At 37.8% G+C, this 144,179-nt stretch overlaps 1 non-coding gene across 1 annotated transcript; it reads right to left on the reverse strand.

The window, feature by feature from the left end:
* Positions 1-35,762: 35,762 nt before the first annotated feature.
* On the reverse strand, positions 35,763-35,835 carry TRNAT-AGU. Its single transcript has one exon. It is a non-coding gene; the product is annotated as a tRNA-Thr (tRNA).
* Between the last annotated feature and the right edge of the window lie 108,344 nt (positions 35,836-144,179).

The raw sequence follows: 144,179 nt of genomic DNA on the forward strand, positions 1-144,179 counted from the left end.
GATGTACCCAAGTACAAAAACACACGAAAAGACAAATTTTCATGCAATATGATATTACAAAACACTAATATCTCAAACAACAAGAGTATTTTACATTTAAATAATATATTCTGCATTTATTGTGAATCTGTCTGTATATAATACATATACACATAGATAGATAGATAGATAGATAGATAGATAGATAGATAGAGAGAAAGAGAGAAAGATTTTTTTTCAATAATAATTTTTATTATTTTCAACTTGTTCATACAAACATTTGAGCAAATAAGAAAAAACAAATAGTTCCCAAATAATGCTTCTAACAACAATTCTACAACATATATACACTATTTACATGAATGCTTCCATCTGTTAAGAAAAAGCAGTAAAACAAAAAGAACATATGAAAAAGCTTATCAGTAGGCCTAATATCTTATAATAATTAATTTCTGATTAAATTTTACTTTCATGGTATAAATGTCCAGGGGTTTAGCTGAGTTCTGTATATTAAGCCAGTATAATATTGAAAATATGTTCCCATATTTTCGGATTATTTATATTTTTGCTATGGTCATTAATTAGTAATTTGTGGGCTAATATATGTTTCGTCGCTAAAATCTTAAAGTTGTCTCATGAAGTTTGAGATGGATTCAACCAGTTTGTAGCTATGTAGAGTTTCATTAATAAAAAGATATTTATAAGTGTGGTCATTTGGGATTTAGACAAATAATTTGGAGGGATATGTAAAATCATAAATTCCCAAGAAAGCGTTGAATTTTGGTAACCCATCTTTTGAAGTTGACGTTTTAAAGAATTCCAAAGTTTGTATATACATTTGCAGCTCCAGAACATGTGAAGAAGGTCAGCAGTTTGATCTTTACAGTATGGGCATTTAGGAGAGTTTTTAGAGTTAAATTTATGCATGGTAAGTCGTGTATAGTAAGCATTATTAAGTATCATAAGTTGGTTAAATGTTAACTTTTGAAGAGATATTGATTTTGTTGTTAAATTCATTGCTTTTAATATTTTACTTTCTTCTATCAATGGTAGTTTTTCTTTCCAATAATTTGACAAAAGGACTTGATTTTGATATTTAAAATCTTTTTACTTGTAGATGTTATATGAATTTGGTATCTTGTAAAAGTGTTTGCCATAAATTTAAACATTTCGTTAAGTCCTCATCATTAATTTTAAAATCTTTAAATTAACTTATGGAAAGTTCCTTTATCTGTCTCAATATGACTAAGTATGATTTGGGAAAATAAATGTCCTGTCTTAATTCATGAGTTGAATAATTAAGATATGGGTATATATCAAGTAGAGTTAAATGAATCATAAGTGGAAAATTTTTTAGATCTATTAATTGATTATTCATTTGCAGCTTGGGGTTCCTATGAAAAGGTTGGAAGGTCATCATATGTTGGATAAGATTTAATGATTGAAAAAGATTTTGTAATAATGTTATATATATTTTAATATGCACCATTATTGCGTATGTTCTAATTGTGTCTTTTCTTAAGAAAGGTAATGATTTAGGATTAATATTCAGACTTACAGCATGTTTGTAATTCAGGATTAACCAATTTGGTAACCATTTATTACTAGAGATATCATATTTAGCAATTCTTAAAATTCTATTTGAATTTATTATTAAATAGTATGTTTCAAAATTGGGTAAGTCTATTCCCCCTCTATTTTTTGGAGTCATCAATTTGTCATATGATATTCTAGTTTTCCTTGGTTCCCATATAAATTTAGCCGATTCCTTGTGAATTTGTTTAAAGAACTTTTTAGGGATTAGAACTTGAGTAGATCTAAAAATATATAATATTCTGGGTAATGCGTTCATTTTAATAATTGAGATCTTTGCTAATGGTGGTAACTTCAAATTATTCCATCTCTTTAAGTCAGATAGTATGTGATCCCAAATCAGTTTAACATTATTGGTATAAAAGTCTTTATTATCTGTGGAAAATGTAATACCTAAATATTAAATTTTTTCTTCAGATTTTACTTGCCCTACCAATGGTAACAGTGAAAAGGGTTTCGGAGTTTTTAATGGATATATATATTTGTTTTTTTAAGGTTTATTTTGTAATTATATATTATTGCAAAGTCATCCACAGCTTTTAATATTTTCTTGGTATCTGAATCTGGTGTTGTACAATATACATTGAGATCATCAGCAAATGCAGCCATAGAGATCTTGGTACCATAAAGTACTGGGGCATTATGGTATATATTTTGTTTAATATGTAAAGATAAAGGTTCTAGATATAAATTAAATAGTAATGGGGATAAAGGACAACCTTGGCGGGTTCCATTTTTAATTTGTATTCTTTTGGAAAAGTTATTATTAATGTATAAAGTTGCATAAGGATTATTATATAATATTTGCAACGTTAGGATAAAATCTTGAGGTATGTTAAAATATGCTAAAAATATCAAACATAAATTCTATGTTTACTCTATCAAAGGCCTTTTGCGCATCAATTATAAGTGCGTACATATTTAAGTTCCTTTGATTGGCATAAGAAATTAATGTGTGAAGTGTTAATGTATTGTCACTGGTTTGCCTAGCAGTTAAAAATCCGGCTTGTTCATTAGATATTAACTTCATTATCTTTTTCAATCTATCAGCTAGAATAGAAGTCAGGATTTTCATATCTATATTTAAAAGTGAAATAGGCCTATAATTGTCTGGATTTTGAAGATCCAAATTTTCTTTGGGAATAAGAATTGTTTTTGATGTATTAAAGTGAGGGTCATTCATTTTATTATTAATTATATAATTAAATGTATATGAGAGTATTTTACCAAAAGTATTACAAAAAGTTTTATAAATCTCTGCAGTAAGACCATCAGGGCCTGGCGCTTTATGGGATTTCAACTTTTTAATTGTATTATTTCTTCAGTGGAAATTGGTTTAATTAAACATTCCTGAGAGTTATCATTTATTTTCAGGAAACTAATTTTTTGCAAAAAATCATTATTAATCCTATTTATAAGTGATTCATTTTGATCACCATACATTTGAGAATAAATCAATTCAAAGGTATTTATAATATCTTCAGATTTTGTAAATATTTTATTCTTGAAATGTATTTCTGGAATTTGAGAGGGTGTTTTAACTTGGTTAATAATTCTTGCTAATGCTCTTGATGGCGTTTGAATATGATTAGCATATTTTGCTAGCATTTTATTTTCATGAAACGTCAACCTATTATTTTGAATCAAAAAAGGTCTTTTTGACATTTTAATAATTCCGTTTCTGTTTGTCTGTTGTAGTTCTGGATTAAATCCTGATCTAGTGTTTTAATTTTGGCCTCTAACATTTGTACATCTCTAAGTTGGATTTTTTTGTAATACGAGGCTTTTTGAAGAAAAATCCCTCTTACTTGAGTTTTAGTTGCCGTCCATTCAATATCAGGTGTGTGATAATTCTTAGCTAATTTAACTAGTAGAAGATTGAGAATATCTTGAATTTCCTGGATTATGTCTTCTTTATGTAGCAAGTTTGGATTTAGGGACCAATTATAACCCCTGTGTGGTAGACTGTTTCTAAGTCTTTAATAAATCTTAATGTAATTTTAGAATGATCAGCTAGAGAACGAGCTTGGATAGATACTAAGGGATCTAGATTAATCAGTGTTTCGGAAATAAAAAAAAAGTCTATTCTAGACCACATTTTATGACAAGTTGAATAGAATGTAAAATTATTTGTTTTAAGGTGATTGTTTACGTATTTAAAAGGATCATATAGTTTAAAGTCATATTTGAATCCGCATAATGCTAGTACTGCTTGACTATAGGTTCTGAAAAGCATTCCAGTCTCCTCCTATGACTATATAGTGGTTGTTATATTGATTTAAAACAGGATAAAGTGGTGCTATGAAAGATTGTTGATTATTACATGGTGCATATATGTTAAGAAGTATGATGGGTTTATCATAAAGAGTAGAGGAGAGAATCACATAGCACCACCTTCCTTCTTTATCTATTTTAGAATCTAGAATTCTTTCTTGATATTGATTTTTTATAATTATCACAACCCCCGCTCTATTAGTTTTGCCTTCCGAGGCTATAATTTCTCCAATCCATTTTTTCTTCTTAATATCTGCCCATAGATCATTGGTCAAATGAGTTTCTTGAAGTAATATAAAACATGTCTTAGCTTGCAGAAATAAATGAAGAAATAATTTCCTCTTTTTCAAGTTCTGGAGCCCTTTAGTATTCCATGAATCTATTTACCACATTTCAAAAACTTTATTTTACGTAAGTGTTCTATAAATCGGAAAAAAATATGGTAAATTCAGATGAGTTTTAAACATATGTATAGTATGGAAGCATTCTTGAAATCCCATCCCATACCAGTGCCTACTCACTATACCCCTGGACCAGGACATATATAGGTCTTTTACGTAATAAAACACTATAAGGATTAATAACATTGACAAATATGTATTGTTTAGGTTAAGGTATATTAAATATGTAACATACAAAAAACCTATATAAACTACAACTAAGTTTACAAAGCCTAACCTATACATTCCCTATTAAACACTACTATTCATATACATCTCTTGTTCTATCTATTTACTTGAATAAATCACAGAAAAAACATAATAACAACATATATGAGTAATATCAGTCCTCTCCATTGAACCTTCAATGTTTACTTCAATAGTAATACTTTAGTATATCTCTATAAAAATATTCACAGATTAGTGAAACCGTTATGTTCACTAGTCTGACCTTACTTATATGTGAACCTACACTCAACCTAAAACAAAATACATTAGTGACACTATCAACAATTATAGATACAGTAATCAACCTGTATTCGGTCTAAAATGTCTTCTATTAATTGAAGAAAAGCTGATATAAATTTTTAGTACAGCATACCTATATAGGGATAAAAACATATATGCAGTGAGATTAAATAACCACGTTTCTACTAGTCTTAGTTCCTTCATTGCTTATGTATTTTCCAGATTTAAACTAAAGTAATTTGTATCAATAAGTAACATAAGGGTTTAGCTTTCAACTTTTGGAAGTCAAAGCTTTCTTAGTTATAAGGTTATATAACATATACCTAGTACCATATATACCCACTACCATATGTTATAAATATTCCAAATGGTCTTAATTATTACATAGGTAAGCCAGGAATCAACAACACTGCTTCATGCTACTCTAGATAAACTAGTATCTACATACAATTAGAATCCTAAATTAATAACTCTTATTCCAGGTTTTATGTTAATTAAACAGTATTATAATACTACTAATACCAAAATAGCTATAGGCTTGTGTTAAATTCTTTTTTTTTTCCTTTTTTTCCCTTTCCTTCCTTTTTCCTTTCCCTTCTTTTAAAAAAAAGGTTATATAGTTCCTTACATTATATACTGGAACCTAGATAAGGAGAAAATGTAACATCAATAGTTATCAGGTATCTCAGTGTACTTAACCATAAAGTTATCATATTATTTATAATTAACATCCATGTTTAGTAATGTATGTGTAAGTAATTCCTATTGAGGGTCTTACTAACCTGGATTATATATTTGGAAAGTTAAATCATTATAAGTAAAACATGATTATCAACTTAGTATATATATTATGTAATAATTACTTGAAACCTTCCCAATAATAATTCTCAAGCATTAAAACAAAATCTGTTTACCGTCTTGTATGCTTCATGTTTTCAATTATAAAACTCTATACTTACATAGGTTAGGTATTTTTCTGGGTTTGGATTTAATTACTGTAGATATATGTACTTATACCATTAAAATAAACTGAAATTACAGTTTATTTAATATTTTTCGGTCCTAGACAGTCTGCTTCTGATTTCCGCCCCTCCAAACCGGCCGATGACTTCGCGATGGGGGATCCCTTAATCAGACGGACTTCTGGAAGCACCACATTGAAAGACGCACCCTCAGAGGCAGCAGAAGCATTTCCTGTCACTTCATGGGAAAATTAACTTCATGAAGGCTGTAAATCGTCAGAAAACCTCGCGGACATCAAGCAGCTGAAAAACAAAGTTCTTATCTGATTAAACAATGGCCTAGTACACTAAAACCTCAAACAAAGGGAAATCAAGACCTCGAGCTATAGCAGGAGATGAATCCGGCCTCGGATGACATGCCAGTCGCATCGGAGGGCCAGACTAGCTTTCTGAAGCAGGCAAACTCTTAAAAACCGCCAAAAAGGCACTTTTAGCTTCTTTTTTTGATGTGACAGAATATCTAGAGCCATCAGCTGTGAATATTAATGCATTAGGGTACTTCATTTGAAATTTGATTTGTTTTTCAATAAGAAACTTGCAGTAGGGAGATAATGATTGTCTGGCTTGTCTAATTTGTAGAGGCAAGTCCTGAGCCAAAGAAATTCTGTTGTTTTTCCACATAATGAAGCCTCCATTCTTCTTTACAGTTAATAATATTTTGTTGACATCTTGAAAGTTAAGAATTTTAACATAGACAGGTCTTGGTATACTCAAAGCTTGAGATTCCCTCAGGGCTCTGTGGGCTCTCTCTAATGTTATTTGTTTTGCAGCATCAGAGTCATTGAATAATGTTGTAAGTATTTGTGTGATAGATGGAATTAGATCATTATACTGTATAGTTTCCGGCATTCCTCTGATGATTATATTATTTCTCCTTGATCTCGCCTCCAGATCAATAATTTTTGCTTGAATAGAGTGAATGTCCAGATCATGTGCATCAGCGTTTTTAGCTAGCAATGTTAATTTGTCTTCATTCTCAGTGATTCTTGCTTCAGTTTTATCAATTCTTTCAAGAATTTGACTACAGGAAATTCCAAAGGACTGGACTTGATTAGATAGCTCTTTCAAAGCTTCTTGAATAGGTAATAAACAAGTTTTGATATCTTCCATATTTGCCAGTTGGTCTGGTTTATTTTTATTCCCTGGTTTTAGATGTTCCTGTTGTTTTGTAATGTTCTGCCTTTTCGAATTTAAATCTTTTTCTGGTGATAGAAGTTCTGAAAAGTTTTTGTGGTTGTTGTATCCATGTTTTTGTCTTCTTTCGACATTATAGATCAGTACTGGAACTTGATACAACTTGACTGCAGATAGGCCAACTGTTCTGAGCTCATGGTTCCTTTGTTTGAGACTCTCTTCAGATTCAATTAATCTGTTATAATCCTTTTGAATTCTTTGATTATCTCGGTTTATTCACCTCTTGAAGGATACTTTAATAGAGTTACGGTTGTTCTTGTCAGAAATTATTGTTAAATAAATCGTGATATAGCTTCAGGGTTAGATTTTCCTCTGGTTATATGAAGAGCTGGAGACTAACAGTATTTACAGAATGGCAGCCATCTTTGAATACAAGAGATTTAATTATATAGCTTAAACAAAGTTGGAAATAGCTTGATTGAAAATGCTGACAAGTATTGCTCTTTGGGTCACCTGTTTCAAAGATTATGGCCAGTGTGCATTGCAGAGTTTGGCTTCAGCAACATATTTAACTCAATTGATAAAGATTAAATGACTATAAAGTGTGAACATGGCAGAAATATTTAAATAAAAGTTCAGAGTCAAAGAAAATGTTGATGAGCCATCATTCAATTTCTGCCAAAGACCAGTGGTATTTAACAGGACTCTGTAATATATTCTGCAAAGTTAATTTGATTTTTGGTAGAGAAGGACTCAGGAAGAACAATGTACCTTCTTATAGGTAATACCATGTTTTGTGGGTGTGTTTCATGATTAACAGACATAATATGGAAGATAAGGTCTAGCAAAACACGAATTAAGCTATATTGTATTTGCATCACTGTCGAGGAAGAACGTGGACAATATGTAGGGCTGAAATGAAATGCTTAGTTGGAGCAGAGCTGGATCATGATGAAATGGGGCCCTAGCCAGGGTAAAGGATCAGGCCCCCACTCCCACAGCAGGCCCACCCACCTGCAGCACCCCCTCCAGCCATTCCAGTGTCCCATTACTTGGCTATTTCTCCGCAGTTACCATAAACACTGTTCGAACCTGTCACAGTGCATGCTATTTTCTTCTTTACTTCTACAATGATTAGAGATATTTAAAACTTTCATCTCAGATCTTAGGACCCTTGTGACATCATGGATCCTAACACAGGACAAGAAACTTAAAGTCACCCTGTTCTTGTTCAGTCTGGTGAGTGTGGCATCTGTATGCCTAACTATAGAATCAACTACAATATGACTGAAACAATTCTTTATGTGGAAGCAGACTTAGTGTACTGTACACACCTGCTTTCCTGGTTACTCTTTAGTGGTCTGTGGGAAGTTGCAGTATGTTGACATGGAGAATGAGTAGGTGCCATCTTGTGTGCTGAAGGCTGGAATCTTTTAGAGTGTGTTTTAGGAGACATTGACAAATCTTTCTTTAAAGCCTCAGCATAATGTTAAGGGATTAGTGGTGTGCTGTGATTAATGTGGTGTTGTGGATATATGATGCTTATATCGGTTGGCTGATGTGAGGTTTGTCTCCATGTTTCTTAAATATATACATCCCTCATGGTTTGCGCTATTGATTGGTCGATGCAGTGAAGCAATAAATAAAAGACAGTTGTAAACTGCCTTAAAGCACTTAATGTAATCACATTGTGCACAGATGGTGTTAGAGTAGACTGTTAAACCTTGCTGCCAAAAAGTGGAGGAATACGTCTGGTTGAAGTACTATGGCTTTGTAGAGAGACTACTGTAGAAGAAGCATTTAGAGGGTGATACGCTAAACTTAGTTTAGATGGTGGGTAATCTAGAAATACTTAGTAAAAAGATAGAAGTAGGTTTAACTAGAATTATGAATGGTAGTGATTCACCTATTGGCTACTACCTGCCTGCCTGGCTACTACTAATGCGGCCTCACCACAACTACCTTTAGTTAGCACAATGTCTCTTTGCTCCTTCTCTTACCAGAAGCAAAGGAGTAGCATTAATGTCAAGGGGTTCCAGAGAAGTAGGTGACAGGCTGTTTGGTGATTAGCAATCTTGTCCCAGATTTTGCAGTGGTCTGCAGGCTTGTTGTAGCCTTCTCCTGGTCGATGCTTTGGATAGCAATAACATAGTATGTGTTGCACAAATGAAAGTGCTATACCTGCACATCATATAAGAGCCTAGTAATGTAATCCTATATAAACATGAAAATGTTAGAAGCTGTGAAGACATAAAATAAGTTAATACTGTGACCCATCTACCATTTTCTTTCCCAGGATAAAAATGAAACTACACAAATGTTATGGATAATCAAGCAGTACAAGAGCTTTTTTAAACTGATATTTTTCAGTACTCTCACATTTTAACTCATGGCCTGTTAAGTCCATTTAACAATCACTGAAATTACATCATTATCAAGTTTGTTAGACCAAGTAATGAGGTCTTGGATAAGTAGTAGATGGGTGGTCTGCTTGTGGCTGTGGTGAAATTATCAACATAATAAATTAATACAGCAGAGCGACACTTTACCACACAGCTCATGACAACACAAGGTAATCAGCCACTCTTAAATGTTAGCCACAGAACTTATATATATATATATATATATATATATATATATATATATATATATATATATATATATATATGTGTTTGTTATCACATCCTCATAGATACACAGTTATTACTTGGAAGTTAGGTCTGAATTCTGGATGATGGAACCAAGAAATAGCAGCACTGCGCAGTATGAAATGAGGTGCCTCTTTTGCATCTGTATGCCAAGTCTCATATTAACCAGGCCTTATTATATAATCATTGGGTATAGTCTTGGGTCATACTGTTTGAAGTATTCCCTTGCTTACTTTGACAGATTCTTCATACTCTGTGAAGTCGCTGAGGCAAAACAAATAGAATAAAAAAAGCTTTATAATCAGCATCTGTCAAAAATTCTACTTCAGGTATTCTTCATGAAAAGAATATTTGAGGGACTTCTAGTATTCTCTTATGGCAGCGTGTTAAGGTATTTGTAAAATAGAATACAGTGGTAGGATGCATGAGAGAATCAGCTTAACCTTTTCATAAATAACCTGTCACTTTTTACTTATTAGATGACTAATTGGATCAGCTGATATCTAGTATGCAAAAACTTGTAGACATCTGAAGAACCTTTCTGCATTTTGAGCACTGACAAATAACACTGTTAGTCTAAAGATCAGCCATCTGTTTTTTTTTTTGTTTTGTTTTTTTAATGAATTAGTTCATTTATGTAGTTGGGCATCCATACCTTTATACATTGTTTAGAACGTGAGTATATTTTGCCTGTGGCTAATGTTAATAAATATGATGGGTTACGTTGTTTGTGTAGTGCTAAATGAACTTTCCATTGCAGGTAATTTGAACTATCTTTAACTGAAAGGGTGTCGGGGAGAAACTGAGGGAGTAAATGCTGCATTTTTGAGGATCCTTTGTATATTTAGTATAGGGCTAAAAAACTAGGGAAACATTGGATTTTGGTTATTCCTGCCTTGTAAAGGAGACACTTTTGATTGTAGCTGCAGTCTTAGCAGGCATTCCCTTGGTCCTTAGCCTTTAGAGGTTTCTGTTGCATCTGTACTGACCTTTTCTGACCTGTTTGTGTTTTTTTGTTCATTGTGAATACAATGTTTAGAAATATCATTTAGGCATTTTAAATCTTTTTATTCTACCTAAAAGACATTCATGACTAGATGAATGAATGAATGAATGAATGAATGAATGAATGAATGAATGAGTGAATAAATGAATGGGTTTTAATACAATAATCCAAGTCCCAGGTGGTGACAAACCACTGTCTGGCAGACAGAGACTCTGGTGTCCTGTAGACTACATTGCTGGCTTCTCATGCTGAAACTCAACTATGTGTTGGGTAAGTTGTGGCAGCTGTGCACAATGAATGCAGCTGCTGGACCTTGCCTGAACATAACAGAATTCAAGCAAGCTAAGTTTAGCAACCTTGACAAGGATATCGGAGTGGGGTGGGAACATAGATGAGGGTTTCAGACAATGATTGTGAGTGAAATTTATGTTTAGGGATGGGATAGCTTTAGGGTTAAGAAGCAAGAGGGAGTTAAAAGTTAAGGAATGATTGTGGAATTTACATTTAGGGAGTGATAACAGAGTTTTGCATTTAAGGAGTCTTTTTGGCTAAGGAGTGATTAGAAACTTTATGTTAAGAGAGGTAATGGGAGTTTTAGGTTGAGAGGAATGATCAGGGACTTTGGGGTTAGGGAGAGGAATGCTATGGTTAGGGTAAGGAATTCATGGGAGATTTAGGGTTAGAGTAAGGGCTCTGGTGGGGCTTTGCAGTTCATTACAGTTGTGTGGCAAAACAGCTAAGTTACTAACTAGGATCAGGCTAGAGACAGGGGACTTACCAGTTAGAGCAAGTGGCAGTGAGCAACTATGTTGCAAGCTACTAGCATGCAGGTACTTGCATTAGAACAGAATGAATTAATGAGTAAATGAATATAAAAAAATAAAAAGTAATGAATGAATTATGTACAGAGAGGTGAGTTGGGCTTTATTTATTAATTTATCTCAGTCTTTGTTAATTTATCAATATTGTTACTTAGTAGAAGCAAGATATATCACTGGTCTGTTGAAGTGAATTCATCAGTATATGCAACTATACTTGTGGCAATGTGGGAAATCAAAACCAGACTCAGCCCAACAAAATGCAATGCATTTACAGCCCGTTACCTTAAACTGCCCTAACTATATACCAAAAGCCAGATATTACACTGGGTAAGGAGATTTGTTTATCATGTGCATTATTTTCTAAGAATAAAGTGGTTCTTTTTTTGAGTCTCTTCATTTTTAGACTAAGAACATTAAATAGTAGAAAAAAGCATGGCATGGGTAAAGGGTGCAATTCCTCTCTTCTTTAGATACCTTCATTTGAAATAAGGACCAGCATTGGTAAAAGTTTACTAGAAACATCCTTTTGAAATACCCTCCATACCTGTTTTTTTTTTCTTATTTCCACATTTGTCTCTGAGTTTTCCTATTCTGTCTCCTCTCTTATTCTACCAGGCTCCAATTACACTAATTGAAGATATAACATAAGCAAAGGTACTCATGAACGTTTATTAATTTATTTTGGTAGAGTTTTAAATGTAATTACACAGTCTTTTGCTTAAAATATATACATATTCATAAATCTTCAGAATCTTCTGAGGATGCAGCAACTGGCCAGCTTCCAAAAGCTTTCATTTCCTCCTACACTGTCACTCTGACTGCTTGTAGGATATATAAACAGCCAGATTGAATAAAAATCTTCAGGACTTTCTTACCCATAACCAAAAAATAGGGAACTCATGCTTAAATAAACCAAGATATAATAACAAAATATGTGTATTCCTCTAAAAACTATATACAAGAATGGCAATGGTGAGTGGGCGTGGTTACTGCAGCAGTGAAGAATTCAAACATCTACAGTTATGGGTAAGTACAACTTATACAATTGTACTATGTTCATCATTGTCACTGCTGCATGATAGACTACCATAGCTTATCCAATGTGAGAGGAAGAAAGATAAAGGTGCAAGACCCCTAGAGAATGGTCCTAGAAAAACCTGCTCTGGATCTGGAAAAGGAATCCATTTTGTAGTCCTTTGTAAAATATGGACAGAGGACCAAGTTGCTCCCCTTAGAATGCTTCTAGAGTCCACCCCTTTCCAGTATGTCATTGTAGAAGCTAAGACTCTAGTGGAAGGTACCTTAACACTGCCTATAAGCAGGCAGAGTTACAGTGTGGGAGGGGATAAAGGTTCTTGGAAGCTGAGCAGTTGCTGTACCCTAGGCAGGATGCAACCTATAAACTATTGTAACAGTGAAGAATTCAGACATCTACTGTTATGGATAAGTGTAATTCATGCAACTCTACTTTTCTTTGGAAGAGAAACAAATAGCCTATAAACCATAAGTTTAAAAACAATCAGTTTGATCAGCTGTTAGGGTCTGTAGTCTGACTCTCTGAAGTTTAATTGTACATCTCCCTTGAGAATACCAGGTTCCGTCACTTGCTTATGTGTTCCTTTTGACATGCAATCAGCTATATTGAATTGTTCCTGAAATGAGAATGTTGAGACATTATTACAGGACAGTTTGTATGTCACTGATAATGACGCCCTTCATTTCTTCCTCACACATTTGGGGCTTTCCTTCTTCTGGAAGTGCTGTGCAATTCAGACTGGCAGTGTTTCTTACAGTTACTAATAATATTAGTTACACTCGATGAGAAGCAGATGTTTCTATCATCAGCTGTTGCATGTTAGGGAAGTAAATTAGCCTCTGCTTATATGCCCCACCCTGACAACAAACAACAATTTCCTGTGTAACGTTCACCATACAGATAGGATCTTCTGTTCTTTCTTCAAGTTTTTACATCATGACAATTCACCTGACGCACAAGAGGTCTGCAATGAGGCTGTCAGATGGAACGGTGAAGTAATGAATATAGACTGCAAGCTTTAGTAATGGAAGCTTATGGGACTTGCATGGACTCAGAATACAGTTCTTTGTTATGCCTCATAACAGAATGGCTGTCAAGAGTCAGGATCATTATTAAACCCTTATATAATTTTATGCTTAAAAAAAAAAAGATTTTTGCAGCTATTTCATGAAGTCATCATGGAAACGGAATGTATATTTTCCATGTCCTGTCCTTCTTCCTTTTCTTTGTAGTCAGCCATAAGATGGTTATATGAAAAATGCATCATAAGGGTGAAAAATTCTGTATTGATATGACTCAATAATACTTTTGAAAAACAGAATTCTGCAGTTCTAATTACAATGTACATTGAGTATTAATTTTCAGTGGTGTCATTACCTTTCATACCTTGCATGCCATATCCTACATGTAAATATATGTCAATAAGTAAAATAGAAAATGTGTGAAATGCTTAGGGGTTGAAGTAAAATATTTTATGTATATTTATATAATCATTAGAAGAGAACGTAAGAAGTTATGAGGTTCTGAAATCTGAAACTTACAACACGCACGTCCACATGCTCATATGCTCACAGACACACACACGCATGCATGGGCACACACACACACACACACACACACACACACACACACACACACACACACACACACACACACACACACACACACACACACACACACACACACACACACACATATGCACTGACAGATGTATACACACACACACACACACACACACACACACACACACACACATATATATATATATATATATATATATATATATATATAGATAGATAGATATGTGAGTCCCTATCAGTAGATCAAGTTTTCAGAAACTCAAACTCTATATGGTTGAGACCATATGATCGAGGTTTTGAAAACACTAAGCTTTTGAATGGCGATCATGGTAAAGTGAGGACAGGAAATTTACCCTTTTCCTCACTGTAGTGCGATCTTGGAGTTGGTATATATAATTTGTAGGGGGTCTGGGGGGCACCTGCAAAAAACATAAAAATGTAGATTTTTGTGTTTTCTTTTTTTTTTTTTTTTTTTTTTGATGTTCGAGTTTTCAGAAACTCAGTCATAATGGTCTCTTTGATATTAAATGATAGTTTATAGAGACTAGGTTACAAAAAAGAAGATGCAAGTTTTCAAGTAAAATCCCCAAACATTTAGAATCCCAAATATCTAGTGACTAGTTAATTTTTTTAGAATCAGAGAAAATTTTAGGATTATTAGTGGGAATGAGTTGTTCTCTGGTTCAATCCTTGGCTGGGGTGCCTTCTGTGTGGAGTCTGCATGTCCTCCCTGTGGTTGCATGGGTTTTCTCCGGATGCTCCAGTTTCCTCCCACATCCCAAAGACATGCTGTAGGTGGATTAGACACTGTAAATTGGCCCTAGGTGTGAATGTGTGCATGTGTATGCCTTCTGTGGAAGGTTGGGCACCAGGCTGGCAACTCGGCACTGTAAAACTCCATTGCCAATCATGAGCGGACAGGTGATCCGCTGTGGCGACCCCTAACCGGGAAAAGCTGAAAGAAGAAGAAAAAGTGGGAATGAGTTGTATAATGTAACTGCTACCATCAGGACCCTAAGAACTCTGCTACTGAATGACTGAGGGGGGATTCATGAAAGTCTATATGATATTTTTTACCATATGTGCATCGCGTGACAAGTTTCCAATTCAATAAACTCTGTGAGGCAGCGCACTCATGTGCAAATACAGAAATTTTCATGGCATGCAAATTATGGCATAAGTAGCTGAATTTTATGCTAATGAAGCAAATCGACACAGTGGAGTGATTCAACAACCTCTAAAGCAACTGTGTAGACTCTGTGTTTGTGTTGGCCTTGTATTCAAAACTTTTCTGAATACAGCCACAGAAAGGAGTCTACACAGAAGCAAGAACAAGTAAAAGCTCTTAAAATTTGTACATGTAACCCCACACATTATGACATAATTACATATTGTGGATGCTAGAATATCGCAGTTACAAAATAAAAAATATATTTGTAAGGGTCATGACATAAATGCACCTTTGCTCCACCACCCCAAAAGAAAATGCAATTATACATAATGCAGGCTGCTAGAATGTTTAAACATCCTGAAATAGACTATTATATTTTACTGTAGGCATATCTAGTATGTAGCAGATATATGGGCAAAGTAAAAGCCTTCCTTGTGTTTACAGTATTGTGCTCCCTTGCAGTTTCTCCATTGCCATGGCTACTAACCATCTAGATTCCAGGCTGTCAGCATGGTGAAAATGCAGATTAGGTAAAAAGTCATTGGCATTGATGAATCCACAAAATGAGTAACCCTTTTAGAGCTGTTCACTCCATGTGGGCAATTCCATGGTGTTTTGTTTTCAATGGATGTCAACAGTAAGTGATGACATCAGGGATGTGTGTCAGGTTACACTTTCGAAGTTGAACAGGTCGGTCTGTGGAAGGTGAAGGTGCATGCAAGCTATGCACAAATCCCAGCAAATCCCAGGTTATATGTCATCTTTGGAATTTTGTTGTAAAATGTGTCTTCTCTGTTTCAAATAATTTTTGTACATTTCTTAATGTCCTCATTTGTGCAATGGTGCTTGTAGCACATTAGCACACAATGGAGGAATGAATGTCAGCTTTGGTTACACTTGTCATGTAAAATAGTCCTGTGGCACCATGTGTATGTTTGGGGCTAGAGTGCACAAGGTCCTGGGTTTGAATACAGGATGGACAAGCTTTCCTTTTTATACTGAATGTGCACTATCATGGGAATGGAGGAAACTAATTACAGTTTTGCCATGCTTACTTTATTTATGCATAGCTGCAAGGGGGTGCAGGGGGTGCGCAAGAGTGCACAGAGGTACACTTAGCGCAATGATGAGCAAGTAGCAGGAGTGTGTAATAGATGCTAATTATAGTATAAGCAGGTGAATTACAATTTGATGAACCAATCCAACATAGTGCAGCTATTCAACATGCTATAAAGCATTGATGTAACCTCCATTCTTCTTTTCCTAAATATTTCAATACCATTGGAGTAGAGACAAGGACATTTCAACTGACACAATGCTAGGGACTTGTGCAACTATTCTACATCTGCATTTGATAGAGGCTGAAGTCAATGGTGCTGGTACTGCTGACAATAGGTCTAGGCCATGAAGGAGAATAGTGTTCAGGCTCAGGGTAACTTATCAGATGCTACAAGTTCTAGAGATTGTAGAGTGCTACAGGGTGGACAGGGACACCTTACAAGTACTCTGTAAGCTCTGCTGCCCTCAACTCATAGCCAAAACCAATCAATGAGAACCCATACCAGTGGAAACTAAGGTATGTGTAGCCCTTAGTATATTAGCTACAGGTACTTTTCAAAGACCAACCAGGGACATGATGGGTGTGTTGCAGGCATCAGCATCCAGGATCCTATGCTCATACTTTGCCAGTGAGCACATATGTTTTTCCCCGTACTTTGAGGAGAAGGCTAGAAATATGCAACAGTTCTACCCTGTAGCGCACTACCCTGAAGTACTGGGTGCCATAGATTTCACTCATGTACACATCAAGACACCACCTGGTGAGTAGGGCAGCAATCTACATTAACTGCAAGGGATGTCATTCTATCAACTGCCAAGTCATGTCAATCCCCAGGGAATAATCTTGAATGTATATGCAGGCAATCCTGGCAGTTATCATGACTCCCATATCTGGCACACATCATAGCTGTATCATATGTTTTCTAGGGGGGGCATAACACAGGGGCATTTACTGGGGGAAGCTGGTTATGCACTGGAACCACAGATGATGATACCCATCAGAAGTGCACACACACCCACTGAAGAACACCATAATGAGGCACACGCCCACACCAGAAACATCACTGAGTGTGTGTTTTGGCTGTTGAAGTCATGGTTCCGATGCTTAGATGCATCTGTTGGAGGCATGCAGTATAATCCAGAGACACTTGCACAAGTCTTCACAGTATGTGCTATGTTACACAATCTGATCTTGCGGGAACAGCTGCAGCAGGATCAGCTAGGGGAAGGGACATGCATCCCCACACCAATACCTAGGTCGCCACAGTCAGAAGAGGGCTCAGAGGGGGAACCACCAGCTGCTGTGCCTGCAGGCAGACATAGGTGTGCTCAGTATGCCCTTGCTTTTGCTAAAAGATAATGCATAACATATTCACTGGCCACCTAGGTGCCTAATACCTTTCTCTTAGTCATATTGATGCCAGACAACTCACACAACCTGTACCTCCGCATGTACTGGCTGTGTACTGCTTGCATCAGACAGAGTCAGTTTTGAACTCAAAATGTGTCCACTACTGCATTTTCTGCATTTGCAGGGCCAGTCCTGAACCTAGAGTGTAGCTTTTGAATGATATTATGGCACATCCCTGTATTTAGTAGGTTGGAATAGTAATTAAGTAAACAGTGCCATGGATTTATGCAAAAAGTACTATAATGTGACAACAGAGAAACCTTTATTTTACTCATAAGTGTCCATTAGTAAGTACTAAGCCTCGGGTGTTAAAAATTCAGACAGCCCTATCCCTGAAGTATACTGATGCTCCCTACATGGCCTTATTTTTGCACAATACCTTTGTACTGGAAAATCTGTAAAGAGAGAAGTTAGACAGTACTGATACACATTGCAGTTTCTGACTTCACAACCCTTCTCAAGATCAAACAACAGGCAGGAAGCAGAACACTAAGAGTGACAACAGCATCATATCCTTGTTTGTGCCATAGCAGTAACAGCTTTGTTACCCACAAAAGAACAGGCTATGCTTGTTTGTGACATGAGTCCCCCTCCCAAGAGCAGTGTAGCCTTGCTTGTGCCTTAACATTAACTCAGCAACGATCACCCCCAGAAGAACAGTATATAGCTGTTTGTGCCATCCAACCTGGTCTTCACGTGTTGGTAAATGCATATCATGTAACTCTCAGTTAATATCTGCACACATTGTAAGGCCAAGGATAATGAATGGTTTAAACACTTGAATGTCTCACAGTATTGCTCAGATAGCAGACAAGCAAGACAAAGCTGTATATCTGCAAACAGATTCCTAACAGGTTGTGTGATCAGTAAGTGCACTATTTCTAAATATAATAAAGAGGGTTAAAAGTACAAGTCACAACTGAAGATCTCATTGCAGTGTACATTCTGATGCATTTGATTGTGTGAACAATGACTTCAGTTCTTTTCTGCAAAGCTGTTTGTGTGGCAAAAGGGGCTAAGGCATCCATCCTGTTTTCTGAATCTGCAGTGGTTTGAGAGTTCACATCCTGAACTATGTAGAAATATCTGATGTGTAGTATCATTTTGTAGTGTGTATGTCATACCTTGCATTTTGCTCAGTTAATCTATGTCTCCCTTTCCATTTGTTTTCCTACTTTTCGTTTTTTTTTTTATTCCACTGTTTTCGCGATGCACCACATAGTGCAAACAAATAACTGCAGGTTTGTCTGTGCTTATGTGGTTTGTGAGAAGTGCAGCATCACTGAAACCAGACCACCTAGAAAGCAGACAGGCAGACATAGAAACTGGATGCATTTAATAAATGCTTTTGGCCATTGCGAAAACCCGGCGTGGAGTAACTGTCACACATTAGCAATGTGGCTCATGTTTGCGCACTGCTTATCTACACACAAACAGCTGTATCCTGCATGCACATACACATAGTTAACCATAGCGCAAATCAGCTGCCCAATGCACACCTTTCAACTGTTTAGATATTTGTGGAATGTTCTGATTTTTGCATCACATTTTTGCCCTGCTCCTCATAAAAAGTTGGTTTTCCGGCAAATAATTGTAAAGTAGTTGACTGCTGAAGCCAGAAAACTGACAAACATTTGAATTTCAAACTCCTACCCTTCAGACAATTTGCATTAATGCAAAACATGTTATCAACTGTATAAGTTTGTAAGAGCAGTATGTAAAATGTGTCCTTATGTTTGGTCCTTTTTCAACCCAATATGTATGGCTTTGTCCAGATTCCATGTTATAAAAGGTTTAGTGGTATGGCCCAATGTGCTATGGAAATATATAAATGATGTTGTCTGATTTTGGTCCATGTGTTGGTCACACACCCACAACCATTACAACCCTGGGGTCTCAGTTTTTTTTTACACACATATATCAACCACATGACAAAGTATAATTTATAATGTTCTGTGATCCCTCACGGATTGTGCCAGTTGGTTGTGCTTACAACCTTGCTCTGCTAAACTCAAATATCCAAATATTCTCAGTAAGGGTACTTGTGTTGTTATACAGCTATGTTTCTAAGTGGCCTCATGCTATTAGGCTATTAACCTCATAGGATGCTATGACCCTATGTGCCTATGCATGGCCTCCCAAGATGTTGTTCTAAACATGGCCTACTGATGTCATCTACTATAAGTCCACCTGCACTCATGTACAAGTCAGACTTGTTCTGTGGTGTATGCATTAAGTACTGTGTTCTGTAGTGTGTGCACTTAGATGGGTAGGGGTTCTGTTTTCACTTCAGTTGGCTGTGTTTGTGTGTGTCTCTACTCAATAGAATAGATGCTCTCTCCTGCAGTTACTTCTTTGATGGCTGGCCATTTTTTTTATAGCTGCTAATCCCTACACAGTCATTCCATAATGGCCTCCCGAGCTGTTGTCTCCCACAAGGCCTGCTGATGTCATCTACTATAAGTACACCTACATTCCTGTGTAAGGCAGACTTCTTCCATAGCATGTGTATGAAGTACTATGTTCTGTAATCTGTGCACTTAGGCAGAAGTTCTAATCTCACTGCAGTCAAATGGGTGTGTGTGACTCTAGGCAGCAGAGTATAAGTGGCATCCAACAGTTACCTCTCCAATGGCATGGCTGGCAATTTTTTTGATAGCTGCTCATCCCTACACAGTTATTCCATACCAGCCTCCAAAGCTATTGTCCGCACAGGAAATACAACTTTAAAAAAGCAAAAAAGCAAACAATAAAATAATAAAATACCACCAAGACCACCAATCCAAGAAGTAAGCAAATTTAATGAAACAGTGCCTCGGCTTGCACAGCCTTCCAAGAGTAACACTACAAAACCCTCTTTACTTAAATGTAATATATTGCACAAGGCAATTAATCAATTAAGCATACAATTTAAATCACATACATCCAATTACATTCCTTGTTGAGTCCCCAAGGCTCCAAAGTACAATACTTTAAAATCAAGAGGGTTTCTTTTTTAATTAGATTTAATTTAATTGAGATATTAAGGATTACAGTCTTGATAAAGGGTTTCTTTGGAAAAGAAAAAATAATAGATCTTTTTCTTCTAGAAGCAGAAGTAATAATGGTAGCACTGATGTCAGCTGGGGTAAAAATGCTTCTGCTTCTTCCTCAGTTTCTTTTGCTGCTTCCGAGGAGGTAGATATGATTACTGGAGGCAAGGGGAATGTGGAACAGTTTCCAGCCCTGCCTAAAGCACAAAATCTGAAAGATATGCAGAACCGCTTTCCGAATTCCAGTTATGCCAGAACAGACTTTAACAACAGAAAACAGGGGCGCAATGAATGGGGCCAGCAAAAACAATAATAAGAAGGGACAGCATAACAAGAAAAAACGCTGGTATTAATGTATTTTGAGACAATTTACATGTGCTAAATCTGTCCAAACATGACATTTCTGATGTGGTTATGTCTATATCATGTCTTGGCCTTAAATTTATACCAACCACTTTACCAAGAATACATGTACTTAAAAGTGAAATCTTTTCTTTCAGTAGAAAATTGCACTTAATGTATTACTTTAAATGGGGGGGGGGTTGTGCCTATTGACTTATGAAAGTGGTGATGATGATTCCTTTCACTCATGTTTGTCATCTCAGGAAGATTTGTTTGAGAATGACTTTAATGCTTATTGCCAACTGAACACTGATGCTATCTCTGTTAAAAGCTCTTTTATTCCACCTTTTCTAAACAGCACTTTGCAAGGATATTTTGCTACACTTAATTTTGAGGTTGAACAAATGTACTGGTCTTGCATAGGGAATAAGTCTAATATATGCTTTAACTTCACTAAGCAGCAACGGCTAGCCCTGTTGGAATTTGGTAATGACAGAAGATGGGTGGTTAAACCATCTAATAAGGGCAACCAGATAGTAATCATGCATTTTGCACAATATTTAGAGATGTGTTATAAACATTTGAATAATGTGGAAATTTATAGAAAATGTGATGTTTCTGATTACTTTGAAGCAATTAAGGAGTATCAACTTTTGTTAGACAAAGGTCTTAGGTTGGGGTATTTTACCTCTAAAGATGTGGAAAAGAAGTTTGGAGTGGAAAACTGCTCAATGGCAGTTTTTTACTGTTTACCTAAGACACACAAAGGTCTAAGTAACCTTAGTGGTAGATCTATAGTGTCTGCACATAGGTACTTTTTGTAAAACATAAGTGTACTGCTACATGAACAGCTTAAGAAATATGTTATGAGTACAGCTTCTTATTATACTAACATTAAGCATGAAATAGGGATTCAGGCCTTGTTCCATTTTCTGGGGGATTCTCCCATGTCTCATTTTTTGATAGATTTAGTTATGTTTTGTTAAAAAAATAATTTTTTTATCTTTAATGGAGACATTTTTCAGCAATTACAGGGCACTGCTATGGGGGTGGCTTTCACCCCCATGTATACCAATTTAGTTATGGCTAAACTTGAAGATGATTTTGTTTATAGGCATGTTTTTTTTTAGATCAAAAGTTATTTTATATTTTATATTTATTGATAATCTTATATGTCAAAAAGCCAGACAGAAACCCTTGGGTTTGTTGATGACCTACAATCTAATACTATGGGCTTAAGCTTTGATAGTATACAGCTTGGCCCACAAGTGGATTTTTGGATATTAGCTTAGATAGATTAACAACTAGTCTCCATAGGAAATTTGAACATAGAAATGCATTTTTATATGGGAGTAGTTGTCACCCCAAACATTTGGTCAAGGTACTGCCTTATAATGAATTCTTACAAATTCATTTGTTATACAGGCTTGATATGAGGTTTGACAGAGAGATAGCAGAAGCAGAAGATATGTTCATTAAAAGAGGCTATGATGTCCAGTTGGTTAGGGAAGCTAAACAAAAAACAATAGGAATGAGGTATTCTTCTATCTCCCAGGAATACTCTCACTATGCCCGTGTTAGTGGAAATATAATGTTGGTACATGTGGAAACAAATCCACAAACACAGTTAGAAATAATGGGGACCAGAAGAAAGTTTTCTTAGTGACAACATATAATGTTATAACTGAGGAAATAGTTTAAAAGCATGTAGTTTGTGGCCCATGCTTTTAAGGGATAACATTTTTAACTCTATAGTATCTGACTTTGTGAGTATTGCATATAAAAGATCTAGGAATGTGGCTGATATTCTGGTACATAACCAATTTTGTTTACCAGATGTTAATGTTGGTCAGAATTAAAGCACAAATAAGAGCACTGTTCCGTGTGATGGTTGTTCCATCTGTCATTATGTAGTGAGTTATTTTCCCTATATTAATGGTATTAAATTTACAGCTAGGTATGAATACAGTTGTAATACAGAGGGGTTAGTTAATGTGTTGAGGTGTGGATGCAATAAGTTTTATATAGGGGAAACTTATAGGAGCTTTAGGGTCTGGTTACAGGAACATATTAGGGACATAAAAATGAAAAACTAGAGAGTCCCCTTGGGAGCCATTTCGTGACAGAACACAATTCTGACCCTGATTCCCATAGGGTGTCCTGGAAAAACTGCAAGTTGGTATAGGTGAATGTGTGTCCTTAAAAATAAACTTTTAACAAAAGAAACCCTCTTGATTTTATAGTATGGTACTTTACAGCCTTAGGGACTCAACAAAGAATGTAATTGGAAGTATGTGATTTAAATTGTTTTCTTAATTGATTAATTCTCTTGTGCAATATGCTGTATTTAAGTAAAAATTGTTTTGTAGTGTTTTTACTCTTGGACGGCTGTGCAAGCTGAGGTGCTGCTTCATTAAATGTACTTACTTCTTGGATCGGTGGTCTTGGTGGTATTTTATTGTCCCCACAGGGCCTGCTGATATCATCTACTATAAATCCATCTGCACTCATGTTTGTCAGACTTGTTTCATGGCATGTTCATTAAGTACTGTGTGCTGTACTTTGTGCGCCTAGATAGGTAAGGGTTCTTTTTGTGTGTGTGTGTGTGTGTGTGTGTGTGTGTGTGTGTGTGTGTGTGTGTGTGTGTGTGTGTGTGTGCATCAGCTGTCAATTGATATTGCAGACAGACTTTTACACCAGCAGTTGGGACACTGTTATTCCCATATGTTTAGCAGACAATGCTGATGTCATTGGCTATATCAGAGTATTGTATATGCATGCATCTCACCAGGACATGATCAGGCAGTGGTCTAGATGTCAGGCAGACATCACATCATGTGATTCAAGACAGATTATAGTGACATGTGTTTAATCTGTACACATACATCATGGCATGGTTTGCAGGCTCTATGTTAGCTTGACGAGAAAGCCCTGTGGGATGTCCTGCAGATGCATGTTTCTGGTGAGCTACATGCAACAGAAAGCATGATACTGTACTGATCTGATGAGATTATGCTACAGTGCTATCATGCATTCCAGAGATCTGAATGTGATGGTCTGACTTATGATGTGCAGCGCATGTTTGTACTGGATAATCATTAAAGAGAACAGTTAGAAATGAATGTGACACATTACAGTTGTTGACTTCTTGATGCTTACAAGAGAATACACCGTAAAGTAATAAAATGATGATATTATCCACTGTACAACTTGGCAAGACAAAGATAATTCACGGGTGCAATTAACATTTAAACAACACAAATGTTAATATGCTAAGCAATAATGTAGCCTGTGCATCATACACAAAGATTTAGTTTCCCTGAATCAAAAAGAGAGAAATCATGGATATGGCACAGTTGCCATCACTTGCACAGGGTGTTATGTGTGTGTGTGTGTGTGTGTGTGTGTGTGTGTGTGTGTGTGTGTGTGTGTGTGTGTGAGGGCAGGAGGCCTAGGCTAACAGCAAAGGTTGTTGAGTGTGTGTGAGTAAGAACTGGGAAGCAGGAAGGATGAACCACATAACTGTTGTATGTGTATTGCATGAGTCCTTCATGTGAAAGTGGTATGTGACAGTGTGCATGAACACAGCTAAGTTCAGTGGTAACTCTATGGCTTAGTATGTTGGACAGGTATGAGCAGAGCATGTTAGAGTTGTCAGTTCATTGCTGTCACCCCGACTATGAGAACTGACTAAGATGCACTGTCATGCCCAAGGTCAGATGCAGTGCTACTACCTAAATATCACTGTTGTCTGCTGGATGTGCTCCCTTCATGGTAATGCCCAGTACCACAGCTCCATAGCCTGCCACATCAGGGTATGGACACCACACTCCCTGATGGTGCAGGGGAAGTACTGTCACTACATGAATGTGATCGGCCACAACCATGTTGGCTAGCAGCAGATGGTGTGGCTGACCTATGCCCACATGGACAATGGCCCGTCCCAGCAGATGTGTAATCACAGACACTGCACTGTCCGTGATATAAACCCCCTCATTCCATCACAGACACTCCATGTTCCAATGTGTCATCCAACTGATCCATTGAATTAGCTACACGGTGGAGGCAGTGACAGATGTCAGACTGTGCCACATCTAGAACCCTGAACATTTGTCTGGAGTGCCTTTCAGAATATGCCTGTTCCTCCATGATAGCCCTAAACATCCATTGAGTGACACAGGAAAAGATATCTGCACCAGGTGGAGGAGGGACAACAGGCCTCTTCCAAGTACCCCTATCAACCCTCCTGCATGAAATTTTGCCAACACTTTGGCTATGAACAGATTCAACAGGAACTAAAGCCATAGTAGACACACTCTACTGATCAGTGTCCTTGTCCTCAACTTGTCCAATATCTCTGGCCTCAGTGGACTGGGTAGGCATAGGACTACTGTCTGTGTCCATGAAAAATAAAGGGGATCACTGGATGTCAATCTCTGTGCCAGATTCAATCTCTGCACCCCCAACTGTGCCTCAGTTTGGCCACCATCATCATCATCAGTGTTTGTTGAAACACTGGTATCAGGTGTCAGAGTACCCACATTACCACTGTAATGCTCACCTGTAATAAAAAGGGAGAAACATAGGAATAAATTAATGCCTGCACTACTATGCTGCAATATATGCTAAAAAAGTACACCGCTGTCACTATTACAGGCAGTGCAGCAATACATTCAACAAGCCTAAGAGGAGACATTATGAGATACCTTGAGATTCATCTACAGTACTGAATAAATGTATTCGACTTACCATCTGCAGGAGGCCTGCATCTCTGTATTCCTGACAGTCCTGAAATAAGTAAAGCAAGAGCTAACCACAGCAGCATTACATTTAACAGTAAAACAGGGGGTAATACATTTACACCTCTATAGCTGCAGTACCTCATATGTCAACAAGAATGTGGCTGACAACTTCAAATTAAGCTTATAACTATAACAATCATAAATCCACCCACCCAACAAATAACTAATACAGACATACGCATTATTGAAATTAGTGAAGTATGCCACAGTATTCTAATTATCATCTAATGAAACATACCTGGAAGATCCTCTTGGGATGCAGGAGTTGTGCCCCCATCCAGAACAAAATGTGTCATGGATTGCTGGTAGCTGTTCTGGGTGGCAATGTTCACCAGGAATTCCTCAGTGGCAGTGGAAGGAGGTTCTGCAGCATGGCTTCCACCTGTGACTTGATGATCACATGCCACTACAGCTGCATGCCTACGTGCAGCAGTTACCATGCCTGTTGCTCTGTGATGCACCTGCTAATATGTACTATTGTCTCACCCAATGGTGTTAATGTTGGCCACTAATTCAGCCCAGAGGGCTGTACGCTCAACCATATTGGCCTGCCCTCTGGGCAGCAGCATAGCAGCATGTCTCCTTAAGCCATCAGTTATCAGATTATTCTCTACATCTGTAAATGGGGGCCTATGATGAGCAGACATATTATGTCCTGCTAGACAAAAGAATGATAATACATCTGAGGATCACATAACTACAAATGAACTGTTTACAGGTAAAGCAGTAAAGGAAGGCTGTCAGTATTCCCCCTGGATAAACATGAAAAAGTCTGCATATTTCTAAATTTAACTAGACAGAGGATAAAAAACAGGGAGACTAACAAGCAAAACATATCCTTGCTTGTGCCATAGCAGTAAGTATAATATGCTCACTCACCCAAAATAACAGTGCAGTCTAGTGAGTGCCCTAGCATCAACTCATCATTATTCTCCCCCAAACAATGACAGGCTAAGGACCCATCATGCTAACAAAATATCTTTGAAATGCTAAAAGTGCTATCAAAGGACCTGTCCATGTAACACGTGTACATATTTATAACACAGCATTCTCTTTTCAGGTATTCTCACTGCTGTGTACCTGTGAAATGGCTTGACAACCAAGGCTATGCATTCATTACACTTCTAAGTAATGCATGCAAATTGAAGTATGAAAGCCATTACTTCACATTTATTCTTAGCTACATTCCAGCATATGCATTATGTAGGTAACAAAATGAGAACATACCTGCTGGAGTATAATACTCCTCTGAAGAGATATACTGAGAAGAAATGCAGTAGTCTTAGTGAGTTAGACAATGTGCTAACTCTCCTCAACATCAGTTTGGCTAGCTACACATTTGCCTTTTTATAATGGAGTACATTATTAATGGATTGCATCTGTCTTAGTCTGTACTCCAGATATGCTAATTGCTGCATAAGCAGGTGAATTGTATACTAATTAACCAATCATGTGAGGCTATTCAACAAGACATAAAGTATCCATGCAGACTCCATGCTTGTTTTTCCTAGGGATGTCACAAAATGTGATGCACAAACGCAACATTTACAAGGTAAGTCCTGAACATGTACTGTAAAGCATACTACTATTATGGCATGCACTTGCATTTCATCACATGGTATAGCAAGTAGGTAAAAATTGGGGTATGTGTACAGAAAGTCAAGTAATATATGATAGTGGAGAGTTATTTCACTTGTATGTGTCCATTAGAAAGTAGTAGTCTTCAGCCATGCAAGATTCCCACATTCATAACTCTCCAAGGTACTGGTGATCAATGCATGGCCTCAGTTTAGCATCATATGTTTTTAATGGAATATCTTTACATAGAGAAGTTGTGCCATAACATGACCTCAGCTTGGCCCAACCTCTTGTAAGAACAGTGTACCCTTGCATGTACCATAACAGGAATTCACCTTTGCTCTCACCACCAAAAGAGCAGTGTATGGTTGTTTGTGCCAACCAACCTGACCTTCATTTGCTGACAACTGTATATCATACTATTCCCAGTTAATATACACACACAATGTAAGAGAAATGGGGTAGACTGGCTTTCATACTGTATATCTCTGGATACTGGTCAGATAATTGCTTAATGGCCAAGCAACACAGATTGGTATAATTTCAAGCAATAGTTCTAACAGGTTGTGTGATCACTAAGTGCAGTACATTCAAATCTATTTTACGTAATACATGTACAAATAACAGCTGATGGCTTGATATTGGTTAAATATATTTCAGAAGATTGTTGTCTGATAGATAACTTAAAGTTGTTTGCTGCCAAGCTGTTTGTGTGACCAGCAAGGATAAAGCACCCATCTTGTTTTTTGAAGGTGCATTAAAGTGAGATTGGAAATCCAGACCTCTGCAGGTATAACTCCTATTTTGTAGCAAATTGTTTCTCACCCTTTTTTTTTTCTTTCACCTTCTGTCTTACTTTAGTGGGTGATGGGGGGAGGGTACATTGTTTGCACAACGCACTGCTTAGCAAAAACAGGTTTGGCTATGCTAATGAGTTTTGCATGTAGAGCAGCATTGTGCAAAATGCATAGCTGGATCACCCAGACAGCAAACAGGACCCAGACAGCCAAAAATAGAAACCGGATGCTTTTTAGTAATGTAATTGTGCATCTTGCAAACCTGCTAAGCACCGTTGCACTGTAGTTACCAGCAAAAACTTAACAATGAATATTAACTTAGGGGATGTTATATAACTTACTCTGTCACAGCAGGTGTTAAGTTTAGGTTGACGTTTAGATGGTCATGGGTTCGAGGACAAGGTGTACAGTCTTTGATTTACTGTTGTGACATTGCAGTATTTAGCAATAAACTGACATATAGAGAAAGGGTTTCACATCTTTCCTAAGGCAATAGCTGTCAGTGCAGGACTAACATCCATGTGACTGAGGGTTCGAATACAGTGTATGTCATTCAGTTTTAATATTGTAACAATTCATATGATTGTCATCTCACTTATAGCAGGTGACCTAGTGTAGCTTATATAATATTTATAAAATAATTAACAGCGGAGAACTGTAGGCAACTAAAAAATTTGTAAAACACCAAATACCCACAGGTGAACACTGTTGACACATAAAAAAGATGGCATGCAGTAAAACCAAAAGTCCAAAATTTAATTGATCGCTTTCATACTGGTAATCCAGAACTTTATCATTTTTATCTGCCTACAGTGTTCACCTGTGGGTATTTGGTATTTTTATATAATATTTATATGACTTAAGTCTGACATAGTAATATTGTGCCAGTTATGCAATTATTTATTAATTTATGCATTGTCTAGTTAACAGCAAAAGTATGGCTGTGGGTATAATGTATACTATGTTCAGTCAAGAATATGCTATGCGGCTTGGCATGCCCATTGGACCAACACAGTTACAGAATTGCCTGTATCTGAAATAACATGGAAATTGCATTAGTTACCAAACTTCTGCATCACTTACCATTGAGCAAATATGTTGCACCATTTGCACCATGTTTGCATAACAGTAAACAACATGCAGCTTTTCAAATATTGCCAAATCAGAAAGTGCACCCTCTGAATAAATGTGATGCATGCAATCAATGGGAAAAAATCATTCTAATTTGAACTTGCTCTGTGACAGACATGGACGGTATTTCTGCAGAGGGTTTGAGATTTAAGGCTCAAAGGTGGAGTAGCCAGGAGTCCAGAGTGTTTGTTGGACTCCTAGTGAATGACGGTGGACCCGGACTCCTGCAGAGGCACTACCATGGCTCACTATCAATTACAGAGGCATGTAAAAGTCTGGCTTGGGATCTGACCAGTGCTACTGGTATTCCCGGCTCTGGAGAATAGTGTAGGAACCACTATTGAGACCTCAGGATGAGGAGGAGAGATACCCTTGATCATTGGATCAAGGAATGTTGGACTGGTAGTATCCCACAGATGTGTAAGTATGACTTTCAGACATTACTTGCAATAGTTTAAAGCTGCATATAGTCAGGCTTGGTATTCATAATGGTATTATGTTCTGTTCTGTTTTTTTTTTTTTTTTTTACAGCTGAGGCAGATCATGATCTGAATGTTAGATTTAATGAAAGTTGAGTGGCATGGATACAAGCAGCGTGTGATATGCATGCATCACAACAGTACTGTTATTGCAGCATTAAAAGTTAAACACTGCTTTGTAATACCTCTCAAGAGAAGGGTTTTGCAGAATGTTCAGATTGTTGCCTCATAATTTTGGTTTACTTCTCATAAATTGTGTTTGTCTGGCAAATCCTAGCCAAACATTGAGAACTGCAGTCAGAGAATGCCATTTGTGTCTCACACTTCATACCTTTTGAATATCTGTGAGACTGCAAAGCTTGTAATTGTTCCACATTTCTAGATTTGTAGAACAATATGTAAAATGTGTTGCTTTTTGTGGTTTATGCACCCCAGTAGTTATTGCCTGGTCCACTTGTTTTGGCTCTAAGATCTTGTGAGGTATGGGCTAAGATGGTATGTAATGCAGTAATACCTGTCAGCTGTACAGATTTCCACAGATTGTCCAGTCCTTGTATAGTTACAGATATAACTGAGGTTTTCAGTCAAATAATTACTTAAGGGTTGAGGATTGACGTCACTAAATAATGTCCGACATGGGAGATTCAGAGTCCAGACCCATCAGAAAAGTCATGCAGGTGCAAAACCTGTTACTGTATCACCTTCATAAGTTTGTAAGAGCAAGTATGTAAGAGCCATCCCTATTTTACAGACTTTGACCCATATTACATATGACTTTGTCCACATTTATTGTTGTAAGAGTTTGAGGCCTATGAATACAGTACTATAAAATAAAGCATACATCTCACAACTGTAAAAGGGAAGTATGAATGCAGTACTCTATGGGAACACAGAACACTATGGTAGTAGAGAGTAATCAGCAGTTGTGGGTTCAAACACCACAATTACCATATGAACAAGTACTGCTATGTTTTCATCATTATTGCACTGTAACTGCAGACCTCTCTAGCAGTGGCACAAATGGCCTGCTGGAAAATGTACTTAGTAGAATTGGAGCCTGCATATGAGCAATATATGCACACATCAAGGATTGCTGGCTGAAATCTGTACTGTAGTGTGCCTCTGTTATCAACTGGGTATTCAGGTACATTATAAAAAAGTATGTTTACAGTTTGTACTGTTTATAGTAAAAGTAACATAATAGGGTGAAATAATTGTATCACTGCTTTGTATGTCACTTATGATGTTGCTAATGTCCCTCATGTTCTTTTTTTCCATTTTTTTCCACAATAAAGTGGGTTACACCTGTCCAACAGGAGCCACCTGTTCCCACTCCACCGGCTATGGAACCATGTCCCAGCATGTCACAGACTTGTACACACCCTGGTAGTTCCCCCTCTGCTGCCCCTGCACTACATGGGTCCTTGGGTAGTTCTGCCCTGTAGAATAGGCCATTGGTTCCCTCTGGGAGCAATGGCAGAGGTGGTGATTTTATCACCTGCAAAAAACTGCCAGGGTTGAGCATAGGATTATGCACCACACAGTTGGTGTATACCTATGCCCGGTGGAGACACTGCTGTCCATCATTGTTCTGAATAGTTCAATGAGCTTCAGATGTCAGACACTGCAGCCATCAATACAGTGAGGTAACAGTGATGACAGTCCACTGGGTAAGGATTCATTTCTCATCTTCTCCAAACGATGTCCAAGGCTGTTGATGTCCTCACCTCTCCCCAGCCATGGTGTTCTCCTCCCTCTTGTATCCTTCACCATCCCTGTATCTATTCTCGTATGTCCTGTCTCTCTGACATTCCTTCCTCACCTACCCACTTTACCTTACTCACACATACCTGTGTCCCTACCCCAACATTCCTCTCTCTCTGCCAAAAAGTAAAAAAGGGCATCTGTCCCAAAAAAATACCATCCCATACATAGCTCTCCATTTCCCACCAGTATCTTCATGACACCCTTGATTTAGTCCAGTTGCTATACAACATGATAGTGTTGTGGTCATCTCTCTCTCTCTCTCTGGAGGTGACAATCCAAATTCAGCTAAACTTCTTCATATATTATCAGGTTTTGCTGTTGTAGAAATGGATAGTTATGGTTCTGTCCTACACCCTTCCTGTACATTCCTGCCCTCCTTTCACTTTGTTTTTCCCCTTGCTTGCTCCCCATTTCACCACTTTGCTGTCTTGCCCATTTCTTTTCTTTAGAGCATCTGTGAGCAATGGTACACGATGGTGCTTGCTGGTGCGCATCACTCAACAATGTGTGCTATGGGAAAAGCAATTACAACTATTATATAAATCTGTATTTGAAACCACTACCATGTCCCACAAAAATGATGACACAGATTCATAAGTATCCCAATTTATAATATTTCTTTATACTTGAAAGTATGCAAAACTGTTATATACACTTGCATTTAAACCCAGTACTATCTGAACCAAAACAAGGCTGGATCAATGCATTAACAGATGATGCTACAGAGTTGGTTGAGTACCAGGTATATTTTTCACACTGAATAGAAAATTGCAGACTTCACTGCTGTTGCATACATCTACTACATAACTGAATCTTTGGCTGCAAATAGTAATTGACTTCAGCCATTGATAGTTCCTTTCATTGGCCACATAGAACTGGTCCCAAATAAAGCTCTAGCCAATACTATTCACTACTATTCTCACTTCTGTTATTCATTAACATTTTATTTGCCTTACTTAGTGAGTCTGAGCAATGTTAATGGTGCACACATGCTTTATAAAAATAAATGGGGACTGTGCACTAAGGCTTTATAGAACATTAATGTCTATCATGCAGTGATGCTTCATACACAGTAAATGTTGAAAATATAATATTGGTGATATAAGGAACAAGGAGTACAAAAGGTAAATATGAACATAACATGTGAGAGTTAACACTGATTGCATAAAATACACCTCCTAAAGAGCTGACTCTGTGTGTGGATGGGTTAAAGTATTGTTGCTGGAGACAGATGGTACTGGGTTTGAAATGGGGTGTAGGCATGCATTTTACAAGTGTGTATGTTAGGTTTATGTACATCTACTGATACTACTGACTTTTACTGTTGATTAGCCATAGTCTAAAACTAAATGCAATAAACTGCATCATTGTCCACCTTGACAAAGAGGTTGTTGTTGTTGTGTCTTTCGGCTTTTCCCGGTTAGGGGTCGCCACAGCGGAACTCCGGTCAGCTAATGATTGGCAGATGATTTTTACGTGCTGAGTTGCCAGCCCTAACGCACAACCTTCAATGAAGGTACGCCCATTCATGCATGTCTCCATGCAGAAGACGCTCTAGCTGAGAATCGAACCGGTCAGCATCTTACTGTGAGGCGACAATGCTACCGCAGCACCACCACCGCATAACCTCTGCAAATTACAATATAGGCAGCACCCCCTAAGCTTGAATCCAGTGGTGTGTGACTTGGGAACACAAGTAGACAGCTGTCTTAAACATTTTGATCACCATGTGTCCACTGTGGTAAGGAAAGCCTTTTATGTTGGACACCTCATAAGTAAGGGCATCACATCCAAAACCAAGGATGTTATAACTCCTCTGTACTCCACCCTCATCAGATCACTAACAGAGTACAATGCTCCATTTTGCATGTACCTCACCAGACACTTGCAGCAGCTAGAGAGACCAGAGTAAGTTCCTGACCAAGAGAATTCTGGAAGTCCAAAAACATGACCTACATGGAAAAGCTGAAAGCCCTGTAACTGTACTCTGTGTCCTACAAGCTGCAGAGAGGCAGCCTGTGCCTGGTCTACAAAGCCATCTCTGATCCTTCCCTAAGGGAAATGCTGCACATCCGCAAATCAAATGGAGCAAGGGTTACTCACTGAAGAGATCTCAACCTAGCCAATGAATTAAACAAAACATCCTGGAGAAACAGATACATACCCCAGAGACTGCCGCTACTCTGGAATAAACTCCCAATTTACATTAATCAGAGCTCCTCAATGACCCTATTTAAGCACAACTTGGACAACTGCATGGGAGACTGTAAATTCACCCATGGGGTGGCACCTATGTCTCTCATGGACAGGGGCAGCTAGAGCTGATCATATATTTGCTCTGCAAACAATCAAACCACCTAACAATGGTCAATTATGGAACATGGATATTACATGGCTAGGCTTGAAAAGGCTCTAGGGCCATTAGCCCAGTAACCTTCTATGAACCTATGAACTCAAGGCAAACATCAAGAGCCTCTAGCAAACTGCAGTTTTCAGATGACTGCAAACTAGATGTGATCATCGAATCACCTAAAGACACAAATACCCTTCAAGAGAGCCTGACAAAGACAAACAACTGACTAAAACTCAATGCACAAAAATGTATAATAGCACCTTTTGGAAAGGCAGACACCCCTGGAAATGACCACATTGATAATACCCCACTAGAAGTAGACCGAATGGTCAGAGATCTGAGAATGTATGTTGACAGTAACTTGGCCTTTGACCACTATGTCTCTAATGTGGTCAGAATATCATTCTACATTGCTCAACTTATAAGTAAGGACATGGCATCCAGGCCTAAGGATGTCATTGTTCCTGTGTACTTAGCTCTCATCAGACCAATCATTAAGTACAGCATGCCTCTCAGTATATACCTGACTTGGCATTTGAGAGACCACAGAGGTTCTTCACAAAAAGAATACATGAAGTAAACAACAAGTCATATGTAGACCATCTCAAAGCCCTGTCCCTGTACCTGGTTTACTACAGACAACAGTGTGAATCAGTTGTCCACCGAGTCACTGAGTATGAATCAAAATCAGTGTGTAATCTATACCTAGACTACAAAGCATCCTCTTATCCCACACTGATAGATCTATTGCACATCTGTAAAATAAGTAGCATCAGAAATACTCATTACAGCTACCTAAACATTGTTTGTGACACAAACAGGACATGTTGGAGGGACAGGTATGGGTCTCAAAGATTACCACTTCTCTGGCACAAACTTCCCATTCATATGAAGCAAAGCTCATCCCTAACACTATTCAAATGTTACTTGAACAAATGGATGGGGAATTGCAAATGTAGCCCTGCTTGGCATCTATGTCCCTAATGGACAGGGGCAGCCTGTGCAAACTTGATGGGCACAATCCATTATTATAAATGTATTAGGTATTGACAAATCAGAAATATTTTGGTAAGTTTGGGATAAGCTTGGCTAGGCTTATAATGGCTCTTGTGTTAGTAGTGTAGTAACCACCTATGAACCTATGAAGCCACCTGAATGTCTGTGGCAGGCAGTGAGCTAAGCCATACACTGCCACAAGTCTTGTATATAGTGGGCATCCTTATGTCAGATACAGTACTGTGGTTTACTGTTGTGGGCCTAGTAATAGCAGTGGCACTACTGTCAATTGCGTTAGATAACATCATGACAGGTATAATACTCCATTATGCTATGCATTCTCAGAAGGGGTGTGGGGAAAGCTATACTGTTGCCCCACGCAGTAGGGGTAGAGCCACCCAAGATGGAGTGATGTTAATAGTTACTGCTGTACTAGAGGAAAGACCAGTAGTGGCTACTGTCCTGTCTGCCACAATGCTGAATTCCTTCTGCAATGTGCATTTTATAGTGCCATTTTATTCTTCTGACTAACTGACAATGTACACTTCTCTGTTGCAGTTGTGGTCTCATAGGGCTTGGCTTGTCAATACCCCTTCTCCATAATTTTCATCACATATGTGTCTAGGGTTTGGGAAGGTTAGGTTCATAAGTTCATACTAGGCTATCTGCCCTAGGGCATTTACAAGCCTAGCCAGAGTGTGTTTGTCTTTCGCCACCCATTTTAAATTAATTTTGCTATGCCCTTTTTCGAGGTTAGTATACTGTGCCCCTGTCTAACAGTGACACAGAAGTGATACCCGGAGTAAATAGGTTCATCGGTTCATACTAGAAGAAGGGAAACACAAGCTCTGATGAGATTTGAACTCATGACCCCTGGTTTACTAGACCAGTGCTCTAACCCCTGAGCTACAGAGCCACTATGATGATAGGATACACAAAGGAAGCAATGATGCCACCATAGTAGCTCATTAGAACATTGATTTCTTAGGCAGGAAGAGGTGCACAATGGGAGCAACATATGTATTGCACAAAGGGGATACCCAGTGTATGGTACATTATGTGAAGCAGAATTCCTTTGCAACAAATGTGTGTTACCACATGTGCAAATGGATGGCTTGGGGGAACCAGGACTATAATGTCAGGGAGTATCCTGTGTGGACACTCTTGGTGACATGCCTTTGGGGGGGGCAGTACATAATGAACCATAATGATATTGCCATCCCAATCTGTTTAACACTGCTTACGTTCATGTGTGTGTGCAAATGTGTGTGTGTGTGTGTGTGTATATATATATATATATATATATATATATATATATATATATATATATATATATATATATATATATATATATATATATATATATATATTTCTCTCTATGTCTCTCTGTCTCTGTCACTCTGTCTCTCTCTCTTTTTCTTTCTCTGTTGCTCACACACACACACACACACACACACACACACACACACACACACACACACACACACACACACACACATGCCCCCCCCCCACACACACACACACATACGCTCACACAAACACATACAAGCACCCACTTAAACTCTCACTAGGACAAATTATTTAAATGGCAAGGACTGTACATGTAATCTTCAGAACTACAACAAGTAAGTATAATGGAGAAGTTCTCTTAAAGGGTCATCTGTTCATTGATCAACATGAAAGGGATCCTCAATTCAACTCATTAAAACCAAAGTAACATTAAGCAGAAGGAATAAGGAACTATGAAAGTTTCACAGTTACTCTTCCTTCTGCTTGCTGTTACTTTGTGTTTAATGAATTGCTTGCTGTAACCAAAGGATACTGAGTTTAATTCCTTCCCATGTATCTCAACCCGAAGACATTGAAAATAGAAAGAATGGCACTTGAAAACTCCAGCTTTACTCTGTCGCATATCGCCTACTCAGAGGTGATCTCTGCCTAACATACAAAGCTATGTTAAACCCAGAGCTGTTGGACATGCTCCACTTAAAGAAATCCTAATCCCTCTGAGATACACGCTCTAGGGACCTAAACTTTGTCATCACAATAAACAGAACATGCTGGAGGGATAAAATCCTGTCCCAGAGACTTCCCATACTCTGGAACAAACTACCTATCTATATCAAACAGAGCTCCTCATTAGCACTTCTCAAGAAAAATCTTGATGATTGAATGGGAAATAGGAAATTCACCCCGTGGATCACTTCTGTGGCTCTGCTCGACAGAGGCACAGGAAAATAATTTTCTTGGGTGGCGAAAGCCAGGGTACCGTTTTGGCTAGGCGTATATAGGGCCTAGGGGCAATAGCCTAGTACCTACCCATGAAACTATGAACCTATGAAAAGTAAAAACAACCAGCTAAAATTCTGGATATCTGAGTAACATAAAATTTGAATATGAAATAACACAAAACTTCAGGCTTCCAGTAGAAAAGCAGGATAATATTCAGAAAAAAAACATGTTTAGAAAACAGTGCAATAAAAATGATGGAAAAATACAAGCACGTTGTAAAATCTGTAGACGTTAATGAACTATTTTGCAAAATTCTACTACATAAGCTCATTTATTTTGTGTCAGAGAAATGGACTTTCAAGATGTGCATCCTGTTTCTTTAAATTATTTTTGTACACTATGTAGTGTGGTTTTCTGTATACTAGACAAATTCAAAAAATCAGATGTAATGAGGCAGATTCAGACAATTGTGTGAAGGGGTAAAAGCCTGAAAACAGAGACATAACTCCAAAAACAGGAACATCCTAATTCAAGCCTGAAAATAGCAATGTTCCCCCCAAACAGGGGATGGTTGAAATGTCTGTTCCTCCTATCTGCATTTTCCAGTTGTGCGACTCTGAACAATTCATTTATGCACAGTGCTCTCAGGTCACTCCTAAAAGAGACACTTGTATCTAGTGGGTTTGCCTGGTTAACAAATGTATAAAAAATAAAATATATACATTACATATGTACGAGCCACAAGCAGCCCTATGAAAATTGTTGTATCTTTTTTCAAATTAACATGGAAGAAGTTAATTGACAATACTTTATTTGCTTAATGAAATTTATTCAAACTGTTACTTTAAAAATGTTTTCCCTGGTCAAATTATGTATAGCAAGTGACTGGTGCAACAGTTTCTGGTAGGGTATGCTTTACCAGAGAGTTTCTCTTCAGATGTTGCTTCCTGAAGTAACTGTTATATTTCTGTGCAATATTATAAAAATGACTTTTTATCTGCACTACATAATCATTCTATAAAGTATATTTACATTTTAAATGAAGGTTTACATTCAGTGTTTGAAAAAAAAGATGGCATGCTAGACAGCAGTTGAAGCATTAACCTAGAATCAATTAGGTCATTTGACTTTAGTTAGTTATTACCCTGAATGTATTTATCTTTAAGAAGCAACTGGCACATTTTAATAGGACTGCACATGTCATAGACTGCACCTGTCAACATCCTGAAGTTATTTGCGTCACTGCAGCCATTGAAGACTTAACACCAGATCATCCTAATGTAACTTGTACAAGATTATCTGTACTCTGTGTAGCAGCAATAGTCATAAAGTTACCCCTACGTAATATCTCACAGACCAAATAAAATAATCTCTCTGTGCAGGTAACCTGAGAGACTTTGTTAACAAACTGACTGTGTTTCTAAGGTCAAGATACCCAGAACACTATAGGCAAAGTTCCTGCCCAATATAAATTCCATAACATTATGACACATTGATGTTTAATTTCAAATAATGTATTTTGCATAAAAATGAAATACTTATTCAGTATTAATGAAGACACAAATAAAATAATTTATAACAGATTCAACTGGCATATATTTTACCTCATACAAATCAAATTGCATTATGATTGTTGCTAAACCTTCCATGTGTCTGTCAGTCCTGTTTTATTAGCATTGTGATGACACAGGCAGGCAGGTCGAATTAAAGTCAAGATGACTGTAACCTTAGTCAGAGTGTGATATGACATTGTTTCATGGACCGCTACTTTAACAAGCCCGGCATATCATTTAATATACTTGTACTGTTTGTTATCATATCTTCTACCTGCTGTAATAGTACCTGTTAGAGAAACTCATCAAAGGCAATTGCTGGTATAACTAAGATGAAACAAAATTAATGTTCGCTATGCTCATTTCAGAAATTAAGGAACCAAGCCAGCAGTAGAAATAAAGCTGCCTTATTCCACATCTTTCTTTGATATATGTTTCTGTAATATAACAAGTAGGACTTAACAAGTGAAGGATTTACACAAATAGTAAAATTTTTGAAAGCATTGTAAGTATAGATTACACAGAAGTATATCATAGAATGTATGGAGAGTTTACTTACATGACAGAAAACACAGCATGTTTTTTCAAAGTATGTCCTACTTTACTTTTAGATTTGCCAAAAAAGGTGCAGAATTTATAAGATGCACTGAAATCAATGGATAATAAAGCAGATGAACATTAACAGTGTTAATCAATATAACTTTAACTGAAGATTTCACAGCAGCCGTACAATTACACTGCAACACTATGACAGCATTACTTACATATTGAAGCTAACCTCCCTGGCCTATTTCAGCGTATGCCTAATCAAGCTTGAAAATATGAAGTACTTATTAATAATTCAGTGTAAATTGTATGTGTGATTAGGCTAAATGTTGAAGGATACTAGGTTTCCTTATGACTGTTCAAAATATGATCTCTTGCAACTAAAGACCTCAACAGTTGTCTGTTATGAGTAAAGAAAATATTTTTTTCCATGAGGTTTACCTCTTGCCCCCCCAAAAAATGTATGCATATATATATATATATATATATATATATATATATATATATATGTATATATATATATATATATATGGATCCCTATCAGATAATAGAAATTTCATTTGACTGAATCCCATTTGACTGAGACCATAAGACTGAAATTTCAAAATATTGAAAAATCACTTCACTGAAACCCACAATACTGAAATCTTACAATGCTAAATTTCAACATACTGAATTGTAAAGTGGACGATATAAAACCAGAATAGGTGGGGACCTATGCCCGCCACACCCCCATTGTGGGGGGGCCTGCCCTCACACCCCCCCAACTATATATACTAACTCCAGGATCGCACTACAGTAGGGAAAAGGTATATTCTCACAACATTGGGGAACAGACAGGCTGCTGAGTACAGTACCCAGGAGTGTTGATAATTTATTTATTTATTTATTTTACTTTAGCACAGGCAAGCAAGCGATTTACAATGAAAAAAAGCAGGGAAAGAGACCAGAATAATAGTAGTCAATTAATATGAGTATCTGATGTAAGATCATTCATACAAGAAAAGTTCAGTAAGCTAAATTATAATTATTTCAACAGAGTGTGCATGCGCATGCATGCATGCATGTGTTGTACGTGTGTGTGTGTGTGTGTGTGTGTGTGTGTGTGTGCCTTAGGAGAGTCAGTCTGTTTGTGTACAGTGCAACATTTCTTTTACAAGTCTTAAAAGTACATTTCTGAAATCTAAATGAGGCTCTGTGACTTTTCCATGGTTTGAAGAAGGCTTACTATTACAGAACCCAAGACTTATGCTCTGTACGAAGAATATCTTGCAGGGAAAGTAAAGTAAGAATAACAAAAACAATCAACATGAACTGGCCACTGTACTTCTAAACACAACTCTAAAACCAGAGTGGATGCATAACTGCCTCAGTGCTCTTTGCATTATAAGTACAGTAGTGCAGTGTAGCCAGATACCAGCATTTGCCCTCATGTGTCTGTTTCCATCCCATTTCTTGATTTCTACATGAGTTAATAGATTTAAATGGCATCTGTTATGCTAGGCTCTGCAGCTGTCAGTAACTTATTCTTCAAAAATAGATGTTCTTACTTTAAAGATATGCAATTGCAAGAAGAAAAAATCTAACGTACTTCATAAAAATGCTAAAAATATTTCAAAGTTGAGTATTGAATTAATTTCAATCAAAACAGAGCCTACTGCATGCAAACTTTTGCATGAAGTTTACCAGGGAATAGTAAGGAATATTCCAAATGGGTATTACAGCAGAGAACACATTGGTCATTAACTATGTACTACACTACTGAATGCATCTAATTTGTAGATTAGAACAAATGAATTCCATAAATCATACTAAGGAATGCTTTAACTTGGGGCTCATCCCTTCTATTATCACATGACTTGAAGACAGTTTTGAATGAATTGCTATAAAATTAACATTTAACGGTAGCCATGGACTGTAAATGGTAAACTCATTATTTATTCTGTCCCCCTGCCACATTTTGGTAGAATAAGCATAAATAAAGCATTATCTAGAAATTCCTGTGAGCATTCTGAAACAAGACTTTAAAATTTTTCAAGTATCTTTACAGTAGATTTTGGTAAAGTCAAACAACAGAAATTCAACAGTGCAGACATAAAGAAAATATTTATTAGTATTAGGGTCTTCCCAAAGAGATTAAGACTTAGCCATCTGTTATATCCATAGATTCATAGATTGTTACTAGGCTAATGACCCAAGGGGGCTTTTCTAAGCCTAGCCAAGCTTTCCCGAAAGAATAATGATGACCTGTATCCAAATAGGACACTGAGGGCCAGGCATGTATAAGTTACCTTGTCCATAAGGGACATAGCTGCCAGGCCCAGTGTAAATGTTCTATTCCCCATTCATTTGTCTAGGTTGTGCTTAAAATGGGTAATAGACAAACTCAACGTCACATGAATGAAAAGCCTATTCCATAGAAGGGGCAGTCTCTGGGGCACATATCTGTCTCTCCAGCATATAAACATAAAAAAATTAAATCATCTTTTTCTGAAGGATCAGTATGATGGGAAAATTGAAAGGAAAAGGTGTGTGCTGCATAAATATGTAGGTATAGAAATGCATATCATGTACCGCACAGATACTCTCATGGAGGGGGACATATATGAGCCAAACAGCTAACTTTATACTAGCACAAGTTCTGAATAGATTTTGTTTAATTAACATAATTTCATACTTAAATGTCCAACACCAAAAAATGAATGAAAAACTTCACTCGGCACTGTGATCCATAGGACAATAAAGACCCATCAATTGTAATACATAAGCAACTTGAAAGTAGAACTTTATTAGATTAAGTGCTTTCACCCACCATACCCGTGGACTTCATCAGAAACTAAAATCATTAACCTGAACACTGTTTTTTTATATTAGTTCATCCAATAAGAAGTTACTCCATTGCATATATTAACCTTCTCATTAAACATTTAAAGAGTAGACATATAAAAGTATGCATGCACCCATGAGACAATAAAAAAATAACTAAAATACCAGATATTCTACATAAAAATAATGATAACATGTTAAAATCAATAAAATATACTGAAACTAATAAAAATGCACTGTAAGTGTACAAATTACTGAATACCCGAAATGCTGCTCATAAATGTTAAACTGAAATGACATTTGTGATTTGTGTGTGATTTGTTTAAAATGACCAGAGTTTGGAACATTTCCCAAGAAATAATACTGGACAACTTATGAATGGCTTTGTGGCATTGAGGGATTAAACCTTGCCTTTGGCTCAGGTGACTCAACAAGTCTGAATAGGAGCTTGAATGTTGGAAGGGCTGGGGAGAAGAGGATGGGAATGAGTGGGCGCTTCATTACAAATCCTGTAAAGAGGAAGTCATGGGTCCTGGACATTTATGAGCCAAGATAATGGATGGTCTCATGTTAGCTATAGACCAGGGAATGGAGACTTATGGTGGCATTCATAGTTTGGAGCTTTGCTCAACTGGTTAAGCAAAAGCGTAGTATAAATTTTGTTTGCTTATATGTGGGTTCAAATCCCAGTGTAGTCTAGTTGTTAAACCTTATTGTTGGTTATTCATGTCATATTACACATCACATATGGACAGTCTATATTTGTTTGGTAACTTATACACTAAAGATTTTTACACATCTAGCATGGTAGAGGTGCATTGATGCTGATAGCATTTAGGCCACAGTTGACTACTCTTATCTGCATTATCCACAAAAGATTCTAGAAGCATCATACAGTATACTTCTGTTGATAATGCTGTATGTGTGAATGCTGGGTAATATATATATATATATATATATATATATATATATATGTGTGTGTGTATATATATATATATATATATATATATATATATATATATATATATATATATATATATATATATATATATATATATATATATATATATATATATATATATATATATATATATATATATATATATATATATATATATATATATATATATATATATATATATATATATATACACACACACATATATATATATATATATATATATATATATATATATATATATATATATATATATATATTATCTCTACAGTTTAAACTACACAACAGTCTGTTCTAATCCATTACTTCTTTAATTGACTGCTGTCCTACATAATCTACATGTGTAGGTTTAAATAACACAATTGCACAGTAATTCCTTTAATGATTATTTATTTGTTTCAAATACAGACAAATGTTTTCTTGCAAACTATACCATGCTATATAGCTGAGGGATATAATTTTAAGCAACATGATGACCTGTATTATGTTTGTCATTGTTCAGACTGAATATTATTACACAGGCATGCCTGACTTGCAGGACATATGTAATGAAAGGTATTGCTTCTTTTTTTTCACTGTGTTAGTCATTTATGTTTTGGATGCCACTGGTTGACATTACACAATGCATTTTGGATATATTATGTACAACATGATGTTAAATATGTATAGCAGCCTATGCAATGCACATAGTAGTAATTATAATCTTCTTTTACTTGTTATGTGATATGCACACATACACAAATTCACATTTTTGCTAATGATGTATGAATATGTCCAGATAAAATGACAAATGTATGTACTCCTACATATGTAGGTATATCTACTGGTTAATATATATATATATATATATATATATATATATATATATATATATATATATATATATATACAGTAAGATGCTGTCTGGTTCGATTCTCAGCTAGAGCGTCTTCTGCGTGGAGACATGCGTAAATGGGCGTACCTTCATTGAAGGTTGTGCGTCAGGGCTGGTAACTCGGCACGTAAAAAAAAAAATCAACTACCAAACATTAGCGGACCAGAGTTCCGCTGTGGCGACCCCTAACCGGGAAAAGCCAAAAGACACAACATATATATATATATATATATATATATATATATATATATATATATTTTTTTTTTTTTTAAACATTATGGTCTAGATCTGATGACCATTACACCACTACATTGTCACAGCAAAAGCACCATAATGAGATGTAAATTGGAAAAACATTAAGCATGTCCTTTTTTGTAGTTTTGATGCTGTTACTTGCATATCATATTATCTCTTTATAATTATATTGTTTCAGATCTGTCATTACAGTTATACATAGCTGTTGCAGATGTCTGCCTTTAAGGTGGATTGTGATATATTGTACATGTCAATATACACTGTGAAAAAGTACATAGATGTGGTAATATAGGACAACTTGCCATGTGTACTGAACTGAGAAATGAATGAACATCACACAACACTGAACCCAAGAGCCTAGTTCATAGTTTCAGAGTGAACCAACAAAATGTACTGTGAATATGGACTGTGTTGTAGGAGAATGAACCACCAAATCCTACTTAAGAAAAACAAAAATAGTTTAATTGCAAAAACTTAGTGCTTTCCTCCCAGAACATGCAGAAATTCATTAGACTTACAAATACTTCACAACAATGGGATTAATATATCCTACAGCGAACTCTAAACCCTCCTGTACAGTTAGTTAAATGGTTAACAATATACTAACCATAAATATTTTAGGTGAAAATATAAACCCAAACATGCTTAATGCATAAAGCAAATAAAGTTGAATCCTACTACAGAAACATAGTCCATCAGGTATCTCACTACAAAGACTCATTTAAAATAACTGTCACTATAACACCATAATTTAAAATGTATGAGTATAGAAAACATAATTAAATGAATATTAAAACTGTGTTGCTAACCCACAAATTAGTTCTAACAACTAAGTGCTTTCATTTTTAAGAACCTGCTCATAGATATATGGTCATTTAACCCTTTAGGTCCCATGGCAATAATTCTCAATTGCCATTCTGCTTCTTTGATTTCCAATCTAACCTTTAAACCCGCACCCCCTCTCTGGTCATTGTCAATGATGTCAATAATAAAAAAAAGAGTGCCCTTCATTGTTCTGGATATGCCTCCAGAGCGCATTCTTTAGGTCTTGTTTTTTGCTGGTGTCTCATGCAATGGTCCACGCTACCCTGACTATGTACAGACACATGTTGCTCTGGTTGCTCCACAAAGGAGGTAGATGGAGTGACAGCACCATGCTGAAATGAAGAAGCATTACTGCGAGTTGAAGGCTGTGTGACTGGTGGGACCAAAGCAGATGGGCCAGCAGTTAAACTTTGCGCTGGTTGGACTACAGTCAGTAATTCTCAATGGTCAATTGTGGTTTTGTGGACAGTGCTGATATCGTGGTTCTGGTGATTTTATTCTGTTTGTTGTTCTTTGACTTTGAAATTCACTGTTTTTGTCACTATCACCTGATAGCTTGGAGTTGAATTTGTACCAGACTATCACTGGACTTTGTATCCTATTTTAGTTCATAGAAAACAGGCCACTGCCAAGAGAGACACAGCCTCTGACATAACCATTGTGAATCCTGCAGTGGTTAAAAAGGAGCATTACTAGCTAGGGCAGTCCACTCCAGTCAGAGCTTTAGGATGGACCCCATTCCAAATACCTTTGGCCAGGGTTCACCCTGACTAGGAGGGTGGAAAAGGAAGCAAGCAAGTAGGTGTGCTTGAGGATATCCTTGCAGATGTCTTAATACTGAATGATTTTGATAATACAGTACATTGTGTGCATGCAGTTACATGCAGTCAGGCTTGGAGACAGGCATGTGGGTCTGATAGCCTGGGGGAGATCCAGACAGACCCCATACCTGAAGCCAGGGCTGGTGATGTGACTATTTCAGGGAGGGAGCTACCCTGTAGTAGTAAGCTTGAAGATGAGCCACAGCTGTTGATTGGTACTGATGTTCCCTTGGACAGGGTGACTGCAAGGGCAGAGGTGAGTGGTAGTACCCAGGCTGACAGTGAGACACCTCTGTCAGAAGGTACCAGACTTCCTGTGCAAGGGGAGTTGGGAAGGGTCACAAAGGTAGAGTTGAGACAGGCTCTATTCTCGGACCCTACATCATGAGGCTTGAGGGAGGTAGCTAAGGAGGCAACTGATTCTCAAGGAAAAGGGGAGTCTGTACACTGGAACAAAAAGATTACTGTATAGACAGTGCACCCCTGAGGCAGGGCTAGAGATTGAGGTAATACAGCCTACCATCTGCCACTTCTAGCCATAGTCCATGACATTCCTTTTGCAAGTCATATGGGCATAAATCATGCCAAGAGATGTATTATGCAGAACGTTTATTGCCTGGGATTGCAAGATGTAACAGAGTACTGCAGAACCTGTGTGAGCAGTGCCAAAAAGTAGGCAAGGCAGGAGACAAGGTCAGAGCTCCTTTGATGTCTTTGCCTGTGATTGAGGAACTATTTCAGAGGGTAGCTATGGATATTATGGAGCCTCTGAATATCCCATGTTCCATAGGGAAGACATATGTCCTATTGGTAGTAGATTATCTTACTAGATACCCTGAGGCAGTAGCTCTGTCCTCCATCAAGGCAGAGAAGGTGACAAATGCTTTGTTAGATATTTTCAGCAGGGTAGGATTCCTGAGAGAAATACTGACTGAAAGAGGTGCCAATTTCATGTCAGACCTGCTGGCTTGTCTGTGAGAGCACTGTGGGGTGAAGCACCTAAAGACTATCACCTACCACCCCTAGACTAATGGTCTTGTGAAGAGTTTAAACTCTACACTGAAGATCATGCCAAGGGTATTTGCAGACCAGTTGCCATTTGCTTGCAGAGAGGTACCCCAAGAGTCCACAGATTTTTTCACCCTTTGAGTTGCTGTATGGCCATAGGGTGAAGGAGTCCTTGGATTTGATTCATAATGAGTAGAAGGGTGAGTGTGACTCCCACAAGGAGTCTATTGTGGCATATGTTCTAAACCTCAGGACGAGGCTTAGGGAACTCATGTTCTTAGACAAGAAAACCTGTCAGGAGCCCAGGAGCAGAAAAAAGGTCTTGTATGACAGGAATGCTCGAGCTCAGGAGCATGCTGTGGGACAGCAGGTTATAGTGCTCATTCCTGTCAGGCACAATAAGCTGCAGGCAGCTTGTGAAGGACCCTTCAGAGTGATAAGTAAGGTCAGGGATGTTAAGTACCTGGTAAAACTGCTAGACAGGAGGCAGGGGCACAAACTCTGCCATGTTAACATGATGAAGCCTTACCATTATAGGGAGACCCTTGTGCTGAGTATTTTGCAGTGAGCGGCAGGAGGAGTTTGAGGGGGACCTGATGACTGATCTCCTCAGTGATGCTCGGACTGACATTTCAGTAGAAGGGGTATCAATGCCCCAGCACTATCCCCTACCCAGGTTCGAGAAATACGAGAAGTGTTACAGGAGTGTGGGGAAATGTTCACTGGGAAACCTGGATGCACCTACCTGGTGCAGCACTATGTGGATACAGGACCCCAAAGACCTATCAAGCAGGCCCCTTACAGGGTGCTTAAATGAGACAGATAGACTCTGAGGGATGGAATTCAGGAAATGTTGGAACTAGGAGTAATCCAGGAGTTCAGCAGTTCCTGTGCCTCCCCATTGGTGCTGGTATCACAGAAGGATGGCAGCAGCAGGTTCTGTGTGGACTACAGGAAACTAAACCATCACCCAGAGTCAGAGGCTTACCCCATGCTTATGACAGGTGTAGCTGTAGAGCAGGTGAGTGGGGCTAGTGTTTGACCACTATTGATATGACCAAGGGCTATTGGCAGGTTGCCTTGACTGCCACCGCTAGAGCGAGGTCAGCGTTTGTGACTCCATTTGGATTATACAAGTTCATGACGATGCCCTTTGGGATGAAAAATGCCCAGAAACCTTCCAGAGGCTGGTAGATAGTATCCTAGCAGGAGATTATGCCCTTAATTACCTGGATGATATTGCCATCTACAGCCATTCCTGGCAAGAGCATCTTCAGCATCTCAGGGAGGTCCTGGGCAGACTGCAAAGGCCAGGGTTGACCATTAAGCCCAGTAAGTGTCAGGTGAGTATGGAAGAGGTCTTCTACCTGGGACATAGAGTGGGGGTGGTAAGATCAGGCCAGAACCTGCCAAAGTGGAAGCTATTCAAGCACAGCCTGCCCCTTAGACAAAAAGCAGGTGAGGGCATTCTTGAGGACAGCAGAGTACTATAGAAAGCTTATTCCTAATTATAGTGCAATAGCTGCTTCCTCACAGACCTGATGAGAAAATATGGGCCAGATAAGGTTGTGTGGACCCCAGCCTGTGAGCAGGCATTCCAAATGCTTAAAGGGGCTTTGGCAGGACCCCCTGTGTTAGCCAGACCAGATTACAGCAAGGAATTTGTTGTGCAGGTGGATGCTTCAACCATGGGGTGGGAGCTGTACTCAGCCAGGTTTCTGCAGAGGGAGAAGAGTACCCTGTTGTATATCTCAGCCATAGACTCCAACGCAGGGAGGAATGTTATGCAGCTGTAGAAAAAGAATGTCTAGCCATATTATGAGCACTGCAAAAACTTCTTCTCTATCTGTATGGAAGGAAATTCACTGTGGTTACAAACTGCAATCCCTTAACATGACTACATTGAGCCAGCCAGCAAAATGCCAAGTTATTAAGGTGGAGCCTAGGGTTGAGGCATATGACATGACAGTGCAGCACGGTATTAGGGTCAGCAATGACAATGCAGATGGGTTCTCAAGACAGGGTATAGGTTAATGGATTCCCAGAAAGGCTCATTTCTCTCAAGTGTTCCCAGAATGGCTCACTTCTCTCAAGCAATGTTCCTCTAGGGTCACCTGAAAAAATAGCTTGACTCTTCAAAGGGCGGAGAGAAGTGATGATGTGAGGTGGTATCAGCTATGCCAGGGGGAGTACGGCAGTGCATGTGTAACATATCCCAGCATAGCTACTGGAGTTTTGTAAAGAATTATATATCATTGGAATATCAAACTGATATATACAGATACTTGTGTTAAAAATGTATTTGTAAAGTTGCTTGTGTTAAAAATGAATCAACAGTCGGTCCTGCTGGACAGAAAAAAATATCCATGTATGTCAGACTGCATTGTTGTAAATGATGAAATGTATGTATTTTTAACAGAGGATACTGAAAGGGAAGGAGTTAAACTCGGGTCAGCTAACCTTAAGAAAAATAGCTTGAAATGAAATGGCCTAAAGGCCATAAAAATATCTCACAGGTCTGAATGTAACCAGAGATGCAATGTCTGTGAAAAGCATGGGCTGGGATCCTGCTCTATTGTCCTTAGCGGTGACCTAATTGCTACCATGGGGTGCCAGAGAATGGCTTGCTAGTTTCTGCAGGAAGGGTGGAAGTGCTGGAATTGTTTTACAGTTTCCATATGATGCAATAAACCTTAGCTAATGTTTTATGTGTATATTGTGACAAATCAGTGCCAGATCCTGGCTCAGTTTCTAGTTAGAGGGTAGTGTGGGAACCACAGAGTTAGGTGACGGGATGTGATGTCATTCTGTAGCCAATACTGAAATTGTAAGAGATGTGAGGTGTGCACTCTGTTTTTGGATGACAAGACACTCATCCACTTTCATCGTGCCTTGCTTTAGTAAGTAACTAGGAAACAGTCATTCTTCAGTCAGTTAAAAAATATAGTGAGATTAGCTAAATGTTATTTTTCTGTATCTGTCTGAGTCTTTTCATTTGTGTTGTTTTTTTATATTCCTGTGATTGAAACTCTGGTGTATATTGTAAATATATATTCAGTATTTTCATTTTTTTATTATTTATTATTAAATATATCTAAACCTTTCATTGTGGCTGGTCTTTTAAAAAATATTTCACCTTTGAAAGTACTTGGATTTATTTAGTGGCACTGCTGCTTAGTTAAGCACTACCATTTGTATAAGTAGTAATTTTACTAAGTATAATTGGATACTCTGGTAAGAGCCTGAAAGTAGCTAGCTTTGGGTGTTCTGGAGGCAGAAAATCTACTTTATAGTCTGGGTGGAGTGGCAGAGTGGGGAAATTGGGCCAGCCTTTCCCAGGTGGATGTGGGTGTGTGAAAATCAAATTTCAAAGAGAGTGTGTGTGAGAGCTACTTTGAATGGGGACACTGAGAGCACTGATTTCACAGAAAGGGTGGTGGAGGACTTGGCTTGGAACACCTGGCTATGGACGCAGCTCTATAGTGGTCAGTGAAGGAGTCTTATTTGGGACCTGGAGAGGAAGCCCAGCCCTAGGACTGGAGTGTGCCTTCTCTGTGTGCTCTTAAGTGAAATTATACTTGGCGCAGAGGGCTACATCTGAAAATACTGAGTGTGTCTATTTTTCTGACAGTGAACATTCCCCACAGGTGACAGTGGTGAGGATTGAGGATCCTTGATCACTGGTCCAGATGAGGACTGTCACAAGGTCATTCAGGAGTCTGAACTCCATCAACCTTGTCCCTTCAATCCATAAGTATTGTTTGTGTGTTCTAACTGTGTTATGCTGTCAACATGGTGATTGCCATTTCATTGACTGAACTGTATTTGCACTCTTGTGCATGCATACCATGTACCTGTCATGCTTATGCGTTATCATGTAACATTTTCTTTTGTTTCAATGCATGCATGCCACACATTACCAGATAACACTTTCCTCCCACATTCAACTGTCCATACACTGTGGCAGTTAACCTGCAGGTAGTGCTGCAAGAGGTAGACTGTAATCATGTGTTTTACTGGGGAGACTGACAAACAACATATGTTGTCCATACTCCATCACTAGCAGTGTGATATACCTTATAATTGTGTTTTGCCATATCAGGTATGTGCAAAAGACAGATATGCCATTCTGCATGTGTTTTAGATAGCAGTTGTCATGATGTCCCAGTAGCAGGATGTGGTGTTGTGTGGCATGGGTTGGCAATACTGATGTCATGTGGGATTATATACAGGTATATCCTGTCTATGTGCAGTCCTCCTTTTCTGACTGCATCAAACAGCAATGTAACATTAATCTATACTCAGTGTTACATATAACACATTATTTAATAGCACATCATGTCGTGTTTGGTGTATGTAGCATTTCCACATCCATTGCATATTGACATAGGTTTATACCTTCTGCAAATAGTTGCACACATTAGATGAATGCACATCTTTGTGGCACATTGTCCGACACACAAATGTACCTTTGACATGTAAGCATTCACTAAGTTACTGCTGACATAATGATGCTCACAGGAGTGCCCTCTGCTCCATACTGAGTATGGTGTTTGACATACATCTGTGTTTCTTTATTCGACATTTGTATGTCCGTATATGTGTATGTGATTGTACTTATTAGCTTGCTTACCTATGCAAGTTGATGTGACAAAATTGCACAATACTGTGCATGTGTGTTTTATACATGTCCAGTTCTGTGGACATTAGCCATTTGACCTACATTTTCCATTTGGTTAAATGTATTTCTGTTTGGCTTCTACAGCACCTGGTGTGCTGTACACATACATTTGCATTGTGTCAACTTACCTTGTTCTGCTTTATCCTGATGTGGGCCCAGGTTGTCCACCTCCCAGCCACCTTCATATTTTCTATTATTTTTTTGCAGATATGTTTGCCTTTGTTGCAACTACTGACCACTTGCCACATATTAATTTGACACAGTGAGCATGTGCCAATTGTATGGCTATTTTGCAATACTGGACAAGTGCGTACAATTTGCTGGCTAATGTTCTCAATACATCCTTGTTCTCATTATTCTTGTGTGTGCACAACCTGCTATATTTATTATGCTTTACTATTACATTTTTGAACATATTATTACATGTCATTGGTGTATGTATGTGCGTCAACCTTAAGTTTATGTACATTCCATTTATGCCACTGGCAGACTCACATACACATCTGCACCTGTGTGTTGCCTTTGGTATGGCATATGTGTATGACATATACACATTCATTACACATTCGCTTGTGCTGTGTACACCTTCTTGTGTATGTAGCAGCCTTTGTTGCTCTTCTGCAGTACTTCTGTTTGGCACTGTTTTTGGTTGTTTGCCTTTCACATGCATAGTCGTAGGCTTGGTTATATTCTAGCCTGGAGTTATCTAGAATTGTCAGGCATGCATGCTCATCTGCGATGTTGCTTGGCTTACACCTGCACTGCTGATAGACTAATTGGATATGAGTTTATTTATCCACTGTATACTGTAATCCAAAGGATTACTCTACAACACACTCTACCAATGACTGTCACACAGTTTGCAACATGTTGTAAATTGATAATGCATAGGTTGAAATGCTTTTCTGTATTTCACCATGGCTGGTATAAATCCCTACTCTGTTTGTCAACTTTCCATTGCCCATGTTGTGCAGTGTACCATCTGTCTAACTTACCTTTCCTTAATGTTTCTTCCAACCTTTGTTTGTCATGTGCTGTGATATTTGTTCTATGGGCATGCCTGCTGTGATTACTTCTCCTCTTTTTTTCCCTCTGTTTACCTTATCTTCTTTTCTTTAAAAAATGGGGTCCATTCTCAAAGAAAAAAAAAACTTACCCATGCCCCTGTGACTTTCACTCAGGTTTTCATATTCCAGCATCCCTCGTGTGTGGCCCTCTTCTTTACCCATATCCCACATCTCCTTTTCTATCCCCTACTTTCCTTGGGTGCGTGCATTACTTGTGTTCTCCACACAAGTCCTGAAGCCATTATTAGCAAATGTTAGCTGTGGTGATGTGGCCATCATTGGACTTCGGCTTTAATTTTTCATTAGAAAATGTATGGATTCCATTGGAATATATAAGTCCAAGATGGCATATTTTATTAATACATGTGTTAGGGAGTTATCCATAGTTGTCTCTGAGCTTACTGGTAAGAGTACTGTCAATATACTTATATATATATATATATATATATATATATATATATATATATATTGCACATGGAAAATGGATGTCATAAATGCTTTGCAGCTTATCCTGAGATAGTTAGCATTTCTTTTGGTATCATAATGAAGTCAGTTCCATTCTGTAGTTGTCCTTAACCTGACTGAACAGATTCTGTTTTAATTAAAGATAGAGATATATAGATATAAATAAACACACACACACACACACACACACACACACACACACACACACACACACACACACACACACACACACACACACAGACACACACACACACACACACACACACATATATATATATAAATATAGATATATATAGCTGCATATATATATATATATATATATATATATATATAAATATAGATATATATAGCTGTATATATATATATATATATATATATATATATATATATATATATATATGCAGCTATATATATCTATATTTATATATATATTTTTGACTGTGTTCATTTTCCGAGTCATTTCAGGTTTTTGTTTACTTGGTTTCAGTTCAGTTCTTTATTATATATATATATATATCTATATATATATATATATAAATGCTGCATATATATATATATATATATATATATATATATATATATATATATATATATATATATATATATGTCTGTATAACTATCAGGATGCTTGAATTCTTGTCACCGTTCCATACCTTTGTTACTGTACACTATGACTGGACAACTGTTTCTCCGTAGTTACATATTTCTGGTGGATTTGTTTATTATGCCATTAATACTATAATACTCCACTCTGTACTGACCTATTCTGAGTTTGTTGTAATGCATTTACATATTACAACATTATCTGCAAATGTTACACTGATATCAATGAAATGTGCTGGTTTCTAAGAGCTTTATGTGATCTGGCTCAATCATACTATCAGAAAAACAACTGTCTTTGTAATAAAAAGTGTTAAGGATTAATTAATAAGATACATTCAGATAAATAATTATAACATTACCAATGTTCATTTAATCCTGGAGGAAAAAAAAGTGCACACAAATGAACAATTCAGCCCCTTTCTTTATTGGTGAGAATATCTTGCCAACCCATTTTATTAGGGAGGGCAATGTTTAATTTTATCTGTTCCCATAAATCTAAATTTGCCCCAACATGCACCAATATATGTTTGTAAAGAGCATAAAATATGAATTCTTCATTAATATTTTTGTATTACAAAGTGAGTTTTTTTCTGAATGTATGATTGCATACATATTTTTCAGGTTTATATCTCTTTAAATTTGGATATGTTTATTATTTGTAGAATGTATATATTTAGATTCATACTGAAGAAGGCGTGGTTACTCCTAAACTGGTTTATGGTCTCCTAGTACACAAGCATATTTTCTTCAATGGGAACAGCATTTCCCATTAAAGCAAATTGTTTTGCTGCTTTGTGCCTGGTTGCTGTATATTTTTTGTATTGTCTGTTTGTATTTACATACAGTGAGACTTTCCATTCAAGACCAGTCTTGTATTTTTTGGTGGAAGTAGAGGGATAAAGCCCTGACTAGAGTCCAGCTGATCTGGGTTAAATTAGCAGCTCAGGTGACTAATAGAACAGCAGGGAAGGGCTGGGTCATCTAAGGTGGGGAGGGGTACTTGTTTATATGCTCCCTAAAGGGATACATACTCCAAAGAGGGGAGTTGCAATCTGATATAATCAACAAACATGGAGGTGTGGGGCAAGGTTGTTGTTAGGTCATATCACTCCTGGATGCGGATAGATGAACAGACAAGCTGAGCCCCCCAGGACACTCTCAGGATCCACAACCATCCCCATGGAAAATAGAGTAAGTCTGAGGGGATGGAGACTAGTTGGTAGAGCCAATATGGACATTGGCTACTGGAGGCTGGGTTGGTAAACATGAGGTCCTAGGGGACAGAAAAATAATAAATATATTATAATAATACTGTTCAGCTATAAAAAACTTACTTCAAATCATACCATTAAAATGTGAGCCTGTTCAGGTAACCCAGAAGTATATTATGGTTACCACCTTAAGAATACTTTTGATTAGCCTTGAGACCTTTGAGTAACTGCAGGGGAGAGTCTGTGTTTGCTAGAAATGCCATTTCTTCATATTGAATTACACAGAACCCTAACTTGGAGCTTCTGGAGATCCAAATTAAAGTTAACAAAAATAACTATGGCGTCATTGCTAGCTACAGATCTCCATCAATGCCTCTCATAGATCACAGAAATTACCTTAACTGCATTGAGACTTTAAATATCAAACCAAATACCTTCTTATTCAGGGACTTCAATTAACCAAGCATTTGTTGGCACAGTTATACCTCTGAATCTAGTTATGCTCAGCATTTCTCAGAGTTCATTAATACCAATGCTCTGAAACAAACTGACAAATGACTGGCTAGAGGATCTAATATACTTGAAATGGTCCTTACAAAGTTATCACTTTTCTGCACCACACCCTGTATCTCCTCATCCATGGTTAAATATGACAACAAATCTGTCATCTTCTCTGTCATGCCTAGTGGTACCATCCACCAATCAAATGACATAATCATTATGGTCTTTTCCAAGGTAAATATAATTCAGCATTTATAGAAGACTTATGTAAAATTTCAACAACCCCTCACAAATTGATCCAGATGAGCGGTCTGCACATTCTTCACTAGCACCTTAACAGTGCATTGAAAATACACTACCCAGCTGTCATAAATATAACATTATATTTAGTAATAAACCTGCCTGGTAGAATGTCTGTATTAATAGCGTCTACAACAAATGAAGGAAAATAATGAAAGTTGCAAGAAATCACCAGCCCCTACCTTAAAACTACACTGAAACCTGCCAGCACAGAGCTTAAACACATTATTACAAAATGTAAAGCAGAGTATAAACTTAAGGTTGCTGCAGATTCCAAAAGAAATAGCAAATCTTTCATCACGTATGTCAGAAAATTAAGGAAATTATGTCCAACAGTGCACTGAGCTCATCCATAATAATATCACCCATTCTGACCCCAAGAATATAGCTAATGTAATAGCAGACAAAATTAGTGCTAACATTACCCCTTCTACACAAGTTGTTTTCCACACTAGCCCTGATAATTTAGTTTCCCTTAAATCATCTTTAAACAAATCTGTGTCAGAAGCTACAAATAATAATACTTCAATGAGAATGGACACCATACAACACTGCATTCCCATCAATGCCAAGTATGCATTGTCTGAACCTCTGTTTAAACTGTTAAACTTCAGCATGTCTATAGGATTTGTTCCTGATACCAGGAGAACAACCACTGTAACTCCCTTACACAATTGTGTCCCTTCTAGAGACCAGGGTAATTAGAGCACCATCATTCTCACTAGCCTTATATGCAAAGCTATGGAATGTAACATAGCACAACTCATTTATACAGATATAGGCAACTTAACTGATTCATATCCAATTCACATTGGTTTTGTGAAGGGCAGGTTTATTCTCTTGAATTTAGTAAGTTTCTTTGAAAAGGTTACAGGGGCTGAGGGTAGACATTTAACAATATCCTCCATGCTGGTATTACTGAAAAAGTAGATGGATTAATTTAAGCCCATGCAATGTCTGTTGGACTGCAAATTGGCTATCCAACAGATGCCAAATTGTGAAGTTTGTGTTGTCTGTCCAACAGACCTCAAATTGTGAAGTCTGTGTTTCCCTATCTGAAAGTAAAACTGCATCTAGTACAATGCCACAGGGATCAGTTCTGGGTCCTCTCATGTTTTATATTGGTTTTGCAGATATCCAAGGCAATATCCTAGAAGTGTGGTTTCCAGGTTTGCTGATAACTGCAAATTGGACACTGTTATCTGCTCATCTACTGATACAAAACAGCTCCAGCAAGAGCTGGAATATGCCAATGCAAAGTGTATCAAAAATGGTCTAAAACTAAATTAAAAAAAAAGTATATCATAGTAGCATTCAGCAGAAAAGTCACTCCCACCTCATATGATATAAATGGCATCCCTCTTTAGACTGATATGGACATAACAGGCCAAGATACCTATGTGGATAACACTTTCTCATTTAATCTTCATGTTTTACCATAGTCAGGAAATCCTTCTATCAGGCTCAGTTAATTTCCAAAGGAATATTTTCAAGATCCAGAGAAGTCATCCTACCATTATACTCTTCCCTTATCAGACACATTGCTGAATACAGTGCCCCCTTTGTTATGTACAAATTCAAGCATAGCAATCCACTAGACAGGCACTAAGGATTTCTAACTAAGAAAACATAATATATTAAATACCTCAACTACCCTACTAGATTAGTACAACTCTCTTTATACTCAGTAGTCTACAGGTTGCAGAAAGGTGACCTGTGTCTTGCTGTTTGAGTCATGAGATACCGTCTTCTATATACACCACCAAAATATACAAATCAACTGAAACCATGAATGACAAAAGAAAACTATCAATAAATTCCCAAATCATCAGCACTTCTGAATTCATATGCAGACACCAAGCTCTATCAATCCATGTATTTATATTAGAACATCAAAGTTTCACAACTTCGAATGTTCTAATATTGACCCCTATTCAGTGAAAGCTGAAAATAGTGAAGCTGTGGAAAACCAAATTTCTTCCTAGGGAAGGAATTTGGTTGGCCGTTCCTGTGGCTTTGCTATTTTCAGCACTATGGTGGAAAGTTACGGGTTGGGATCAGGTAAGTGTGTGATTGTGTGGACGTGAGGGTTAGGGCATGGGGTAGGTGAGTTATGGTTAAGGCGCGGGTCAGGTAAGTGTGCGATTGTGTGGACGTGAGGGTTAGGGCAGGGTAGGTGAGTTAGGGTTAGGGCATGGGTGAGGTGAGTGTGCGATAGTGACGGACCTTAGGGTTAGGGTTTGGGTTAAGGTAAGTGGATAGCTAATGGTGTGTGTACAGTTTAGTGTAGGGTTAAATGTAGGATTTTAGGTGTATGTGTGTGTGGATTGCTGTTTGTTTGGTGTGTTTATGTTCTGTGTATGTGTGTTGGAACAAGGGAAAAAAATTCGTTGTTCTGCATGTTCGATATTGTCAGCGTTCGTTGAATAGGGGTCGATATTAGAACATTCGACGTTTTAAAAAGTCGATGCTCTAATATAGACCCTCGATTCATTTATTACAACCATGAAACAATAAACCAGTTACAGTTAAAATGGTTTTGATACTAAAGTATCTTCATCACTAGCAGCTAAACATAAAATAAAGCATTATTCCCAAAGCATTTACCCTTAAAAAAACTTAAATGGCACCAAATCTTTCATCTCTTTAAAGGCATAGATCATAAATAAAATCTTCTGCTGTAAATTGATGTATGCACCAATGTTCATTCAAACTGGGCTTAAATAATGCCCCTAAATTAACTGTCCACGTGCATTGCTTCCTTAATAATACGTTCTTCCAACCAACATGTTTATTAAAAACCTAAATACTCACAAAGTTATAACTGCCTTTTATATGTACAACTGAATGTTTATATAAAGCATTATTTATCTAAGCACAATGCATGTCACTCAAGTGTTCAGACAATATTTGAACTTCCCAAATGATTTATCCACATAAAAACCTAGCAAATACAAACTACTAAATATATAATACTTATATAGATCTACATGCAACACTCCCTGAAATAATAATAATTATCAAGCTGAATGTTCCATAACTTCAACAAGTTGAATTCAAATAACTTCAACTGACTTGACAAGTCCCTTGTTATTGTAACCTTACGTTGTCTCCATGAAGAATCAGGAGAATGGAACCATGAGTCTAGATTTGGGACTTCTGCATTAAAATCTCACTGTTTATTACCATTACCATTAAAATGGGCCTGCTGTTGAACCACTTCTGCATATGCTCCTCTACTAGTTGCAGTCTCCATGTAATTTAATTGTTCAGTTTCTGTAGAAAGTCATATAGAAGTTTGTCTGGAAATCAGGGCATATTTAGTGATTTGCTATAGCAATAATGTGAAATTATGAGGTAAAAGATGAGTCCAGCACATGTGTAAACATCTCCTTGGACTGCATGCTGCTGAGAAAGGTCAGTAAAAGACTGAATAAGCTAATATCAAAAGGTCAAAAGGGATAATGGGTGAATGGTTAAATGTGGAAGGTGTAAATTTTGTAAGTTTATATGTGATAAGTTGGGCGTCAGTCTGGCAACTCAACACCGTAAAAACTCCACTGCCAATCATGAGCGGACAGGTGATCCGCTGTGATGACCCCTAACCGGGAAAAGCCGAAAGAAGAAGTCTTATACATATGTGGAGTGTTTTGTGAGATCAATAGGATGTCCAAGCAATTTAATTGTGAAATGAGCAGAATCATTTATTTTTCATCTTGCCTTACATGCAATAATTTTTATGTAGGCAAAACTGCAAGACAAGTAAAACAGAGGTATAGGGAACATAATTATGATGTCAAACACAAAAACACAGCTAATGCCTTATTGAGACATTTAATAACTTGTAAAGGGTTTAAAAGATTTTTATTTTTTTTTTTTGAAAATGTCAATAAGAAACCAAGAGGTGGTCAATGGGGAAGTGAACTCAAGTATCAGGAACTTGTATGACAATCAAGCTTAAACGCTATAAAATATATGAGACTGTATGATGATCTGTCTATTTCTAGTGTATTAAAATGAAAAGCTGCAAATTTATAAAAGGTTTATAAAAGATTTCTAAATTAGTTCCGTATTTTTGTTGAATGTCAGTTTAATATATATGTATGGTTTCATTTCATATTGTCGAAATGCTGAAATATTGAATTTCAGCATTTCAACAGTACAAAGCGAAAACCATCAGAACACCAACACTTCCCAATCATGAAACCACAACATCGAACACACAGCATACAGCACACAACACACAAACCATAACACCCACACCACAAAACAATTAAATACAACACATTACACAGACACACACCTACACTACACAAATGCAGGAGGCAAGCCCTCCTGCACCCCCCACACCCCCTACTTATATATATATATTAACGCCGAGATCTCACAAATAGTAAAAAAAAAATAAATCACACACACCCAACACACACACTCATACCTCCACTTCTCTACCCTAACCCACTCCTACAAGTTGCAAAAACACTCACGCACACCCACTCACCTTAAATTGCAGACACCATCCCAGCCAAACACTTCCATAGGATAACGTAAATGCATAAATGTGAATTTGACCTAGTCCTATTTGTGATTATGCACTTTCATTATTTTGAGGTTTCGGCTTCATGGACACGAATTGCTGAAATTCAATATTTCAGCAATTCGTGATTATGAAGTGAAACCATATGTGCGTATATACATATATATATATATATATATATATATATATATATATATATTTATATATATACCTACCCACTCTCAATGATCCCAGGTGCTCGGTGCAAAAGTGCACGAATTAGAATGACCACAGACCAACCATCAAATATTCAGCACTACGATAAATAAATACATCCACCTATATATAGGTGTAATAAATATACTAAACACTCAAGTGAGCTTAATTAAACTACAAAATCTTTAATGGCAATAACAGCTATCCACTTCAGACTTGACACACAGACCTAGGTTTCGCCACCTGGCATCATCAGTGTGTGCTTGTGGAAAGGAAAAGCCCATTTTATACACATTGGTTGTCAAACAGCTTCTTAAATTAATAGCATGTTAATAATAATTTAGTACTTGTATAGCCACCCTACCTACCATAAACAAATCTATCATAACTTACTACACATTACAATCAGCTTGCCATATAGCTTAATTTAACAATCTACGATTACCAATGGTCATTTAATCCTAGTTTAAATAATGCCCCATATAAATAAATATGTATATATGGGTCTATGATTTATATGGGTCTATGTCAGAAGCTCTAGTTTTCAGAAACTTGAAATTCATATTATCAAAATGATATGATCGAGTTTCCAAAAACAAGATCTTCAAAAAACAAAAATCTACCTTTTTTTTCTGCATTTTTGCAGGAGGGCAAACCCCCCTGCACCTTCCATACCCCCTGCATATCATATATACCAATTCCGAGATTGCTACAGTGGTGAAAAGGATAAATTCCCTATCCTCACTGTACTGTGATGCCCATTCAAAAGTTTAGAGTTTTTGGAAACTCAATGTTATCATCTCGACAATATGAATTTAGAGTTTCTGAAAACTTGAGCTTCTGAAGGGGACCTATATATAAATGATTTATATATATATATATATATATATATATATATATATATATATAAATGGTTTTACTTTTGTCATTAATTATTTGGTAGGTTTTAACAGTGCATCGTTTTGGTTGTGTGTTTTTATGTAAATACATCAGATGGCTAAATTTTTAAATTTGCCTGTTTGAAAGGTTTTAAGTGTTATGACAAAGTCTCTTAATGTTCATTTGAGACAAAAGTGCTTAACTTTGTATGAAAATAAAACTATGGTGATATGCAGTATGATGTGTTTTACTTAGTTTTTAGTGGATATAAAAGATCCATGTCACCTCTCAAAAAGAGCTAGGGAAGTTCCTTGATACTCTCATCAAATTTCCTCTCCTGAAAAGAGGCTAGCGGGACTAATCTAGTCAATAAAGGATAAATAAAATTTGAAAGCTCACTTCAGAGGGGGCATGTTTTTGTTTTCTGTGCATGACATGTACATATTTGTTTATGCTGGCTGTAGTTCAGAAAATTAGTTAATAAAATGAGTTATTATGAAAAATGTAACTTAAAAAGTCATATATGGAATTCCTGAAGCTAGATGTAATTTATTTATTATTTCATATGCCATTTGTTGACATTGAAAGTGCTGTTAGGCAGAACTCATTTATTCTAGAGTCTAAGGAAAAAATCATCATAGTGAAGTTAGAATTATTTCAATATCAATATTCATAAATATAAACAATATACTGTGAATTATGTAAGCATGACACAAAACCATTTAGTGTATTATAACACCATAAAATATACAAACGTAAATATATAACTCTAAGGTATCAAGCAGCATTAGATTCATTTACTACATGTATCAGCACATAATAGTTTTATTAACAAAACCGCCACTGGTGGGTAGCAATGAGTTATGAGAGATACACTTTAATTTAGATTATCTTAAAGAGTTAAAAGCCATAATATGCAAAATTTGAAGTGTTTGTGATTGCATGTATAGTTAGGAATAACTTGATTTGCTGAAAGGCAGTAATGAGAGTGCTGGTATTATAAGGTACAAACATGAGAGGAGGTATATGACAATGCAGGCTTCTTCTGATGTGACATTTGTGGTGCATTTCAGTAATGAACCTCTGTAATGTCTTGTAGTACAACTGTAAAGTACATGATGTTGCAAGCAGACCACTCAAGCACTGCTAATGTTTCATGCATTCAGAGTACTGTTCCTTTACTCCCCAGGGCCTGCTGAGTCCACCATCAAACCTTGCCTATTCATTGCGCTTTATTGTTCCTGGTAAGTAGCACAGTCTTCATTCCTCTCAGTCTGCTTGTTAGAAGTATATGACAGGCTATTTCTATAGGAAATTAATTTTAAACTGCAGCCTACTTTTTCTAAAATCTTGGTCAATAATACCTTAATTTAAAGCACATTATTACAATTTTTCATCATTTTTCTTTGACATTACCTACCAAACTGATGATTCCTTTACAAATGCTTCCTTGAGCCATTTTACAGGGCATGGATTTTAAATGACATAATGCCGTTTCAGTAAATGTAAGTCAGCTGTACAGATTTTCTAACATAGCATGGACATGCATTCAGATGAATGTCTGACAGTTTCATGCTTTGTGAGTAGACAGAAATAATAACTTGCATTTTCCTTAACATTTATTTTATACCTGTGTAATGCCCTCAGGTGATAAATTGCATTGCATCTTAATGCTGTCATAAGATGAAATACTGCATTGGATAAAAAAACAAGTGCTGCATTGGTCAGAATATTGTAAGCTGCACTGTATTTTGATAGTCATAAGTCATAATATTGCACTGGACAAAAAAAAAATCAGTAAACAGCCCAAGCTTTGACATTGGTGCTATGACCAGTATGCTGCAAACCCACCAAATGCAATGGCAAGTTTTTTAGACTGATTATCCATACAGATAATATTGGCAGTGCTTAACACTATCCCATGTATTTATACCCTGCTTGTTATGGCTATAAAGGATTTATAATACTTAGCTCAGTTAATTGGCTAGCAAACTTTCTCTGGTCATGTGGACTGAGTTTCTTTGCATCCACCACACTACACATTATAGAATAAAATAGCTATATAGGGTGCAAAACCGAAGATAAATGCAACACATAAAAGAAATAGAATCCATGAAATCCAATTCCTGGAACCAGCATGGCGAAAGGTTTGCAAGAAACGTGCCTGAAGATGAGTTGCTCGGAGTTAAGGGTATGTATGGGCATATTCAAGGCTGGACATATGGATAGGTGAACTAGGAAATTGTTTAGGGCAGTAACTGTTGGTAGTTGGTGTGGGGGGCAGCATCATTCATTTTCTTTTTTATGCACTGCGTTGCAAATGATCCAGTGAAGTGAGCCTCAGGAAGGCTGACTCCTGTTGCTGTCTTGCAAATTAATGAAGTCACTCTGTGTTCACAACTCCCCATGTCTCCCACATTCCATTCATGCACACTCTGATTTAGGAAGCAGTGAAAGAAGTGCAATACACAGATTCACATGCATACCTGCTTACTTGGTTGCTTCTGTTTCCTTTTAATGCTGTGAAATGAATCATGGGCTGAGTTTCACTCCTTGTCTTTAGTATTGTTGAACACTGATGCCATGCAGTGATGCAGCTCTCACTCTCTGATGAAGTTAACAAAGTTTTTTTTTGATCAGGCGTGCTTGTTTATCCAGAAGCACAGTTCCAGTTCACAAATCCATGCTGACCTAGTGTTGCTCTCTCCTCTGTCTTGCAAATACATTCCCCAATATCACACTACATTTATAGTTAGTGCATTTGCTGTTGAATTCACAAACATTCAGATGTCTCTGAAGGATGTTTCTGTCAGCAGTGAAAGTCAAAACGTAGGCTGGGAAAAGCCTACTGGTTGGGAAGGATGGAAAGGCAACTGCTACTTTTAAGTTAATGGACTTAGCTGTAAAGTACAAGAGTCAGTGTTGTGAGCTCTGCATTGTATATCATCACGTCTTAAAAAGTAAAACACTAAGCAGAGAAGCAGAGCTGTTATTGTGCACAGTTAGTGTGAGCTGAAAAAGTAGGTTCGTATAAGTGAGCTTTGTATATCTTCTGAAAAAATAAGAGAAGTGTATGGATGCGGTGTCATCTCTGAACTTGATACAGGCAAGTACTCAGCAGCAGCATCCAGAACTATTTCCCCATCAATTCACTTGAGGTTGGTTGCAATGGCTAAAGGATGATAACATTATAAAAGAGTTTAAATTTGGGCTGGTAATTCAGGATTACCACTTTCTATATGACTGTAACTGTTTGCTTGTTTTTTTTTTTTTTTTATCCTTTGTTGACTGGATTATTCCCAATAGGCTTGCAGCCTATTTTTAGGGGACACCCACAGTGGTATTTATACTTCTAGGGGAAATTTGTCCTGGGCACTGCAGGAACTTCCCCTACTCTTTTCAGTAAGCACCATGGGATATTTTACATCCACCTGATCTATCACCAGGTCAAGCAGATGGGACCTACATTTAACTTCTCATCCAAAGGATGACGCACTCAGAAATGTAGCACCTCCCTAATTCTGTACTACAGTGTCAGCAATCCAGTTACCTGGAGTAGGAAAAAAACACAGTCTTCTGGTCTTCCAACACCAAAGGTAAGTGTGATACATGTTGTGATACATAGACTAGTAGTGAACTGCATACTGGCTAAAACACTCAGTTTCTTTGTAGGGAAAGTCCAGCTAATACATCTTACAGCCTAAGCAAAGCACTGGACAGTATCAGTGTGGATCTGCTCAGAACTAGCAGTCTAAATAATGAATTGCCTGACCTGAAGCCCTCCTGCAATTGGAGCATATTCATGTGTTGCATTGTTACTAAAATCTCCTTTAAAAGTGAAGAAATCCCCCCACTATACCAAGATTTTGCACCTACCATGCTTTTGCACCTGATGGATCCAGTGGCAGTGTCCATATTTGTTAAAGACCACATTACCTCAGCAGAGCTTCCTAGATACCCACAAACTGAATTTAGTACATTCAAATTACTATACATGAAACAATAATCAGATCGCAACATATTACAGGACCCCTTTGATGACCCCTGAAAACAATGTAATTTTCTTAAATATATCAGATAACCTTCTAATACATAAAACCACCATCATCCTAGGAGACTTTAACTACCCATCAATAAACTGGGAAACCTATACCTCAAATGTAAGCTATGCCTAGGAATTCCTCAATTTTATAAACAACTATTCCCTGGATTAAATAGTCAAAGAAACCACTAGAGGACAAAATATCTTGAACCTGGTCCTTACAAATATAGCATCTATATGCACTATCCCACTGGTATACCCTTTCCTATCCTTGAACACAAATTAGTAACCTTCTCTTGCAAAATCCCTAAAGCAATAAATGCAAATATTGCAGTATTCAAAGACTTCATTCAAAAGTACGATCTTCTTACACTTCTGTGATGAATGATCTAAGCTCACATGCAATTGGAATATCCAGAATGTTGTCACGACAAGTTATGCAACTAATTTTATGCTGACATAGAAACCTGTGTATTACCTGTCAGTCCCTACCAAAACCTAACAAAAATGCAGAGGTAAAAGCAAACCAGCCTGATGGAACACATGCATAAATAAGCAGTACAATAAAGGAAAAAGCTTATCAGAATATATATCAAAAGTAAAGATCGACAAATAAAGGTCAATATCGAAACGTTATCCAGAGTACTGTAATATATCACCAGAAAAACAAAGGCTTCCCATGAATTTAGACTGGTATTGGAAGCTAAGGAAAATTACATATCCTTCTTTCCCTTCGCCAGAAATTTATGCAATGACACCCAGCATTGATCTGAACTTATTTTCAATGGCACTACCTATTCTCATCCTGTGAGTACAGCAAATATATTTGCAAACAAATTCAATTCCATAAATTTTATTCCAGAGACATCTATACAAACCTCACCTATCCCTAAGGATCTCAAACCCTCTCTCATCACAAAGAAACATTTGTTGAAAATATTTTCCTAAACAAAAAAATATATATATTTTCTACAGAACGGATATCATACCAGGCTGCCTTCATTAGTATGGCATAGGCTAAGGTAAGTATTCATTATTGGAAGAAAGTGGGTCTAGGACTTGGGGCAACACAAATATTTTGAAGAGATATATTACCAGTCAGATGGCGCAAGGCTAAGGAATTATTTGAAGAATTATTTTATTTTATTTTTTTTGCTTTTCTTTACTTGGTAAGTCTGACTGGGATTAGATGCCCATTTTCAGAGTGGACCCAGGGAGTAATGCTCAGAAAACAATTCTGTATAAAAGTAAACGTTGCAAATAGTTGAAATGGTTCTTTTACATGTGTTACAAAAAGTAATGCAATTATATATAGTTATACAAGAATGTAAAGGAGGACTCATTTATGAAACACGTAATACATAACATAGTTACACAATATGTTCAAGGAAATAAAAAAATAATGTTAAACAATGGAACAAGCATAAACTAACTACATTCTGGAGTGTAGCATAATTGTCCTAAATTTTCTAGAAACATTTTAAATGTAAAGGTGTATGCAAAGTCTCAAATGAATATGCCTATAAGGGAAGGACTTTGAGGATAGATGAAAGTAAAAGGCATTAATCAGCTGCAGACTTGAATATTGTAGAGTAGACTAAATGCTTGCATAGACAGGAGGTATCACATGGTCTGTGAAAATGCTGTGTGCTGTGCAGAAGGGAAGGTTTAAAAGATATGACATGGGATTGGCCTATGGGCACCCAACAGTTGCAGAGTTTTGAGTTCTACAGGTGTATTTTCAGTTCAGTTGTAATGACTTGAATGTTGTTTGTGAGCCTGATTGTGCTTCGAAGGTTGTTCTGTAGTTTGGATATACTTAGTGAGACTATAAAGTTACCATTGAGTTGCTGGATTTTTTGGATTCAACTAGGTGAAGTTCTTTGGAATATAGGTTTCTATTTGGCAAGTACCACTGAATGAGTTTAGACAGTAATGGAGTTTTAGATGGCTGGCATTGCAGTTTGTCAGCCATGACTAATTATGCGAAGGTGATCTGATGATGGAGTTCAAACCAGAGGAGAACATCTAAGGATGTACATAGATCTTCTAAATTTGAGAGGTTACATAGGAATGGGAATTTGTTAAGTTTATTGTAGCACTGTTTTAGTTTGAGTTTTTTGGAAGAGTGAAGATTAGTGAATAATTGTTGAAGCATAAAGGAGAATCTGTAAACTAGACAAATATGATGGTGACATGGTGGTGATCCATTTTGTGGAAATGACTTGGGCTCACAAAACCCAGATATGCAAAGGGACAACCCCAACAGATCTCTCCAATCATGTCAGAAATACAGGAAAAACCCTAGTATTGAGTGGAATCTTTCCATCACCAAGAATGATGTCATGGTATAATGAAAAGAAGGTTGGCTTTAATAACCTGTTAAATACCTAGAGTCATTCTATGGGGATCCAGTATGTGTCAGCATGTGATCAGATGCTTGACATCCAGACTTGCCTTGCCAAGGATGGTTTTCACCTCTCATTTCAAGGCTTCAGCATACTGGTGAAAGCTTTTGCTACTCAAATTTAACTTTTTTAGGCAGGGTCAGGCTAACGGACTTCCATCTTAAAATAACTTCTCAGACCATATCAAGATGGCTGTATTTAACACTAGAACTCTAAATAACAAACTGACAGACCTTGATGTCCTCCTGCATTTGGACCATGTCTTGGTTTAAGAGCTTAGACAGCACTCCATTAGTACCTGCATTTTCTGCTTACCACTCATTTAAACATGATGGAAACTGTTGTTGTGTATCCATTGTTGTTAGAGAATACACTACCTCATAGCGGATCCCTAGAGACCCACAAGAAGAGCTTATAGAGATTCAAATAACATTGAATAGAATTGACTATCAGAATATAGCACACTACAGGAACACCTCTATGTCTCCATTAAATCATATAACATTCCTAAATATTCTCAATGGATTATCTGTAAGTAGGAATGCTATTAACCTTGGTAATTATAACTACTCAGTGGTAATCAGTAGACCTATACCACCAACATAGGTTATGCATACAAATTCTTACATTACATAAACAGAACTCCTCTGGACCAGATTGTTAAGGAACCCACTAGAAGGGAGACTATACTTAACCTGCTTCTAACAAACTTAGCATCTGTATGTACCATCCCCAAAGTATCCCCTCACTGGTTAAGTCAGACCACAAACAAGCAACCTTCTCAATCAAAATCTCCAAACTATCAGAACCAAATATCACAGAAAACAGGGATGTCAGATATAAAAATTCATAAAATTCTATGATGAAGTGTCCAAATTTGAGTATAATAGTATTACCTCAAAATTTTATACTGCAAAGAGTTATACACTCAAGTTCCACTCATACCTGGACACATGCATTAACTTTGTAGTCTCATCTACAGCCAAGCAAATGGGGACATTTAAAAGCAGTGGTCTTGTAGTGGTCTACAAACATTAATAACTTATATAATAAAAGGAAGAAACTCTTTAACCTATATATAGCAGAACAAAATACCCAGAAATTAAGGAGAGCATCAAACAGCTAGATGAGAAAGTAAAAAAGAACATCAGAAAATAATACAGGCATCTCATGAACTCATACTAGTTACAGAATCCAAAGACAACTACAGAGCCTTCTTTAGTTATGTCAGGAAAATACGAAATAATATATAAGAATTAGAATAATAAGAAATACCACCTGTTACTAGGTGGGATATTTACAGTATGGTTTATTAGTTGCCTGAACTCTAGGGAATCTTAGATCTTCCACACAGTGAAGTTTCTTCATTATTTGCAAATAACAAATACCATTCAGCATTGCTCAGAGCTTTTTTCATGATGGTACTATCTACCTGATTTTCTCCCTGTTGAAATGTTGGCAGCGAAATGTCGAGTGCTAAAAAGCTGAAAAAAAGACTGAAAACCCGAAGAACAGCAAATCTTGAAAATCACTCTTCTCCTTAAAACTTATTTTTCAGGGGGGAAGCACACCCCATGCACTGCCCATGTGGTCAGCAAGCTCCCCCGCCTTGTACTTATATATGCCATCTCTGAGATCACCATATCTTGAAAAAAGGGAATATTCTGAGAAATGGCATCTCATACTCGGTATATACAAGTCAAATCTTTCAGCCATTCAGTCTCCATGTTTTGAGATTCACTCTAGTGGGTCCCGACATTTCAAATGGTCAATGCTCTGATCCAGTGGATATTGTCAAAATAACAGCAAATCAATTTATCACCAACTTCACCCCAGGGCATCTGTTCCAAGCCCTCCCATCCCATATGGAATCAAGCCAATAAAAATCACAAAAGAACATGTACTGAAAGTACCCTTCAAAATAAGGAGCACATCTTTCATGGGGCCTGACATCCCCTACTTTTCTGGGAAGAAAAATGATCCCCTTTCCTCTCACACTCCACCATTTCCACAATAGAGGAAAGGAATCCTTCTCACTCAGTTCAAATTCAGTCTCCTTCTTATATCAGCAGCCTCTACTAAATACCGTATCAGTTTTTAAACACTAAAAACAAAAAAAATGTAGATTTATTACATATTTTTCATGAAGTGAACACTACTGTATAACACTACAAAAGGCAAACTGTCTCCCAGTTAACCAAAGCATTTGCAGACTTTTAAGTTCTACTAGTTTTTTTTTAATGTTGTTGTAAAAACTTGTGTGTGATTTGTGAGCCTGATTGTACTTGGAAGATTGTGCCACAGTTTAGATATACTTATTTAGACTATGAAGTCACCACCTGGTGTGGTGTGAGAGGGGATATATTTTGTGCCCAGAAAATTAGGGAATGTCAGGCCCCATGTTCTTTATAGCATTAAACAAGCATAGGCAGACACACTGTGTGATCTCCTTAACCTCAGCTTAACAAGTGGCTTTGTCCCACAGTTGTGGGTATACAGCTACAGTAGTACCACTCCACAAAGGTGGCTCGACCACTAATCCCAGGAATCACAGACCTATCAATCTAACTAGTCTTATATGGAAAACAATGGAATGTATCATAACTGACCTAATTAGCTGTGATATCAAAGATCTTATCTGGCTCAACCCAATTCACCTTTCTCAATGTTAGATCTTGTCTGCTGAATCTACTGAACTTATTTGAGAGGGTTACTCTGGCCATTAACTCTAGACAAGCTATTCACACAGTATACCTTGACATCGCCAAGCCATGTGATATCATACCACATGCATAGATGATAAACATGCTAAAAGAGCACCAAATTGACCCATATGAGGTTATGGGCAGGGCTTACACAGTGAGAGTAGTGGGTGCATCCTTCCAGAGCATGAAGGTGACGAGTGAAGTTCCCCAGGGATTTGTGAGGGGATCTCTGCTATTTCATTTCTACTTCTCAAATCCCCATATGTCAAATAAGGCTCTCTGGTTAACAAATTCTGCAGAAGATTGTATGATGGGAGTCATCATCAAGCTCCTCTCTGACTTAGTCACTCCTACAGGAAGTTACACTTGTCAATAGCTGGTTTGCAAAATATTGGATCAAACTCAACCCTTAAAATTCAGCATTGGAGCATTCAGTCGGCAGTCACTAGTTCCAGCTTATAGTATCTATTATTATCTAATACACAACTTCAAAATGAAAAAGTGCTGAAAGACCTGGGTACGTTGCCGAATAACTCCAGTGCATTTAACCATCATGGTGTAATGCTGGTTATTTATTTGTTTGATTGAATTTGGTTACCAGGGTACAGCATTGATCAGTTCTAATTTCAGTCATTGCCTGTGGTGAAAAATTGACCAGACATACAACACAGACAAGGAGTACAATAACACATAAGTGACAATACAACAGTACATTGGTAGTATAATGCTTTGGATACATAAATTATCCAATGTATGCATTAACAGTATGTACAGGTTTCAGAATTTTTGAGAAATTAGAGAAGAATAAATTAGACATGTGAAAAGAAGCAAAGGATCGTACTGGTTGAGTTAAAGTATAGAAGAGTTACAGTAGACTTAAGAGATGCGACCAAAGAGGTAACAGGTACAGTCTGCATATTTTACTAAATATTATTTTAGTAGAAAATGGAACTTGGAGTAAGAGGCTGAGTCTTTAATTTTAGGTGGGAGGGACTTTCACAGTTTGGACCCAAGAAGTGAAAATGTATGGTCAGAGGTATATAGCTTGGATTGTGGGATTTATGTTTCAGGGCCTAAGTGGTTCAAGTTTCTTAAGTTGTATGTGAGGGTGTGTCTTATTAGTTTTGATGTTAGAAGAGGGAGAGTATGTTCATGTAGGACTTTGAACAGCTGAGATCCTAGAAGTAGGTCTGTTCTTTGGTTCAGTAGGAGACAGTTTGCCTTTTTTAGTGTTATATATTGTTGTTCGTTTCTTGGGAAGTGTGCAATAAATCTACATATTTTGTTTTCTAGTGTTTGAAAAGTCATAGAGTTTTTAGCAGAGACTGGTTATATAAGAGGGAGGACTTATTCAAGTTGAGTAGGAAGGATTCCTTTCCTGTTTTGCAGACCTAGTGAAAGGAAAGAGGATATTTTCTGTACCCAGAAAAGTAGAGGATTATTTTTTTACATGTAATCATACTTGTGCAGACTTTTATAGAATATCTGAATTTTTGCCTTCTTGTTTTAGTCTTTTTGTCATAAAATTTGTGTTTTTCTGGCAAAACACTGAAGGTTGAAGTCACTAAATAATGATATACATTTGAGTTTCAACCTAAATAAACTTCAGGAAATGCATGCTAATACAAATCCTGTTCTTCTACCTACTTTCTAAGTTTGTAAGACCAAGACATAAAATCTGTCCCTGTTTTGGGGCCTTTCCCCCCATTATTTTAGGCTTTGTCCAGATTTCTTGGGCTAAGATATTGAGAGGTATGTGTGTATTACCAGGATCTAGGTGGAAGCTGAGTGAGGGGTATAACCAGTGACAGAGATACTATAAAGTAGAAACTTGAGCTAAGGGATAATTGTTTTGAGAGAAAATGATATTTAAAATAATATATATTCTGTGAGTTGAAGGTAGCCAATTTTCTCAAAGATTTTGCACAGTTTTGGGAGGATAGAAATGAGGCAATAGTGTAATGGAGGTCTGGGTTGGTTTTGGTTGTGTAGTAATTTTATTATGGCGGTTTTACATATATTAGGCATGGTATTGTTAGTAAGATAAAGATTAAAGATGTGCTTTAGTGGTGCAACAATGATGTAAAGACAGTGCTATATGAAACATGAGTGTAGGTTGTCGATATCTGGGAGACCTTCCACCTGTTTTTGTTCCAGTAAAAGAAGAAATCCTTTTACCTTGAACAGCTCATACCAAAACATATCTCCTCTACATAGGTTCATAGGTTGGTAATAGGCTATCGGCCCTAGGGCCTATACAAGCCTAGCCATAACAATTCCCTGGTTATTTCTTCTCACACTATTTACTTCCCTGGACCCTTGTCTAGCAGGGTGACTGAAGTGATCCCTGGGGTGAATTCCCTTTCTCCCATCCAATCGTCAAGTTTTCTTTTGAAGAGGGCCAAAGAGGTGCTCTGCTTGACATGTATGGTCAGTCTGTTCCAGAGTCTGAAGAGTCTCTGGGTCAGGAACCTATCCCTCCAGCATGTTTTGTTTATTGTGATGACAAGGTTTAGATCCCTGGAGCCTGTGGCTTTGAGGGATTGGGATTTCTTTAAGTGTAGCATGTCCAACAGCTCTGGGTTTGACATGGCCTTGTATGTTAAGCAGAGATCGCCTCTGAGTAGATGATATGCGACAGAGTATAGCTGTAGTTTTTTTAGGTAGTCAGCATAGGGCATCTGCTTTCGGCCTGTGATTCTTCTTTATGAGGTATTTCTGCGGCCTTTCCAGTTGTTGCAGATGTCTTGAGAGGTACATACCAAATGGGGCATTGTATTCTATAATGGGTCTAATGAGGGATGAGTATAGTGTGACAATGACCTCCTTTTTTCTGGATGAAAAGCCCTTAGTGATGAGGTGTGCCAAATAGAAGGATTTCCGGACTGTTGTGGGGATGTGGTTATCGAAGGTGAGACCACTGTCCACCTGTGTCCCTAAGTCTCTTATCACACTTTCAGTGTTTAGTGTACTGCCACCTATGTGGTAATTCATGGGTACATGCTTTTTCCCAAAGGGGATAACTATACATTTCTTGGCATTGAGCTTGAGCCCATGGCTCTGGCACCAAGCATCTGTTTCTGTAAGGCCCTTTTGTAGAGTATCCACACCATTTGGGGATTCAGTAATGGCTCCCAGTTTACAGTCATCTTTGAACTTTGTTAGCTAGAGTCCCTTAGTGTTGGCCTGTTTTTCAGAGAAGTAGATGCCAAGCAAGAGTGGTCCCAGAACTGAACCCTGAGATACTCCACTTGTCACTTGTTTGGAGCTGGATTTGGAGTTGGCTACTTTAACAGTGTGGGTTCTGTCAGTAAGCCAGTTGGCAACCCATTGAGTGATGTTGGGATTATTGCCCAGCTTAGTAAGTCTATCTATGATTCCAGAGTGAGAGATGGTGTCAAAGGCCTTGGTGAGGTCCAGATAGGCTGTGTGGACTGCCTTACCCTTGTCCACAGCTCTGGAGACTGATTCGAAGAAGTCAATCAGGTTCAGGAGACAAGATTGGCCCTTCATGAACTCAAACTGGGTGGGGTCCAGTGTTTGAAGGTTATCAGTGTCTTTGTTTATAACTTCCATGATGATAGGTTCCATGGCCTTGCAGATCAGGCTCATCAGACTGATGGGGCGGTAGTTCCCTGTATCCAAGGTGGATCCCCCCTTGTGGAGTAGGATAACTGTAGCTGTGTGTCACTCAGTGAGCACAAAGCAAATAAACAGCCTTAGCAAGGCTCGAAACCAGGACCCTGCACACCATAGCCAAAGTGATTTACCACTAAGCCATCACAGCATGAAAAGAAGTTCTCAACTTCTTGTACTCTGCACTGATTAGCCCCAACACTGAGTACAGTTCTTCCTTTGGTATGTACTATAGCATGCATATCAAGCAACAGGAAAGACCCCAGAGGGCTTAAAAGACCTTAGCTTCCAGTAGAGACTGGAGACTTTATTTCTATATTCAGTGTCATACAGACTTCTTAGGGGTGATCTTTGCCCTGTTTAATGGGCTATAGGAGATCCAGTAGTCTAAAAACTCATAAACCTCCAGAAATCACAGTCCTATTAACAGCAGGATAGAAGACTTAAATCTACTTCAGCAAATAAATAAGAGAAGGTGGAGGGATAGATGTCTCAAGCAACACCTATCCCTTCTCTGAAATAAACTTCTCTCAAATCACATACTGTGGCACACCGTCTGCCTTTGAAAAGGCGTTGGACAATTGGATGGGTGTTCACAGATTCACCTCTGGTATGACTGGAGTGTTCCTCCTTGAGAAATGTGGCAAGGCATAAGAGTGGGGGCTAGCAAAAAGATAATCGTCTCATGGCTCAATTGCCTTGCAACTCCCATGAGCCCATGATTCTACGAATGAGGGAAGTGGCTTTTAACTTCTGCATCCTCGAAGATCTCCAGGAGTTGAAATGTTAATGATTTTTTGAAGAATTCATCAGCCTGTGGAGAGACTCATGAATATTGGTTAAGTAGGGAAGTAAGGGTCCAGCAGTGTAGTTGAAGAAGAGGACTGCAACTTGACTCTAATTAAATATTAGTAGGAGAAAGATGGGTAATAGGGTCAGAATAAGTAGGCTGTTTGCTGTCAAAAAACAACAGATTGCATAACAACCAGAGCAGTGACATTCTCTTATGTATTATATAAATCTAGTAGTGTGCAATTGAAGTACTAGCAATGCTGCTCATTCACAGGTACACTGATGTGACAATGACCAAAACAAATAGCCCTCTAATGGCAGTGCAGTAAAATCCTCAGTACTTTTATTTTACAAATGGGAAGGAAATGGATGAATAGTGCAGGCAGAAAGGGGAAGAAAAGGCAGATGAACAGTTATAAGGGCAAGGAGCAAAAGTGATATAGTGGTGGGGAAACAAATGTATATATTTGGGACAAATACTCATTTTTTTTTCCAGAAGAATAGATGGAGCAAATTGCATGGGGAAAGTATAAGCAGAAACAAGGGTGCAGGTTTTGCAGCAGAGGTAGACAAACAAACATAAGAGACAGGCAAAGACCAACAGGAAAAGTGCTGACAAAATAGGGATGTCTAAACAAAGAAGATACACATGCAGACAGAAGAAGGACAATTGTTAATGAGGAGGATAGGAGTATAAGTAGGTATGGTAAATGCATGCAATGAATGGGAACACTATTATGGGGGGCAGGATGAAGTGATACCTAAGGAGGATGGGAGTAGAATTAGGTAAGGTAAATGCACACAGTGAAAGGAAACATTACGATGGGAAATAGGATGAAGTGATGCCTAAATGTCATGCTGTACAGTGCCACATCCAACCTGATACCAGTCACCTCCATGACCACCCTCATGGCTAGGTTCAACCACTATCGGTTTGATACTGAAGGACAGAGAACTGTGTTAATCTACCAGTTAGATGAGGATGTCCTGCACACTGCCAATGCAGATCTCCAGCCTCCAATTGACCAAAACCATAAGGAGGTCTTCCACCTCCTTCTGGATGATATTCTGTGACCCACCAGTGTTGCCCACCAATGGAGAGCCTACACTCCCACCAAAGACAGGCCACCAGAGGGAACCAGGTTACCTCTTGCTGGATAACCTACTTCAGCATACAGCAGGTGATGGCAAAGCAACTGCATGGTATGAAGATGCTGCCACACCACATCTACTGCTGTTGCTAACACTGCATAAAGTATGCAGTACAGTCACATTGCCTCTCTCCTTATTTTCAAACTCTAATGCTTACTCTTTATCTCAGTTTATCTATCTCCTTTCTCCTTCATCCTAATTATTTTCCAAATGTTATATAAAATTGAGTAATATTTTAATCTTGTATAACTTGTGTATTTTTGCAGACTCTAATACTCTGATGGATGCATTAACGATTGTATACATAGTGTTCCATATAATGAATTAACTGTTCTTTCTGTAAATATACTATAATGAATGATGTTTTCCTGCAAGGGACTCTGCTGAAAAGGAACTGTTAGCTCAGTCGGACTAATGCAGTCAACAAATGAAAAAAAATGTATATATTTTAACAGTGATCAGGAAACAGTGGTTGATGAGCAAAAGGTTTAATTCCTTCTGCTATTTATTCAAGAATGACTGCAACCCCATAAAAAGCAATCAACAAAAGACAGAATCTCAATTAACCACAAAGCAGGTGAATCAAGATTAAGAGAGTGTGCATGTCTTGTCATGTAATGGAGCTGCCATGAAAAGTTTAATGCATTTAGAAATGAGATATACAGATATGCTGCAAATGTTATTAAGTCGAAAATATCAGATGATGTCATACCAACTAAAGGTCCATCAACAGCTACACTGCAACATGCATCCAAATATCACCCATAATGAATGCATGGAAGCTCATTGCTCTAACAGTAGCTTTGGTTTCTATGAGCTATGTAAAAATTTGGAGGAGTCATTTGTATTTTTAGAAGATGAGTTAATCTGTTCCTACTCTTAAATCATGATCTACGGATGGTAAAATCCATTTCAGATTGCATCTTGAATGTAGGCAATGAAGGCAGCAGCTTATAGCAATTAATAGCTACAAACTTCTACACTAAACATTTATTGCAGCATCAGTGGTGTAACAGGTAGCATACTCACCTTTAGTGCAGAAACCTGTGGGTTCATTACACCAGGTAGCACACTTACCTTTAGTACAAGTCGATATTACTGTGTCGATTAATTCATGTTCGGTGAACATGTCTTTCGACACGTTAATATAGGCACGATTTCTGACACTGCAGTGCAGCATAAGGGAGGTACTACCTTCCTGTGTGTGCTGTATTTCAGATGAGGGTTATCCAAAAACATGACAACCACAAACAGCACCAAACCACAGATACAAGGAACCTGTCTCCAGTTAAGGCTGTCCCTTCCAAGATTCCTCTTGTCAGAGGAATAGCTGGTACAAACACTCCCACAAAACACACTGTAGATATTCAAAAAAGTCTTATTAACACAACATGAAAAATAAAATAAAATCAAAATGAAAATAAAATAAATTCTAATGAAGTCTCTTGAGGAGAGATGAAAGCGGTTAATCCATTTATTTTATTTTGATTTTGATTTTATTTTTTATGTTGTGTTAATAAAACTTTTTTTGAATATCTACAGTGTGCTTTCTGGAAGTGTTTGTACCAGCTATTCCTCTGACAAGAGGAATCTTGGAAGGGACAGCCTTTATTAAAGCCAGGTTCCTCATATCTGTGGTTAACATGAGGGTTAACCTGAAACCCTATGTACTTGAGTTGATAGTGGCTCAAGTAAATGTAAAAGATCTCATGGCACCTATAGAGATGAATAGGGGAACTTTATGATGCCCTGGCCACATTTCTCCTAGTGATATAATCACCACCTCAGGCCTCCTCTGAAAAGAGACTACTAGCCTATTGGGATTAACTTGGACAGCAAAGGACAGATAAATAAATAAATAAGGAACATTCTCTTGGGACCTGATTCTGTAGGTGCACCAGACAATGAACTTTTTGCTGCGGATGAGTTCCTTCCCTTCTTTACCCCAGCAGCTTTGAAAGTGTTGGAAGTGATGGGTCTTTATTCTTTCTTTCCTGCCCATGATAACTGAGTACATGTGCTTCACGGAGCCTCTAACTGCTAAAGAGTAAGAAGGACAGTTATGAGAGCGCCTGTTTTCAGGGAAGTTTTCAACTTTATTTGCACTGCTTAATGGAAATGTCTTCACCCTTTTTGATAGAAACAGGTTAGCAGAGAGGCATAGCTTTACTCTGAATCCCAAACCATCAGCATCATCAACTCCCGTTTTCTGAGTTTTATAAGATATTGGGGGTGCTACATCAACTGGTGCCACATCTCCCAATTCAAAGCCATTATCCAACCTTTTCAGGATCTTTAATCATCATAGGACTGCCCAAATCAGATTTCTTGACACTTTGACATACGCTTTCTCCAAGTGTAGGACTACACTGTTGTACTTCTTCCTCATCTCCATCTTAATCCCATTATCTATCTCACTGCAAAGGTTAGCGTAGTTCTACTGCATTCTGATCCAAATTTGAACTGCTCATCTTCCATCTTACTGTCTGCTACACTATGTATTTGTTTAACAATTATTCTCTCCTGCAGTTTTAAACAGATATTTTTACTTTCAGGGCTTTTCTATGAGAATGCTCAAGGACTAGAGGTTCAGACAAAGCTATGAAATGGTGAAGCTTTTTTTTCATAAGCATAATCTGGTCACTCCATTAAATTTATTCAGTAGTCCAATAATCAATAAATTATTATTGTGAGCTCTTTTCATGGTCATCAACTTTGGATTTCACACTCTGCAGCCATATCTGCATTTCTTGAATTATCCTTGTGTGGGAGCCCATGATGTTTTGATGATCTGTGTACTCATTTCTTGAGCATAATAATGTCTCCTGAATTTATAGCAATTGTATCTCGTGGTTAGTAATTTTTGCCTAAATTAAATGAAGCTCTAATATGGCTTGTTGCATCATGCTAGAGAGTACTTTCACAACACTCCTAATAGTGTTTAAGTATTCTAACATTGAAGTAGGAACTGTAGAAATAATAGCACCACATGGTTGTAATGTTAAGAATACTCAGCTACACTGAGGAAAAATGCTTCTGGCATGCTGCTTGGCAGATTTCCAGTCTAAGAAAGCTTATTTAATTATTCTCCACAAAACGTACTGACATCTATTCCGGATATAATTCTCAGATGGAGAAGAGCATCATGCCACTATGATGCCTGCTGCATGCACGTGTGCTACTCTGTCATGCTGAAGTGCTGCAGCTTGCTGCGATGGAGCTTTGCTGTACTGTTCTTCTCTTGACAGGTTTGCTTAAAGCACTGCTCTTCTATATAGTTTTTGATTAGTGAAAGTACAGTGCTGAGTTCATGAGTGTGTTACTAATGTCAGCTGAACATGCCAATTTAAAGGTTTACTAGTCGGATATCAGCTGAAAGCAATGGTCTGGTGAAGCAGCGTAGTGCAGTTGAGCTTACTTAGATCAAATGCCAGCCAAAGGAATGAAGTCCAGGGTATATGGCTTAATTTCCTTCAGTGATAATTTCCTGAGTGACTTCACATTTAGAAAGTTATTTCACCGGACCATATTCCCATGCCACTTGCACTAATGAGCCTTCATATGCACTAATGAGCCTTCATATTACAGTCTTTTGTCATTTGGTGTAATGTTAATGATGTATACCCTGAATACAGGCCCATTTCCATGCAAACATTCCTGAATATAGGCCAGTTTCCTTGAAAAGAATATTTTTCACAAATGTGCATTTGCCAGTTTGATTTGTTGTGCACTTCTGTCTGTTGCATTTTTGTTTCATTTTCTCTGTTCAGCTGTTTAGTTTTTTTTTTTTTGTTTGGTTGACAGAGTACAAGAGAAACAAAGGGTGATATGAACTGATCACTCATAAACAGCATGTCTTGATAACAACAAATGAAAAATAAGGACAAGAAAATGAAAATGTCTAGTATGCAATGGTGATGCTCTTACAGACATTAACACAATAAATGGGCAGCAGGCAAGCAAACCATTACACTTAACTTTTGGATCCTGACATTTCTGAAACTGCATGATGAAGAACAGATATCAGCAGTTCAGTTTTTGTAAACTTCCATACATTTTCTATGGACCTCGGCCACATGTGAGTTTTGGAAAGAAGAATCCATGAGTGTCACAGTATGCCTCATTCTGCAACAGTTTTGGAACTACTGCATTGTGTTGCTTCCAGCTATAAATGAATGCCAAGGTAAATACCATTTTTGCAGACCAGTTGCCTTAAATGACTTTTTTTAGAAACCATTAACATGCAAATGATGATGAAACAGTGGTAATCCTTGGCAGGTTTTATTAAAGTATCTTAAAGGTGGCCACTTTCCAAATACAAAAGTGCTATGGAATAAATTTATAATGGAATGCGCATGGAAGCCAGGAAGTGTATTTTTTCACCCATGAGAATTCTGCAGTGGTTGTACCATTATAGACAAGAGACATTAATTACAGTGGTTAAGCTTTATTATTCTAGATGTGAAACTGTGCTTCATAATCCTTATTAGTAGGAATATGGCACAGTCTATGTACTACTGTTGATTTTATGAAATGATAATTCTGTACACACTCTTTCTTAGCACCATAAGACCTTAAGACTTCATAATATTTACATGGAATGTAGTGCCCACAAAGCAGGGGCTTTCCTATAAGCATCACTTTGTTAACCTTTGCTATTTGGCTCACTGTCACATGGAATTAAGGAATTTTATGTATATTTTCAACATGAGCCTTGCATGAGGAAATGTATTGCACAATATAAAATAATTAATATCAGCACCTTTGAAAAAAAAGTAATACCTCAGATCCATAGGACACTAAAAGCACTTGAAATGTTGAAAGCCTGAATCAATGTATCAGGGAAAGCTACAATGAAAAGAAAATATTATGGATGTGGTTTATATATACCACAAATGGAACAGCAAATTATAACCAGATTCACGATGAAATAGGATGGATGGATGGTCCCAAAGACTCACAAGAATTTGAAAGAACACCTGTAAAACTGGAAAATGAAAAAGCATAACTTTTCACAACTAGGTTCATGCATCCAGAGGCATTAACATTTGATGGCCTGAGCTTTACAGCAGTAGAAGTGACAGAGTGAAGCACACTCTTCCTTCTATTTATCCTGGAGCTGCAGGAATATGCTGGTGCACAACTTTTAACAAGACACTGTACTGCATCTAATTTTTTGGGAAGACAGAAATGTAAGCCTTTCTCACATACATACTGGTGTTATATTCAGAGAAACTGGATCTATTATGATTGTTTTAATATTTTATATCATGTAATAACACCTATAGGAAAATATTACCTGCAGTGGTGAGCTATATCCTTGAGAAGGATGGGATCCTATATAAACAACTATACTTCTATGATTCATAGCTGTCTCTGTGAGTGATTTTAAGCATAACCAAGCTCTATTTCAAAGTTGAGAATCAAATCCTGAACTCTGGGTTTGTAAGGAAAATGACAACCATTTTACCATCCCTTAAAATCTTGTAATAAGACTGCAGACACAATATAGCAAAAATCAAGAATCAGTGTACATTCTAACAATTTAGTTTGTGTCACATGCATCAAAGCATATAAACAACCCACATGTGTGTCTTGTACAGTCTGAGACACTGGTGTTAGATAACCACAGTTAATTCTATGGATTAGCCAAAAATTTGCATATCTAAGTGAATAGGGTGCTGGATTTAATCACTATGTTGGAGTGGCTCGGAAGAAGGAATATTTAGAAATCAAGTGCAGTGAGCACCAAATTTCCCTGTAAGAAGATATGGGTGATAAAGTCTTGTCCTCCAGAAAACAGTAATTGAAAACAAATTCCACTTGCATTATTAGCAAATTCTGTTTTGAAATACCATCATTCAGAATTTTAGATTTTGAATGCATGTCATCCAGGTGGAATTCAAGAAGTTAAAAATGTCTATGGAGATCAATGAAGTGTAGGGATATGCCACAGAATAAGATTATAAAACTTACTTAAGCCACCATTATAATGCACTACTCAGCTGAACATACATTATCTACATTACTATCAGTATGACAAGAAAAAGTCACAATTAAGGTTCATATCTAGATGATACTGATCAGAAACTTTAATGAAAAGATAAATGGCTATGGAAAAACAGATACAGCACATTCGAACAATGGTGTTAGAATACACAGTGGTTACCATGGTGACCCCAGGATTTGCATGCAAAACAGAGCCAGCCATGATCTTTGATAAAGAGGACCTTGAGCATATCATGGTTAGCAGGGTTAGACTGGGCACATTAATGTACATGTGCCAAGTGAATCTGATACTGCTTGGATTACAAGACTGACCCAATTCTACTGGTAGCATCACTACAGTAATATTAGGCATTGTATGCACTGGGATATTTCCTCAGTTATCAAACAATACAGTAGGCATGTATCAGTCATCTGTACTTGGGGTACTGGACAGAGGCATTATCAGCATGCTGCAGATTGTCTGTGTGTGTGGGGGGGGGAGTAGATCACATTCCCCTTGTGCACTGACTCTTTATGAATGATAAACCACTGAGCAAACCTTCCAGGAGGGCTGCTGTCTTTTCTCTGAGATGTAAAATATGCCTACTGGAGAAAAACTGCTTAAATCAAATATGCTAAAGATCATCATTTATAGCCTGAGAGGCCTAACATGGCAAGACAATTACATTTTTTTCCAGAGGCTTTCCTTTAGTAGGTTTATAAATCACAAATATTATCTGAAACAGAAGCTAGTGGTTGGCAAACATCAAAAACTGTACATCCTTATGATAATGAAGCTTGGCAAAAGTAAATGCTGCTTGACAAAATGTTCCTGGCTAAAATGTTTATAGCCTTACCTTCTACCTGAAATAATCTCTAAGCAAACTTTTATGAATTTCATATGTTTCTTGTTCTATCAATAGGTGTGAATGAATATGTATGATACCTAAGCTGGTGTACAAATAGGATTACCAAATTAAGTAAAACTAGTTTATTCGAAAACTCGATTTTTAGTTTATTGGATTCATCTGAATGGGTTGGAGGTTAGGGTAAGAGTGTAGATGAGGTAGTTACTTTTTAATTCTCTGTATCTGTAATATGATCAGACTGAGCCTTCTATATTTATATTTCTTTTAATCTTTTGTTGTTTGTTCTGGTTAGTCATTTTGGGCTGCACAAAACATAAATTTCATGACAAATGTTTCTATTTCTGAAATCCTAACAAACTTGCTGAGAATTATTACTGCAATTAATTAAAGAATTTCTATGTACTTGATGTGGTCCAGATTCATTAACAGCTTCAAGAAGTGCTGGTATCATGTTAATAGTGCAGCACACTATTTGGTATATATTAAACAGCTCTACATGATGAGAAGAGCTGCAAAACAAAGACAAATGGCAGAATATGCTAATGACAGCATAAAGAGCCAAGTGCATGCTAATTAAGCAATCTAGCATAGCGGAACTATTCATAAAGCTATAACGCAATCATATACATTCACTGTAGTGATTTGCCCTGAACACTAAACCTCTTTGGAATACAGGCAGGATTACACTTAGATAAAATGTTAGGGGTTGCTGTTGTTATTATTATTATTATACTGTATGTGTAGCAGGCTCTAAATCAGGGTGCTTCTGTTGCTGCTGTCAGGCTTCAGGCAAGAAGAAGAAGAAGGGTGTTTGCACCCTGTTTGACTTGGCATGGATTGCATAACACAAAAAAAAAATGCTGTGGGACACAGGGTGGATAGGAAAACACTGGAGGAAATATGCAACCTTTACTGCCTCTACCTTAGGTCCCATGGAAATTGTGGAGAACCCATCACAGTGGAAACAAAGGTATGTGTAGCATTATGTATATTAGCTAATGGTACTTTGCAGAGATCCACAAGGGATATATTAGGGGTGTTACAGGCATCAGCCTGAAGAATATTACATGAGTTTTTAAATTCAATGCTAATACATGCAAAGGACCATATCTGCTTCCCACTCACCCCACAGGAGAAAGACCAAGAACCATGCAGGAATTCAGTGCAGTGCCATAGATTGTACACACATAGAATAAAAAAAGTCTCTTGTGAACATGCATCTCAAATCTCTGACAAGTTCTGGTTTCCTTGATAAATGTAAGCAGGGGCTTAGCAGGTGAAATATTTACAAGCAATGGCATGGGAGATGAACCATTTACAGACTGCCTCTGTCCATTAGAGACATAGGTGCCAAACCAGGGATGAATTTCCTGTTACCCATCCATTTGTCCAAGTTACACTTGTCAGCTTCACATGGATGGTGATCCTATTCCAGAGAAGAGGTAGTCCCTGAGATACATACCTGTCTCCCCAGCAGGTCCTATTTATATCACAAGCAAGGTTTAAATCTTTAGAATGGGTAATTCTGGTGCTATTTATTTGGGAGCCTGTCAGTGGGGGCTCTGTCAGGTCTCTATGTATGTTGTAAGGTATGCTTCTAGGCCTAGGTGGCAGCCTGTAGGAGGCATAGGGGAGGATAGATGTAGTGGTGGACATGGCACATGACACACATATTATTTGTGAGATTTTGACAACCTCTGGGGAACCTGCTGGATTAACTATGCCTGGTTAGGTGCATACCAAAGTGGGCATTTTGTTCAATGATAGATCTGATGAATGCTGAATACAGTACAACAATGACTTCCTTGGACCTAGATACCATATCTTTATTTATAAACATAGAATGATTTCCTCACGTGTAGACATGTGATGGTCAAAGACTTGATTATTCTCCATGTGCTAAGGACCGAGCACAGTCATCACCATATGCACAGTGTGGGGGGGGGGGGGGTAAGAGGGCAAGGCTGACACCAAAGAAGTGAGTGTATATGAGAGTATGAAACACATGTATCTATCAGAGTACACAGTGTTCAGGACTTGTAGCAACAGATGTATAGCATTCAACAGTACTGTTTAGATAGCTTGCATATGTGTGAGGTGGTATGTGCAAGGGACTTTTTTTTCCACTGCATATATGTGTGTGTGTGTGTGTGTGTGTGTGTGTGTGTGTGTGTGTGTGTGTGTGTGTGTGTGTGTGTGTGTGTGTGTGTGTGTGTGTGTGTGTGTGCATGAACATAGTCAAGCACTGTGCTAGCATTACATCCTGAATCTTGGACAGATGTGAACCATGCATGGTAGAGTAGTCAGTTCACTGTCATTGGCCCCAGCCACAAGAACCACCTCTGCCAGGAGTTGCACTGCTATTTCCATGGCTGTGACTGGAAGTTAGGGTGATACCTGAATGTAAGTGATGTCTACTGGATGAGTTCCTCGCAAGCCTATGGCTACATCAAAGACAATGACCCCATGCCTACCACATCTGGGTGTGGACACAGCAATCACTGATGGAACAGTGGAATTATTCTCACTATGGGGGTGGGTTCTTGCCACATGTCTCAACTGTCCAGATTTTCACAGAATGTTGATATTTTTGCTTCATATTTTTGGTCTATTCCTTATAAAATTTGTGGATTTGTGGATTTTTATGGCAAATCAGTGAGGATTGAATTCACAAAATAATTACAGACATTTGAATTTCGAACTTTACATCCTTCAGAATATCCATGGTAACACAAAACCTTTTATTGTAGCAACTTTCTAAGATATATGAGCAATATTTAAAATTTGTCTCTATTTTGGGGGCTTTGTCCCCCCATTATTTGTAGCTTTATTCAGATTTTTTGTGCTAATAGGTTGAGAGCTAGATCTTGCACAGCCATGTCTGCTAAAACAAGAAGATGTAGCAGCTCTCCACTACTTGGATGCCTACCCTCCCCCAGCATAGGTTCATCGGTTTAGATATATACTAGGCTAATGACCACTAGGGCCCTTAAGAGCCTAGCTGTGTAACAAATGTGACCCACAAATTTGATTTATAGAGGTGATTTTCTAATTGCCTCTATCTATCAGAGACTTAGGAGCCAGACCAGTGGTGAATTTCTGACTACCCATCCATAGGTTCAAGTTGCACTAAAATATGGATATAGAGAAACTCTGCCTCATATGGAAGGGGAGCCTGTTCCAGAGAATGGGAATTCTCTGTGAAACATATCTGTCTCTCCAACATGTCTTATTTATATTCCAAGCAAAATTTAGGACTCTTAATGAAACAGTTGTGATGCTGTTTGTTTTGCATATATGTAAAAGATTCGTCAGAAAAGGGTCAAGGGATTGTTTGTATGCCAGGCAAAGATCACCTCTCAGAACTCTGTATGATACTGAATAATGAGACAGGGCTTTCAGGTACTCAGTGTAGGACATTGTCTGTCACAGACATGCCCATCCAGTGTCTCATTGAGGACCTAATGCAACATGCCTGTGCCTCCACTATGGCCCTACAAAAATGTCTTGTGGCACCTAATGACACACCAGCATCAGGAGAAGGGTGGACAGCAGGCCTCCTCTGAGCACCTTTACTAACCCTCCTGTGTGGCACCTCACCTTCACAATGGCTACAGGGAGAAGTAACCAGCTCTGCAACCAGAGTAACCACAATACCCTGATCAACAGTGTCACCCTGTACTTGTCCTGTATCAGTGGTCTCCTTGTTATGGGTATGAGTAGGCATACCCATGATATGGAGGCCTCTGATATAGGACAGGCTGAGGTTGACATGTCATGAGTATGCATAGGCATACTGACTGTGTCTGAAATATGGGCAGGGGATGTAGCAAACAGAACCTCAATGTCAGACTGACCCTCTGCACCCCCCAGACTATGCCTCTTCATTGCTACCATCATCATTGGAGGCTACCAATACTCTAAACAGCAGATGGTAGGAGTCCCACAGTATCACTGCCAGGATCACCCATGATAACATGCAATATACCAAAACAAGCAGACACATAGAGAAAAAAATACCAAAACCTTTTCTTATATGAAAGGTATGTTAAACTATAATAGATGCTAAAGCAACACATTTTACTCTCATTTACACCTGAATCTATCTATCTATATATATATATATATATATATATATATATATATATATATATAAACAATAACCAAATGCGTGCTTACCATGTGCAACCTGCAATCTAGATATCCCTGTATATAAGGAAGGGAAAGAAAAAAAGGCCGATAAATGTTGCAATGCAAGTGACACAAACATAGAACAATCCCCTTTACATGTGCAGGTTAAGAATGCTTTCATACAAAAACCTACTGACCTGTTGAATTCTACTCCCAAAACACTCTCCTTTATCTCCTTTTACTGTGTTATCTGACTAACACTTATCATTGGCTATACTGTGTCATCTGACTAACACTTATCACTGGATATCTATAGTATATATATATATATATATATATATATATATATATATATATATATATATATATATATGTGTAGATATATATATATATATATATATATATCACAGAAAGCTATATATATATATATATATATATATAGTTGTAGATGACCTATATATATATATATATATATATATATATATATATATATATATATATATATAATATATATATATATATATATATATATATATATATATATATATATACACATTTCACAGAAACAGATTTCAGAAAAAATTGAGATGACATTTCACAGAGAGTTGTAGATGATTGGAGTTAGTATATATAGATATATATATATATATATATATATAAAATAAGGGGGGTGTGGGGGGCACCATATTTTATGTATATATTGTTGTCAGAGAACAGTAATATATTGCAATTACATGTATTCATGTATATAATTCAAAATATTTAAAATATTTGGGGGGCTATGCCCCCCACACCCCCCATGTGGGGGGCGGTGCCCCTCACACCCCCCTTTACTATATATACTAACTCCAGGGTCGCACTACAGTGGGAAACAGGCCATCTACACGTTTCGGTGAAATGTGTTTCTGTGAATTGTGTTTTCGGTGAAATGTGCTTCGGTGAAAAGTGCACGATCAAATGTGTTTCAGTGAAATGTGCTTTTGGTGAATAGTAGTAGATCCATATATATATATATATATATATATATATATATATATATATATATATATATATATATATATATATATATATATATATATATATATGTGTGTGTGTGTGTGTGTGTGTGTGTGTATGTGTGTGTGTGTGTAGGTATAGGTAAACAGTAAAGGATAAAAATGCAGATAGATAGATAAATAAAAGGATTATGTAAGAAATAACATAACTTGACAAGAAAGCAGTGTAGAAAGTAGAAAATTCTCCAAAAGATGTGTGTATTTAACAGTATCCAAATAGTCTCCCCACTACGATACAAGTGCATTACCTTTATATAGTGTGGAGTCAGCTCTGTGAGTATGCAAATGAGGTATCATTTCATTAGCATTTCTGAATACCACAGTATGAACTAAGTGTAGGGAGGGTAAATGTGGTGTAAGGAGCTACATGATTTCATGCACACAGCCTAGCAATAAAAGAACTAGCACTGAGAATTGTTACCAGCTAATGGTTTACAGATGTCTATGATTATTCTGACTGTAGGAACTGTCAGTGTTTCACAGTCTCCCATCTTTCATATACACTTGCTGAGGATGCATTAGGGAGAAGAGACTTACCAAAAAGTCTGAAAATATATTAACTGACTTAGCAGAGCAGTATTTCTAACATTCAAATGGTGTTTTAATGACCACAGTTATTGCCTCCTACTAAGAAATGTTGTACATATCCAAGGGAGTTCATTAAGCAATGATAAAGACACATGTGCAATAATATGAGATACCATTGCTCTTAGGAAAGCTTAGAAAAGGGGATGATGCATCATAAAGAAAGAAGGGTAGTCACCTGTAGATTTTGTAATTTTTGTTTAATATTATTTGAGTACATGAACCCAGCCACTGGGGATGCACAAGCCAGTGCATTTCTTTGTGCCGGTCCCAAGCCCGGATAAATGGGGAGGGTTGCATCAGGAAGGGCATCATCCATCAAAACTTCAAAAAAAAAAAATTAGAGATGGAGGAACTAATTGCATGCTGATGATGGTGCAAGGCCTGGGTTAACACAACAGCCAAACAGTTAGCAAAGCCAACAGGGTGTGTGGAGAAATTGGGCTACTGTTGGCCAAAAGAGAAGAGAGGGTTGGAGGAGTGCCCGAATGCAGGAAGATAGGGAGGAAGTTAGGGGTGTAGCAGTGTAGAGGGGAAGTATAGTTGGTATAGTAAGAGAGATATAGGTAAAGAGAGAGCTGCTAGATGATGGAGAAGAGAGAAGAGAGCTGTGAATGTGCAAGAGAGGAGATGGAAAGAGGAAGGGTGAGGTGTGTTTGAAGCAATGGGTTCAAATTGTTTTATGATGTGGGGAGGGCAGGAAAAATGAATTAGGGTTATACTAAAGGAACAATATGCCAAGAGTGTTTTAGAACGTGAAGAGTGTGATGAAGAGCCAATGTTGTTGGTGAAACGAAATATTGATGGTGTAATTGGGATGTTGTTAGTGCATATGCTCCACAAGTTTAGTGTGTGATGGATGAGAAGATGAAGTTTGAGTGAGTGAGGATATGGATTGTGGTGAAGTGTATGGGGAGGGATGAGAAACTACTGGTTGGAGAGAGGAGGAGGAGTTGTTTGGTGAAGTGAACAGAGAGGAGAGGATGATTGAGATGTCAGATGGTGTGGAGGGGATGGGAGAAAGGATGATGATATTTGTGGCTGAGGTGGATGAAAGGTGAAACATGGCTGGTGTGTGATAGTATATAGAAGAGAGTGGAGAGCTGGGGTGGATGACAAGAGTGGAGGGAGTGCCTATGTAGGGTTGAAGGTTGAAGAAGAAGGGAGACTGTAAAGTGGTGGCAGGGGAAAGTGGGAGGTAGGGGGTGCATGGTGGTGAAGAAGAAGAATGGAATGATGAATGGTAGAAGAGGAGGAGGTGGAGTGATAGGGAGGAGGGAGGAGGGTGGTGTGGTTTAGGAAGAGAGTGAATGGGAGTTAAGGAGTGTGAGAGTGAAGTGGAGTTGTAGGGAGTTAGAAGTTATGTGGGGCACTGTGCAGAAGGTGCTAGGTAGTTGATCTAGAAGAGTGCTAGGGGTGACAGAAAGGAGTGAGGAATGAGAAAGAGGGGCTTGAAGACATCTGAACAGGAACAGAAGATAAGAGAGGAGGTGAGGTGAGATGATGAGGGTGAGAACAGGGGGTATAAAGTGAGAGGGGAAGAGGAAGAAGAGAAGTAGAAGGAAGAGAAGAGATGGTGGCTAAAGAGGAGAGGCAGAGAGGAAGCTGAGGGGAGAGAGAGGACAGCGAAAGCTAAGGAGGACCTGTAAGGGAGGAAGGACCTAAGAGATTGGACTAGAAAGAGGGACAAAGGGACAGATGTGGTGATGGAGAGAAGGTGACAGGCAGGGGGGAGAGAGAGGAGAGTGTGGAAAGAATAGAAGAAGAGAGAGAGGAAAGAAGGAAATGAGGAGAAGAGGAGAGAGAGAGGAAGGAAATGAGGAAGAGAAGAGGTGAGGTGATGAGAGAATATGAGAGAGAGAAGGAAGCAGGAAGGTGGGATGATGGAAGATAGTAGGAGTGAGAGAGGTGGAAATCATGGATGGGGAGGGAGTTAGGAAGAAGCCTGAGGAAGAAGAGAAATGAGGGGGAGGGTGAAAATGGGAAAGACCAGTGAAAAGCAGAGACAATAAAAAGAGTGGGGGCAGGAAGATTAGTCAGATTGTTTAAATGGAAAAGTGGAAGGGATTAAGGGATTGAGGAGTGGAAGTGTAGGCAGTAAGGTGAAATTAGAAAGGGAGTTATAAGAAGAAGCAGTAGGCTTTGATGTGAAGAAAAGAGTAAACAGAGTGAGAATTGAAAGAGGACTGTGTTGTTAAGAGTGAAGAGGGAGAAGTAGGGGAAGAGAATAGTGAATGCAATATGATTGGAGTTAGTGGGCGAGGAGGTGCGGAGAGAAGTTGAGGAGTAAGACAGAGCATGTAGAGAGGAGTTGAAAGAGTATGACAGGGTGCCTAGAGAAGAGAGGATGGATGTGTGGAGTGTGGGTGGTACCAGAGAGGACAGGTGGTGTGGTGAGAGTGAGAGAGGGAGTGACAGTGTGTTATAGGGAGGTGGAGGTGGGAGGAGGAGAACAGGTGGAGTTGGGATTGAGATGGGAGGATGAGAGGTGATGGACATGGGACAGGGTGGAGGATGATCTGGTGGTGGTGGAGACAGGATGAGAGAGATTTGGGATGGGACTATGGGTTTTAGATAGAGGGAAGAGGGAGGTGGAGGTTGAGAGAGTAGGATATGAGACAGGAGAGAGGATGGGAGGAGAGATGCTCTAGAGGAATGAGAGTTGAGAATAGTGGGGTGAGATCCAGGATAAGGAGGAGGAGAAGGAGGAGGAGGTAGGAATGGAAGAGAGGATGTAAGAGTTTAAGTAGGGTGGATGAGAGGGAGAAGAGGCTGATGAGTGATTTAGAGTAGAGGTGAAGAGGTGAGTTTAGGTAAAAGAGAGTAAGGGTTCAGAGTAGAGTGTGTTTAGAAGAGAGGTGAAGAGAGAGGGTACAGACAGGGTGGTATCAGTAGAGAGATGAGGCAGAAGAGATGAAGATGTATGTTATATGGGTTGTATATGTGGGCTTTTGACAAGGGCAGAGTCAAAGAAAGAGAGGCAGACTTAGGTTGAGTGAAATTTGACAGAGAAGATCTGTATGTTGGAGGAGACAGAATCAGTATATTAGGGTTAAGATATAGTGGGGCGTGTGCTATGGAAGCAAGAGAGACGAGACAAAGTGCTTGGAGGCGGAGTGCTGAGAGGAGGGATGAAGATAGAGGAGAAAAGAGAGAGAGGATGGAGAGCTGAAGGGAGAGGAGGGATGGAGAGAATTGGAGATAAGGGAGACAAAGATAAGGTTTATGGGCGTGGTGAGAGAAAACACAATGAGATGATAGGTAAGAGGAAAGAAAGGGGGGAGAGGATAAGAAAAATGAGGAGAGAAGGAGAAAAGTGCCAGAAAATGAGGATAAATGATTATTTGAGTACATGGATATCGCCACTGTTGGCAATTTTCCAGTCATACAGACTTTTACTGGTAAATGAAAAAGGACAACTGTTCTGTTGCACTTTCAATGTAACTTGATGTAATGCCATGTTTTGAGTACATCTAAACACTCCTTCTTCTTGCTAATATATGTATCTGTATGTGGTAAACAAGGGAAGTAATACTAAAGGATTGTTGTTAATATCCTTGATTAAACATCAGCAATGTACATTTCCAGAACATATTTCAAAATGTGCCTTTCCCATTAGTAGTTTGTGTATCGTGCTCCATTCAGTAGTAATGAACATCAGTTCACTGTTCAAGATCAAAACTGACAAATTTAATTTAAAATGCCATCAAGAGCACAATTAGGAATGGCATTTGTGCACTTTCCTCAGCAATCTGAACAGGACTAATTGAAGAAATTCAAGTTGTCACACATCTATCTCTGTACCATAAATGTTTAAATGAATTATGTTCAGAAGAACAATACAGGGGATGCAGGATTTAAAACCTGAGGGAGGTCATAATAAGTCTTGACACACATGGTGTATGAAGCTGTGAGGTGGAAAACTCAAATAAGGTTAGTATTAACTAAATGTAACAGATATGTAATTTGAAATGATGCCAGTATTAATTGTGTGCACTATGTGAAAAATAAAAGCATTTCTGCTGTTACCTATCCCCTTTTCCATTCCCATGGCATTGCCTAAAATCCTGGTATTGTAAGGCATACATAATAGTACTGATGTGACAAGGAGATGTGAGATGCTGAATGTGTCAGTGTAATGCAGAAGTAGGTCTGATCATTGCTAGATATACACTGTGAGTAATTTCATGTTTCTTTAATTGTTGTCCAAACATTTTTGTGAATGCTTTTGATAAATATTGCCTTCTGCATTTGTATGTTGCTTGGCAGAATGACATGAACTTTCATGGCTTAAGGGGAAAAAAAGAAGGGAGAATTGCATGATCATCAGCACTCTGGATAGTAATCAGTGAAGAAAATATAGCTGACTGGTACCTTTCTCTGTGAAACAAGGTGTAAGTGCAGTGAGCTTAGGAAGGAGTACTTGACAATGATGAATATGATTACTTGTCTGTTGGTTCACCAGTCATTCCCTCCATCTTTGGAATACCCAAAATTCACAAGAAAATGCATGATCCACCGTTCCACCCTATTGTTTCAGCTAGAGGTTCCAAGACCGAAGCTATGGCATCCTTCATTGATTACCATTGTAAAAGTGTGTTTCAGAATTTACCACTTGTTCTTAGGGATTTGTGGCATTGCCTAGAAATTATTAGAAATTCACCTGTAGAGGGTGAATTTTTGATGGTGACTATTGATGTGGTCAATTTATTTTCTATCATACCCAATGATGCAGGCCTTGAGACGTTCAACAAAATAGTTTGAACAAATATAGTTCTTTAAATACATCTAAAAGAAATTTAATTGTTGAGTTGACTGAGATGGTACTAAATAATAATTTTGTCTTATTCGAATCTGAGTATTTTAAACAAACTACCAAGTGTACCCCATCCTACGCCAATCTTGTTTTGGTGGATTGGGAAACTAAATATATATTAACTACATGTTATCAGCAGAAAATTGTGGTATATGTGCGATTTCTGGATGATATACTAATATTTTGGAAGGGTACAGTTGAAGAAATACATGAATTTATACATTATATGGAAGAAGGATCTACATTTTTAAAATTTACCTACAAAATATATGGTGATCAATGTGACTATTTGGATATTTTATTGATCAAGAATATTGAGAAAGGAGGTTTAATATCTAATATATACCGTAAACAAACATTTTCAAGAGTTGTCATCCATTTTTTCAAAAGAAAAATATTATGAAAGGACAAATGGTGAGGCTTTCAAGGCTTATTAGTGATGACAATCTCTATGATTTGGAAATTATGAAGTTAATAGATATGTTTATAGAGAGAGGTTACCCACATGATATTCTTTACAACATTAAATGTGAGGTTAAAGAGAAAAGAAATGCAGTTTATAAACCGATTTTAAAAAGGGGGTTTATTAAAGGATAGAGAAACCATTACATTAAACAACATGAGACACGTTATGGTGTTACCATTTAATGAGAACAGTGGTGATATCAAAAACATTATTTATGATTCTTGGAGGACAGTACTTACTAATGATATTACCAAAATAGTGGGCAGCCACCCTGTTTTTACATACAGTAGAGGGATGAATGTAAAGGAAATAATGGAGAAAGCTGGAAAGCAAGAAGTATATACCAATTCAATGATGAACAAATGTGGATGCTGCAGCACTTGCAAATACATCAATAATGGTCCATATGTTACAGTACATAACTTTGGTAGGACTATAAGGTGTCCAGGGTTTTGCAATTGCAACACCAAAATGGTGATATACCTTGCGACATGCCTCAGTTGTCCTACCTTTTATGTAGGTAAGACTATTAGAAAATTGAGACTGAGGATATTAGAACATGTTAAAGACATAAAAAACAAAAAAACTACAAATGCACTTTATATGCATAGCCTGGAATGTACAAATTTCAAAAAGTTCATATTCTTTGTCATTGACAGGACTCCTTACAATGACAAGGGTGGGGACGCAAGGACACTCCTGGAGGTCAAGGAGTGCCTTTGGCAATTAAGACTTGATGCCTCAAAATCTCCAGGCATCAATGAACACATCTCAATTTCTAGTATATTAAAATATAGGTCCATTCATATATAATGTTTCTTAAAAATTTTGAAGGTATTATTATTATAATATTCACAATTACGATTACTTATTATATTAAAACCAAACATATATATTTTATATTGTTACGTATGTTGTATTTATTCCAATGTCATTATTAAACATTAGTTTAGGTTATACAGTGGTAATAGTTTATACTTGCCATTTCAAAGTTTTACAAAAGTTGTGCTTTGATATTATATCATCGAAAAGTTTATTGTCTTATTGTTTTATAGTATGTATTTTTTATTTTTGTTTTTATTTCGTTTTGTTTTTATTATGCAGTTTTTACAATAATATATGCTTGTCCATTTTTATGGTTTTCTATGGTACCATGGGCCAGTTATTTGCATTTGTTATTTGTATTTAGAATAGTACTGAGTACTTGATGTCTTTACTTCTTAATACCATTAATGAGTTATTAAGAGTGATTGGATAATTATATTGGGGGCGTTTACATTCTATGATATAAGTATTTGAATGTTACATCAGTTCATTTTTACTCTGAAGATGCCCTATATTGTAAAGGGAGAAAGCGCTTAGTACTTTTTGTTGGTCCTATGCTGTTTCATTAAAGGCTTTGTGTGTGGTCTATCCTGGCTCAGTTCATCTTTACTGGTCAACTATAGTCTTGTTCTTTTCGTTTAAAGAAAATATAGCTGACTGGTACCTTTCCCTGTGAAACAAGGTGTAAGTGCATTGAGCTTAGAAAAAAAAAGGACAGCTGATGCATGACTCAAATCCACATAACTGATAATTGTATGGAGGGTGGTCTGAATATGTATTTAATCACAATTTGTGATACTGTTACATTGTTGCTTAAAATCCAACTTTCATTACTATTGCTAACAACATGTGAGATGCTGTCTGTCCATTTTCACATTATTTGCATTCACTACAAGTCTGACAATGTGTTCCACATCATATTTCTGATGTTACAATGAGATTTGAGAAGGATGAATGTATCACTTGAAAGCACTTTTTGCTCTGGTCATTGCTGCATATATCCTTTGATTGAATTTAATTTACTGTCAACTTTTTACTCTGTCATCTATTTTTTTCTAATGCCTTTCCCATTTGTTCTCAGCTCAGCAGCATGCAAACACAGTTCACTGACTAAGGAAAAAAGGTGAATATTTTAGTTTAGCCTGACTTATGTAGTGCAGATATGTGTGGCATCAATGAGTGGCCCTCATCACCATGGATAGTAATGGCTGCAATGGCTGAAAAGAATGCACATGTCCAGATCTGTGGCCCAAGATGTAAATGAAAGGAAGTGAGAGAAATAAGGCACATGAAGCATTGTTTGAATCCTGTTTACAAATCACATTTCAATTATTCTCAATATGCATTTTTAATTTTTTTTAAATCTGCATTTGCCCACTTTTTGGTAGCGCAGAAAAAAAGTTCACTACCCAGGTAAAAAGGGAAAATTTTAGTTTAGGATGCCTTAAATAGCACAAAACAGCCTTGCTGCATTGTCTGGCCGCCAGCACTCTGGATAGTACTCAGTGAAGAAAATACACCTGTCAGGTAACTTTCTCTGTGAAAGAAGGTCTAAGTGCAGTGAATTTTGAGAAATAAAACAGCTGGTGCTAGGGTTGAATCTAGTGAAGTGATAATTTTAAATAGGGGGAGTCCGAATACATATGTACATGCATTTTGTAATATAATTTTGCGTTGTCTGAAAATCATCTATTCCCAATGTTTTTAACAACATGTGAGCTGTTGTATGTCCCCTTTAATTATTTGGCAGTGTGCATGCCAGAAATTAAATTTCTGATGTGTCAAGGAAATGTGAGAAGATTTAATGTGTCACTGTAATACACTTCTTCCTCTAGTCAGTGCTAGGTATAACAGTGCACAAACTTGGTGCATTGCCTAAGGCAAAAAGAGAAACTGTTATTTTAGGCTGTCTACTATTCAGTAGCACAAGCATACCTGGGAATGGCATGTATTCCTCAGCACTCTTGATAGTACTGAGTGGTGAAATTCCACCTGCTACAAAGATATGAGCTGTGCATTTAAATAAAAAAACACAGGTGGTTAATGGTTTGAATCCAGCTAAAAGGGTGTCAGAATCATATTTATCTCAATATTTTGATTAAGACTGCAAAAATAAAGACATATGATAATTTAAGCATGTTTATTGCAAGCGATATATTAGCAATGCTTGCATAACTAAAGTTTTATATATAGCTTATATCATTAATGTTTCACATATAACATCAAGCTAATGTGTATACAATTTCTTAAACATGATAATGATATTCCATTTAAAATTTACCTGCATATGCATGGGATACAATACTTTTGTTATAATCATCATGACTCATCACATATCCTAACTATGTGTTTAGGACAGCTACATCTTGTAAAGTATGTATGTATGTATGTATGTATGTATGCAACATAGCTCAACATTTATTATTCCGCTCATTCAACTACATCCATCTGAAATATATTTACAAACAAAAGCACTGATTTTTATGTAATGGTGCATTCCTATGACTAATTAAAATCACACATATACAGTCCTCTCTGAAGTGCATCTCCATTAATTCTGAAATTAGTATGCCTCTAACTTCCATGCTTAAAAGGTAATTTTCCTATGGCAATGTCAACTAATAAGCTAAGTTTCATTTTTTGCATGCTTAATCTCATAGTTTAATTCCCATCTAGTACAACAACATCTTAACATTGTGTAAGCTCCAACATAATATGTCAGAACTCATACTCTTTCTCCTTCCAAATGCAAGGATTAAAAGCCATGCCACTAAGCAACCCCTTATTGAACATTGAAACCTGTGTCAGTAGGTAAAGCATCATACCTGGCAAAGCTGAATGGCATGTCTTACACCTTTATTGCTATATAACATAAGTAGTGCAAATGTGTCTGCCAAGGATCCATATGCTTTCATTTATACAAATGTTGTTGGCAAGGCTGTGCATCTTTACACACAACAAGTTACATGTCAGATCTGAATTGGATAACAGTTTAGACATATCCTGTTAGCTTGACTTTTGCAGACATTGCTGGTGATGCACAGAATGGTGCTAAAGTTAGAGCACAAAGGTGGGGTGATGAGGATTCCAGGATATTTGTGGAACTACTTGTAAAGTACTACAGCTGTAGGCTGCTGCAGGGGTATTATACTAGATCTCAGTATAAGGCTAAGACTTGGAATAGGTTAGCCATGGCTGTCTCCAATACAACTGGCATTCCACACACTGAGTAACAATGTCTTCACCATACAGTGACCTTAAAAAGCACAAACAGGATTGCCTAAGCCAATGGGAGGCTGAATTTAGGACTGCAAACACCTCTTAGTTGTGTAAGCATGCTGACATATAAACTGTCTATGATATAGCATTAATCATCCAGCCAGCCAATTCAGTTACTCATTATGCTTTAATTTGTATGTCTTTTCTTTCTGTACTGTACAGCTGCAGAGGAAATAGCTGCAAACCATAAGGTGCATCAGGAGAGATTAACTCCCTTCAGAGAGGCATGGTACAAGTTTGACTTGGGTACAAAGTAAAGCCAAAATAATGTTCAATCCCTCAACCAATAGCATCTTGGGCAGACATACCTCAACCTTCATTTCAAGCACACATACCTTCACCTATAACTCTTGCTTCTTGCATTAAACAACAAGAACACCAGATTAACTGTGTGTTGGTTCAATACTCAGAAGCAGCAATTGCTTTTTATTACATTATAGTATTTCTGAAATATTAACATCAATAATATGTCAAGAACAATTCAAATATGGTAATTGCAGTTTCTACATCTGAATGCATATATCCCATCCACCATAGGGAAATAAAGGCTACTCTTGCTTATATTCTAGCAGTGAGGGTTTTTTATTTTATTACACATTCATGCCTTAACATCATGTGTTGCTGTGGGAAAGGTCTACAATATTAAATTATCATAATTGTTTATGTATTGACCCAAAATTGTATTGAACAAGTAAATTAATGTGACATGCCATAGATCTAATTATCTTTTTTTATCTATCCCCAGCACTATCTGTTATTTATTTATTTATATATTTTTGGGGCTTTATAATTTATTAATATTCTTCTGTTTGCATACCTTGTTACTGAAAAAAATGACTAACAGCATTGAGAGGTAGACTGACCAATCAAGCTTAGCCTGCCATACATTCACAGATGGCAGCAAAAGCACTCAGCAGTTTGGATTCACAACCAATCAGTGTTGCTACCACAACCCCTTTCCTATCTGCTCTACTTGTGTCAGGTAGCTCTGCCCTGACTGTTGGTGCAATGGTACATGTGAAGATTGGGTGAAGGTAGATGAAGGCTGCCAGCTTAGCCAGATAGAATTTTGGAGATAATTCTGTCATCTGTAAATATTAATATAAACCTCAGGCTTGTTCTCTTAAATGGTAAAATAGTGTTACATGTGGAACTACAAAAATGTAACAACAGTGCACTCTGCTGTAAGGAAGCTAAGTCAAGCATTTTATGACTGTCTTTGATCTTTAAAGTTGGCTCCAGCCTGTCTAGATGAAGGAATTCTTGCTATTGTTTTAAGGCCAGGGTTAATGGCCAGAATTTGCATGCATAAATGTCCTTAATGGCTTTGCTTCCTGACCTGGTGTGCGTTTACTAAAGAATGTAATCTGTAAGCCTGGAAAACCCAGGGAAGTGTGAAGAATGATATAATGTGAACTAGTAATGTGATTTTAAAAACAGAGAGAATCAGAGAGCATTAAGCATTTTTGTCTTGACCATCCAACTCAGCACTGCCTTTGCTCTATATGTAAGTTTATCTTAGACTTGTGTTTTCTCTTAGAAATAGTTAGAAACTAGAAAGATTAGGCTAAGTGTTTTTCTGTGATGTCAGAACTGTACTACTGAATTATTTTAAATATTTCTCTGTGATCTCTGAACTCTTGACTAGCACTGTGTAGTAAAAAGTATTGTCTTGTGTTTTTAATTATTTATTATTAAATATTTTAAACCCTTTTAACTGTGGCTGTTTTGTGTGGAGATAATTTAAACTCTAGAGTACATTGCATGTATATAGTGATCCTGTACCAAGTCACTCCAATAAGCCTTTACTGTTTAGTCACACTTACTATTTGGATAATAATATTGCAGAGTAATAATTGGACACCCTTTTAAGGGCCTTTGGTTAGCTGATAATTATTAGCTGGGTGGTGGCAGTGATTTCTACTGTATAGTCTGGGCAAAAGGGGCACAGCTGGAGAGCCTGTGCCAGCCTTCCCCAGGAGTGTATGTGTGGTTGTATAAAACTCTTATCTCAAAGTATGTGTGTGTGTGTGTTTGTGTGTGTGTGTGTGTGTGTGTGTGTGTGTGTGTGTGTGTGTGTGTGTGTGTGTGTGTGTGTGTGTGTGTGTGTGTGTGTGTGTGTGTGTGTGTGTAAGCTACTTGGGCAGGAACATGAAGCACTGGTTGGACAGAGAGGGTGCTGGAGGTTTTAGATTGCCCAGCTGGCTGAGATCTGGAACCTATAGCTGTACCAATGGGGAGTCTTATTGGGGACCTGGAGAGCAAGGGACCGACCAGTCCTGGACTGACTGTGATCTCTGTGTGCTCTTAAGGGAAATTACACTTTACTGTGTGTATTTGTTATCCTTTCCACCTATAAGAGATGCCCCTCACTGGTGTTAGTGGTGAGGATTGAGGCTCCTTGATTGCTGGGCCAGGACACAGGCATCACAGTACATTCTGGGAGCAGTACCAGTGTAGGAAGTAATTTTGTCACCTGACAGGTGCTGACAGGGTTGGTGGAGTATATCACAGAGAAGGGTCTTGGAGCATATCTATAGGCAGGGTTGAAAAGATCCTGCTTTGGATTGCTAAAATGATGCCACATCTGGCACTGACACAGCCAACTGATACAGGAGACAATAATGACATTTCTTAGGGTTTTGACAAGATTCTCCCTGTTCTCAAACTGGATGTGGATGCACCTCCAAGGTCCCCTACATATCCACAATCATGGCGCCCCCAACCTTTTGTCTACATCACCATCCTTGGATGTATTGTATGCCCTGTATGTTTGTACATGCTTCCTAACCTACCAAACCTACCCGATCTTCTCATTCCTTAGCACCTTCCACAACATTCCTCTCTCTCCCAAATAAATAAAAATAAAAAATAGCACCTGTCTGAACAAAAATAATGCCCCAAATGTAGCTCTCCACTTCACATATATGTCATCTTGACCCACTTTATTTAGCACATTTGGCCATACAACATTATTCTGCCATCACCCATCACTGATGTGGTGGACACTCCAGACTCATGAAATTGTGTATACAATTGTACATTTATGTTGTGAAGAAGTAGATAGCTATGGTGCTCTCCCACTACCCTCCTGCAAATTCCTGTATTCTTTCCCCAGTACCTGACCATCTGTTTGCCACCCCCATTTACACTACTGTTCTATCCACCCCTTTTTCACACTTTTAATCTGTTCAGAAATAGATTCACATAAAACAAGCATAGCCAGAAACTGCCAGTGGAAAATGCTTCACTTTATGTCCTTGGCATTTGTGCAGAGGTTGACATACAGCAACACTGCTGAGAGATGGTGAATGCACTTTAACTTCTTATGCAAAAGCTGATGATTTCAATTTAATTTGCAATGGTCTGGTTATTTTCACACAAATGTGCTTAAATCTGCTGAGCTGTAGGGATACAGAGTAAAGGCAGACTAAAGGCACTACTTTGAAACTGTTACTGTAACAATTTTTAGGCTGCTGAATATAATAAAGTAGGAGTTTCTATGTGTGTATTTAGATAATTACCCTAGTTGTAGACTAATGTTTTTACATAGCCTCATGGCTTTGATTACAGCTATAGGTCAATTTATTATTTCATGACATTTCATATTACTATCATACATTTCACTACAAATATCTGTATTTCTGTCTATATACAATATTTCATTAACATACAATTTGAATAGTGCAGCAAGACATCATTTGCAAAAACATTGCAGCACCAGCAGGTAAGGTTATTAAGACAACCTGATCCTGCATATGTCTTCATGTCTGTTACACTCTTCTTCCCCTTATTTATCCCAAAAGCAAGCACTTTATTGTCCAGATCATGACAGATTAGTGATGATTTAGTAAGAGCAACACACTATACATCTGTTCCTATATACCACACAAAAAATATTGTTGCTATTCCCCTCTCCATCTCTCTGTCTCTTTCAGTTCACCCCTTCTGCTTCAGTAAGTTGTCACTGTGCTTCAATAGAGTTATGTAAATGTTGTAAAGTAACAACTACTTTATGGTGTGATGGAATACTGCTCACATGTGTAGGTAGTTTTTGGACTACTTTCAAGGGCTCTAACCCAGCCATTACTAATTAGTACTGATTTGATACACTATTTTATGCGTATCTGTTGGCTATATATATTTATATATATATATATATATATATATATATATATATATATATATATATATATACATATGGTTCCCCTTCACAAGATCAAATTCCTATAAACTCAAAATTCATAACCCTTTTTTTTCTAACCCTAAACTTCCCATTCACAATTTCGAGTAAATGGAAGTTCGAGATTCTGGTCTCAAGCTTATGCATATGAAGCATAAAATAATATAACATAATCAACTAGTCAACTATTTACAAAAGAACCTATATACAATTGCCTAAGTATACAATCTATAACATCACGTTTCCATATACAATATACAATTTGTATTAAGATGCTGTGCATTTGAATAATCAGATACATTTGTTTTGTCTAATATTTGTCTAATATTTCATTGACTTTCTGCCAATAAATGATGTATTATGTTGCCTTTTTTTATGGCTGCTACTTCCATTTGAGACACAAAGACTGCAATTTTCTTGAAATCTTGGAAAGTTGGTGGTGCTTTATTCTTCCAGTAAGTTGTTATGGCTTTATGTGCAATGGCAAGCAATGTCCACAGTAAAGGATATTTTACTTTTGGGACACACTGTAGTATAGGTCCATTAAACAAAACTAATGACTTGATTAAATGGAAAATATCATTAAAATTGTTTGAAAGAAACAATTAATTTCAAACCAATATTTATTCAGTGAATGACAATAAAAAAAACATGTGTTCCCAACCTGCTTTTGTATGCGTTTTACATTTCCAACAATCAATATATTTCTTATATATTAGTTCTAATCTATGAGGGGTTATAAAGGATGTATGTAGGAATTTCCACACATATAGTTTCTACTGAACTGACTTGGTTTTAAGACTTGGTGATAAAAGAATCATTTCTTTTTCATTTTTATCAGGATCTTTTTGATTAACCTGATTATAATAATCTCAGTAATTATTATTGGTATAGTTCTTTGTTTCTTTAAGTGTCTTATGAATTTTGGATAGATATCCATTTCCTTTATAAGTATTATTTATTAAAAGTATCACAAGATCTATGAACTTAGGAATATCATTTTTAAAAGTTGGTGTCATCAAGTCCAGCTTTTTTGTAATGTACTCTTATTTGTTGCATTGGTAGCCACAATTTATCATCTAACTCAAATTTCTTTTGATTTGATCTAGTGTGAGTAATGTATTGCCATTGAGTATTTGATACCAATAAATCCTTTCTTTAAATTTAAGCTCTTTAATTACATTTGAATCAAAGGTAGTTATTCATTCTTGAGTACAAGCTATAGGATATAATATAAAAAAGTCTTTATATCTGGGTTCATGTTTATATATTTTTTAAACAGTTTTATTGTTTCAGTAACAATCATATACTTTGTTTTATACTTTTATTAAATATGATATCTCTTATCACAATATAAAAAACTTTTGTTGAATTTATATTATATTGTTTAAGGGCTGAGTTGCTAATGATATTACGTATAGATTCATGAATTAATTTCTATTTGGCTGTATAGGTTGAGTTCAGTCATACAGTAACTGTTTAAGTAATACATGCCAATTAATACAATTCTGTATCTGGTAGATTAATTCCACTCTTCTCTCAACCTTTTAAATGGTTGTTAAGTGCAATTCTAGGCATACTGTTAAACCAAAGGAAATTCTGCATCGTTTTATTGTATTGATGTATAATTTTCTTAGTAGGAAGGGTGGAAAAGGATTTTATATAATATAACAATTTTGGGAAAATGGTTGATTTAATTATATACAACCTATCTTCCATTGTATAAAACATCTTATTCCATTTCTGCATTAATGATTTTATTTGACTTAGTATATGAATATAGTTAATATTTATTGTTTCTCTAATGTTGATAGTTAAGGTGTTAAGTACTTAACAGAGTCATTATTTAATTCCCTTTTATTTGAGTTAATTAATAACATTTTAGTTTTGATTTCATTAATTACAAGACCAGAAATAGTTTGGAAGAAGTTCATTGTTTGGAATAATTCAGTTAATGAATTATCTGTATCAGATATTGTCAACAGGATGTCATCAGCAAATAATTGTATTTTCATTTCTAAGTTATTCCCATTTACTATGCCTTTAATATTTGTGTTCATTCTAACATAGTTAGCAAAAGGCTCAATTGCTAATGCAAACAGTAAAAGTAAAAGTGGGCATCCTTGCTTAGTTCTTTTTCTAATAGTTATAGAAGTAGAGGGACATCACCCAAACTTAACATAGGCCAGATAATTTAAAAATAGTGTTTTAATTAAGAATGTAAATTGTTGTGAAAAGCCATTTTCTTCTAGGAGCACCAGTAAATAATTCCAATCTATTGAATCAAAGGTGCTACTGATGTATAGACTCACCAGAGTCATGTCTCTCTTACTTAAATCAACATAATCTATAAAGGCAAGAATTCTTTTAATATTATCATAGGTGTTTCTACCTTTTATGAAACTTGTCTGGTCCTGATCAATTAATGATGGTATTATATGTTTAATTCTGTCTGCACTTCTTTGAAACAGTCACCAAGGCCATTGACGAGGGGAAGGTGGTCCACACAGCCTACCTGGACCTCGCAAAAGCCTTAGATACAATACCCCACTCTGGCATTATAGATAAGCTCACCAGCTTAAATATAAACCCCTATGTCACTAGATGGGTTGCAAACTAGCTCAAGGACAGAACCCACATGGTTAGAATTGCTGGAGCCATGTTAGACTCCAAACCAGTTACAAGTGGCATCCCACAAGGCTCAGTCCTGGGACCTCTCTTGTTTGGTATATATTTCTCGGAGGTACAGGCCAACACGGAAGGACTGTGGCTGACCAAGTTCGCAGATGACTGCAAACTGGGCACCATAATCGACTCTCCAGCTGACACAAGCATCCTCCAAAAGGGCCTCATAGAAACAGACAACTGGTGCCAGAGTCATGGCTTCAAGCTAAATGCCAAAAAGTGTATAGTCATCCCCTTTGGCAAAAACAAAGTGCCCACAAATTACCACATAGGTGGTAATCCATTAAGTACAGAAGAAGTAATTAGGGACCTGGGGACCCAAGTTGATAGCAATCTCTCATTTGACAACCATGTGGCCAAAGTGGTTAGAAAAACATTTTATATAGCCCACCTAATCATGAAGGGATTCACATCTAGATCAGGGGAGGTCATCGTGCCTCTTTACTCATCCCTCATCAGGCCCATAATTGAGTACAATGCCCTTTTGGGATGTACCTTACCAGACACCTGCAGCAACTGGAAAGACCCCAAAAGTACCTCACCAAGAGGATCAAAGGGCTCAAACAGATGCCATATGCTGCCCGGTTAAAGAAACTCCAGCTCTACTCAGTGGCATACCGCCTGTTCAGAGGCGATCTGTGCATGACGTATAAAGCCATGTCCAACCCGGAATTAATGGACATGCTGCACCTCAGAAAATCCAAATCCCATCAAGCTACACGTTCGAGAGACTTGAACCTTAGCACTGAAATAAATAGGACATGCTGGAGGGACAGATTCATAACCCAGAGGCTCCCTTCACTCTAGAATAAAATCCCAGTCCAGGTTAGGCAGAGTCCCTCATTGACTCTCTTCAAGAGGAATCTTGATGAGTGGATGGGAGATCATAGGTTTACCCCGGGTATGACTTCTGTGTCACTGTTAGACAGAGACACAGTATACTAACCTCAAAAAAGGGCATAGCAAAATTAATTTAAAATGGGTGGTGAAAGCCAAACACATTCTGGCTAGGCTTATAAATGCCCTAGGGCAGATAGCCTAGTATGAACCTATGAACATATGAACTTATTGCCATAAACATTTTGTAATATACATTTAATAATGAAATGGGGCTATAGGAAGAACATTCTGAGGCATTATTTTCAGATTTCAGAATAGGTGAGATTAAACTTTATTTCCAAGAAGGTGGAACTAATATTCCTTGTTTAACCTTCCCCCACCCCCCAAGTGATTTCTCAGGTACAACACACCAAAGATTTTAAAAATTCTGGATGCCATATTTGATCTAATTGCAGCTGAAAGCCCTCCAGGTGTAGCATCTCTAGTAAGTGCCCCTGGAGTAGCTGATATTTTTTTAGCTAAGTTCTATCTGGAAGGTGTAGCCATACTCTCTCCACTCTCAAAAATTCTAGAGAAATGCATTCACAAGCAGGTAATGCATTACCTTCACCAGGAAAACCTTCTCACACCCAAACAGCATGGTTTCCGTCCCAAGCATAGTACAACTACTGCACTCATAGTTTCATAGTTTCATAGTATAGTACTAGGCTATCTGCCCTGGGGCATTTGTAAGCCTAGCCATACTGATGTGGCTTTGCCACCCCATGAAGTGGTACAAAAAAATGTACAGAATAAATTTAGAATACTGTGCCTCTGTCTAGTAGTAACACAATGAAGGTCCCCTTATATAATAGAATTAGTTTACTGTGCCCTTGTCTAGCAGTGACACAGATGTGACCCCTGGGGTAAATTTACGATCTCCTATCCACTCATCAAGATTTCTCTTGAAGAGAGTCAGTGAGGGGCTCTGCCTAATATGAACTGGGATCTTGTTCCAAAGCATGGGAAGCCTCTGGGTTATGAATCTATCCCTCCAGCATGTCCTATTCATACTTGTGCCGAGGTTTAAGTCTTTAGCTCTCATGGTCCTGATGGATTTGGATTTTTTGAGGTGGAGCATGTCCATCAGATCCTGATTGGACATGGCCTTGTACGTCAGGCAGAGATCACCTCTGAGCAGGCGGTATGCTACTGAATAGAGCTGAAGTTTCTTTAGTCTGGCAGAATAAGACATATGTTGGAGACCCTTGATCCTCTTGGTGAGGTACTTTTGTGGTCTCTCCAGCTGTTGCAGATGCCGGGTGAGGTACATACCAAATGGGGCATTGTACTCAATCATGGGTCTGATGAGGGAGGAGTATAGGGGCACAATGACATCCTTGGATCTGGATGTGAATCCCTTCATGATGAGGTGTGCAAGGTAGAATGTTTTTCTAACCACTTTGGCAACGTGGCTGTCAAATGAGAGGTCACTGTTGACTTGGGTCCCTAGGTCTCTGATTACTTTTTCCATACTCAGTGGGTTGCTGTCTATGTGATAATTTGAGGGCACTTTGGTTTTCCCAAAGGGGATGACTATACATTTTTTTGGCATTTAGTTTAAGGCCGTGATTCCGGCACCAGTTGTCCGTTTCTGTGAGGCCTTTTTGTAGGATGTATGTGTCCGCTGGTGTATCGACTATAGCGCCTAGTTTGCAGTCATCTGCGAACTTTGTCAGCCACAGCCCTCCCATGTTTACTTTAACATCTGAGAAATAAATGCCGAACAAGAGGGGTCCCAGGACAGATCCCTGTGGGACACCACTTGTGATTGGCTTTGAGTCTGACATCATTCATCAACATAGTCTCCCTAGCTCGTGATAAAAATAAACTTGTCTCATGCCTATTCCTTTACCTTTCTAAAGCCTTTGATACTGTGTCTCACCCACTCCTTCTCGATAAACTCACTAACTTACATTTCTCTCCCTTACTATCTCCTGGTTCTCCAGCTATCTCTCTACCCATCAGCAATCAGTAAAATGGCTCTCTGCACTATCCTCCCCTCTAACTGTGCAAATGGGAGTCCCCCAAGAGTCCGTACTTGGACCACTACTCTTTAATATTTTCACCAACTTGCTCTACTCCTTTTGTCCCCAGTCATCTCTTGTGCAATATGCTGATGACTCAACTGTTATAACCATTGCTGATGACCCAAATGATCTCCACTCAACCACCCAGGCACCCTTCCACACCATTGAGACTTGGCTTAGTGATAACAAACTAATACTTAATCCAAAAAAAACTAAGCTCCTACTCTTCTTCCCTAAAAACATCACCACACTCAAAAATACATTTACCATCTTATCCTACAACAACACTATCATCTCAGCTGAATCTAGTACTAAATTGCTAGGTGTTACAATAGATGATCAGCTTAAGTTTGATCTCCATATTACTAACTCTGTAAAAAGAACTCATCAGAAACTTGGACACCTTTTCTGTAGCAAGAAATACTTAACTAACACTGCCTGAATAACTCTCTCCCAGGCTTTATTACTCCCAACACTCCTGTACAGCTGCCACATATTCACAAACCTAAATTCTACACTTATTTCCAAGCTTGAAACTACTTATAATAAGATTGCCAGATTTGCAGCTAACCAAACCTACAAGTCACACCACTGCTTAGCACTACAGCAACTAGACTGGCTAGAATTCCCTCAGCTGCTCCAACTATACCAACTACAAATCATCCACTCTATCCTCTATCTACCCTCCTTCTGCCCCAGCCTCTCCACTATCATATCCAAATATTACCCTGCTAGGATGCTACGCAGCTCAAATCAATAATTATTAGACATCTACAAACTCAAACCCAAAATAGGCTGCCTTCTCTATAACTATAACCCAGCTATATCCTGGAACCAACTCCCCTTGGAAATAAAACCCCTCCAGCATAGCAAAAGTTTCAAATTAGCCACAAGGAAATACATAAAAACAAAGTGGTCTTGCCACTGTAGCTAACCACCCTGAAACCACAATCCTTTCACCTATTTCACCACCTCACTCTTAATGCATCTCTAACACTATTCACCTGCCTCTTCTACCTCTTCCCTTCCTCTATCTCCAACCATTCTTAATTCTTACAGTCTCAAAATAGCCTACTTGTCTAGTCTGTCTCCTATACTCTACCTCCCCTAACATCTCCTAATAGCCATTCTTACTTTCCATTCTTGTTTCTAAACTCCTATACAACTAGATCCTGCCCACTTTAAATAAGCATCTGCCTAACTATTAACTCATTTTGCTCTAAGCAGCTTAAATAATAATGCAACTAGTCACATTTTCTTCTGCTAATTGCTTAAAACCTTGTTTGTAACAATGCACATACTTGTCTGCCAATTGTTAATACTCTGTACAATTGAATTGCCTGAGGAGCTTTTTTTTCTCTCCAGGTCTCTGCTTGTAAGATCTTATAGCTGATTGTTACTACTATGTTACTAAAATTTAATAAATTGTTTTCTAGTCCTGAGGAACTTTTATTTCCGGGTCTCTGCTGAAAATGAGCCAAAAGCACAGCCAGACTAACCCAGTTAACAAATGTAAAATAAATAAAACAAATATATAATAAATAAACCTGGTTAAAAACTTCATCAGTAACTGTTTAGCTTCTTTGTGCAATAACTTATACATTTCTGGTGTTATGTTGTCGTTTCCTGGTGCTTTATTGGGTTTCAGTTTTTTAATCTGCTTCTGCAACTCGGACATTATTTGCTTGTCAGTGTGTCCGCTCTGTTGTTCCTGTATCTTGAGGTTTATATTAGTCTGAAGGAAGTTTCTAATTGTTTCTTTTGATTTCATCTCTACGTTGCTAGTATTAATTTTTTAATAGTTTGACTGAAATGTCTCTAGTATGCTGTTTAAGACTGAGACTTTCTTATTAATGTTGGGATTATATATTTATTTTATTTAATTCATTTTAATAACTTTCTTAGTTCTATTTGCAATTTTCCTTTAATTCTTTGGATTCATTGAATAAGAAATATGTTTGATTTTTTCTAATTCTATCATTATTTTATGATGTAATATTTCAGTATATTCTTTATTTTTCATTGCTAAATCATTAGTTAATTGACTTTGTCCTTTTTTGTATATAAAATTTAATAATATCTATTTCTTTTTGAAGTTAATTTAATTGCTTGTCCCATTGCTTCCTTTTGTTTTGGTACCAAGTTAATGTTCTTCCATACATGTATGCTTTTAATGCACCCCATATATAGATTTACAAAGTGTCTTTATTTATGTTTAATTCAAAAAATTGTTGTAATTCTTTTATATAAAATTCTTTAAACTCTTATAGATTTGTTATATTGGATGGTATTCTAGTGATTATCACCTTTTTTTTTAATTTGTACTTCAATTTGTACTACTGCTCTCTCCAAAGCAAAAAACACAGCATCCATGGGACCTGATGGTGTCCCCGGCTGTGCTGAATTAAACCCACAGCTAGGACAGCTGTTTAATCATAGTCTTACCTCTGGATACGTACCCAGGGAGTGGCGCACTGCAACTGTGGTCCCACTTCACAAAGGCGGTGCCTCCACCGACCCTGGAAATTACCGTCCCATTAGCTTGACAAGCCTTATCTGCAAAGCCATGGAGAGGATCATAATGGACCTCATAAATAAAGACATAGGGAATTTGCAGACTTTGGATCCATCCCAGTTTGGCTTTGTCAAAGGCAGATCATGCCTTCTAAACTTGGTTGACTTTTCAAAACAGTCACCAAAGCCATTGATGAGGAAAGGCAGTCCATACAGCCTACCTCGATCTGGCTAAGGCCTTTGATACAATACCCACTCGGGTATCATTGAAAAACTCATCAGCTTAAATGTTAACCCATACATCACAAGATGGGTTGCAAACTGGCTGAGTGACAGAACCCACAGGGTCAGAGTTGCTGGCGCCATGTCAGACTCAAAGCCTGTCACAAGTGGTGTACCACAGGGCTCAGTCCTGGGCCCACTCTTGTTTGGCATCTACTTTTCAGTACAAGCAAACACAGGAGGGTTATGGCTGACAAAGTTTGCAGATGACTGCAAACTGGGCGCCATAGTAGAAAAACATCTGACACAGATATCCTTCAGAAGGGTCTCACAGAAGCGGATAACTGGTGCCAGAGCCATGGCCTAAAGTTAAATGCCAAAAATGCATAGTCATACCCTTCGGGAAAAACAAGGTTACCCTAGCTACCAAATAGGTGGCAATCCACTGAGTACAGAAGAAGTTATCAGGGACCTGGGGACCCAGGTTGATAGTAGTCTGTCATTCGACACCCATGTAGCTAAAGTAGTTAGGAAGACCTTCTACATTGCCCACCTTATCATGAAGGGATTCTCATCTAGATCAAGGGAGGTCATAGTCTCCCTATACTCATCACTCATCAGACCAATGATTGAATACAATGCCCCATTCGAATGTATCTGACCCGACACTTGCAGCAGCTGGAGAGGCCACAAAGTTCCTCACCAAAAGGATAAAGGGTCTCAAACATCTGTCCTATGCTGCCCGACTGAAAGAACTCCAGCTCTATTCAGTCGCCACCGCTTGCTCAGAGGTGACCTTTGCCTAACATACAAGGCCATGTCAAACCCAGATTTGATGAATATGCTTCACCTCAAAAAATCTAGATCCGTCAGAGCCACAAGGCGGAGACTTAAACCTCGACACGGCTATTAATAGGGCGTGCTGGAGGGATAGATTCATCACCCAAAGACTCCCTATGCTGTGGAATAAAATCCCGGTATATGTGAGGCAGAGCACCTCGCTGGCCTTGTTCAAGAGAAATCTTGACCAATGGATGGGAGATCGCAGATATACCCCAGGGATTACCTCAGTGTCACTGCTCAACAGAGGCACAGCAAAATAATGGGTATAGTTCCCCATACTAAAGGGGTGGCTTAAGCCACAAAACTATGGGCTAGGCTTGTAAATGCCCTCGGGCAGATAGCCTAGTATGAACCTATGAACCTATGAACCTATAAAAGTGATTGCATTGTGGTCTGTTAATGGGCAAGAGATTACTTTAACATTGCTAAGAAAGGTGGTTACTTCCTTTGATATATATATATATATATATATATATATATATATATATATATATACTCTATCAATTCTTCAGTGTGTGTTATACCTATTTAAAAAAATATAATGCATAGAATCTTTGTCTGCATATTCATTAGCATCTTTAAGATTATATAGTTCAACAAATTCTGCTAGTGTTTTTGATGTTGCAGTTTTCCTTCTGGTATTTATAGAGTCGGTGTTTTTATCATCTAGTATACGATGGAAATTCCCAGCTATTATCAAGTTCCCTTTGGAGTGCTAGATTACTTCTTCTAACTGTTGTTTAACTATACTTGCACTCAAGCCAAGTATCCAATAAAAGTTAATAAAAGTGTACAATTTACCATTTATTGAGATAGTTGACATACAAAGCATCCCAGTTTTATCTTGATATGAGCTTATTATTTTTGGCATAATGACAGAATTTTACCATAAAATCATTACCTATCTTGTTTTTTCTTATGTGATAAACTTGTTAATACTGTATAAACATTGAAGCTGAGTAAATTAAGGTCTTCGGTTAATAAATGCGTCTCTTGCAGAAATATCAGTTGTGGGTTTATGGCTTTAATATATTTAAATAAACTTAATTGAACTTGTATTCCATTTGGCAAAATAATGTATAAAAGTTCATTTATGTACAGCTGTGAATAAAAAAAAAACAGTTTTGGTTTCCTTTTAGTTTGACTAATATACTTAGGCAAGTAAAAAAAAAAACATAAGAAACATTGTAGTATCAAAACCTGAATCATGAACCTCTTTCTATCCATTGGGTTATTATAACCCCTACACTTACAATGACAAAGCATCAAAGTGTCCCTCTCCCTATCACAGGCACAATACTTTGAGCCTGACAAGTCATTACTTGTTAGTAAGAAAGTGTGTTATCATTCTATAGGATAATTATAATAGTAAACTTATGGTTATTAACCAGTCTGATATATTCTAAATTCAGTCTACTAAGGTTAATAAGAATTAACAATCGCAATAACATATCAAGAAATCATACAGGTTGATATGAATCATTTTAACCAGAGAAATTGTCTTGCAGTTATGCTTAAATATAGGCTACACTGCTGCACTTATGAATTTTATAATGTTTGTTTACTATAAGCAAATCTTTCAACATTCTTTCTTGTGTTAAAACTGTCTCTTTTTTTCTTTTCTAAGTGTAGGCAACACAAAAACAAGATGAAAACCCATATGTTAGCTAGCTTGTATAATTTATGTTTGGATATTGTTTCTCTGGTTTACTTAGGGTAGATTATTTAAAAGTTAGTATACAACTTGTAGCAGTGTCATATGTAATGTAATTATATACATTTTAAAAGTCCTGAAAAGGTGAAGTTTAACTTATGTAAACTTAAAACAACCCTATAAATAGATTTGGTTTATATACAATATTATTTAACATGCTAACAATCCACATTGAATTGTAAAGTCAGATGACAATGCTGCAGTCAGCATAATTGAACTGATATAGATAACAATAAGGTATTGAGCAAGTTTCTTTGTCTGACTTAGACTGAGAAACTTTACTTAAGCAACTCAGTCTTTATTACACTAAAACTGTTTAAAAAGTTTCACTCATATGTATTCTTATTTTAATGTTCAAAGTTACCCTTTTACAGATGGTTGTAGCTTTTGATGTATTGCCTTTATCTACCATAACTGCTCTATCAGTGTAAAAGGACCACAAAACTCTATAACTTACATCATCCTTCATAGACTAACAAGAAACATCAGCAAATACAAAAACTGTAATCAGCAGATTTTCCTTATACATGACTTCTATTCTTATGGTTTGCAGATAAATGTCAGTGTGGAATAGATATGTGGACTACAGAATGAAATTGCATCCTCTTATCGGACTATTTGTTTTTGTGACAGAAAACGTTCAAATAAATTAATTGTTTGTAATGAAAAAGTAGATATTTTGTCAGTAAATGTGTAGACTCAACATGAAATCTGTAAAGAAAAACTTTTTTTTATTTTTACTGTATGTTTTACTAAATCATTAAATTATAATTTATGGCAAACTGTTAATACATTTAGAGTGAAATAGCGTACGTGTCACTTTAACAGCTTAGAATGATAAAACAATTATATCTGAGTGCTGTAAAGCAGTGACAAGACCATGCTTCTTTTACTTTTAGTGCCTCTATTTGACTGGGGAAATCCAGGCTTCCGAACTGGTTCATGAAGCGAAGAGTTCTAAAACAAACAAAAAAAAAAAAACAATGTAATCAGCTCACGATTCTGGCAGGAAACTAGAGAATCCAAGTGTGGTACTTTTGATTCTTTGTGTGCAGCTCGAGCTTCCTGGCTTACTCTGTTCATTTTTAAAAAATGTATTACCACAAATTTAAAAAAAAAGTTCTTTAAGAAAATGATCATAAATACTGTATAAATGAATACATCTTAAAACAAAACATTTCATGTGTAAATCATGTACTCCAAAACTAATTATTTGTCTATATTAAACAAATTATTAAAGCTTTGTTAGAAGAGAAGCAAGGCTATCAACTATAAATATAAGTAGAGTCAATGCAACCAACATTCAAATGACACTATTTGTATAATATTCAGCCCAACCCAAACAGAAGTAAACCCAGTTGTAATTCAATTTCTTAGTGTATATTAGGTAACCCATAAGCATTGTTAACAGCAATAACAGTTCATATACTTATGACTGTATTGTCTATTTGATTTAAGTATTAATGTTGGTTATAAATTCAAAGTAGTAAAGTTAAATTAATATGAGTTACCTTTTCCTGATGGTGTAGAGTGCTGAAGATTTATGTTTTCCTATCCATAAACTGTAGGTGCTTAATTATGCAAAAACATTTTGTTTTAACAAGTAAATAATGAAAGTCATTTGTCCTTCCTGTTGTCTGCCTGTTATTCTTCTCAGCTTGGCGTTTGAGACTAGGTCACAAACAATCCATTTCTTCTGTTTGATCGAGGAAGTTGTTTTTAGAAAGCAAATAAACTGCAGTATCCAGGGTTTCAAAGGTTCTGGTGCCTTCCAGGAAAAAATATGAAGTCTGGCTGGAAATAAAAGATGAATGTTTGTTTAAGTTTCTTAATTAGTGGTAAACATTCCTTCCTTTTTGCTGCCACTGTAGAAGAGTAGTCATTATCAAACTTAATAATGTTGTTGTCATATTTAATTGGGGAATTGGTCCATGCTGACTTCAGAACCACTTCTTTGTCTTGTGTAGAGAAAAAATGAACTATGACAGATCTTGGTTTGGTTTTGTTTTTGTTGTGCATGGCTGATTTAGTCAAAGACCGATGTGCCCTCTCAATTCCCTATAACAAGGCTTCTTTTGGATTTAAAGCTTTGGGAAGCCACGTTTGTGAGGAAATTGGTCATGTTCTGAACTTCCACATTTTCAGGTAAACCATAAATCTGAAGATTATTCCTCCTGGATCTGTTCTCAAGATCATCCACTTTATTTTGCTTCAAAAGAAATTCCACTTGTAGTTCTTGTTCTGTTACTCTCCCATCCAGGTCATTTAATGAGTTTCCATCCTGGTTATTTAGATATTTTGTTGCTGCATCGTTTCTTTTAAAACCTCTATTTGTCTGGAAGTTTCTTCTTTATAAAATCCAGTTTACTGTCCATTTTATCAAATTTTTTGGTTAGTTCAGACATGTTGATTGATAAGGTTTGCAGGTCCTTCTTTGAAGTCTGGTCTTGAAAGTTGGGTTTTGAGTTGCTCATCTTGTGACAGTATCAGTAGCCTTTCTGTTGATGTTTTTTGACAGGAATTTTGTTAAATACTGGCATTTATTTCCCATAAAACAAACCAGTGACCTTTAAATATTATATCCTGCAATTTTTGTGAAGAAATTAGTCCTGGTTTTCCATTTTTCCTGTCAGTAAATATAAAGACTGCCAGAGCTCAAGAAAAGTGCTGCTAACTAGCCTACATCTTGGTCACACCCCTTGGCTATATATTATTATGAACCACCAGTATTCTTCTTCTGTCATAAGCTACTTTGTTCCTGCCTCCATTTCACCCTGCTGATGTGTCTTTTCCCTTTTGTATCATTATTCCTCCACTTCTGCATTTGTACAATGTAGTGTATCAGCCATAAAAATGGAACTAAGACCAAATCTAAGTACACAGCTTATGGCAATATCTTGCGATTGTATCGCATTTGGGCCACATTACTCTGTCATATATCATGCTGCTGCTGTGGTTAGCAATGTTTATTCAGTTTAATGTACTTTTCAACAAGCTAAAGTGTTGGCTGTCCAAATTACATTGGTCACTAAGGTACTGTGGATGAATACATAGTCACATTTGCTGAAATTTGCTATCAAAGTTAACTATCAGAAGTATGACTTTCTGTGTGGTGTGCTTCAAAAATACTCAGGTATACATTTTTCTCTTGGAATACTCTAAATGTTCAAATCCAGTTGGATGAAAAAATGTTTCAGAATGTATTGTCTGCCTCCTGTGACTATAAATGTTGGCTGCACCTTTTCTTAACACATCATTATCCCACTGTTATATTAATGTGCCTGCTTCCTATTGTGAAGCCTGTCTTTTAAAGATCTTTGTGCAAAAACTGGCAAAGAGGAATATAGAGTACTGATATCCCATTCCGAGTTCAACACTTCAAGGTATAATTACACCTGTGCTAAGTCATTGCCATCAGCAGCAGCACAATTCAGTTTGGCAGTTCTGCATTTCTAGCAAAGAGCAAAATAAGAAAAATGAAAATCAAATAATTATTGTTTTAGATTGCACAATGTCTGTGTGTCTATATTAATTCTTGATTTCAGAGTGATGTAGACTCAGTTAATTCAGTTGATTAATGTATGCCTGCTCTCCAACGGCTACATTTGCAACTGTGTTACTATTTTGGTTAATATAATCACACATAATTCATTACTGTTATTCTGCAGTGCACTTTCCTATGTAGGAGTTGCCAATTTGTCTTGTCAATGCTCATTGTACAAGTATAAGACAAGACAAGTGTGCAATCATCCTGTCACAAAATGACAGAAAAGGGTGATTGATAACCCACTGGTTTACAGCTGTGAATTTCTCTGGCATACCATACTGTGAAACAGGTACATGTCCCTCACAATAATTCAATGTATTTGAAGGACAGTATCAAAATCTTAGGAGGGAAGTATGTAATTACATGGGGAAATCACAGTGCAATTATATTGTCCTTTGCATACATATGCATTTGTTCCATAACCTGTGATGCACAGTACCATCTGTTCTGAACAGTGGATTTTCAACAAGTGCACGTGCATTTTCACATTCTTAAACTTGAGCTTTTCTGTGGAGATTGCAACTAATACAATACTGTCTAGATTGTGTAACTAGATAGGTAGGAGGTTTCATGCTTTGTATAGGAAACTTGTGTGTAGTACTTAGTACTGTATCTACTTCCTGTGAAGAGAATATGTTTAACTTTGCATACAGATTGTTATCCAATTTTTACAGAAACATCCTCTCTAAAATACACAGATGAGTTTATCTCATCAAAAGTGCACTCTCTTCCATTATGAGTCAGATGTCTTCTGTGGTGCTAGCAATTAAAACTAAGTCCTCTAGATTGTGTAACTAAATAGTTAAGAGGCTCAGTGCTCAACATGGTAAAAATGTGTGCATGTGTAGTACTTGGTACTGTGTCCACCTCTTGTGAGGTGAGTATATTTAACTTTGCTCACAGATCCCTTATCCCACCTTTTTTGCAGAAACGTCCTCTCTACATCACAATGATGAGGTCATTTGGTCAAAAGTGCACTTTCTCACCCTAAGAGTGTGTGACATTTGCAACTAACACTGTGCCCTCTAGTTGTAAAGTCAGAGGTTTGATGCTCATCATAGGAAACTCGTGTGTGAAACATTTGGTGCTACATCTACTTCTTATGAAGAGAATATGTTTAAATTTGCACATTGCTCCCCTATCTCACTTTCTACAACACACTGATGAATTCATCTGCTCAAAAGAGCATTTTTTCTCCTTTTAAGTATTAAACTTCTCCTGTGGCACTTGCTACTAATACTGTGCTTTGTAGACTGCGTAACCTAAATAAGTAGGAGGTTCAGTACTTAACACTGAAATCTTGTGCAGGGAATGCTTGTTGCAGTATCCACCTCCTTTAAAGAAAGCACACAACTTTCCATACAGATCCATTATCCCACTTTTTACAGAAACATCCTCTCTGCAACAGACTGATGAGATCATCTAGTCAAAAATGCACTTTCTCCACATAAAAGTCAAACTTCTTCTGTGATGCTTGCAACTAATACTGTGCTCTCTACACTGTGAAAATAGATAAGTAACTGGTTCAATACTCCCTGTGGAGTACTTGTATGTTTGCATATGGTGAGGTGACATCGAGTCAGATGAGCATGTTTTTCAACACAGCTATGCTTAATTAACTTCTACTCTGGAAAAAACATGTTTAAACTGCTAAGTGACTCCACCATCCCCTTTACCCCTTTTAACAACAACATCTTCTGTGCAGCACATTGATGAGGTATTTTTTTCTAAAGTGCAGTCTCATGCTTTAAACGTCAGATTTCTGTGGTGCTTGCATTTCTTACACTATTCTCTACAGTGTGTAAATAGATATGTAGGAGGTTTGAATACAGCAGTGATTGACTTCTGCAGCTGTTTTTGTGGCTGCAAATGAATGTAGGATTAGTTTACACACATTTACAGTGGCAGCCTTTACAACCTCAAATGGCTATACAAGATATTTTACCAAACACATCTCCTGACCATGCACTGCTGATGTCATCCATTCAGATATGTTGTATGCCTCACTTAAAGTCAGTATTCCCCCATGGCACTGGCTGCTAATAATGTGCTGTATAGTCTGTGTAACTAGATATGTAGGTGATTGGAGGCCATCCTTGCTTAAATGGTGTTACTGTGGTTACTGTCATGTACTATTGCCCACCTCCCAACCACCTTTATGTACACTTCCACTTATGAGGCAGTTTTACAGTGGCACAGTGTTATACTAGCAAATCCTAGCATTCCCAGGGAAAATAACATTTTTGCTATGCAATAATTACTAATGCTACCATAACTAGAGTAAATCACAGCTGTATTGCATATTCTCATGTTGTGTGTGATTTTGATACTGTTCTTTGTATATTGTGTAACTACATATGTAGGATGTTTGAGGCCAGCTTTGAGTGTGACTTTCACCCTCATATTGTGTGTACTACTCTTCGAATGCATATATAATTTGTAACTGTACAGTGTCATTGTGCCCTTTGACCACTTTGTGTCATCAACATCCAGATAATAAACAGTGGTGATGTCATCCATTCAACTGTGCACTGTCCCATGTGTACTGCAACATTATGTGTGGTACTTGTGATTCAGGCACTAATCTGTAGCTTGTGATCTTAGGTAGTTATTTCAACTCCAGCTAGTACTGCTAAAACTATGTTTTGTCAGTCTTATTCTGACTGTATATGTTGCTAACACTGTTGTCAAAGACATTAATCCGGTGAACTTGGGCATCCTGAGGCAATGTAGCAACTGCCTCATGTACACTGACAACCATCTCCTCTTACCTCCCAACACTCAGACTTGCGAGAGATGCACTTATATATCCAAATTGGAAGCCATGCACTTTCCAGCCAAGATTGGAATAGCTGGTCAAGAGGAGAAGATTAACAGTTGCACCACACCTCATGGAACACATAGCCCTCCAGAACACACACCAGCACTGCCTTCACATAAAAACACAAACCACATACCCACATTCATGGAGGCTCTCAATAAAAATCTAGGCAAACAGCAGAGACCTCCAAGGCCGAAATGCACTCGACCACCACAACACAACACTAATCACGAAAAACATAACTCTCCTAAACAGTGTGCCTCTCAGCCAAAGCCCCTAAGGCAAAACAGCATGCCCAACACACTAGTCATAGGTGACTCAATAGTGAGGCACACTGATGCCACACTCACTAGGTTGAATAAGAAGAAAGTAACAATCAGCTTCCTATCAGGCACCAGGATCCACCACATAATGCATGCACTCAGGTCCCTCAACAATAGGTACAAATATGACTCTGTCATTGTGCATGTGGGTGTGAATGACCTAAGACGTACCTCCCTGGCATTCATGAAAAGAAACATGGAGGAACTCTTGGATTATGTAGCCCAGGAAGGTATGACCCTAGCCATGAGCAGCATTCTACCATCACCCAGAATGATACCACAAGCAGAAAATGATTGATTTCAACAATTGGCTAAGTTTCTGGTGTCATTCTAAGGGGATCCAGTATCTGTTTGCCTGGGATGACATGATTGACAGACCTTGATGCTTTGCCAAAGATGGTCTGCATCTGTCACCCTGGGCTTCTGGATACTGGCCAATGCTCTTGCTACCCCTATAGTGCCCTTTTTAGGCAGTGTTCCAAAGACCAAATTACCACTGTAACAGCTACAAACAAATGTAATATGAGGGTCATGCTGCTCAATGCTAGAAGTCTAAATCTCAAAATGCACTCACTCAAAGCACTCCTTAAAATGGAGAACATCAACATTTGTGCTGTAACAGAGACTTGGTTCAAGGCAGCAGAAAGCACCCCTGCACTACCAGGCTATAACTCATTCCACACCTTTCAGCCCCAGAGCTTGAATCGAATCTCCAAAGGTGGTGGTGATTCCATATTCATAAAGGATATGCACATCTCTAGACTGGTAGCCCAACATAACACATCTGAGATACTTCAGGTGCAGCTAACATTGGGTAAGACACCGATTCAGGTTGTAGCCTGGTATAGGTCCCCAACCATGTCTCAGGACTCACACTCAATGTTCTTAAGCACCCTGGAGAATATTAGGGTCCAGACTAACACTCTCATACTGGGTGACTTCAACTACTCCTCCATTAACTGGGAAAATTACTCATGTGCCAATACACTTGCCCAACATTTCCTGGAATTCATTAATTTCAATGCCCTGGACCAGCTCATTCTTAGCCCCACTAGAGGTAGCAACAGCCTTGACCTGGTCATTACTAACATGAGTGACTGTTGCTCTACATCAGTAGTCAACTCCTCCCTGGTTAGATCCAACCACAAACTAATCAACTTGGAAATCCACATCCCTCACCCTTCCACAAGGGTGACCACCATGAAAACTTCTCCAAAGCTAACTTTGGGCTCCTAAAAACCGAGGTGGCTAACTTCATGGCACCCATGCAAATGGAGAATAGTTGCATAACCACAAAATCATACACCAATGCACTGTACGAACACGTACACAAATGCATGGATCTCGCCATACCCAACAGAACCAAGACGCTCTCCTCCAAAAAAAGGAAGCCAATCTGGTGGTCCCCTGCCATAAACAAACTCTACAACAGAAGGAGGAAACTGATGCAGAATAAGGTAAAGTCCCAAGACTGGAAAAACTCCCTTATCAGCCTCAGCAAAAAGTTGAGATCCCTCATCAAATCGTCTAAAGCTAGCTATGAAAAAAGAATTGCAGCAGATATTAAAGACAACCACAAGGCCTTCTATAGTTATGTAAAGAATCTTCACAGCAATACTCAGATTTGCTCTGAGCTACTGCATGCTGGTTCATCCTATATAGAGCCAGCAGATATTTCCAATATACTGGCCAACAGATTCACTACTAACTTTACCCCTCTCTCCCCCCTAAAGGACCAATCACAATACCAGTAGATTGCCAAGCACTCAGTATTACTGCTGCACAGGTTAAAACAGCACTGTCCAAGGCCAAGAATACAGGTTCTATGGGACCTGACAATATCCCTGGCTGTGTTCTACATTAGCTGCAGAGTGAACTGGCACCTCACCTGTGTGTCTTGTTCAATCACAGTCTCACATCAGGCTTTGTCCCTACTAAATGATGCTGCTACAGTCATCCTTTTTCACAAAGGAGGAGTGACTACAGACCTTGGGAACTATCGCCCCATTAGCCTGATGAGTCTGATATGCAAAGCTATGGAACGCATCATCATGGACCTAATAAACAAGGATATAGAGAGTCCCCAAACTCTGGATCCTACACAGTTTGGTTTTGTGAAGGGTAGATCATGCCTGCTCAACTTGGTCAACTTTTTTGAGTCAGTCACCAGAGCTGTGGATAAAGAGAAGGTGGTTCATACAGCCTACCTTGATCTGGCCAAGGCCTTTGATACCACTCACCACTTAGGAATCATACAAAAACTCACTAAGCTCGGCATCAACCCCTATATCACTGAGTGGGTTGCAAACTGGCTCACAGATAGAATCCACTATGTGAAAGTAGCTGACTGTAAGTCAGACTGCAGACCAGTCATGAGTGGAGTCCCACAGGGTTCAGTCCTGGATCCTCTCCTATTTGGTATCTACTTCTCTGAAGTTCAGGCCAACACGAATGGACTCTAGCTGACAAAGTTCACAGATGATTGCAAGTTGGGAGCTATTATTAACTCCCCAAGTGATGTTGACATCCTACAGAAAGGCCTCACTGAGACCAACGACTGGTGTCAGAACCATAGCCTTAAGCTCAATGCCACAAAATGTGTCATCATCCCCCTTGGGAAAACCCAGTTCCCTTGAATTACCACATCGATGGTAGTCCAGTGAACACTGAAGGTGTTATAAGAGATCTGGAAACACAGGTTGACAGCAACCTCTCTTTTGACTACCATGTTGTCACTGTGGTCAGAAAGTCCTTCTATGTGGCACATCTCATTACTAAGAGTTTTGCATCCAGAAAGAAAGAGGTTTTTGTCTCCCTCTACTCTTCCCTCATTAGGCTAATCATTGAGTACAATGCCCCATTTGGCATGCACCTCATTAGACACCTCCAACAACTGGAGAGGCCACAAAAGTACCTCAAAAAGAGGATCCTAGGCCTTAAACACTTGTCCTATATGGACAGGCTCAAAAAACTCCAACTATTCTCTGTCTCATATCGCCTACTTAGAGGCAATCTCTGCTTGACTTACAAAGCCATGTCTGACCCAGCTCTCTTAGAAATGTTACATCTAAAGAAATCCCAGTCCCTCCACACCACACACTCCAGGGACCTCAACCTCATTACCACAATCAACAGAACATGCTGTAGGGACAGGTTCATAACCTAGAGACTGCCCATGCTCTGTAATACTTTTCCCATACATGTAAAGCAGAGCACCTCACTGGCCCTCTTCAAGAGAAATCTTGATGAGTGGATGGGAAATAGAAAATTCATCCCGGGGATCACTCCACTGGCTCCAATCAATAGAGGCACTGGGAACTATGGTCGTGTGGCATGATGCCAGGGTAATCCTATGGGCTAGGCTTGTAAAGGCTCCAGGGCCTTTAGCCTAGTACACACCTATGAACCTATTTGCTGTGTACACATTTAAATATTGATTCCTCTTACAAAAATCTATGATAATTTCTCACATAGTAATGTTTTTATTCAAAGTAATGACTCTTAATTGCAGTCTCCTTACATAGCATATGTAGTAAGTGTTATCCTCTGGCACAAAAGAATGAGATGATATTCTGTAAGTCTCTGCCTTAGTACAGCAATTACAGGCACATGTATCCCTTGTAGCAATAACATGATGTAAGACCTTGGCATACTGGCTTCTCACAACTGTAGTGACTCTTCTACCATGACAAATTCATTCTGTGCACTATCATGTATTTTCTTTTGTCAAATGATCAGGTGTTCAACATCCACATTCAATGACTGTTAGTATTTTTTTTATTTTTTACCTTATACTCTAATGCATAAATAACATCCACCTCAGTTATAATGTGCACATTTAAAGTGGGAAAGGCCTCCACCATCCCTTTTATCTTAAAGAGATTGTTTATAGCACATAAATACGGGATGTAACAAGTTAGCATAGGTGGTGTGTCACACTTGTATTAAGACTTCCACTGTGGTGTTTGTGGTTTATCCACATGTCATTACTCAGTAGAGTCAGAGATTGCTGTTCGCTTCCTGAAAGGGCAACATCATATGAATGTACTGACATTACACAAGCACCATTGCATCTAGTTATTCATATCCATTTTTATGTCGGACTATGATATCACAGGTTGTGATTGCATGGCAGTGAAATAGTTCTTTGGGGCATGTCATGCTGTGAGTGGTCTTGTGGCACATGCATTGAGTACTGGTTTGTATAGCATACCTACACAGACTGTAGTTCAGTTCTGGGGCACTGTGTGCACTACAAAATGGAAACAGCTTCCTCAGCAAAGAAGCATTGATATTGTACTGCTCACTGTTGTGTGGACAGTAATGTGTAGCTCCTTTACAACATTCTGACTAAATCAGTTTGTTCATATTATATTCACAACTCCTTTCTTACTGCATACATTGATTTCAGTTATTTGTGACAGCTTTCATTACTATCTCTTGTAGCATATGCAGTCAGTACAGATGTCTGTGTACAGCCTGGCATTATAGGCATGGGTTTGAATATGATAACATCTGTGTGTCAGACAGCAGTGCTGTACACACAGACAATAGTTATGGCTCAGTCAGAGGACCACCATTTTCAAGGTTACTGCCCTACAAGGTTGGGCACCCATACCCCTTATAATAGGAAAGTGCTGTAAACTCTTCAAGGGTGTTCTTCATGACTAATATGCATATTTATGTGGCATCCATAAGTGCTATTCCTTTCATTGATATCTGTCCTGGCATGTGTTCGAAGATGACATGCAAATATTTATTATGTCATTCATTGCTCACAGGCATCACCTGTTTCCAAAATAATTATGCTCTGTGTTGCACGTCTTCATCCAGACATTTATTTATTACTGCTATTGTTTTCATCGCATTGCATCTTAATAGCATATGAGAGCTTCCATAAAAATTTCTTACTGTATGGCAAGTTGCCAGACCATCAGAAACTGTGATTGATCATCGGCTATTACACTTTTTTGTTTGTTGGTTCTGTTGAAGAGCTGTTCTGTTACTATTTCCTGTAATTCCATGTGAGCATGCCCAGTATAATGATGACAGATGTCTGCAAATTACCAATGGAAACTTGAAATCATGAAATGTAACCTGATCTGCACTGTCAGTTGTCAGCTAAGTATGAAATGTTGTCCGATCTGTGTTGTCATTTGTCATTTATGTATGTTGAGTGTTATTATATTACCATTTAGCATTTACATGACTATACAACACTTGCTTGTCTGCTACATGTTTATAGGAGATACACCTCTTTCCTATGGATGCCACTGACATTTATTTGCCAAAACATGCCCATTTCTGATACATGACATTACAGCTGTAAGCTTCATATGTCTTATTTATACATGCTGAGGTGGAGGATACAGCAATGGTGCTGGCTTGTCTATATAAATTCCCTTTATAAACATCTCATATGTAATAACTGCAGTCTATGCCTTCATCTCATAACATATCTTCTGTCTTTGCTAATTGTTATCTTAACTATGAACCTTTATATGTCTAATACATCCTTTGTTAGTATGTCCATTTTTAAAAATGTGCATTACTCAGGAATTGCCATTGACATTAATTATCATTACAACATTGTGGCAGATTTATGTCAGAAATGTTTGACACTTAGCACGTTTGCCTGCAGTATATGAGTGCACTTTATCCATTTTTCCTTCTCTAGTAATTAATTATGCAGTACAAACCATTGTTATTTCTACACAGTTCCCTCATTTCACTTCCCCTACTTCAGAATTCTTTCACTGTACTTGCCCTTAATATTTATGGCTGCAGTGCATGCTTGCATCTTAGATCTGCCTACAGACAAACCGTTTTGTTTGCATTCTGTGTTTGTGGATGCAAGCAAGCACCTTTCCATGGCCACAAACACTATTGCTGACCACTAAAAGGTGCTTGCAAACATAACATATAGGCCCAATGAGCAGTATGCATATTCAGTTAGGACTGGTCCTCATCACACTAACATGCTTAAATTATGTAGGCTTAGCGTGAAGCCTACACAATTGTTAATGAATTCTAGGGTATGTCTTTATTGTCTGAGAAGTACCCCTCTAAATAATAGCAATAATTAAAATATCTCACATTAGTTAGTATGTTAGGTTAGTCTGCCATTGTATTTCGAAGGACTTGTAGTACAATACAAGAAACTCTGAGCAACAATTTATTAATTCATTCATTCTTAATACCAAGTTTATCCTATTTAGTGTTTTATATGAGCCCCAGACCATCCAAGCATTAAATTAATTGAATTTACTATTTTATATAAACAGTGCGGTAAAAGAGGAAGCATAAGGCAGAATGTCCACACCAAGTTTTACACTAATACTGCAACGCTAATTAGATTCCACAGTAAATAGCCAAAAGTTCTTAGTCCATAATAGAGTTCTTAAACTCCACACACTGGTCACTAAATCCACTTATGAAAAATATATGCATTCATCCAAAATTGATAACATGAACAACGTTGTTATCCGGCAGTATTCACTTCACCATCTATAACCACCAAAAGATGGATCAACCAAAGTAAATGGATAAATCATGTAATTTTATTAGAAAACAAAAAGCGCTTTCACCCGTAGGCTTCATCAGGCCACAAGTAATTATACATCTGGATTACTTTTATACCTTTATGAATATTGACGTCATTTCCATTAATTAAATAGCAAATCTTGTTATTCACTTTAAAAACATTCTTCACAATCATACTATATATGAATGCATGACATAAAATACATTTCAAAGTCATTTTATATTTCTAATATGCCCTGCTGGATTTCTTATCTTAGTAAAGCACTTGCTCAATAGTTTGCACTCTTAATGTGTCGTGCATATAATTTTTAGGTAAGGTATATATGCAAGATAGCAATGTAACTGTAAAAATATATGCGCTTTGATCTAATTGCATTTACATTTTTAAATATTTCATACATTTAATACTTACATAGTGCATGTATACAGTGCAGCAATATAATTTTAAAAATGCACATTGATCTGATCGCATGAGGACATATATTAAAAATATTGTATAATAAAAATACATTTAAAATCAGCATCGCCAGCTGAAATAATTACAATGTTTCGTACCTAACTTCTTAATGTTGTACCTACATGCTAATAATCTTCATATAATTAAATGTATAAGATAAAGTACATAACTATAACATTCCTAATCCCCCACTATGCCATCAGAGCAATATAGCCGCCTAACGAAAGTACTGCCTACTGCCTAGCCAAAATGTATATTACAATATAATATATATATACGATGTATAATATATAATATATACTATATAATATATAATATATAACATACACTAATCTTACATAGAATATATGGAATGTCACACATCATATATTATACATGTGCAAACTACAAATAAAGTAACATTAAAACTATGTCTATAAATACAAATATAAAAAATATACCTTAAAAACTAACTAATAAATTGTTGTCTCTCGTTAGAGTTTATTAACTTTGATACTCCTAGCTTTTAAAATAGGTCTAATAGGGACTCTGTCATTGAGTCCTGGTTCACGATCTGCCCTCAGCCTAATTATCCATTTACTTTCATTATGTTCTGTCGTATTATATACAGGACCTCTTCGTATGGTGGGGCTATTAACATGCATTACCATGAATTTAAAATGATGTTCAGTAGAACTAAGGGCTACGTGTTTAGTGAGAGCATTTTTATCTGATCCAATCCTAATGTTATATAAATGCTCTCTTATTCTCTGTCTTAAACGTCTATCTGTCTTGCCCACATAAAAAGCTGGGCATAATTGACACGTAGCTAGGTAGACTACATGTGAAGTTTCACAATCAACATTACAATGTAATCTAAATACTTCTTGACTTACAGAATGTGGAAAACTTGCTGATTCATCTATTGTGTTACAAAATTTACATTTATTACATGGCCTGGTATTAGCTGGCAACTTCCTAGTACTGTGTGTGGTATCAACTCTATTAGGACCACATAGCATCCTATATAAGTTTAATTTGTTTTTATAAGTAAATTTAGGTGCCTTTCCTACTACTTCTGAAATCACTGGATCAACTTGTAAAAGTTCCCAGTACTTCATATATGCATCTCTAATCTCATTCACATCCTGTGTATAGTAGATGCCCACTGTCATGCTCCTAGGATTAAAACTATCCTTCACGTCTATGGTATAGTCAGCTTTTTTGCTTTGATCGGCAAAAAATGGGTATGCACGTCCTTCTCTAAGGACCTCAAGATCAGCTAAAGCTTCATCTATTTCCTGTATCCTATAAGATCTTTCTATAAATTGTTGCTTAAGTTTTGTAATTTCCTGACAATATCCTGTCTGAGTGGAGTTTAGTCTAGACACCCTCATAGCCTGGCCTTTAACCACATTCTTGAATACATATCTAGGGTGCATTCTAGATCTATGTAAATAAGGACTCCTATGGCATGTCTTCCGATGTACTCCTGTATTTAGATATCCATTAAGGATTTTTTCAACATATACATCCAAATATGATACATATTTTTGTGATGCTGTCATTGTGAATTTAAGATAGTCTGTCAGTGAATTCATTTCTTCAACAAAAGATTTTAGCTGGTCCTCATTTGATTTCCAAATTAAAAACAAATCATCTACAAACCGAACATAGAACCCTACATGTCTTTGGTACGATTCTAATGTAAACAGAAATTCATTCTCCCAATTAGCCATAACCAGGTTGGCGTAGCTATTGGCACAAGAAGTGCCCATAGCTACGCCATCCTTTTGAATATATATTCTCTGCTGAAAAGTAAAAGCATTGTTGTTCAATACCATCCCCATCAAATAACATATGGTCTCAATTTGTGATGTAGTGTATATCTGTGCCTCCAGCATACACCTACGTATATTTTCAATTCCATGTATATTTGGAATATTAGTAAATAATGATGTTACATCTAAAGTAACCAACCAATAATTCAGTATTACTCTTTCTACTTCCATGTACTCATATAACATAGATAAAAACTGCTTTGTGTCTTTTAATATATACGTATATTTCTCTACTATAGTTCTTAACTTAGATTCTATATATAATGATATGGGTTCCGTTATCCAACCTCTACCTGCTACAATAGGTCTCATAGGTGGCACGGTAGGGTTCTTATGAATTTTTGGAACACCTTGAATACAAGGTATTCTGGGTTCATCCACTTGGAAAAAATCATACAATTCTTGACATATCCGTCCCTCTGAATATAAGTATAACATCTCACTATAAACACTACTAATGATCTTATCAATTTCTCTAGGGTTGATCTCTTTATAATACTTAGCATCACTTAACATCATGTGCATGCTTGATATATATTTATCCATGTCCATAATAACAGTAGGCCCTCCCTTATCAGCTGGTCTAATCATTATATTGGGATCATGTTTTAAGTTTTCAAGTGTCTTTCTAGCTCTATAAGACAGATTTCCTTGTCTTTTTTTATTCTTATTATGTTCACCCTGTTTATGCAATTCTTCCTCTACCTAACTCGAGTATGCATCTAGCAAGGGGTGTAACGGTGGTATATAAGTACTAGGTTTCCTTAGTTTGCAATCATTTATTCCTATATCTTTTTTGCCATAATCTATTTTTAACTAGACGTTTCTTGTAAATAACTTTAAATCAGTTATTGTTTCTGTTATATCACTCTTCGTCGTGGGTATAAAAGTTAGCCCTTTCTCTAACATTTCAATCTCCTCTCTAGTTAAGGTTTTACTTGATATATTCCATATTAATGAGTTAGGCTCTTGTCCCACATCTTCTTTATCATAGGTCCTGTATGTTCCGTATCTATATACATTCTGTTTTGCCTTCTCCGGCTTACTGACCTGTCCCTGTTTATATTACTGAATCTGTTTGGGAAAGCATTTTAAACAGCCAACATTTATATTACTGTTTTATATGTTTATGTTACAAATACTTAATTTTCATATTGGAACTATTTTTTGAGTAAAGCTGAATTACATAACAATTATTATTTAGAAAGGCCATCATCGATGTTTTAAAGCCACTTCCTCGGGTGAGGGTCACTGTGGTTGGACAGGGCAGTCCAGTATTTCCAGTGACAGCCTCTAGTTCACCTTCTTTGATATCCAGGCATTCCTAGGCAAACTTAGAGATAAGATTCCACTGGCATGCCTTGTTCCTGTCCTGGTGTTTTGTTCTAGTGGGCTGTGTCTGGTACATTTCCAACTGGAAATGTATAGGGCATGGAATCTTCACAACGTACCTAAACCACCTCGACTAACTCTATTCAGCATGGAGCATCAGCTGTTCTCTGACACCTTTCAAATTGCGCAGTTACTCATTCTATCAGTGAGAATGAATCCAGCTGTGGAGCAAAGGAACATCATTTCTACTGCATGTCTGCAGAATCTCAGCCTTTTGGTCACAATCCAAAGCCCAAGACACTATTATAGGTGAGGATGGGGTCGTATACTGAATGCCAAAGTAAGAACCTCAACCTCTGCCTCTTCTCTCACTTCACCATCATGGTGTGATACAATACATACATACAGTACCATAGCTGCTGCACTAATCCATTGGTCAGTTTCCTGAAGCCCGCTAGCCTCAACTGTTAACAGAACTCCTAGAGAGTTAAGATTCTTTACAAGAGGTAGCTACTCCCCAGGAGAGGACAATCCACCTTTTCCAGAAGAGGATCATGACCAACTACAGTGAAGCACTGACACTTATCCTGTTCAGTACACACTTAACAGTCATTCATTCCTTTGCATGCTGGAAATCACAGTCACTTCACATTAACAGGACACAGTAATCTGCAAGCAATAAAGCTGCAACAACCACCTCTCCAAATGGGAAGCTCTGCAAACCTTGGTTGCATACTGATATCATGCCTATGAAAATAAGAAAAAGAAGGGGAGACAAGCCACATCTTTGGTGGAGTCTTTTGACTGTCTTTACCTCTTCACTTTAACACTGAGGATACAGACACAGCTGTCACCTCAAATACATGAATAAATCAGCATGCAACAGAAGCAGCCATGGGTCTCCATACTTCTTGTAGCACTTCTCACTGGAAAAACTGTGTTTCTTGGTTATATGCCTTCTTCAAATCCAATTAACACATGTAGGCAGCACTGGCAAACTCCCATAGCCTCTTCAATATCACGGCAAGGGCAAAGAGTTGATCCAAATCTCCACAACCAGTACTGAATCTGCTTTGCTGCTCCTGAGTCAGAGGCTTAACTGTTGGAAGACATCACCTTTCAGGGACTGTGACATATAGTTTCCCTAGGGAGCTGGGGGATGTGAGCCTTCTGTGACTGGAGAACACCCTACCTTACCCCTTTTTCAAATATACAACACTACCTCATTTATCAATTGAGAGATATTTTCTCATCATCCCATGTCACATTGAGAAGGTGTGTTAACCATAATAACTGATAATATCCAGCATCTTCTAAATTCTAAACATGTCCCTTCTTGTCCCAAAACATTGCCATAAAGAATTACTTTAATCACGATAGTTGTTTAACCTAACAAAATCATCAGATTCTGCCATCATGTTCTTATACTACCTATAAAAAGGAGGACATGTCCACCAGACTCAGGATTCCCTCAGAATATTCCTTCCACCTGTTAACAGTATCCCCATTTAAGGTTAGTGTTTCGGCACACTTGCTGGGAACATTCAGAGCTGTGTTCTAACCTCTTCCAAGTCTCCAGCTGGTTACACCTTTGAAGTCATCTAAAGGTCATTCTCTATGACCTTACCAAACTCTTCCTGCTTTAACAACTATGGTAGCTGCTGCTTTCTCCTCGTAGCTTGTTGACAGTCATTCAAATACAAGAACCTCATGCTATCATTACACAAAAAGCTTCTTTCTTTAACCTGACAGCCTCCAATTGCATCCTAAGGTAATTGTCATGACAAGCACTGACTGCCTTTTACTTGTGCCTCCTTGCTGATAATTTAACTGCTGAGGTCTTGAGCAGGCTCCATTCAGACTCCACATTTTCCATGTCCTCAGGTATATAGGAGAAGCTGTTATTGAGCGAAAAAGTTAACTTTTTTGACACCGAACCATCAGTTGTGTATTCTCCAGGCACACTCACATGTTTCAGATCTGCTCAGCTGCTTTTCCAACCATCTGATCCAACTCACAACCAAAAGAAGATCAGAAGGCAGCTCAACACACCTCTTGACCAAGTATCCAGGATGTACAACCTCAGGTCTGCTGGCACAATTACAAAATCAAGTCACTGAATGTTTCCTCAAGATGTTCAGGTGCCAAATACAGTTTAATACACACACACACACACACACACACACACACACACACACACACACACACACACACACATATATATATATATATATATATATATATATATATATATATATATATATATATATATATATATGGGTCTAGGATTATTCACTGAAAGCACATTTCACTGAAACACATTTGACTGTGCGCAATTCACTGAAAGCTCAATTCACCGAAAACACAATTCATTGAAAGTTATATATGGCCTTTTCCCCACTGTAGTGCAACCCTGGAGGTAGAATATATAGTAAGGGGGGTGTGGGGGGCACCCCCCACATTGGGGGTGTGGGGGCATAGCCCCTCATCTATTTTAAATATTTTGAACTATACACATGGATACTTGCAATTTCAATAAATTACTCTTCTCTAAACTTAATATATATCCAAACTATGTTGGAGGCTATGTCTGTCATAGTACTACACCTGTACTAGGTAGCTAAGAGTATTACATTTCTTGTCAGTGTGCACACAAAATGTGCTGACTGATATAGCTGCTAAGTCAAGCTATTAATTTGCATTGTATGTCCAGTTCAGGTAATCTGGCTAGCTAATGCAATACAAAATGCCTTTGATAAGTCAAGGAATAGGAATGCTACGATTTCTGATTAGTTACGGTTTTGGTTTACTATAATTAGGAAATAGGAAAGCAGATCTGTGCTATGTCCAGACCACAAGTCAGTGTTGAGTAGAACAACATGTTGGTAGTGGGGTGGGTGAGAATGCGTTTCTGGATACACTTTTCATGTAATGCTGAGAATGGAAATAGTATGCCTATAAGTCTGTAGATTGGGAGTTTGAGGGGGATGTCTCCTTTGTGGAGAGGGATAATATAAGATTATTTCCACAGTATAAGGATGGGTATTAGATATGTAGTTAGATGTCATTCATAGATATTCAAAAGATAAATTGTCAGATGTTAATGAAGTAAAGTTTAGTTTCTGTAATAACTATGTATAACAAATAAACTTCGGACTCACCACGACTTAATAAAATAAGGACAAAATTTTATTAAGCTCAGACCATAACCATTTCATTAAGGCAGTGAGTTTATATACTCTCTACATTAACATAAAACACTTAAACATTTAATGACAATTAAACATAATGAGTAAATTGATAAATTGGGTAAACAATTAAAATTCTAATTTAAAGAAATATTCAAGACCTTCACAAAATGAGTATATAGAATGAGCCTTTTATCTTATATTTAATGTCTGATGACTAATGTATGCAGTATTCAATATGAAAAACTGTATATAGAATTCTTAAACATTTTAATTAAAAACTCATGAAGTGAGCTAATGAAATATTGAATTTTTTTTAAAGTAAATATGTATGACCAATAAATATAAATATAAACTAATGTATATAAATGACTTAAAAAATATATATGCTTATTAAAATGAATATATATATGTGAAGTAAATAAATAGATAGGTAAAGGTCATTTCAAAAAGAAACCAACATCAAATTTATCTAATATATCGAATATATATAGTTCATATGTATATATATATTCACAGATTAAAACAGATATATACGCATATAATAAAATATAATAATAATTTTTTGCCTTTCTGTAATAACTGATAGTGTCTGGGATATTAGTGTAACACCATATACTTATTGTTGCCTGTGCAGGGTTGAAGGTGAAAGTGCAAGTTACTCTTTTTATGGGGTAAGATGCAGAAGTGGTGTTTTGTTGTGTTATGGCTGTCTGCATGAAGTGAGAATTAAAATTACATTTTACTGTGTAGCTTGCTTCATTTTGGAGTGGAATTGTCTGGGCCTTCTTTAATGATCTCAAGAAATTACTGATAGAATTCCAAAAGCATTTTAGATTCTGTTTGTGTGTAAACTGTAAGTTATTGTGAAGCTTTTCTTGTCAATTTAATAATTTTGGCATGATTTCTTAGTTTTCTTTATGTATTTTGATTGGTTGATATTGTGTCTGCTTGTCATTTTGTTTTTCATTCCTTTTCCATAGGTTACACAATCTGATTTCTACCATGCCTCATCCAAGGGGTGGGTATAGCTTTTACCCTTTTTTGAAAAGTAGAGCTATAGATTTAAGTATATTCAGGAAAGTCACATTAAACTATATTACAACTTCATCTAATAGTTGGAATTTGTGAGGGGCCCCATGGCATTCTATAAGCAGAGACCTAATATATAAGTGATAATGTTTTTTTAGGTTATGCACACAGCTGTAGGTGGTCATTCTGTGTGTTTTACTGTAGTCCCAAATGGCACAGATAACATGATGGTCATATAGTGAGTCTGGCATCATACTTAGATCAGTAATATCATTTTAATTTTACTGGCTATTAAAAGGCCTATTTACTATACTTTCTTTCCCTGGTGTTTTATCTACTCTCATTGTACTTGATGAGTTGGGTTAGACTGAAGGGGATAAATGAGGTTTGGGAACAAACCAATTTGCCCAGGGACATCTTTGGATGAGGGTCACATAGGAATAGTAATGGGAGTTAAGATGGTAGTGGAAGTGAGTTAGTGTGCTGGGGTTGGAAGGGTTAAACTGGGAAAGTAGGAGGGTTGGGAGGAAATGAAGTAAATGCAAGGAGGGGCTTAACTGGTCTTGCATGCGTGTAACTGGGTAAGGGACAAGAGTTTGGAGTGAACTTGCTACTGCAAGTATTACGTCCACAATGACAAGTAGATACTGTGGACCAGGCAGGCCTTGGACTTTGAGGAAAAGGGTAAAGTTGGTAAATAGCCATGATCATTTGTGAGGTAGATGTAGATGACATGGTTGCCAGGTTATTATTTTATTATAATTTTGGTCAGGCTAGTTTGGGTGTGTGATAATTATTTGGGGGTAAATTGTTGGTGATGCGGTTTCATTTTGTTTGGAAGCAGTGGTGGTGCTCATTCTTAAGGCCAAATGTTAGGTAGTGTAAGTATTGGTGGTAGTGCAGTTTGTTGGCGTAACAGTTTCCTAGGCTGTTTGGGGGCTGAAAGTAGCCACAAGTAACAGCTGTTGATTTTTTTTTCAGAGGCTGTGTGACCTCTTGACAGAAGTTGAAGAGAGGCAGATTTTGCTCCATTCCTTTTAAAACCTGTGATTTTCTGTTGAATCAGTGAAGATTACAGCCACTAAATAATGACATCTATATGAGTTGCAGAGTTCATATCCTTGTTGGGCATGCACAGTTGCAGTTCAAACCACTTAGTTAAGTTACTACTGCAAACTATAGTATAGCAACAGCATACCTCTAAACTTTATAATTACAGACACTTGAGTTTCAGACTTCATACCCTTCAGAAAATTCATGTTAATGCAAAATCTTTTATTCTATCAATTTTCTTACATTTGTTAGCACAATACATTAAAAGTGTCTCTATTTTTGTGTCTTTGCTCCCCCCCATTATCTTGGCTTTTGTCCAGATTTTTTGCTTTAAGAGTTTGAGAGGAATGGAAAAGAGTTATTCAGTTTGGAGTTTGCTGTGTACTAGACCCAGTGCTTCTAGGGGCGTGGTGGTTGGTATTGGTCCCTAATGGCACTTGATTCTCTGTCTAGGTTTTGGGTATTGAGTGTGAAAGCTTTTTGTTGTTGGCCTCATTGTGCCATGAATTTTTTCATTAGGCACTTTGGTTTCCTTCCATGTCACAAATTGCCTATGCGTGGTATCTGAAAATTGTGTTTTCTGTTCAGTCTTTTTGTTCCTGTTTGATAGAGCTGTGTTTTACTTCTCTAGACATCGGTGGTTATTTTGCCCTATAAATGGTTTGGTTGTGTCCCTCTAGGGTGGTTCATTGGTAATGGTGGGACATTGAATGGCCAGTTTTTGGATCTCAGCTGGAAGATGAGTTTTAGGTTGCAAGTTTCGCGGACCAGGAGGCACTCATGAGTAATGGCTGCTTACCATGCATGAGTGGTGGAGCGCTAATGCATGTTTGCTGTTTTGGTATCTGATCTGTTAAAAAAAAAATATAAAAAAAAATAAATAGAAGTTAATAGAAATCATACATCAGAAGAAGAAGGGATAGTTACACAAAGGGGAGAGTGAGGCAGCAAAGAGGTGAAGTGTGATCGCAGGGTAGCACGTTATCCAGGGCATTGTTTTTTAACTTTATATACAAAGGTTGGTTTGGCATAATGGTTAAAGCTTTTTACCTCATAAACACAAGGTACAGGGTTTGATTCTGATCTCAAATTATTGGCCTATGAGGAAAGTTAGAATGTTCACAGGTGAATACTAGACTATCATTTCTAAAAAAAAAAACAGAAATGAGAACAACTTACTAACATTTCAACTAGGAAGGCTATAGGAGGATTAAAATAGGCTGGTTTACCTACAGCAAAAAAAAAAAAAAAGAAGATGATTTGAGGGACTATCATTGAGTATGTGTCAGAGTCTTTCGTGTGGAGTTGTGAGGAAAGTGAGGGATTCCTCGTCATAAGGTACACTTGAGAGATATGCTCCAGGGGAGAGGGTCAGATGTTCAGGGGGAGGCAGGCAGGTGATGATGTTGTCTATCAACTTTTTAAGTTTGTAAGAGCAATATTTAAAAATTATGCAAGAGAATGCCTTGTCCTAATTTCTTATGGTAAAAGGTCAATAGGTATGCTCTCAACTGTCCTGGTTTTCATGGCTTCCTGATTTTGGTTATAATTTCGGTCTGTACTTCATAACATTGGTAGTTATCTGGTGAATTGTGGGTGATAACAGTCTCTAATAATGACATACATTGAACTTCAGATTATAGTTCTTTCAGGAAATGCACTCTAATGCAAACTTTTAATGGGGAGGTTTGGGGGCTTGACTCATTGCAGTCATTGTTGGATTGGGTACTGTGATGGGTGATGGGATGCCTGGGTTGCTAGCTGTGTGAAACTAATCTCCTTGGGGGGTTGGGATGACTGCACCTAAGTGTTCAGCTTCTGCCCCCAAATGTCTGGACTGCAAAGATTCATTAAGGTATTCCCGTAGGATTATCATACTTGGTACAAAGTAATACTATGTATGCTTTTCCAGAGGATTTACAGTTGTCTTTTATTTTGCAGAAGGTGGAAGAGCACAGATCACATCAGCCAGTGGCCCAAATGAGGGGACTCAACAGGTGATGGATGCTGCTGCTGTGGACATTCTGGCCACTAGAGCAGTGCACATTGATTCACAGGTAATGATTCACTGTTAAGTGCTCATTTAGGCTTGTCAAAGTTGGTGCAGTTTAGGAGTAGTGTGGAAAAGTTGAGAATGAGGTATATCAGTGCAGGATAAAGCAGGTGCCATGGCTGAGCAATGACAGTGGTTTGGGAGGCCCTTTTTTAATGAAGTGGACAGTTTCACAAGGAGGATTTTGGTAATGAGGGGGGTTTAAGTTTGATTATGGGGAGTTTGGTGTCATCCACAGGTGTGGTGGAGTCACAACAGAATGAGGGTGAGTCAGACTTGGGATTCGGTTGGGTGAGTGGTTAGCTAAACAGGCCCTGGGGGAAGGAGTGGGTGTCATCTCTTTTAGTTAAAGTAAAGATCTGGAAAGGGGAGTATGTCAACATTTTTAATTAATTGATGTGGATGGAGGTTCAATGGCTGATGGATTTGGAAACTGCAAACAGTAAAGACTTTTGATGGCTTTAACGGCCTCGTGGCAGCAGAGGATAGGAAGACTGTGGTCAAGGACATGGGACAATGGAGTGTTAGGCTTCATTTATTACATAGTGGTTCAACTGGAGAAGGATATTGCCTTTGGCCTTACCAGTTTTGGCTTATTTTCTCACAGTCTGTGAGGCACAGCATCGGTGGGTGGGGAATACCTAGTTATGGTACGATCAGAGATTTTGGAAGCGGTTGCTGCATTGGGATGTGAGACATCCTGACAGTTAGTTACCCTTTATGGTAGATAGCCTTGGAGCCGTTAGCAGGGGTTTAAGTTAGTGGGGGACGGGAAGGGGCTATGCTGGGCCTTTAATGTAGGGTGTTGCTTATGGGTTGAATGTTGGTTTTGCACACCTGTTCAAAATGTGCGGTTATGCATTCAGCTGTGCAGGTGGTAGACAGGAAGGCACTTTGGTTAATCTGAGTTCACAGCAGCTGAGCCAGGTGAGTTAACTTTATCATTCCATGGATTTCAGGGTAGTTTGGGAAGGGAGAATTTTCAGGGGCAGAGAAGGTGGGTATCCTTTCGTAGTCAAAAAAAAGACTGGGTGATGCATTTTCTCATTAATGTACAGGCATTGTGCCAACTGCTCACGCAATTTCCTGATTCAGCTGTTGCAATTGAATTAATAGATGGGTTCTGTAAGGGATTTTCTATTCAATTAGGGGTGGGAAAGGAGGAGTCAATTCATAGGAATCTGTCTTCTTTGCAGGGGAAAGAAGAGATTTTGGAATGCTTGGTGGAGAAGGAGTGGTGCATGGATAGGTTATTGGGTCCATTTGATATTCCTTCCTTTTAAAGCTTTAAGGTTTCTCCATTAGGGTTGGTTCCTAAGATGTCAGCAAGGAATTTCAGTTGATTTGCCATTGGTCTTATCCTGAAGGGAATTCTATGAATGATTTTAATTTGAGAGAGGATGTAAAGTCAGTTATGCATCTTTGGATGACACAGTGCAGGTCATTCGGGAGTTTGTAGACCCATGGTTGGTGAAGATAGATATTGAATCCATTTCTTGTTTATTACTGGTTTGAGAGGAAGAGTGGCCATTATGTGGTAGGGTAGCTGGGTTTCAGCTTTACTTTGACAAGTCTATATTGATGTGATACTCAGTGGTTTGTGGTACTTGGAGAGGTTTAGTACTGCTTTCAATGGATTTGGCAGCAGTGAGGAAGCTGCCAGGAGGTGGCATGTTATCTGGATGACTTCTTAAGAGTAGGTAAACGGTTTGACAGAACATTAGAAGGTAGATGGTTGCTTTGGGGGATGTGTGAGGAACTGGATGTTCTGTTGGCTAGGCAAAACTTAGAGGGTTCAAGCAAAGCATTGTTTTTCTGGGATTCTAGTGGATGCAAGCTGTGGTTTGTTTTGTTTACCAGATGTGAAGGTAATACATTTGAAAGGGAAGATTCAGTGGGGAAATTCAAGGACAAAGTGTGGATTTGGGATGTTATGGAGTTCTTCAAGTTCATGACGTTTGTATGTAAGGCAGCATCAATGCATTCCTTTTGTGGGTTCATAGTATTTTTGTTGAATGGGGGTATGGAAATATCATAGGGTGAGGGTTACTAACTGGGTCTATATTAAATCAGCGAATGCTTAAAATAGCGAACGCTGATTTATCAACCCTTTAAGAGTGAAAGCTGACAATCCCGAAGACACGGAACAGCAATTTTTCTCCCAGGGAAAAAAATTCTCTGGGCCATTTTTGGGACTTAGCCATTTCCTCCACTGTGGTGCAATCTCAGAGTTGGTATATTTAAATAGGTGGTGGGAGGCAGAGCCCCCCACATTGGGGGGGGGGTGAAGCACCCCACTTTATTTTGTGTTTTGAACTTTTTTTTTTGTGGAACAGAGATTTTTTCCCTGGGGAAAAAAATCACTGTTTTGTGTCTTTGAGATTGTCAACTTTCACTCTTAAAGGGTCGATAAATCAGCATTCACTATTTTAAGTGTTTGCTGATTTAATATAGATCCTAATAACTTGGTGGGTGCTGATTTAGCATTGTGGTTGAATATTTTTTTTTTTGAGCAGTTTAATGGTATGCCTTTTTGGCATGTAGATTGGGTTGTTTAAAGGGATTTGCAATTGTTTATGGATGTGGCATGAAGTACTGTGATGGGCCATATTTTGGGGGGTGGTTTGTGTCTCATTGGCTGGCAGGGTGGAAAGAAGATTGGAGGAGAGATGTTGACTGTTTAGAGTTAGTTCCAATTTGGCTGGCGTCAAAGGTCTAAGGTCTAGCAGGAGAAGTTGCAGGGGGGAGGGTTAATTTTAATTTGGACAATATGGCAATTGTACAAGCCATTGGTGTTGTCAGACAAGGTGCCAGGCTGGCCTGGAATGATGAGATACTTGGTATGGAAATCCTAGACAGCTTATAGGTTCATAGGTTCATAGGTTCATACTAGGCTATCTGCCATGGGGCATTTATAAGCCTAGCCCAATTGTGTTTGGCTTACGCCACCCCTTGATTTGAGTATACTGTGCCCTTTTTAAAGTTTAGTTTACTGTGCCTCTGTCTAATAGTGACACGGAAGTAATCCCCGGGACAAACCTACGATCCCCCATCCACTCATCAAGATTCTTCTTGAAGAGAGCCAGTGAGGTGCTCTGCCTAACATAAATTGGAATTCTATTCCAGAGCGAAGGGAGCCTCTGGGTTATGAATCTGTCCCTCCAGCATGTTCTATTTATTTCTGTGCTGAGGTTCAAGTCCCTCGAGCGTGTGGCTCTAAGGGATTTAGATTTACTGAGGTGGAGCATGTCCATTAATTCTGGGTTGGACATAGCTTTATATGTCAGGCATAGATCGCCTCGAAGTAGGCGGTATGCAACTGAGTAGAGCTGGAGTTTTTTTTTAACCGAGCAGCATATGGCATCTGTTTGAGTCCCTTGATCCTCCTGGTGAGGTACTTTTGGGGTCTTTCTAATTGCTGCAGGTGTCGGGTAAGGTACATCCCAAAGGGGGCATTGTATTCTATGATGGGCCTGATGAGGGATGAATAAAGGGGCACGATTACCTCTCTTGATCTAGATGTAAATCCTTTCATGATGAGGTGGGCTATGTAGAAGGTCTTTCTAACCACTTTGGCAATGTGGTTGTCAAAGGAGAGATTGCTATCAACTTGGGTCCCCAGATCCCTAATTACTTTCTCTGTACTTAATGGGTTATCACCTATGTGGTAATTTGTGTGCATATTGTTTTTGCCAAAGGGTATGACTATACACTTTTTGGCATTTAGCTTTAGACCATGGCTCTGGCACCAGTTATCCGTCTCTGCGAGACCTTTTTGAAGGATGTTTGTGTCAGCTGGAGAGTCGATTATGGCACCCAGTTTGCAGTCATCTGTGAACTTGGTGAGCCACAGTCCTCCCACATTGGCCTATACCTCAGAAAAGTAAATACTGAACAAGAGAGGTCCCAGGATAGAACCTTGTGGGACGCCACTTGTGACCGGTTTTGAGTCTGACATGGCTCTAGCAACTCTGACTCTGTGGGTTCTGTCTTTGAGCCAGTTTGCGACCCATCTTGTGACATAGGGGTTTATATTTAGGCTGGATAGCTTATCTATGATGCCCGAGTGGGGTATTGTGTCAAATGCCTTTGTGAGGTCCAGATAGGCTGTGTGGACTACCTTCTCTTTATCTATGGCCTTGGTGACTGTTTTGAAGAAGTCAACCAGGTTGAAAAGGCAGGATCTGCCCTTGACTAAGCCAAATTGGGTAGGATCTAGTGTCTGTAGGTCCCCAATGTCTTTGTTTATGAGTTCCATGATGATCATCTCCATAGCCTTGCAGACTAGGCTAGTCAGGCTTATGGGGCGATAGTTTCCAGGGTCCGTAGAGGCACCACCTTTGTGGAGTGGGACCACTGTTGCTGTATGCCATTCTTTGGGCACATATCCTATAGTGAGGCTGAGATTGTACAGCAGTTTTACTTGAGGGATAAGTTCTTCTTGGAGTTCATGTAGGACGCAACCCGGGACGCCATCTGGTCCCATGGAAGCAGTGCTTTTTGCTTTGGAGAGGGCAGCCTTCACCTGAGCATCAGAGATGTTTGGGAGGCTGCACTCTGCTGGGATATATACTTGCTCTTTTGGGGGGGGAGGGGGTGGAGAAGTTTGCACTGAACCTGTCTGCCAGGATATTGGCGATGTCTCTGGGTTCAGTGTATTTTTTGTCATTTAGAATCAACTCAGAACAAGTCTGGGAGTTGCATCCCAGGTTCCTAACATAACTGAAAAAAGCCTTATGATTGTCTTTAGTGTCCTGTGCAATTTTTCTCTCGAAACTGGCCTTGGAGGATTTTATGAGGGATCGTAATTTTTTGCTAGTACTGATCAGAGATGCCTTCCCTTTTAGGGAATTTGCTCTATCATGTAGTAGCTTCCTCCTTCTGTTGTACAGTTTATTTATGGCTGGGGTCCACCAGATTGGACGCCTGCCTTTGGATGATTGGGTCTTGATTTTGTTTGGGATAGCATGATCCATGCATTCCTGGAGATGTCCGTAGAATGCGTTTATATAGGATTCTGCAGTTTGGGCCGTAGTTTCCACTGGCCCTGAGGCCTTGAAGGATTCCACTTCGGTTTTGAGAAGTGTGAAGTTCGCTTTTGAGAAGTTTTTCACTGTGGTTTTCTGGGCTGGGGGTGGGGACGGGATGTGGATATCCAGTGAAATTAATTTATGGTCTCATCTTACCAATGAGGGATATACTTCTGGTATGCAGCATAGAGTCCCCATGTTGGTAATGATCAGGTCTAGTATGTTTTCCCCTCTTGTGGGAGTGGTGACTAGTTGTTCCATAGCATTTGAGTTTATAAATTCCAGGAACCTTTGGGCTAAGGTGCTGGGGCTTGAGTAATGCTCCCAGTCTATGTTTGGGTAGTTGAAGTCGCCCAATATAATGGTGTTCGGAGAGATCTTCATGTTCTCCAATGTTTTCAGGAAAGCCGAGTGGGATTCCTGACTTTGAGATGGTGGTCTGTAGGATGCTATAAACTGAAAAGCAGTCTTGCCCACTGTCAGTTGCACATGGATGGTCTCCGATACTTTGTGCAATGCCACTAACCTGGAGGTGTGGATATCCTTGATAAATATGGAAACTCCCCCTCCTTTTGTGGTTCAGGCCGGGTTTTGGGGCCGAAAAGCATGATATCAGGTATAACCTGGTAGTGCTGGGGTGCTCTCTGGAGCCTTGAACCAGGTTTCTGTCACTGCACAGATATCAATGTTCGCCATGCTGAGGAGAGCTTCGAGTGCGTGCATCTTGAGGTTAAGACTTCTGGTGTTTAGCAGCATTACCCTTAGTTTCTTGTTCCTTGTGCTGTCTATGGAGGTGGGTTTGACCTTTGAGCCTTGCCTAAAAAAGGCACTATAGGGGTGGCAAGAGCCTTTGCCAATATCCAAAAGCCCACGGGTGACAGGTGCAAGCTGTCCCTAGTGAAGCAACGTGGCTTGTCGAGCATGTCATCCCAGGCTGACAGACACTGGATCCCCTTTGAATGACACCAAAATTTTAGCCAATTGTTAAAATCGATCATTTTGTCTTTATGCTGTGGCATCATTCTAGGTGAGGGTAAGATGCTGCTCAAGGTCAGGGTCATACCGGCCTGGGCTACATGATCAGAGAGCTCCTCTATGTCTCTTTTCATGTAGTCGAGGGAGGTACGTCTCAGGTCATTCACGCCAGCATGTACAATGACTGAGTCATATTTGTATTTGCTTTGGAGTGACCTGAGTGCTTGCATTATGTGGCGGATCCTAGCGCCCAACAGGCAGCTCACTGTGACCTTCTCTTTATTCAGCCTGGTGAGCGGGACGTCAGTGTGTCTGACAATAGAGTCACCTATTACAAGAGGATCAGGTGTGTTATTCAGCCTTAAGGGCTGTGACTGCTTGGCACACTGACTTTGTGTGCTATGTGTAGTACGTGTTTTGTTTTGGGGTAGCGTTTGCTTGGATGTCTGCTTTGGAGGTCTCTATTGCTTAGGTAGATTTTTATTTAGAGCCTCCAAGTATGTTTTTGTGTTTTTATGTGTTTGGTTCACTGTTGTGGTGGGACTATGTTATACTGGTTGTGTGAGGTTACCTTCTCCTCCTGACTGGTTACACCAGTTTTGAGATGAATGAGCTCAGCCTCCAGTTTGGCTATATGGTTGCATCTCTCACATATATTTGAACCTGTTTGGAGGAGGAGAGGGTTGTCCATGTACATGAGACAGTTGTAACATTGCCTCAAAATTCCCAGATTCACCAGCTGGACTGGAGAGGAAACCATTGACTGACCTTTGGACCTGCTAGAGTAATATAGGGAACTGAATTAAAACGGACCAATAGGGGACAAGGTAATCATAGAGAGTATAAGAGTAAGTAGTGCTTATGGTTTATTAGTGCTAACTTGTAAGATTATTATTTGGACCAGTGAGGGGCCTTAGAATGAGAATATGG

Source organism: Protopterus annectens, chromosome 1.part1 (assembly GCF_019279795.1).
Source record: "Protopterus annectens isolate FY-2018-M chromosome 1.part1, PAN1.0, whole genome shotgun sequence".
Lineage (NCBI taxonomy): Eukaryota > Metazoa > Chordata > Ceratodontiformes > Protopteridae > Protopterus > Protopterus annectens.